At 40.9% G+C, this 144,179-nt stretch overlaps 1 protein-coding gene and 1 long non-coding RNA gene across 3 annotated transcripts; one reads left to right on the plus strand and one right to left on the minus strand.

Moving 5' to 3' along the window:
• Positions 1-36,290: 36,290 nt before the first annotated feature.
• On the minus strand, positions 36,291-99,145 carry SOCS5 (suppressor of cytokine signaling 5). Of its 2 annotated transcripts, XM_045981506.1 has the most exons (3): positions 99,007-99,145; positions 98,678-98,795; positions 36,291-38,820 (listed from the first exon to the last, which is right to left on the minus strand). In XM_045981506.1, exon 3 carries the CDS (start codon positions 38,806-38,808, stop codon positions 37,198-37,200), a length of 1,611 nt encoding a protein of 536 aa, XP_045837462.1. In that variant the 5' UTR covers positions 38,809-38,820; positions 98,678-98,795; positions 99,007-99,145; the 3' UTR covers positions 36,291-37,197. The 2 variants fall into 2 exon arrangements, with proteins under 2 accessions (XP_045837462.1, XP_045837463.1); XM_045981507.1 differs by lacking the exon at positions 98,678-98,795 and having other exon boundaries at positions 99,007-99,096.
• LOC123927031 lies at positions 99,113-112,982 on the plus strand. Its single transcript, XR_006815351.1, has 3 exons — positions 99,113-99,232; positions 111,458-111,512; positions 112,340-112,982. It is a non-coding gene; the product is annotated as an uncharacterized LOC123927031 (long non-coding RNA).
• Positions 112,983-144,179: the final 31,197 nt, after the last annotated feature.

Genomic DNA, 144,179 nt, shown 5'->3' on the forward strand with positions numbered 1-144,179 from the left:
AAAAGGATACTTTATTTGTGTTTGTAATAATCTTCGATGAGTTTGGAAATGAAATTTCTGCTTAATTCATAATTTTCCTAATGTCTAACATTTTATTAGACTCGGTCGTAAATACCTCATTTTTGTTGAGAATGTAAATGATCACTTTTAAAAAAATTTCATTGTCTCATGCTTATTGTCCATGTATTGAAAAAAACTCATTTTAGGTATGTTACTTTTATACCCAGCAATCTCACAAAACTCTCTTACTAGTCAAGTAATATTCGTAGACCCTCGGGTTTTTATTCACATAATGTTATTTGTACAAATTCAAAGTTTTGTTTCTCTTTTTCTCAGTCTTAGCCCTCACTTTTCTTTTCTTCTGTACTGAAATGGGTAGGTGCCAGCACCATGTTCACAGAAGTGGTGACACGTCTTGTCTTGTTTTCCATCTCAAAGGCAGTGGGACAAGATGAACTCTCGAGTGCCTTCCAACTCCTAAACCTTGATTTTCCTCATGATCATGTTCTTTCTGGATAAGGCAGTTACTCAGCCTTCTGGAGTCTTTCTCCCAGTCCAGAATAAGAGTCATGATTTGTATCCATGTCTTCAATAGTTGCATACGCCCAGGCTGAATCTAGAAGATCTTAAGAGTTTGATCTCTTATTCTTCAACATGTCATACTTATGGAATTCCTTTCCTCCCAAAAGTCAGTTCCTCCCCAAAGTCTCAAACCATTTCTGGTTCACATTTTGAAACATGAATTAAAAAAAAAAAAAACCAAAACTGTTATGAATGAGAGGTTGGCTATATGTTCTTTCTTTCTAAAACTCTCCCTGTTCAAGTGGAGATGCAATGTTGGGGGTTTGGGGGATAGGAGAAGAATAAATGAAACAATATGGGATTGGGAGGGAGACAAACCATAAGAGACTCTTAATCTCACAAAACAAACTGGGGGTTGCTGGGGGGAGGTGGGGTTGGGAGAGGGGGAGGGGGTTATGGACATTGGGGAGGGTATGTGCTATCGTGAGTGCTGTGAAGTGTGTAAACCTGGCGATTCACAGACCTGTACCCCTGGGGCTAATAATACATTATATGTTTATAAAATTAAAAAAATTAAAAAAAAACTCTCCCTGTTCTCCTTCAAGGAGGTAGAGGAGGATAGTGACTTTGCCCCCCAGTCTAAACCCCACCTAAAAGACCAATCATGCTGTGCTATGCTATCTTCTCCGGGGTCTCCAAGCTGCACCCAGTGGTAAGGACACCAGGTGCAGCACAACTGGGCTCACCGATTAGCCCTCTTTCGCTACCAATACCTAATAGTCTACCTTTATGAAGATGATAAAACAAACAGCTATTGGATGAAAGTTTACAAAACAAGAATTGAGGCTCATGTTCTCCATGTTGTTCAGTCTTCCTCATAGAGGAAGGAGGCACAGAGTATAACAGACCTTTGAACAATGTGGGGTGAGAGATGCCAACCCTCCACGCAGTCAAAAATTCACAACTTTTTTTTTTTAAAGATTTTATTTATTTATTTGACAGATAGAGATCACAAGTAGGGAGAGAGACAGGCAGAGAGAGAGAGAGAGAGGAGGAAGCAGGCTCCCTGCCAAGCAGAGAGCCCAATGCGGGGATCGATCCCAGGACCCTGGGATCATGACCTGAGCGGAAGGCAGAGGCTTTAACCCACTGAGCCACCCAGGCGCCCCCAAAATTCACAACTTTTGATGACCCAAAACTTAACCACCTATAGCCTACCATTCACCATAAGCCTTACTGATAACGGAAATAGTCAACTAACACATATTGTGTATGTTACATGTAATAAGTAAACAAAATGTTATTAAAATCATGAGAGAAAATACATTTACAGTACCCTATTGTAAAAAGCCCACATAGAAGTGGACCCATGCAGTCCAATCCCCTGTTGTTCTAGGATCAACTGAGCATTTCTTTTGGAATTTAATATCAGCATAGTTGGTTTCTCCTGTTGAACAGTTAGGTTTCTGCAATGGGGTTAACACTTTTAGATGGATTTTCATATCCTGTAAATCTTGTTGTTCGGGGGTTTCCGGTGCCCTGAAGCAATGTTTGGGGCATGAGGTGAGAGTGAGGCATATAAAATATCAGCTCAGCTCATTCAGACGAGATTGTTGTCTGCATTGACAACAAGATTCTTGGATGAAATGCGGTCATGGTTAAGGGAAAGGGTTTTCTAAATTCCTTTAGCTCTCATGTAAGAGTTGGGTCTGCCCGACTAGTTCTGAAAAAACGAAGAGGGAACACCCGCTCCTTCTATTCTGCTAGACCGAGAGCAGGAGACGGGGGTAGAGAGAGAACTGGTGGGTCATGCACCAAGGTTTTTCTCTGCTGCCAGGATTCTTGCCTCCACCACCTTCCCCACACACAATCTGGCACCCTGGGAGTTCCCGAAGCATCCAGAAAAGTATGAAGGTGACAGTCTGGGCCAGGGGTCCCTTACCTGTGCAGATGGAGGAAGAGTGCAAGTCCCAGAGAAGCAGCCACGTAATGGCATGGAGGAGCAGCAGGAAGCGGTAGGTAGGGAAGCACGAGACAGCGTCAGAGCAGGCGCCAAGAGAGCCAGCAGAGCGGCAGGGGACAGGCCTGGCGACAGGACCAAGTGGTCACTTGCGCAACAGGCGGGGACCATGGGTTCCAGGGCTGCATCCCGGCATAGCACCCCACAAAGCCAGATGGGGTCCGTCCCACTGCGGTGGTCACCAGTGCAGGAAGTGGGCTAGTCCGGCCTCTCGTGGAGGAGGGCAGTGAGAATCCACTGTATGTCGCAGGGACTCAAAGACCCTCTCCCGGCCGCCACGAGGAGCTGGTCACAACCATTGGCCACACTGGGTTCAGAAGCAGAGAAAGCAGTCTCCCAAAGGTTGAGATTCACCTGAGTCATACAAGTTATTTAAGACCATCTTAGTGATTGAGTTAGATTGGAAGTTTACCAGTTTAGACACAATTTAGTTTCTACCTCCCTGCCCCCAGCCCTGGGTCAGATCCCTAGTGGAACTGATAAGAAAGCATGGATTAGATCTAAAGAACATAGGAAAACTACATTCCCCCCCTACAATCTCATTGTAAAGTGAGTACATGTGCCTCACTACACATCTTTTTTTATGAAACAGAATTATTTATCTCCTCATGGTCTCTTTTTTGTTTTAGAGTTGAGTTGCATGTTATGGTCAAAGATGGCAAATATTCTCAATTAGGCTTGGAAAGAGCACGGGTTTGGAGTTGGGCGGTCTGGAGGTCGTGGCCCAGGGATGCATTATTTTTGGGAGTCCAGGAACTTTTATATTGTGGCCCCGTCTTCCATTGAAAAAGTAAAAACTAATGTTGGTATAAAGAATACATTAATATTGGGGCGCCTGGGTGGCTCAGTTGTTAAGCGTCTGCCTTCAGCTCAGGTCATGATCCCAGGGTCCTGGGATCGAGACCCATGTCAGGATCACTGCTCAGCTGGGAGCCTGCTTCTGCCTCTTGCCCTCCCCCATTTGTGTTCCCTCTCTCACTGTCTCTGTCAAATAAATAAATAAAATCTTAAAAAAAAGAATACATTAATATTACATACTAAAACATTTTTTTTTCAACTTAAGCTTTCTCCTTTTTCTTCTGATTTTATAAGAAATTTTAAAACATTTTCATGGGCTCCTAAAACTGTCATGGGCTCCTGGTGTCGTGCCTGTCACATCTGCCCTTGCCCTGGGCATGCCTTGTTGTTCTTGTCTTTCTCCTCTGTAAAATGGGTTTGCTGGACTACATGACGGAATGCACATGAGACCTAGGCTCATGGTGATAACACTGGTTTCTTTTCTTCATTTCCATGGACTTGAGTTTCTATTTCAGTGATCTTGCTGCATATGTGGTTTTCATTGTGAGTCACCTTCAAATTCTCTTTGGAAGTTGAGGGGGTATAACTTAGAAATACAAATTCCTTTTTACTTCCTCAGCACTTAGCACAATGCCTTGCTTTATATCCTCAATCCTTGTTTGTTGACTGTGCCGGTAAATGGCTCTCTCCCTTCCCAGCCTCCGCCCACCACCCCGTCCCACGCAGGCCCTAACATAATCCAGAAGCAACCTTCCTCTGTTTCTTTTTCCTCTTCTCTCTCCCTCAAAATTCTTCTTTCCTCAGTGGCCTGGGCTCAGCGGGCCATGAGAGGAGGAAAGCTCCATTGAACCCAGTGATCTCCTCATGGCCCACTGGGGTTGGATTCTAGCCCTGTCCTGTCAATGAGGAACCTGTGGTGCAAAAAGTAAGGAATTCACTCAGCAAATGCTGGGACGACAAGGATTTGAACCCTGACCTCACTGACTATGACATGGGTATGATGGGTTAAGCCTCCATGATTTGCAGTTTTGACAGAGGACTCCTTAGGGAGGTAACCCGAAGAAGGCCTTTCCAGGGGTGAGAGAGATGTCTGTAGACATTTCATGGGGATTTCTTCAATGTGGCTCAAATCAAACACCGAAGTCCCCACAGGCGTGGGCTAATAAGCTTTCCCACTCTCCCCTGCGCCCCGCCATCCACCAAGTTGAAAGTTTCTGCTGAAACCCCCTTCCTGAACGCTAGAGGCCAGTGATGCCAGAGGAAGGGCGAACAACAAGGAGCCACAGAGATCAAGCTGAGGGGTTAAAACGCTGTGTCGGTCAAGAGACCTGAACGCGCTTCCTGCATGAACCAGACATCTGGGTGCTTGTCCTTGGCCCAGCCTGGAGCCCTGCCGATGGTAGCAGCGCAAGAACGAGGGAGCGCCTGTGAGGCCTTAGAGCCAGCAGCACGTGGCAGAAACATTGGCCCAACAGGACCCAACACGCCACCACCCTTCGACACCTACTGTGTGCTACGTGCTGGGGAGAGACGTGCTGATCCAAGAGAAGGCAAGCCAAAATTTGCCCTGTGACGGGATAAAATCTGCAATTAAAAAATCTGCAAATAAAAAAAAAAAACCTGAGGCATGTGAAAGTTTATTTATGTCTTATTACACAAGCTCCTCCATTCTCTGCCTCCGCCCCCACCCCCAATCTGTCAGATTCGGGGATCTGGGGCTCCGAGCATTAGAATGAATTAAACAGATTCGGTGGCATGTCGGGGCTGGGAGGTGGAAAAAAGAGGAAAAAGGCGGAAAAAAGAAGGTGCAAGAATGAGATGTGGAGGGACAAGTTCAAAAAAGAGCAGATATTGGAAGTCAATACAGGATTTTTGGGAGCAGCGACTGCGGGTCAGACAGACACCTGGAATGTTCCAGTTGGAACCATCATGTTCTCAATAATAGTGACAAAGTCTCACATTACATGAATCATCCACTGCCAGGCCCCTTCTAAGCCTTTTACACATACTAGCCACGTTATCTGCCCAAGTACCTTGGGAGGTAGCTTCTATCTCAAACCCCATATTACTGACGAGAAGCCAGAGAGGACCAGGGACTTGAGCCACCATCATGCCACCAAGAGGCACCCCCCGCCCCACTTAGCCGTCGTGCATCTGGGGCCTCTGCACAGGTGGGACTGTGGGTCAGGTGAGGTCTGGGTCGGCTGTGGGCTGGCCCAGAAGGGCTTAGAGCAGAAAGTGGGGAATGGGACCGCATCCTGGCTCACCACTGCTGACCTGGTGGCTTTGGGCAAGTTCTTTGCCCTTTTCGTGTCTCTGGTTCCTTGTACGTTGAGTGAGGGTCGATGAGGACAATGGGGGCAGCACAGCACACATCACAGGGTGGGTGACGCTTTAATACGGTTCTGCACAAAAGGGGTTCAACACAGTGCCTGGCCCAGGTGCTCAGCGAATGGCAGGCGGCCTTGAGGCTACGACTGGCTTCCTAGGAGAGCTCCCACCACCCCATAGGGCTTTGTGGACCACCTGCGCACCCCGGCTCGCTCCGCACCAGTGGCCGGGGCCAGCCTTCCGCACTCACACAGCCCAGCCGGCAACTCGCAGGGGCACCACAGAGAGGCAGAAGACTGAGGATGAGCGGCCCTGCCTGTGGAGCCTGGCCTCGAACCCTTGTCTATGGTGGGAAATGGGGATGACCGCCCTGGACCGGTGGGAACACCTCAGACGCGGGAGGCTTGTGACAGGCCACAGGGATGCTGGAGGGCGCTGGCTGGTTCCTACCTCTGAGGGGTTATGGTCTGGTGATGCACATGGCTCTCCCACATGAACCAATTCGTGGACCAGGCAGGATTTCCCCAGCACCCCACAAGTCCTGGACTAAGAGAGCGGGTGTGAGCAGAGCAGAGAGGAAGAAGGCCAAGGGGCTACAAGAAGTGATGTGTGTGTGTGTGTGTGTGTGTGTGTTTGTGTGTGCTCTGCGACTTGGCTACCCCAAGGGCTTTGGCTGACCTCCACGCTTTTGACCAGGCATGTAGAATTCTCTTTCTCCTTTTGGTAAGGGTCAACACTGTAGCCAGAGGTGAGGCACAGCCAAGCCAGAGGGCCTCCTCCTCGGGCCACTCTGGGCTGGGCTCACGCTGCAGTATTACCAATAAATGGGCCAATAAAAAGAAGCCCTTCAAAGATGCGCTCATGCAGATGATTCTATCCCCCCTGTCAGCGAGGGAGGCCTGGCACCCATCTGTTAGATTCTTTATTCCCACCCCTCCCCTTTCATTTTTAACCACAGATTTTCACAGTTTGCATTACTTATTTAAATCTGTTATTTAAAAAAAAAAAACACATGTATTGCTAAGTAAGCTGATGGCAGCTTCTGCCCATTGAAGCCTCTTCTTCCCATCCTCCATGGCCGCCTGGGACCCGTGGGAGACCCTCATATGCAAGCCTGTGTCCTTTGAGCAGGCTGGATTTAAGATTCAGGATTTAGGACATGATGCTCTGTACTTGAGTTGGAGGAGGGGCACGCAGACCCAGAATTTCAGCCTTGGGGCTTTGTTGCTGACTCTCCTGGTCCCTGACTGTGAAATTTAATGGGACACAACCTTAAGACTAACAATGAGCTCTGGGTTTCTCAATCTCTACCATGGGGGTTGTCGATCCCTGCTTGAACCCGGGGATGACACTGCATGCTTAAATTCAATGCTCTTTAAGTCATGCTGCACAGCCAGACCATGAGTCAGTTATTAAACACCTACTGCATACCAGACCGTGGATGCCAGGCGTCAGCACTACCTCAGAGTGAGAGACGAAGTCCCTATTCTCCTAGAATTGACACTTCAGTGAGGAGAGACAGACCAGAAAAGCCAGTAAGGACAACTGGGGTCAGTGCTGTGAAAGAAACAAACGGGACCATATAAAGAAAGAATAGTGAGAAGGACCTCTGGGCAAGGAGAGCCCCTGGGGAGTGACATGGGAACTGGGACCAGAGGATAAGAGGCAGGAACAATCCTGCTCACAGATGGAAAGCCGGCACAGAATCACTGAGGTACAAAGGGCCTGACATATTTGAAGAGCAGGAGAATAATCTCGCCCTGGGGCTCCTTCCCACGCCCTACCCTCTAAGACACTGCTCCTGCCGGCCATCTCTGTCTTCGGTGCTCCTCAAGACTGGGGAGGACCAGACCCTGTGCTTCTGTCATTCCTGCAGAGCACCCTGAGGGGCCTGGCCTCCTGGCTCACCTGGTGGCTCCAGATATTGACTGCCTACACCTGGCCAGAGGCCCACAGGAGATCTGAAACCTCCTCTCCCCAACACCAGCTTGTCTTGTCTTCCCCCTCAATACCCACCCCCACCCCGCCGGCCCGCAGCAGCCAGCTCCCCGGCCCTGCTGCCTTCTTGAGTCTCCAATCCCTCCCCCCACAGCCTCATCAGCTGGCTTGGCTTTTGCTGTGGCCACAGAGCCCCATTCACTTCTCCTGTCCAAACCTTCAGCCTTCCACACACTGCCAGGAGGGCGCTACTGCCCATGGGCCTTTCTTCCCAGAGACAGCGGATCATTTCTTCAAGGCCTCCTCTGATGCCGCTCCCTTCCACAACCCCAGATGCCTTCCTCCCTCCTCCCCCTGTTCTTGGCACTTCATTGTAACACTTATCTATTGCTAATGTTTGAATCTCTTCTTAGCTTCCCAAGGTCAAGGTCTGAAGCATGTTTATATTTTCCTTCCTAATACCTGATGCAGAGGAGATGATCAGTAAAGATTTGTTTCACTTAATTCTTTTTTTTTTTTTTTTTTAAGATTTGTTGAATGAATCCCTCATGAGCCCCTTAGAATAATGGCCTCCTTCATTTACTCAGCATTTACCAAAGCTCTTTCAAAACTCTGTCCTGTTCTCTGCTCACAACACTCTGTAAGAGCAGATGATGACCCACAGCACAGATAGGGAAGTGGAGAACATTATCTGACTTACTCTAGAGTACACACAAATTAATGGCAGGCAGGGACGCAGGCCTAATGACCTATTCCTTCCTAGTCCAGAGCTCCTCAGCAGCCTCAAAGCATCCAAAGCCTGGAGCCAGAAAAGCCAAAAATTCCTCAGAATAAACATTAACATATTGGTTGAATGTACAAAGCTCACCCAGTTAATGACACTAACTTTATTTATTTTTTTTTAAATTTTTATTTTATTTTATTTTATTTGACAGAGAGAAATCACAACCAGGCAGAGAGGCAGGCAGAGAGAGAGGAGGAAGCAGGCTCCCCGCGGAGCAGAGAGCCCGATGTGGGGCTCGATCCAAGGACCCTGGGATCACGACCTGAGCTGAAGGCAGAGGCTTCAACCCACCGAGCCACCCAGGCGCCCCTGACACAAACTCGGAGAGGCAGGCAGAGACAGAGGGGGAAGCAGGCTCCCCTTCAAGGACAGAGCCCGATGCGGAGCTCGATCCCAGAACCCTGGGATCATGACCTGAGCTGAAGGCAAAAGCTTAACCCACTGAGCCACCCAGGCGCCCCTGACACAAACTTTATTAAAGTGTATCTTAGGATATGAGCTAATACAGCCTCTCAAGCATTCATGCAAGAAGCATTTATTGAGCACCTATTGTGCACTGGGCTCTGCTCTGGGAGATGCCAAGAAATTACAAGTCTCTCCTTCATAGCATTTATAATTATTCAGGGGGAAGAACCTACAGTGACACAACAGATAGAGGATAGAAATCAGTATAAGGTGTTACATAGGTAGGTACAGAAGCTCCAGATGGCACCAGGTTATACCAGAAAGCCTCCTGGGAAGGCACTAGGAGGTCATTCCTATGGGAGGTGGGGAGTGAGAGTGGAGAGGAGGAGTGGAAATAAAGAGCAGGGACAGAAAGGCACAGTCAATGTGGGCAATGAGGGCAATGGGGGCAATGGGGGCAGCCCAGGGACTGGCTGGAGTGAGGAGCTTCATGGGGACACCTGTGGGAGTGTGGCTTCTGGAAACCAGCGGAGAATCTTGAGATGGTCTTCCCGGATGTCCTTTCCGGGAAGGAAAATGAGAATTTTCTTTGAAGCATTTCTCTGCTTCACCAGACAGTCACCAGACAGTCATAAGGCCTTTGATTTTTTGGATTCCTTGCCTGGGAAGTCCTCCTCCATGCTTTGGAGGGCTCAGCCTAGCTCAACTGAGCTCCACTCAGTTCAGCTCAACTCAGGTCAACTCTGTTCAGCTTAGCTCAGCTCAACTCCACTCAACTCAGCTCCACTCAATTCAGCTCAACTCAACTAAACTCAGTCAGCTCAGCTCAGCCTCCACTCAGCTCAGCTTAACCTCTCTCTTCACATGACTTGCCAGTCATAGGTCAGCACTTCCTATCTTCAACTGCTACAGACGAAACTGGTAATGTAGGTCAGACACACAAATAGAGAAAATTTCTCTTTTCTGTCCCAACCTTAATCACGACACTACATGCCCCATTACCTCTCCCTTCTCCCCTCCCAGTCTCTCCTAATAAGAAGCAAGAGCCCAGCTCCTTTAGCAAATATGGGAGCTGGGGGATGGTTGGCAGTCTCCAGCCATTATGGGAAAGCCTCTGGAGGAGACAGGCCAGCAGAGTGTAACTTCTCTTCTCCCCCTTGCAAATGGAGCCCATGGTTAAATGGGCAGGAGGACAGAAGGGGTCATTGTAGGGCAATGGCCCCACCTGACCTGACATTGAGGTTGTGCTGGAACACTAGTGAGGCTCCAGGGTGTCTCCAGGTTGGCTTTAAAGGTTATAAGAAGGTTCCTGAAAGACCAAGTACTTGTGAATTGCATGGAAAAGCAGGTTTGGTGGGGCCCTTCTTTATTCCTTCGGTCAGAGCCAGGCCTCGGGGCTGACTGGGCAGTAGGCAAGGCTCTACATTCTCTCATTCTTTCCTCGAGCAACTGCTCATGCATTTTAGCAACTCTTTAACCTCAAAGACCCTCAAAGTGGGTCACTGTGTAACAGATCACATGCACCTCTGGCTGAGCCCACTGGCCTTATCAAAACACCCTTGAGCTGTTGTTCATGCCCTATAGAGGCCACCAAGTAGAAAGTCATATAGTCCCATATTGCTCCTCATGGGTCCACACAGGAGACAGTCACTGATGAAAACATCTATTGTATTCCAACAGATTTCCTGGGGACATTTTCCTTATCTCTTTTCACAACTTCTCTCAAGGTGTGATATCCCTTATCCAGCTCTAACCTGAAATTAATCTCCTACTACAGTATCAGCCAGTTCTTTTGGTCTGATCCTCAGAGACTGCCCATTGAGGGAGGAATGCCAGGCTCTGCACCATTACTGGGAGTGGATGGCTGGGGAAAAGAAACAAAAGAAGAGGGGAGACTCCTACAGTCATTTTGAAACAAGAAGAATTGTGATAGATGCTGAAATAACTGATTGCTACGGTTTGTTGAGCACTCCCTCAATGGACTCTACAACCATCCCATTTGAGCATCACATGGAGGCCTCACTTAGCTTTCCTACAAATAAGGAAACTGGAGTCTCAGAGATGAAGTTACCCACCTGACGTCATAGTAGCCGAGGGCAAAGCTCAGATCTATATAAAGGCTTATGATCTCAACCTTATAATATTCATGTATTAAAAAAAATTATGGAGTATCTACTACGTGCCAGGCATGGTTGTAGGCATTGAGAACATGGGCAAATACAAATACAGACAAATATCCCGGCCTCACCCATTTCAGAGACATTCACAGAGTCACAACTGCCGTGGGGATGTAAGTATTCAGTACAGATGAGTGAGAGTGGCCTGGAGACACTGAGTGGCATGCTCTTGGTCACTTAGGATGTTCAAAGGAAGAATCAGGTGTCCTGAATCTTGGCCTCCCCTTGCTATTGTTCCCCATCTTTGGAAGTGAACGTTCACCAGACAGTCATAAGGCCTTTGATTTTTTGGATTCCTTACCTGGGAAGTCCTCCTCCATGCTTTGGAGGGCTTTTCCTTCCACAGGACCTCGCCTTAGGTCCTGGGACCCTGGTGTGGAGAGCTCTCTGGGTGCCTGCTGCTTGCAGAGGGCTATGTTCCTTGTCTTAGATCTTCATCTTTTGGAAGTGCATAAATGCATGGCATTAAATTTTTTTTAATGCATGGTATTTATGAGTTTTTTTCCTCCTGGGGCTACACCATGTTCTGAAATGTGAACATGGCAAGCAGGATGGATACATTTTTAGATCAGTAAGTACAACCAGATGTGTGGATGGGGCTGAAGAAACACAGCAAACTTTTGTAAGGTATGCAGGGCCCTTAGACATGGCCTGTTTCTCTCATCTCATCTCTGGGGAAATGAGTTCATGACTGGAAAAAAGAAAAGAAGAAAAAAGCACAGGTCTCAGTGCTCTCCAAGCGAGTACCAGCTTCATGTACCCCTGGCCATGCGGGGGGCCTGGTCCTGCATTCGTGCACCCAGCTCTCAGTGATGGCAGACCATTGCCAGGTGCCTGACCTAGTTCTCTCTCATCTCAGTCCAACACACACAACCATGAAACTGATGAGGAAAATGCAGGTCAGTCTGGCTCAGAAATTTGGGCAGAGTCACACAGGTAGGCAGCAGGCAGGGCTGAGATTCACAGCAGGATGATTGGACTCCAAAGTCCATTTTCCTTAGACCACCACATCGTCTCTCTAGAGCAGTCTCTCACTCCCCAGGAAGGCACTGGTGAGGGGTGGGACACCTGCTGGGCTCCAGCAAGCTGTGGAGGCTCCATCCCAGGTAGCAATGGGAAACACCATCCAGCAGTGTTGGGGCAGGCAGTGATAAGGACACAGGGGGGTAAAAAGTAGAAGTCAGTCCTGAGGAGTTCAAAACCAAAAGTAAGGCAAGACACAGAAGCATCTGTAAGTTGTGAATGGCACATTTCACTACACAACCACGCTTCAACTCTGCTTTTGGGGAAGTGCTTAAAGCAAGGGCTTTAAGAGTTCTGATCTGTGACCTAGAGTAACATGGGAAGCATTCCGGGTGGAGGAATTTAAGCCGCATCTTGAAGGACAGGAAGAATTTGGAGACGGAGAAGGTTATGAAAAGGTAAGAAGCTGAGAGTGTGTAAAAGGGCTGCAGCACAGAAGGGGATTAAAGGGGTGGGACTGGAAGATGAGAAATAATATGTATTAAGCACTAATCATGTGCCATGAACTGTGCTGGAGGGCTTCTATGTATTAGCTTATTTACTTCAGTCAATTATATTTAAAATGCATACATTTTAAGGGTACAACATAGCCTCAGTGATCTGTGCAATAATATCAACCAGTTTGATGTCCATGAAATTGGAGTTCCAGAAAGACAGACAAGAGGAAGAAACAGAAAAAAAAAAAATGTTTGAAGAAATTCTGGCCACATTTTTCCTTCAAATTTGATGAGAACTATAAACATACAAATCCAAATGTGTTACACAATATGATTGAGTTTCTGAAAAACAGTGACAAAGACAACATCTTTATAGCACCCAGAGAAAAAAGACACATTTTGTACAAAGGAACAGAGAAAATTAATCACGGACTTATTATTAGAAACTATACACTCCAGAAGACAGTGGAATGCATCTTAAAGTGTTGAAAGGAAAAAAAAAATGTCAGCCCGGAATTTTAAATCTAGCAAAAATATAATTCAAAAATGAAGGTGAAATGATGACTTTTTCAGACAGATGAAAAGATGAGGGCATTTGTTGCCAGTAGGCCTGAACTTAAAAAATATTACAGTTCTTCAGGCAGTAGGAAAATGGAGCCAGATGGAAAGTTGGATCAACACAAAAGACTGGAGAGACTGGGAAATGGTAAATATGTGGATAAAAATAAAAGACCTTTTTATCTCCCCTCATTTAAAATTTTTGCAAAAAAAAATGATTTAAAGCAAAAGAACGTATTGTGGGGTGTGGGGTTAATAACACATGCAGCAATGAAGCGTCTGACAACAATAGTACAGAGGACAGAGGGAAAATCGAAGTATGGGAGGTTGGAAGGTTCTGATATTATATGTGAAGTAGTATAATATTATTTGAAGGTAGGTTGTGATATATTTATTTCAAGCTCTAGAGAAGCTACTAAAAAAAAAACAAAATGATACAGTTAGCAAGTCAATAATGGGGATAAAATGGAATACAAAAAAAAAAGCACAATTAATGCAAAAGAAGACAAAAAGAATAAAAAGAAAACAAAGAACAGATGGGACAAATAGAAAATAAGTAGCCAGATGGTAGATATAAACCTGACTCTATCAATTACATTAAATGTAAATGATCTAAACTATTTCCCTTAATGAGCAGATAGCTTTCAGAAACAGACTCCCTCCCCCTTGAGGTAGGACACTTGCACTAAACCCTCAAGGATCGATGTGGAAGGGATGATGACCACTGGAACAGGAGCCTTGACTCAACTGGCTCTCATGGGAGCTGGGACGTGAGATGGGCAATCTATCCTGAGCTAAGGCCATACTCCCCATTTTTCCAGGAACTGGGTCCTCTAGCTGTTGGCCCCTGGCTCTTTCAGGACCTCAGCCCACATGTGACCATCATGGTAAGCATGCACTTCTCTCCCCTTTCGGCACCACAACCTTCTGCTTTGGCCCCCATTTCCAAATGTCAGTAACCTCTCAGTTTCTCATACTTATGCCCTGAAATCTTCGAGTGTCCAGGATCATCTATTTTTTTTATCAGGCCACAGCTCAGAAGAGGTAACCTCAGGTCAGAATCCCATGCTGGTAGGTAGTTGTACCTGAAAGGGGAGGAGGGGCAGATTCTCATGGGAGTGGGCCATTGGAGAGTGAACAAGATTGGCCTTATATTAAAGAATTCACAGAAAAAAAGTTTCCATGTGGCAATAGCCAGACTCAGACCTTGAAGGCCTGAACATGAGCTAAAAGAACATTAGTTCACATTGTCCTTCTTGTCCTCTTGTAGAACTGGGCATAAGGTCATAGGATCCATAAATGACTCTCTTATTAAAGATCTTCCTTTATGTCTGATTCCAGCAGAGGAGTTTCATAATTTGCTTGGTTAAACCCTCACTTTCCTGGGAGGGAACAGAAAGTTAGAGTGAAATGCTGGTCAAGCCAAGTTGCAATTCCCTGCAGGTGTTGGACATGATAAACTGGCAGGTGTTTGAGTAGAAAGAGCATTGATCAACCTCCCCACCCCAAATCAGGAGACCCCAGACCCCCTCTGGGACTCTGAGTTCTCCCATCCATAGGGCCAGCCCTGCTCAGTGTGGGGACTGAGCAGCAGGGCGAGGCCTGAAGGGATCTGGAGTCAGCAGAGTTGGGGTAGGGCCCCTGCTTCCAGCTCCATAGACAGCTCTGCCAGGATGGCTTGGAGCTATTCCCTGGCCTGGAACCACCGCTGGGAAGCAACAGGCTACAGGCTCTGAGATAGGGCATCAGAACTGCTGGAAGGGTCACAGAATTCTGCCAGAGCTAAAGCTGACATAGCCCCAGAGCAGCCCACGGAACCTGGGGTCAGGAGAGCAGGTAGCCCAGCCCTGCTCAACAGAGCCTCGAAGTGACCACACTTTCTTATTCCTGCTTTCATCATATTAACACAGGAATAACAGTGTTTTCAGCATCCTAAATCACATATTTGGAAGCTGCATCAGGCTAGAAAAACACAAAACCTACAGAGTTGGCCACTTGGTCCAAGCTTTAAGAGGTTCAGATTGCCTTCAGACTTGTCACACTTGATCCTGTACTCAGCCCCACGTCACCAGGTTGTCCTGCCTCAACAAGGCCAGACACTGTCGTTGTCTTTGCTAAGACACCAGCCAAGTTCCAATGTTCTAGCCAAATGTCACCATCTCCAGAACCACTTGCAAGAACCTGGACTTGGAAATCAGCTTGGTAAAGAGAGCTTGACAGGAGAAATCCAGCCAGCTGCAGGGGGTGGGAGGGCTGGGAGGACGGGGGCTGTGGAATCAAGGTGGGCAGGACTGCCTCGGGCCTCAGATGGCCATCTAGGCACCTGTAGGGGCTTGATCTCTGCCCCCAGGGGGACAGGACTGTCCACTGTTGTCATAGTTCAGACTGGCCCCACCTCAGGGACTAAACCCTCCGGGTCCTACAGACCTCCCTGATTCAAGCATGCTGTAAGATTGAGTGAAGCCACATGCCAGCTTCTGGGGGAGCACTCACCCACTCTGGTAGGGTGCTACCTACTATAACTGGGTCACCACAGCACATTAGCCAGTCTCTCGGATATGGGAATACGACCCCCCTTGCCTTGCTCACTGCACCAGACTATTAGATCAGTGCAAAACAGAAGAGATGTGCAAGTAGTCATGCACTGAAAAAAGGTAACAATAGCACCTGCTGGAAAGACATTTAACCTGGAGGCCATATTTTATTACTCACAGTGTTTGCCTGCAAAAAAGTCAAGCGGGATCTCCTTTCCCCTCTTGCTGTACTAGACACCAGATGAGATACCTTCCCCCTCACTTTGTGGAAACTGCATCCCACCAATGCATTTGGTAAAAGCAATCAGCCCTGGTAGCTACTGTGTGTAGTAAGTCATGATTGTGGTTATGGTTATGGTTAATTGTCTTGGGGTGGGCTAACCGCCTAGAAATTTAGAGCATGTATGTAGCAGGAGAGCACTTGGACAGTCTCCAGGTGGCTGGACGGGTAACATAAACTCGAGAGCTGGAGAGCAGCCGGAGGGGCCAATGTTTTCTACCTGGCCCTCGAACCAACCCTGGGGCACAGAGCCCACGCAGGCTCTGCCAAGGGGTTCCTCCAAACTTGCTCCAACGGCCTCGTCCGCTCCGTCCTTTTCTCCCTAGCAGTGGTTTCTGTTTTCCTTGAGCAGTTTTGGTTAGATTTATTCCTGGGTACCTGATTTGTTTTTATTCTATCCTAAGCGGCACTTAGTTTTAACAGATAGAGGTTGGCCGTTTGGGAAGCTGGCAGTCTCATCTCTGACTTGAGGCCAGTTTAGGCCCCCAGAGGAAGCAAGCTCACAGGCCGCCTAGCTACTCTTTCTGCTTCATTCCTTTCTGGTGATTTGAGTTTCATTCTGATATCATTTCCTTCTGTCTAAAAAAAAAAAAAAAAAAAGAAAAGTGCCTTTAGCATTGCTTTGTGCTGGGGTCAAAATCTCTTAGTTTTCTTTCATCGCGAATGGCCTTATGTTGCTTTCATTCATGAGGGATATTTTTGCCCAATAGGAAGTTTGGGGCTGACAGATTTCCTTTTGCCCTTTGAAACTCTTGTTCTCCTCTCCTGGCCATCACAGTTTCTAATGAGAAGTCAGCTCCTCACTGAAGTGTTGTTCCCTGTACGTAAATGTTGTTCTTTTCTTGCTGCTTCTGCAAGGTTTGTCCTTTATATTTGGCTTCCAATAGTTTGACCATAATATGCTTTAGTATAGCCCCCTTGGTTTCTCTGAATACTCTGAAGGTATATATTTACGTTTTCAACAAATTTAGGAAATTTTCAGTCATCATTCCTACAAGTGGGTTTTTTTTGTTTCTCCCTGCCCTATTTTCTCTCTTGTGTCCTTTTGGAATTTCAATGACACGTATTTTAGGCTGATATTATCTGAGAGATCTCTGAGGCTCCCTTTATGCTGTCAATCTTTCAAAAAACAACATGGGGCACCTGGGTGGCTCAGTGGGTTAAAGCCTCTGCCTTCGGCTCAGGTCATGATCCCAAGGTCCTGGGATCGAGCCCTGCATTGGGCTCTCTGCTCAGCGGGGAGCCTGCTTCCTCCTCTCTCTCTGCCTGCTTCTCTGCCTACTTGTGATCTCTGTCTGTCAAATAAATAAATTCTTAAAAAAAACAACACAACTCTGGGTTTCCTACTGGATAATTTCTAATGATCTATCTTCAGGTTCTCTCACTTTTCCTTCTGTCTCCATTCTGCTGTTAAATTTATCCAGTAGATTTTCTAAGTCCAGTACATCAAGGAGTTACCTATTTTTGTTTTTATCTACATGCTGAAATTTCCTGTCTTGATTCCTTGTGAGCATATTTTCTTTTACTTCATTGAAGATAGCTTCTAATAACTGCTTTAAAGTTCTTTTCTGCTAATTCCACATCCAATTCAGCTCCGGTTTTTTTGTTTTCTGTGTGTGTGTGTTTTGTTGTTGTTGTTGTTGTTTTGTTTGTTTGTTTGTTTTTTTGCTATTAATAACTTTTCTCTTGAGAATGTGTTCCATATTCTTGGTTGTTGGTAGGTTGGGTACCTTTAGATTCCTGGACATTATGAAGGGGAAATTACGGAGACTCTGGTTTATGTTATTTTATCCTGATGAGTCTTATTTCTTTTCTTTTTCTTTCAAAACAAATTCTTCCTTCCATTCTTCTTTTTCTCTTTTAAAGAGGGCAAACTTGTTGGAGTCCAACTGCAACTGACACTTCCTTGGTCAGCACTTCCGAGCTCAGCTGAGCTCTTCTGTCCTCCGCAGGGCTGCGGTGGCTTTGTTCCACGCACCTGTGATGTAGGGGTCAGCAGAGACGGAGGCAGGCAGAGTGTGGGAAGCCTTCCCCAGGTGCGCTTCCCCTGCCCTCAGGCTCTCACGTCCCTGGAAGGACAGCCCGTCATCCCCCAGCACCCCCAACACCCCACAGGCCATGCTGACTGCTTGGCCTTCATCTGGAAGCTGTGGAAATGGACTGTCATTCCACACAACTCCCCTCCCACAGGCGTGGCCTCCTCGCCACCATCTGCCTGCTTCTGTTCACTCACAGTGCCTTCAGATAGTTGTCTTATATTTTAGTTGGGAATCATTTGTATTCTGTTCAGAGTTTCCAGCTCTCACTGGCGGGGGGCAGGGAGGTGGTCAGGTAGGGTCTTTCTCAGGCAATACCAGCAGTGCAAATTCTTCTTGAATGTAAGTTTCAGCTTCACCAGTTTCTACCTCTGTGACTCAGACAGCTGCCTCACTTCCCCAAGCCTTGGCATGCACATCTGTAAACTAGGATACTAAGAGCACTTGATCTAGAGGGTTGTGCTGCAGATAAGGAGAGATAAAATGTATGTCTGGTGCGGAGCGATGAAGGAAGAGCAGCTCTTGCTGGACTCTCCATGTTCCCGAATGGGGGGACGTCAGCTGATTTCATATTCCCAACCAACTAGATGCTCATCTAATGAGCAGCGACTGTGCGCCCAGCACCAGACGGACAGTGAAGACCTTTAGTCAAGGAGGTCACATCCTAGCTGAAACCCAGGGGGCAGAGCACAGTGGCATAGGGCCTCAGGAAACAGATGTCAAGCACTGAGGAGAGGGGGTGGCAGGGACTCACACATGAGGACATGGTCTTCCTCAAGAGTTGCGCAAAGCTCCTTTTTGTGCTTGGGAAGGCAATTTCACCATGAGGTTTTCAGTAACAGGCCCTTGCAGTATGAATGAACAATCTCATTGGCTGGCAACGAATACACTGGTGCCAGATGAGCTTCTCAGACACATTTTCCCGAACCTCTTGTGTTTCCTAGTCCTAGTGGAAGGCCTCCCCTGGGGCCCGCCCTGCAGCCCCCCGCCCCCCACCCCCCAAACAATAGTCAGACATCCGTCATACCTGTGACACCTGCAGGGGAGGGAAACTCTACCCACCTCAGCTCATACCAGCACTCCACCCGCCTTAGTGTCCCACATGGATACTCTCAAACATGCTTTAGCTGGGCGAAGAGCTGAAGTCATCCCTTTACCATCCTCTGGGACTCACACTGAGCCAAGGCCGACGAGCAGGTGGCCCCCTGATTTGGTCCATTCGGGCTGCTCTAACAACATACCACAGACTGGGTGACTTATAAACAGCAGACACTATGCTCACTGTCTGAGCCTGGGAGTCAGATCAGGGTCCTAGCATGGCTGGGTGAGGGTGGTCTTCTGGGTCACGGACTTCCCCACAAGATGGACGGAGGTGCCAGGAGGCTCTCTGGGGCCTCTTTTAGAAGGCACTAACCCTGTGTATGAGGACCCTACCCTCACAACTTGCACTCCTCCTAAAGACCCCATCTCTGAATACCATCACCTGTGACCGTTAGATTCCAACATAGGAACTGGGTCGGGGGGACTGACATTTCGACTGTCCCCTCCCCACATGCTGTGACTTGGGGCATTGAGAGACCCACTTGTCCCTCCCCATGTCTCCTCTCTCCTGAAATTGCTGTGAAAGGTTTAGAAAGGAAAGGCAGAGAGGATTGCTGTTAGTAGGGGCTCTATCCTTAATTCAGGGAAGTCGTACTACTCGCTTACAGATGTTGAATGTCAGAGTTGGCACATGATTCTGGAAATCACTCTTTAGACTTCTTCCATTTGTTGGGGATGTTTTGGCCACAAGAAAAGACATCAAAATAAGTAAACAAAACAGGACAAAAACAAGTTCCTTCGGTAGGGATGAAGTGCATCATGGGGTTGGGGCAGGGAAGCCATTCATTCAACTTCCTCCAGGCTGACGTGTCTGTGTCAGGCACTGCGACGGGGCTGGTGACACACAGGTGACCTAAGTACAGTTCTTGCTCTCCAGGCATTTACCACTGGCTGAAGTGTCCGGAATGAAAAATCAGTGTGGGCTCTCATGCAAAAATCTGTTCTGGTAATGGAGGAAGGACCAGGAGACAAAGGGAAGTTGGAGGGGGTGGGAGGTGTCAGAGAAAACAGGAGTGTGGACAATGGGGCCTGGGGCTGAGCAGTGCTTTGCCAGGCAGGTGGGGCTGAATGGACAGAAGGAAGGGCAGGGTAAGAACAAAGAACAGTAGGCAAGGAGGCAGGGCTGAGGAGTGAGTGGTGTTCAGGGCTGTGAGAATCCCAGAGTGGCTGGGGCGCCGAGCGCGTTGTGGGGGGGGGAGCGGCCAGAGGGGGCGGTGGGAACGTGGTCAGTGGTCAGACCACAAGAGGCCCTGGTGTGTCAGCCCCAGGGATCTGGATTGCATTCATTGCCCTGGGCCACCAGTGGGGGCAGCGGTCTGGGGAAGTGATGCCTGGGCGCTGAGGTGAGAGGGCAGGCCGGCGGGGGAAAGGCAGGCCTGAGTAACCAGGCCAGAGCAAGGACAGGAGAGGTGGGAAGAGCATTGGCCTCTGCCTGCCTCACAGTCAAGCTTGGGGCTGTTCCCCAACCTGAGATTCCATGGAAGATAATGCTTGTTTCTTGGGATGAATTTTAGGGTGTTGCATTTGCTTGTTTTATACAAAAAGCCTTGCCTAAAATAAAACGCAACATCACCATTTTGATCTACTTCTCGGCACCCGAAATAACCCATGTGGCAACACAGCACAGGCTCAGGGACTCTCTGGTCCAACTCCTGATTTGATGTAGGGTCTTTCAGAAAAGGCTTGACCTGGCCCGAGTTCCCTGCAAACAGATCCTGTGCAATCCGACCAGGTTGTCTGCACACAACGTGGAAGGACAGAGTGTGTCTGTTGAGAAAGTGGCTTTCAACCTTCCACACAGAATAGTTTTGAGGTTTCAAATGGAATATTTTCCATTCTTACCAAGCACTACCCATATTTATGATTAGCACGGCAGAGGCCAAAACAGTGGTGCTGGGTGCAGGGATCTGAAGCCGAGTATCTGTCCTGTGGGTCCCATTTTTAGCAAACAGCACCCCACCCCCAGATCAGGCTTGGAGAGCCTGTTGCCGCCGTTCCCAGTTGTGACATATGCAAGTGGCAGCGAATGTCCACAGTGATCGGTAAGTTAGTTGACTGCATCAGTTTATGTCTTGCCTTATTCTTCTGAACAAATGATGTGTATTGAGGATACCTCAAAAATGGGCAAAAATTACATTGGGACAAATGGGAAAAATTAAAAACTTTGCCATTATAAATTTTGTTTTGGCACCAAAGATTTTCATTAGAGGAAAATAATTTATATATTTAGATATATATATAAGATATATATGTATCTAATATATATATTAGATACATATAATAATATATATATTAGAACAGACAAGCCAACAGGTTGAAAACATGATTTGCTGCTAATTGGTGGGTGGTGTACTATTGAATGGAGGAAAGTAATTAATAAATATGACATGTATCCATAAGCGTATACGTGTACACACACACACACACACACACACACACACACACACACATAGGTATCCAGCTCTGAATGAGAGAACGTTAAGGGTTAGATTTCTCAGAATCAAACACTGAGGCAGGACTTGGGGTGCAAGATACTCTTAGGTATCCACACCTGTGAAGGGAAGAGAGAAAGGATGGGACAAAGGAAGATGATGCAGCAGGGAGCTCTGAAGCGAGTGAATGCCATCTCACAGAGCTGTCTAAAATAGCTTTGCCCTTTTTTTGTTTTTGTTTTTTTTTTCTTAAAGTAAACTCTACACCCAATGTGGGGCTTGAACTCGACCCTGAGATCAAAAGTGGCCTGCTTCACAACTGAGCCAGTTTCCCCTACTTTTTTTTTTTTTCTGGTTTACTTAAAGAAATGATTAAAAAAAAAAAATAGCTGCCTGTGCCTTTACATTCCTGCCTCTCAGTTACCGATTGGAAGGGCCTGGCCTCGAGTATGGCGGCTCCTTACAGCTGAGGCCCACACTGAAGGGAAGCTGACTACTGCCCGTGCTGCCCCTCGACGGGCAGCAGCTTCCTTCTGGGACAGGGATCTAGCTGGTGCATCTCGTCTACCACAGGACCAGGGTACCCTTACAGTCTTGGTCATTTCATTTTGACTATCTTTTTTGGCTGACATAACTCACTCCGGAGTTTCCTTCCCACCTCCCCGTGCTGCCTCCCCTGTTTCTCAGTTCTTTTTCTATCCTTGCTTAACTGAAGGCGGTTTGAGGGTAGGAAGGTAAAGAAGAAATTCCGGCCCTTTCCCTTTACCTCTCCCGCGCTGGATGTGGCTGTGTGCAAATATTTATGGTCTCACTGACCTCCAATCCCTCAGGCTTGGCTTCAGCTTCTAGCTTCAGTGCCTTTGTCCAAATCATGAATCCCCTGAAATAGGCCCCCACCCTGCCTCTGTTCTTACTGCTCATAACCTACATTTGAGGCAACATTTAACCATACATTTTCTTAAATCCTTTGTTTCGTACACAAGCCTTTGCCAAAGTTAATAATTGAGGAGTAGGGATCCGTACTTTTTTATTCCCTGAAGTACCCAGATAGTACTAGGCGCTCGGTATGTTCTCCTGTATTTTGTATGGAACCAAAGGAAACTTTTCTTTAAAAGGTGTATCCAAAAGGCAAAGCGGTTAAATTCCAGCCACACACACTTTTGGCTGCCACCATTTCCTATCTGAAGGAAAATCAGTGCTTGTGGAGGGATCTAGAGGAGTGACATGTGGGAACTTAAGTTCATTCATGTACCAACCAGCAAAACAGCGATTTCTAGCAACTGAATGAATGGGCTCCCAGAGTCATACCGCAGGTGGAAGGAGTTACTGGATCCAAATTAGAATCCACCGCTCTTGAACTCTTAACCTCGAGAGCCAGGAGTCATTTCACTCAAAGCATCAGCAGCTGCTGTGATCCAATTTAAGATTCTACAAGGTATATCAAACAAGGCAAAGGCAGCATAGTCCCCACCCCCCTACCCCACTTGGCATATTTAAGATAATATAAACTCGGGACGCCTGGGTGGCTCAGTTGGTTAAGCGTCCTGGGATCCAGTCCCACATCGGGCTCCGTGCTCGGCGGGGAGCCTGCTTCTCTCTCTGTCTCTGCCTGCCACTCTGTCTGCCTGTGCTCACTCTCACGCTCTCTCTCTCTCTCTCTGACAAATAAATAAATAAAATCTTAAAAAAAAAAAAGATAATATAAACTCACTCAAAACTGTTGGCTCCCTAGAGTGTAGTGTGGGGGCTCCTGTGGTTCTAAGTCCTTTTCAAGGGACCTGAGGGGTCAAAACTATTTCATACTAATATTAGGACATTATTTGCTCTTTTCACATTCTTTCTCTCATGAGTATATAGTGGAGTTTTCCAGAGGACATGTGGTATATAATGACATTGCTTTGGCAACTAACGGAATGTGTGTCTTGTGTTTTCTAGAACTTTCTAAGGTGGTAGGTTGAGGGTATAAATATGTGTATTTTCAGATGTTAACCCAGCTTGTTCGAAATACCTGGACTACACTTTTACTATCTTTCCTTATACCTGCTATAATTTCTATAACCTCATCATTGTCTAGTGCATTGTTTTGAAATCCCAAAATTTTCCAGGCATCTCTTTGGAAACTCAGCAAGAAATGAGTATACTTTATTGTTATTTTTTGCAATAATTTTTTTTTCAGAAACTTTTCAAATTTTAAAAATTGTATCTAAAACTTTTCTTTGGGGGGCGCCTGGGTGGCTCAGTGGGTTAAGCCTCTGCCTTTGGCTCAGGTCATGATCTCAGGGTCCTGGGATCGAGCCCCTCATTGGGATCTCTGCTCAGCAGTGAGTCGGCTTCCCTGTCCTCCCATCTCTGTCTGCCTCTCTGCCTACTTGTGATCTTTCTCTATGTCAAATAAAGAAATAAAATCTTTTTAAAAAATAAATAAAACGTTTTTTTAGACGTCCTTATTTTATTCAAAAATAAAATTCAGAAGTTATTTTTATTCTCTTTCACGATGGATCAGTGGTTTGAAAACAAAGAAACAAGAAGACTCACTCTTTCAATCCTGCCCTGTGGCATCTATGTCCAAAGATACTGAAGAATATGAAGTTGAAGAATATCCACCATTATTTGATTTCTCCTCTCCTTTTCCAACTCCATATCTACGTGAGGCCAGATTTCCTTCGTATGTTTTAACCAAAGCAACATATTGCAAAAGATTGAGTGCAGAGGCAGATAAGAGTAGCCGGCTGTCTCTATGAAGCCAGATATTGAAGAGACTTTAAAAAATTATGACAATGTTGCTCTTCTCACTAAATTCCTACAAAACAGATTCACTTTTCCAAAAAATATTTGTGTTGATCTATTATGGGTTTATTATTTTTAAAATAACGACTATATTTTAATTTGTCTTAATTTCAAAATAGTAAGTATTGATGAATCAACAAATAAAAGGTTTCGGGTGGTCGTCAACACCTTATTATAGAGTGTAATGGAGTCTTGAGACCAAAAAGTTTGCACACCACTGCCCTAAACTGACAGGAACCTAGGACTTTCGGCAGAAGGGCTCAAGTGACCTGAGGCATGCATCAGTTAGAGGAGGCACATGGTTGTAATTGATTCCAGAAAGAGAGAAGAGAACACGGCACAGATAAAAGCCCAGAATTGCCTTGCCTGGACATCTGCTGGGGACTACAGTAGAGCTTTTGTAAGGGTTGGGCCATGTCCTTTCTTAAAGAAGTCATTTATTGGACAGAGAGACCTCCTAAGTAGAGAGAGATTCTTTTTTCCAAGGTTTTGGGTTTTTTTAGTCACTTAATATATTTAACCAAAAAACTGAAATTAAGTGTATCTTGGATCACTCAATGTTACCCTTTCATTCAATCATAGAGTAAAATTATCAGGATCAAACACTATAAGGTTTTTTAACCTAAAAGAACTAGAATCACCCAAGAGATGGGGACTATTCTCTCTTCAGAATTTTTCTGGTTTGATTGTATTAAAAACAAAACAAAACAAAAAACCCGTGGTATTCGCTTTCTCGCGCTCAAAGAAGAATCCAATGATTTAAGGTGGATTTGAGCTTCAGTTCTAAGAATTATAGTCCAAGCAGTCTGTTTTGGAATACCCTCCATTCACCTTGAACTTCCTTCCCCTGCTGACAGGCTTGGGAGAAGTTTGTGCCCCTGCTTTGAAGAGCACACATACTGCTTCCCAGGCCATGATGCAAGCGCAAGACAGACACTGGGAGTCAAAATACCACTTTCCTTGGCTGGGTCTGAATTACGGTGTTCCGAGACATTCCCCAAATGTGTAATATAGATTTCAGAACACTCCATTAGAAACTTCTCCAGTCTGGGTCCCAAGGACAAGAGTCTAAGCATCTTGCCTTCAGAGAATGAAAACACCACTCTGGAAGGCCACCGGGGACACCCAGGAACATGCAGGAGTGATAGCTATGCGGTCCTTCGCCTATGTTGCACTGTCACTGGTCCCTTTTTTGGGAAAAACTCTGGTAATGAGGAAAAAGCACTTCGCTCCTTTTAGAGCTGCACTATAGGTACACGAGGCCCCACATCCCAACGAATGGTGGGCATTTCAACTTCAAAGCAGAAGTGGCGTCTTCTAACTGCCAGCATTTGGAGAATCAGAAGATGTGAATGCAGTCTCTTTATGGATTTCTGTTTAAGATTTACTTGTCCATTTGAGAGAGACAGAGACAGAGAGAGCGAGGGGGTGGGGGAGAAGGAAAGAGAGAGTTTCAAGCAGATTCCCATGCTGAATGCGGAGCCCAACACAGGGCTTGATCTCAAGACCCTGAAATCACGACTTGAGCTGAAGCCAAGAGTCAGATGCTTAACCGACTGTGCCATCCGGGCACCCTAGTCTCTTTATGATTTAAAGGGGGCATGAGCAGAACGACGCAATAAGGCCTGAAAAGGTTGAGTCTCAATTTCAAAGTTAACAAAATGAGAGACTTTTTACTATGAGGCAGTCAGCTAATTAAGTCATAAGGTTAGAATAAAGCACAATGACTTTTTATTAATGTTTTTGACATAAGGCAAGGTAAAATGAGAATTTACACAATGCCATCTTGTTCTTCAGTTCTTTCAAATGGAAGATAATAAAATTTTTGGGCAAAAGACCACATTTTATACTTTTAAAATATATGCACAATAGATACTTAAATTATTTTTGAAAATTAATTCATTCTTTCAACAAATATTTACTGTTTGTCATGAGCCAAGTAGTGAGCTGGGCACTAGACATATAACCAGGAACATAATGGTAAGGTCTTTGCTCTCAAGAAGGTCACACTAACAGCCAGCAACGATTCCATGTATAAAATGGGGGAGGTGTCAAACTAATCAGATGAAAGGGGACGCTAGGGAATTTGAGATTTCCAGCAATCTCAATCCTGAGAGGCACCACGTTCGGTTTCAAATCCCCAGGCAGCAACTGATGACAGTGCGGATTTCCCACGGGATGACCCAGTTATGATCATTTTTATTGGCTGTACAAGATGGCTGCAACATGTCTTAGGGCATTATGCAGTCATGCCCCACGCCCGGTGTGTGTGTCCGGGTCCTATGGTCTCAGCCAAGATTATAACATCGAATGGTACATTTGGAGAAAAAGAATTAATGGAACTTTTCTATGTATACTGCCACATTTCTACCAGGATGTAAAAACATGAACTTAATTTATAATAACTACACTTCTATTAAACCCAAGGATAAATTCTTTTGCTTTATGGAAAACTGGAACATCTTATGAGCATTGAAATAAAATCTGAATAGAATTATGGTTGGCTTTATTCTATCTGCTTCCCAGTAATTTTCCGTGCAAGAAGTTTTATAGATTTTCTTCTCCAGGAAGATTTAGAGATCATGTTTCAACATTTAGACTATATCCTTCAATAACACCCCACATTAAACCAGCAGTATATAGGAGAACTACTGGCTGAATCTACATTTTGGCCAAGACTTCAGAAAAAATACCAATTTTGAGACAGCACTCTGGATTTCAGTTCTGTATTTGTACTAATGGAATAATAATGATGGATATAAGGGTAAAGGAAACAATCACATTTACTGAGCACTTACTACATGCCAGGCACTATAATGCACACTTCTCAAGAACGATTCATAGTATCTCCACACCATGATAAGGCAGCGGATAAGGTAGATGAAGCAGCCACGCCTGAGAAGTCGAGACGCTTACCTGTTTAGTAGTATAGAGTTGAGCGGAGGCACACCCCCAAGTAATCTGACAACAGCTACACAGCTATGAAATAAATGGGAATTCTTTAGAAGAAGGATGTATGTAAAGAACTTCTTTTGAGAAGGCCACAGTGTTTCAAGACAAGCAGCAGCAAAGGCCAAGAGAAACTGACTTGACCAAGACGACAGGAGAGGAGGCTCCTGAACCTGAATGTTAGTCTTTCCAGCCCCACCAGATACCAACTCCCTAAAGTCTCATCAGATCTCATACAAGGTTCCAAGGGCACTGTTTTCCTTCTTCTTCTTTATTTAATTTGAGAGAGAGAGGGAGAGCTCACAAGTGGAGGGGAGGGGCAAAGGGAGCAGGCTCCTTGCTGAGCAGGGAGCCCAACACAGCTCCATCCCAGGACCCCAGGATCATGACTTAAGCCAAAGGCATACATACGTTTAACCTACTGAGCCACCCAGGTGCCCCTACCTTTCCCTTTTTTTAAATGACTTTCAGTACATGTAACCAGGGTCTGTGTTTTCACATACAGTTACCTCCAGCTCCGTGACTGCTGCCTTCGCGTTTCCAGCATTCATCTGTCCTGGGGCTTTCCCCATTCGCCACAGCAAGGCCATGAGGTTAGTTATTTTCTTATCTCTTTTTCAAAGCCACCTGGATGATAGCTTTGTGCCCAAACCAAGAGAGAACACAGTCTGGGCATTTCTTCCATTCCAACACGAACTTCTGAGTCCCCTTGAATCTCTTCACTCAGTTCACGAGGACTGAAGGACTAGTGACCCTGCATCAGTCTATTAGGGTTTTGGTTCAGTGAACTGAGACTATAACCACAATCCACGTGAAAACATCACACCACACTTGTAATGTTTCTCCATTTCCAAAACAGCATTCTTTTGTGGCTTGAGTGGAGTTCTAAATAGTTTTAAGGTGTTAGTATAAAACACTTCTTTTTTGTACTTATTTTATGTATATATCTTCATTGCATTAGAACTCACTAGAAGCTACCCCAAAAGCTGGGGGTGGGGGTGGGGAGAAGCATGCTTTAAAAAAACTCTCAACATATGCAGGAGGAAGATGATTTAGACACTATGTATGAAACAAGATTAGAGAAACAAACGAAGGGCGGAAGTAGCGCTGTGTCTATTTGGTTTTATCACTCACAGGGCCCTGTATTCTGAACATTCAGGCAGAAAACAAAATCTACATCTTCTGTATCTCTACTATTTGTATTATACTCGGAAACAACTTTTTCAACTTTCAGATTTGGTGTATTTCCAATTTTCTCCTTTTAATGAAAGATCCTCCTCCGCCTTCCTTTAAAGACCTAGTTGTACTTTTAGCATTACTACTGTGGTGGACTTCATCCTAAAGGGCAAGCTTTTCAAGAGGAACTATTTTTATAGTCACCAGCCTTTGCTACACAGCTATGGAAGACTTAAAAATGATCCAAATGCACTGGAAAAGGTATCCAACCTACCACTAGGGAAGTATTTTGATTTAAACAGAACACACACATCGTTTTAGGTAAGCAGCTGATGAATGAAGAAACTGGCAGTGATGGCATGTTCATGGATGGTGGGGAAGCTCAGTTATCCGATTCCTGTTACACTTTGCCTTTTCTGAAAAAGGCAGAACAAATGCTGGCAAGAAGGCATCCATGGTCCAAATGGATGAAGAGATTCTAGAGAAAAACACAGATGCTATAAATGTGTTCAAATAGCTTGGCCTAGGTTAATTATTTTCCCAGAGAACTAAGAGTCTCCAAAAAAGGTCTCTGAAGTCTGAGTCATCGGAGATGTTGAGGAAAACAGAAGGTGTACTGGAAGACCAGAGCAAAAGAGAAGAAACAGGTGGTCCCACAAACTGCAGACCAATGAAATTGACATAATATTGGGCAACATTCTAGCAGGGATTATTAAATGTAGGGCCTATGAGAAATTAGAAAGGAAGGTGGTAATCTCCGGGAACCAGCATGGGCTCACCAAGAAAAATTCATGTCAGATTAACCTTACCTTTTCTCATGCTACAAAATAACTTAATAGATTATATAAACAGAGCGATCTAGATTTTAGAAGGAAATGCAATAAGGTTGTCATTTTTCTGTCAGTAAACTGGAGAAATAAAGTGGATTTTTACTTCACTCATTTAACAAATGTTGATCTACTCTGCGTTAAGCACTCTGCTAGGCACTAAGGATAAAACATTAAACGAAACAGACATGGTCTCTGTTCTGAGTTTCTCAAGAACCAGAGTTTCTCAAAACCCAAAGACTCAAAATATATGCAAGTTTTTGTAATAAAGACTATGAAGGAAACAAAGGCAGGGCAGAGATAGAGAACAATATGAGGGAACTCTCCTTTAAATAGCATGATCAGGTCTCTCTGAGGAGAAGACATTTAAGTTTAGGTGTAAAGAATAAAAAAAATCTATCTTGCTACGTGGAAGAATGGGGGATGAGAACTTCAGGAGGGAGCAACAGGCACAAAGGCCCTGAGGTAGGAGAGAGACTGGAGCGTTTGAGCCATTAAGGCCAGTGGGACAGGAGAACAGTGAGTAAGGAGCAAAGTAGGGCTAGAAAAAGTTGGCACGAACAGGCAGGGCCACTCCCCAGATAACGAACTGGAGAATAGAATAAGGAGACTCTAGTGGCCTGTTCTTTCAACACTTTTACCAATGGTTTAAAATCTATTTTTATCAGTTGTTGGAAATCTACTATCCTCTTGAGATGTCAATAAAAAATGAGTGTTGGAAGAAACATCAATTTGGCTGACAAAATTAGTGTCCAAAAAGTGTAGCAGCTAAGGACTTAGGTTCTGGCCTCAGACCTTATTTAAATCTAGCCCTGACATTCACTCTCTGTGACCTTGGACCAGTTACTTAACCCCTCTAGGTTAAGAATCAAAGACACGTAGAGGATTAGACACCAGGCAGCTCAGGTAAATCTTATGTACTACACAATAAACCATCGGTTGCACTAGGTTATATGGTTTGCTGGGCCTGGAAGCTCTTCTGGCAGCTTTCCCTCTATTACAAAGTGCATCATCTAGCCTCAGACATAAGTATTTATAGATCAGATGTGGCCCTTACCTTTGTTTTGTTCATGTCACCAATAAACTATACTGCCTCCCAGACTATCTGCCTGTTGGAAGGATGAGAAATTTAGCATAGCCAAATTTTAGAAATTAACTCTGGCCTTCTAATCTTCTTCATCATTCAGGAAGAAACTGCTGTAAGTTAAGACAATGTTTTAAAGATAGGATTTGCAAATTTATATCATCCACAATATTGGAACTATTATACCAAAAGATTTCTCGATTCCTGTAATGTCATTAAAATCCAATATTGTCTCAATTGCACACAAGAGCACCTAAGAAATATTTACAAATTAGATGAGAACGTTTTCAATAATTATTACAGTTCAATTTTAAGAGTATCTTAAGAGGTTTAAAAAAAGCCCTATAAATTTCAAATAATTCATCTTGAAAATAGGAGCAATGAGAGGTAAGCTTAAATGCCTAATTGCTTGTATTTTAAAACAGATCTGATTAAACCATTTAGTGTAATGATAAATTTACCTGCAGTTAAAAAAATTCCCTAAATCTTGGGTTTCCAGTTAGAAAGGGTTGCTTAGTAAACACCTAGAGAAAGAAATGTTGGGTGGTAATATTATACATTCCTAAATGTAATCTTGACTGCTAAACAAACATCCAATGCAGCTTTCACTTACTAAAATTAACCAAAAAACCTACATCAGTCACAATAGCATGCGGCAAGTTAAATGCACTGACTCCCTCTTCAATCTCAGCATTTTTGTCAGATAAGAAAAATTTTTCTGATGTTCCTTTAACTTTTACTTAATTTTCACATTTTCTCTATGAAAGTGTATCTAGGAGTGATGATGAAGTTTCCCTTATTTGATCAAATATTTATTTTTTTGCATTAAAAATGTGCCTTTCAAAAATATACTCCCCATATTTTGCTTTATTTAAAAACAGATAGGATGCAGATTATATTAAATGGGAGATACTAGCTTGGCTTCCTCATGATTTGCTTGAATTTGGAGAAACTATGACAAATTTAACTCAAAATCTCCTAGGCAAGCAAATTGCTTGCCTTTCTTTAACCCAAAATGTTTTTGTTTTTGTTTTTGTTTTTTTTTTTCCCTCTTGCAACTGCTTTCAGATGTACTCCTCGGTTTAATTCCAGTGCTAGCAATCTGATCAAGGAAATTTCACAGGGCTTCCTGACTCTAATCTCTCCCGGTTATAACCCATTTTACAGCTGCTGGCATAATTTCTAATACTATCTTAAGAACCTAGATAAATTCAGGCTCTTCAGTATGGCACATTCAAATGCCACAAACAACAGATTCTTTATCTCCGTCCTGCTCCTCATCAGTTGCTAGTGACCACTACACTTCTATGCCTGGCTTCATCACCCTCTGCGAAGTCCAATTATTAGACATTCTTGTGATCAGACCTGACACCAAATCACCCTGCCTCCACTTGATTCCTTTCTCTGTTTTTCTTATCAAGCATATAAGCAGGTTTTGTCTCATTACTTTTTCCTTGGTCTATTTCCAATATATTCTCATCATTACACATTTCTGTATCTGTCTGTGTCCTAGATTAGAAGTCCCACGAAGCAAGGGATCTCCTACCGAAGTTTATTTCAAAAAACCATCGGCGACTGGGCCTCTACACTATCAGTTACTCTAACCACTGAATGATCTGCCTCAAGAGTTGAAGGCATGTTAAGAAGCCTAGGTCCCTTCTTTTTTTTTTTTTTTTAAAGATTTTATTTATTTATCTGACAGAGAGATCACAAGTAGGCAGAGAGGCCGGCAAGGAGTAGAATCTGGAGCACGTCTGTATACCCTCTCAAAGTAATTCGAGGCCTATAACTCTCTTTTGCTTTATGTTATCATCTATCTGTATCTATATCTTAAAAACTTTCAAATCTTTTGCTGTAAAAACTCATGAAAAAATAGTGGAAGGGAACATAATAAATGTTAACAGCAGTCACCTCTTGGAAGATTACAAAAATGGAAATTAGGAACGGCAGGGTTGGGGTTGGTGATGGGAAATGATAGAGAAAATGATAATATGGACTGTTTCTTAAATTTGGGAGGCACTGATTCTTTATAATCTTCAGTACTTCCTAATATTCCATAATGGACTTATTTCTCACATAAAAATCTACACTAAGATACACAAGTAATTTGACATGGGAAGCATGACAATCAAATCTGGCATGTATAAAATTTTAAAACTGGGTGCAAGGTTTATGATTTCAGTATTTAAAAACTTCCTGAAAGGCAAAATCCTCTACCTTTTTAGATTTTCAAAAGTATCTAATGGTACAGAATCCTGAATTGACAAATCAAGATAAATGTTACCATAACTCTCCCCCCAAAGAAATACTTAACCCCATGCAAAATTTAGTTGTTGCCATCCTGTCCTCTGGTTTGAAATACTATCCATATAGTGACTCCCCTCTTCCTGCCCCCCCATTCTACATTCATATACCCAACTGCCTGCTCAATGCCATATCTCAACCTATCCAAGGCAGAATCCAATCTACACCCTCCAATTTGCTCCTCTACTGGTTTTCTGAAATCTCAACTAATAGCATTACCATCTTTGTTCAAAACCAGGGTCATTTCTTCCCATCTAATCCATCACCATATTGTCAGCTTCGCCACCAAAAAAGGTATCCCGATTCTGACGTCTCCCTACAACTACCAACCCAGTCCAGGCTCTCACCATCTCTCACCCAGATGACTGTAATAGTCTCCCTTATTTTATCCCACTATAGCCTGTTCCCTATCTACTAGACAAATAGCAAACCCTGTCACTCCCTTGCTTAAAACCCTCCAATGGCTTATCATCACATTCAGAATAAAATCTAAATTCCTTTCTATGGACTCACAGTCCAAGCAGTTAGGCCCTAGCCACTCTACCTTATCACCTGCCATTCCCCACCACGCTCAAAGGACACCAGTCTAACTGCATTCCCTCTCATCACAAAAGCTCATTCCTGCTTGGAGACTAGTTTTCTTGTTCCTTCCTTCAAAATGCTCTTTTCTTTGATCTGCGGGATTTTCTTCTCATCATTCAAGGTCATTATTCCCCAATGACCCTATAACTTTGTTTCGTACCCCAATGTATAACCATCACCTGAGATGGTGACTGGCACGTGGGTCGTCAATAAATATTTGTGAATGGGTGGTTGAAAAGAAGCTAAATATTCAATCAAGCTTCCTGGGCATGAAAACAGTTGTTCCGAATGATCCATACTTTTGCAATGGCAACTCCTTCACCTCACCTCCTCAAAAAGACACCGATAACCAAGCACCTCCCCAAAACCTCCAACCCCAAATCTTCTTAGAATCTGCCTCAATTTAGAAGTCTGTGTTCTGTATGAGCTGTTTGCAAAAACGGGAAACAGAGCCTGAGCCTCACATATATAGAATGTTTATGTATACACACACCAAGCAGCACCGTCCCCTTTGGAGATTTTCACCTGGAAGTCAGCCCTGTGTGTGCATGCGCTGGGCTACAGAATAAGCGGAGAACTGGTGTGAGTCCCCCTGTGTTAACACGCTCCGAGACATGGCTCTGCCATCTCTCCTGGGAGAGTGCTGACTCACTCACAGCCTCTGTGCCTCTACTGAAAAGCAGCTTTATAGTTTTCTTTCTTACAAAAATAAAAAATTAGTCTACTAAGACCAATCTCAATAAAACTGGCCAAACTAGAGTTCAGTGCCAGGTAGCAAAGGCAACTTGAGATAAAAATGAATAGCAACCAGATCAAAATGTCAAGTAAAAAGGCTCATAAACTCTGAATTTTGTCAAAGTTAAGCAAAGAATTCAAGTTTCAATTTTTATGGCTCAAGCCATTATAAATCTTATGTAAACCTTCCAATGGACCAGAAGAACAGGAACAGTTTGTGGAGTATGATTACTTGGGTTCAATTATTGTTGAAGAAATATACATTTAACAATGATTCTTAATAACTATATTTATGTCAAGCTGTTTCTTCAAATATTTTTTACTGTGTTTAGCTAGGAAATACTGATGCATGCTTTCTTGTTGTGAGTGTATTATAAATGTGACTGTATCAGCAAAACTAAACTTTAGGTGTGGCTAATCAAATTTGAATAGTACAAGGATAGTGTGTGTGTGTGTGTGTATACATATATATATATGTATACATATATATATACACACACACACATATATAAAATAAGGCCTCTAAATGATTTTAAATGAGATGGCAATAATATTGTTTAAAGTAATATTAACATCGTATGTGTGTGCATGTGTGTATACAGATATACAGATAGAGAGATAATGAATGAATGAATGAATGAATGCAAGAAAGAATGATAATGGATAGGAATCAGACCAACATTTCCTTGCGTTATTAATTACTTTACTATGAAGATGTGTCCAAACTTCTAAAGACTTTCCTGGTTTGTATTAAAACGCACTTCAAAAAGACCATGAAAACAGATATTTAGTTGACAGGCTACAATGGGATTCAGAAAAAGACACAGTGAATATAGACTATAAGGTGCAATATCATGCTGGTGATTTTTCTTTTTTAAAACGTAAGCCACTAATTTTTTGAGAAAAAAATTTTAAACCAAAGGTTGCATATTAATATTACACACAAACTGAAACATGTGACTTTTAGCACAGTGTATACATGCTTACATAAAACTCAAATATTTACACATTTAAAACAATTTCCATTTAACATATGAAAGTTCTGAAACATAAAAGCATTAATATTTTCTATAAAACTACAATTAGAACATCAATTTGCTACAAGCATATAAAACATCAAGTGCTTTCTTGGAGTTTCAAGTTTCCTCTTTAAAACAAGATCTTGCTTGCATATATAATCTTTCTCCAGTCATCAGTAAGGACTTATTTTTCCCAAGAGATTATCTTCCAGATACATTATAAGCTCAAGAAAAGGGACCCAACAATTATGTGATATAATTAGGTCATAACAACTTGATTGCACATATGCTTTAAAGTAGGTTTGGATGACGTTCTCGAACACTTTGGTATATGTTCTTCAGGGACTTCTATTAGAAATAACGGGAATTTTAAGTCCCCTCAACCCCCATTTTGCTTTAAAAATGGACAAGTCTTTGGTTAAAGTTCTGCATTTTGGGCATTTATGATTAATAAAAATGGTCCCCAAACCAATAAATGGCGCTGATGTGATATTATCAGTTCACAAGACTTCATTTAACTTGTTTCTGATGAAGTGGAAGGCTAAAGATATCCATTTATTATAACACATCATTGATAGTTTCAATCTTCCATTTACAAGCAGAGAAATCAATAGGTGAGTCAGTATTTCTCTGTTCGTTTTGTGTTATAACCTCAACGGTACAGTAACTGCAGTAATTAGAGATACTGTTCCACAGTATATGTGATGACGATTGGAAAGATGTGTAGCATTAAATTTAGAGTTAGCTTACCGAGAGTAAGTCAGTATTAGACTGTACAGTAATTCTGCATTAACTATAGAAGGTTGTCAGGTAATGCTTATTTAAAAACCCCATACCATTCCATTTACAAGAGAAATTGTTGCAAATGTATAAAACAGCAGATATACAAGGAGAACACCAAACATACTTTATTAGCACAAAAAAGCAGCCATAACAAGGCACAGCAAGCAGAAACGTACATTAGCAGTCAAAGGGTTAGTGTTGCGTACAAATATAGCTTTTCTTTTTTGTAGCCTTGGCAATAGCCATCAGGATGTAAAAGAACTTTCTGTAGCAGCAGGTAAGGAAACCAAGGAGCACTCACCAGTGGTACAGAGCACACTAACAAAAAGACACAAGAATGGATATGACTAGTGCAAAATGTCTAGGACAGAACTGTAAATTCAGTTCAATACTAAGAAGCAAACACTAGGACTTGGTATTACTTCCAAAATAGCTCACTCAATTAGTATTGCATAATATTCTAAGTGACAAAAAGGTGCTAAGTAAAGTTATTTACAGATACAACGGTTGTACAGTACCTTTTAAATCTGCAATTAGGGTTTCGGATTTTCCATTAGAAATTAACTGCACTGAAATTCTACAAATTGTACTTAAGCGATTCAGCTACGAGCGTTTACAACAAAGAGCTAAACAGTGCCATCCAAATTGTTCACTGCAGTTTAAAAATCATGTCAACATTAGCAACCACTGCTGTTATCATATACGGACTTGTCTGGGCATCTTCTAGTCTCACGCTCTTCATGGTTCACAAACGCATCATGGGCACAGGAAAAGCTCCAACTTTAACTAATCAACAAGTAGACCACACATACTAACTTAAGAACTCACACACAGGACTACATTGCAGCTCTGCCCAATGTGTTTTATGTTAAAGCACTCATTCAAAATAAAACGAATACCTAAGGCCTTGAAATAAATCTACTACCAACTTTATAGGCCTGAAGTTTTAAAAGCAACTATTTAGAAAACCTGGTTGGCTTAACAGTACCTTTTGCAGAAGAGACAGGAGACTGACTATAAACTCTATCAACACTTAAGTGAACTGCACTCTGCCCTTGTGGCCAGAAAATTGCATTTTTCTTTTTTCTTCAAGGAAGGCAGTCTTTATTTTTTGGACTTCCAAAGCTTGGTTTATAGTAACTACAAACAGCGCTACTTTTGGAAGGTTATAGAAAAATTCTTAGAAAAAATAACAATTTCAAACATTAGTCACACTGTTGAAATACTCTTCCAATATTAATAATTTGTTCTTCAGTAAGAAATAGAATTCTTCATAGCAAATGCCCCCGAGTTGCTTCACTCAATGGCAACAGTCATTACAAACCAAACCGTTCGCTCAACCGACAAAATGCCTTCGCAGCCTTACTGAACACCTGTAGCTCTGTCCTCTGTTGTCTCAAATCGGCACCACATTTATCTGAGGAAGTAACAGCAGATCGCATCTGACAGATACTAACACTAAGCCTACATACTGCACTGAAAGACACCTAACACTGACACGTGTGCTTGCTATAGGTGTACTGTCTGGTGCACAGAAAAGCAGATCTAGTTAATGCCCACTGCGGGCAGGAGAGTCTACTTCGCCTTGACTGGTTCTCGTTCTAACCAGCGAACTCTAACTTTTTGCTTGTAATGATACTCTTTCAAAAAATCCTGCAACATTGATGGTAAAGGAAGCCCATCAATTCCATCATACGTAGTGCATCTACAGATTACTGCACGGCAGATATACTGCAGGCTAAAAGGGAAAGTCCTGTTTAGTGATATAGTAAGCAAAGGTTCAAAAAACATGCAAGAACTGGGATCTTTATAATGTTCCAAAAGTCCTGTTACAGTGGAGGAGTGAAATACACAAGGGTCGTGGGCGTCAAAACTAAAGTTGTGATTCCACTGCTCAATTCGGGCATGCAGGGACCTGTTGTAGCGACGGAAGCTCACAGAGAAGAGGTAGTCCTCTTGCGCAGAGTCCCTGAGCAAGAATGTGCCTTCAGGTTTCCCTTCAAGGAGGGCTTCTGCTTCGTAACGGTCCATCACTCCCCAGTAACAGGGATTCCCTGTAATCTGGAGCAAGTCGGGCACGAGGCAGTGTATGTAATCGATCTGCGTATGGACTTTCCAAGCTCCCTGTCTGCTAATGTGGGCATGGCTGTCTCCAGACACCTGACGTTGCTTCTGCCTACGTGACTGCAGACACAGGGTGGTAGTGTCCTCTTCTGAGTCACAATTAGCTTGTGGAATTGCACTACTGTCCCCACTTACTTCAGTCATTCCAGGAGCTAACTTTGGTCCCAGTTTATATAACGGATTAACCTGTGCGGTGGCTTCAAAGGTATGTATTTGTGCGTTGGGCGGAGGGTCAACCCCCTCTTCAATACTGAGCCGTCTTCTCTCTCGAAGCCTATCTTCTTCATCTTCCGTGGAAACCAAGGATGGATCAAACGTATCAAAAAATGTCGAGTGTGGGCTCACAGGGGCTGTATGCTGTTTAATCAAATGCCATTTTTGGGCTAAATCTGAGCCAGCAGGAAAAGGGCATTTCTCAAGCATTAATTCAGAAAGGTGTATTTTTCTTCTATTAGAAAAGAGGGGTTTTGACTGCTTGCTGTAAGTTCTCATGGGAAAACACAAGCCCACAGTGTCCTGCAACCTCTGTCTCAGAGAGCGGCTCCCCACAGTTCTGTTGGACACACTGTCCATGTCATGCACGGAGCTTACACCATACCGCCTCTCTCTCCTTTGAAGTCCGCTTCGAGTTCTACCGAACTTTTTATCAGTATCCAATGAACTCTGTGTCTTTGTAGAACAGGAATGTTTTTTCTTCCCACCCCACGGAGCATGCCGAGAGTAGGAATCCCTTCTTGCAAGTCTCGCTCCTGGGGTGACACAGGAATCATTATCCTTTTCAATACTTATTTCAACAATCTGAGGAATTTCAGTGGCACAGTTTTGGTTTCTCCTTGAAGAATTCTTGGAAGGGCTTAATCCCAGTTGTAAGGCAATGTTTTCTCTTAAGGGACTGCTTTGTTGCTGAGGAGCTGAGTCTCCTGTACTGACGTTTCTCTCTTTCACAGACAAACATCTATTGGAGTTCATGTCCACATTTTCACTACGGCTCCCTCCCTCGTGACCGAAGAGATTCTGACACCTGTATTTGAAGTTATTCCACATCTTCCCCACTTTATCCATTGATTATAAGATCTAAAGACAAAATAGGAAGAGGAGAAACTGGAGTTAATGTGGTGTGTGCAAACACAACTGACAGCAACCCTCCTCGCCCCGCAATTGGAAATTTTGGTGACGCTGGTCAGGAACCGCCCTCTCCCCGCCACCCGACCACTGCCCTGCTGAAACGAGGAGGCAGATACTCCTGGGAGCTGCTGATAGTCCTAAGGTCGCCGGCCCTCTGGCCTCTCGCAGCACTCAGGGCACCATTAGTCAGGCCAGTCCTCACTCCCCATTTCCTTTCAGGTGGAATACCCAGCTCTCATGGGAAAGGAAACAAATCCTCTCAATTAAACTCTGGGTTCTTTTTCCCATGCATCAACCTAATTTCATCATGACACTGATTTCTGTGTCCTTACTACAAATAATTCGGGCACTGCCTCAAGTATTACCAAGGGAAAATATGTTCTGTATTGCTGAAATGGATCTGTATTCCACTGCTTCAAAGCTGAAATCAGGACATTGTGAAACACATCAAAATTAGTTCAAAAATCCTGAGGTAGTATTCTTCCCTATTTCACTTACCAACTGCTATATTGCACTCATCTGGCAATCTAAACCTTACAGATCAATCACTTGTGAAAATTCAGTACCTTCCCTCCCTACTCTGCAATATATTAAAATTTTTCTGTGATTTTAAAGAAGCAGTTTGAGTAGAAAGGCAAATTAGGAGGAAATAAAGAAAATATTTAGATTTAAATGGAAAGGTGTCTTTTAGCTTCCCAATTCTTTATCCCGGAAGAGTGTGGAAATAATAAGGTAACAGAAAAGGCTATGATACTTAAGTAATTAAGAAAATAAAACAAAAAATATGCATTTGGGCATCTTTTATTTTTGCTCCTTAAAAAAAAAAAAAAGACTGAGAGCAGATTATTGCACTTCACAAATAACTTTACGACTTTAACAAAGACTGGCTCATTCAATAAAAGTCAACATTCTAGAAGAAATAGAAAAATGTAAACTTAAAGTTCAGCTGGCTTTTTGTCACAACAGAACAGCAGATTTTTTTTTTTAAAATCTCTCTTTCTATTTTGTCATTTAATAAGTATGGCACTTCCCCTCCGCCCAATTTTTTGTTCATGGTTATTATCTCATCATGTACTACTTTTCAGTTTAGAATTAGTACTGGAAAACTGTGGATTTTTTTTTTTTTTTTTAACAGCGATGAGAGGCATTAGAGCTGATTCTCCCATTGCTGTGACTAATATTCTTTGTGATAAATACTTGGATTTTCAAGACATTGACTAGGGTTAAGACAACAATAAAAAATAAACTTTATGTATTTCGCTTTAGTTTCTTACGGAAAGGGCTCCTGGACATAATGCCAACATAGAGAATTTACGTCTATGAAATCATAAAATACACCTTCAGATTATTCTTCATTACAAGCATATGGCTAGGTATATCGGAGTTTGCATGGTAGGTGGTATATATATTCTACTATAATCTGTTAGATGGATTGGATTTAAATCTTTAAATCTTAATAAACTCTACCAGAACATCAGCCTCCTCCCCTTTGCAAATATCTTTTTTGTATACTTTTTTTGAAGTTTACGCTATTTGAACATGACATGACTTCTTTTTTTTTTTTTTTTTTTTTTTTAAAGATTATTTATTTATTTATTTGACAGAGAGAGATCACAAGCAGGCAGAGAGGCAGGCAGAGAGAGAGTGAGAGGGAAGCAGGCTCCCCGTGGAGCGGAGAGCCCGATGCGGGACTCGATCCCAGGACCCTGAGATCATGACCTGAGCCGAAGGCAGCGGCCCAAACCACTGAGCCACCCAGGCGCCCCATGACATGACTTCTTGTTATCACTTCTTCTTACACATGGGGTTAATCCCTGCCTTATTCTTGATGACTCCAACATCTTCGTAGATGTACTCTTCCAATATCCTCAGTCCCTTCTAATCTACTTTCCTTTTCAGTTCTTTCTTTCTTTAAGATTGTATTTATTTATTTGACAGAGAGAGCAGGGGCAGGGGGAGCGGCAGGCAGATGGAGGAGAAGCAGGCTCCCTGCTGAGCAGGGAGCCCAATGTGGGACTCTATCCCAGGAACCTGGGATCATGATCCAAGCAGAAGGCAGACGCTTAACTGACTAAGCCACCCAGGTGCCCCTCAGTTCTTTATTTTTAAGCTACTTTTTTATCGTTACCTAATTCATACATTTATACAGGCCCATCTTGGAGATAATATTATAGGTCTGGTTCCAGACTATGAAATAAAGTGAGTACTGAAATAAAGCAGGTCAAATGAATTTTCTGGTTTCCCAGTGCACAGAAATGTCTACACTACACCGTGGTCTATTAAGTGTTCAATAGTAGAAGATTAAAAAAAAAAAAAGTATATACCTTATTAAAAAATGCTTTATTGCTGAAAAATGCTAACCAGTTTTCAATAAGTTGCAATCACCATAGATCACCATAACAAATATAATAGCAATAATAATAATGAAAAAGCTTTAAATATTCCAAGAATTACCAAAATGGGGCACAGAGACATTAAATGAGCCAGTGCTGCTGGAAATAACAGCACTGACAGAGATACTGGACAATACATCAGACCTTCACACTAAAACACGCAGTATCTGCGAGGCGCAATAAAGTGGAATGTGATAAAATGAAGTGTCCTGCAGTCTCAAAGTATAAGGTTCTACACAGACAGCAGCAATGCCTGCCACTCCTTTCCATCTTTGATTCTACTCCCAAGGACTGAAGGAAAATAAGTTCAGTATCCCAGCAATTCCTCGTCTCCTGTCCTGGGACCTGGGCCTTCTTTTTATATTCACTGTGTCCTTTCCACTGCCCCCGTCCCTCCCTTCTGAAAGGCCTTTTGTTAGACAGTAGACCTCTTAGATTCATCTTCTGATTGTATAGATTTTCTTCTCAATATGGCATTTTTTCTCTTCTACTGTCTGGAAGATTTCTTTGGTATCACTTCACAACACTTCTGCTGCACTTAGAATGTTTCCTATCACAGCTTTAATTTCTAAGACTGTTTTCTTATTCTCTGAATGTCCTTTTTAATAACATCTATTCTAATTTCTTGGATGAATATCACATTTCTCAGAAGATACAAATTTTTCAAATGTTTTGTTCTTTTTTTAAACATTTATATATTTTTATCTGTTTCTTCCTTTTTTCTCCTTAAATCTTTAGGGTTTTTTGTTTGTTTTTGTTCTTGTTTTTTAAGAGGCTTTCCACAAGGGTCTGATGAGCCCCAGCTGTCTATCACGGCTGATCAGAAGCTCTGTCTGCATGGTTGCACAGGTGGTTGGGTAAGGTAACTGTCAATTGGCTGGCTTTCCCACAAGGTGATGAGAGGCAGTGAGTTGTTTTTTTTAATTAGGAAATCCACAAAAGTCAGGATCTGTAAGTCTTAACTCCTGGCTTTTTTTTTTCCTAAAGATTTTATTTATTTATTCATGAGAGAGAGAGAGAGAGAGAGACTGGCAGAGGCAGAGGGAGAAACAGGCTCCCTGCTGAGCAGGGAGCCCAATGGGGAACTCCATCCCAGGATCCTGGGATCATGACCTGAGCTGAAGGCAGAAGCTTAACTGACTGAGTCACTCGGGTGCCCCTCTCCTGGAGGTTTATCCCAGAGGGAAACATTCCAATTTCTTCTCTGGGCCATACAGTTGACTGCCATGTTCTGAGAAGAGGGCAAGGGGAATGGTAGGGTTTTAACCACAACATTTCAGACTTTTGCTTAGTTTCTATTTTTCAAAAGGTGTTCTTATTTTCAAAAGAAAATAAGCTCTGACTGACCCTCTTAGATACATTTCTCCAAGCTCTACCTCTAGTTTTAATCCAAGGTAAAAGAGCAACAGTCAGGATCCTGAGCATACAGACTGAACAAGCACCCCAGTGTTCCGCTTTATACTTCACCTTCACCTTCTGAATGAACCGGTTCCTCTCATGTCTGAGCCAGCAATATAAACTGCTTTGCTTCCTTTTAACATCCTCATTTGCAAGCATTTATATCGTTTTCTCCATTCTGTTAATTTCTAGCTACCTGCCTCTACCAAAAATTTGTTAGCCCATTAGGCTTACTTCTTGGGGGTTTATGCTTTATTATTTTTTTTATTCCTTTAATTTTAGTGGGGTTCAAGGAATAAGTAGAGTTAAAATGCCAACGTTCAATCGGACATTTAACTGGAAAGTCCCCTTTATACTATTAAAGAGAGTGAATAGTACACCACACAGAAACTACCCTCTGCCCCGATGAGTGATTCTTTCCAAATGGAGAAATAGCAATCTCCCCCCCCCCCACCAGGGTGAGGGATCCACACAATAAACACTGGCTACATAATAAATCACCTGGAAGGCTTCTGAAACTACCTGATACACAAGCCCCTCCCAAGAGACTGTGATTTCACTGGTCTGGAGATGGGTCTGGACACTGCTGTTTGTTTTTGTTTTTGTTTTTTTAAATAAGCTCTTTGGGTGATTCTACAGTAGAGAAGGAAAACCACTGACTAAGGATACTCCAGCCACGGCTCCAATGGTAGCTCTGAAAGAGAGAAGTAAAAAGGACACTGCTCCGGGGCAGTTGGCAGGATGTGAGTAGTTCTAAATAAACTACCTACCACAATCTCATCACTGTTTCTCTTGGTCTTATTTTTGCCATGGACCCAAGAGGCCTGCAGAGTCTTAAGAAAGACTGTCTACAGCAGTGCTTCTACAACCATCCAGAATGAAGAGGCAAGTTCTTTTTTTAATTTCGCAGACCAATTCTTTTGCAAGACAAATATAAATTAGGAAAAATGAAATGTAAAAAAAGACATTTGAAATAAAGTGCCAATTTTCTTATTAGACTGAACAGAAATGAAATAACTATCAAATAGCTATAAAATTTTTCAAATGCTTACTTTTAATCTCTATACTTAATTTGTCAGAGACTGGCAACAAACTGTACACGTTCATGGATGGCCCTTGATCTGAACAGCTCTCATCTGGAGCATGCTGTCCAAGACATGCGGTCACTGAGCCCCTGAAATGTGGCTTGTGCCACATACTGAAATGACTAATAGTTTGTATATAATTGGCTAAATACATTACTGAAATTAATTTCTCTGCTTTTTGCTTTTTAAATATGGCTACTAAAAGATTAAAAATTACATGTATGGTTCAAATTGTAATTCTATTGGCCGGTACTGATCTAGATCGGGGGTCAACAAACCACAGCCCAAGTGGACAAATCTGGCTTATGGCCTGTTTCTGCACGGACCCCAGCCAAGAATGGTTTTTACATTTTTAAAGGGATTAAAAAAAAAACAAAACAAGCAACCCACAAAGAACATTCGACAGAGACCACATGTAGCCTGCAAAGCCTAAAATATTTTCTATCTGGCTTCTTACAGAGGAAAGTTTGCTGACCCTAGTCTAAAGTATGTAAGATTATAAACCATACCGCTGTCGACACAGAAGCCTCTCTTCTTCACATTTATAAGATAAATTCCAGGGCAATTTACAGATATTTGATAAGCAGACCATACCTGAAAGACGACTGTCCATTTTAGTTTTGTAGAAGTTGTATAAACAAGTGGGACCTGCGGAAAACACGTGTATGTGCCAGGTTACAGAAGGCAGTTTCTGACTCTGAACCTGTGGTGCAGTTTCACAGAGCATGAAATTCCGTGTATTCTCCAATCCTCATCTCTGCTGTGAGACTGCATTGTGACAGAATATTCCAATTTAAAGAGGACTATTATGCTTCCACATCCCTTGGGGACAGAAAGCTGCCTTTCCTTAACGTGGGGAATGCCGTGTGGGTGGCTGTGATACTGCAAAGAAGAAAACACTGACACAATTCACAGAAAAGTCCAAGTAAGAAGAATCAGGAAGGCACTTCCACAATCTTAATATTTACAATGTCAGTTTTGAGGTTCTTTGGTTTGGTTTGTTATTAAATTTTTGGAAAGCGTATTCAGCTCAAACCTTTTGAGACCTAACTTACAAGTCTAGTACTTCAGGGTTTTATATGAAGTCACACAAGACTTAAAAAAGTGTTAAATTTCAAAGGTACTAATTCTAGAATATAGATGCAACAGCCATTACAAGCTTTCACATTTCTACACCGGCACAGCTACCCTTAAAACTATTCAAAGCAAATTTTTAAAAAATCACCGCTTCCTCCAAGGACTATCATAATTTAAAACTGGTTTTGTAACTGTTGTAAGTTGAACAGTTTTTGTTGAAAAATGATACCTGACAGGATAAGCTACAAATCAAAATTATGGAAAATTAGGGGCACCTGGGTGGCTCAGTAGGTTAAACCTCTGCCAGGGTCCTGGGATTGAGCCCCGCATCTTGCTCTCTGCTCAGCAGGGAGCCTGCTTCCCTCTCTCTCTCTCTCTGCCTGCCTCTCTGCCTACTTGTGAGCTCTGTCAAATAAATAAATAAAATCTTTTGTAAAAAATTATGGAACAAGATGGGATTGGGAGGGAGACAACCCATAAATGACTCTTAATCTCACAAAACAAACTGGGGGTTGCTGGGGGGAGGTGGGGGTGGGAGAGGGGGAGGGGGTTATGGACATTGGGGAGGGTATGTGCTATTGTGAGTGCCTTGGGTGTGTAAACCTGGCGATTCACAGACCTGTACCCCTGGGGATAAAAATACATCATATGTTTATAAAAAAAAAAAATTGGAAGGGGAGGCAAACCATAAGAGACTATGGACTCTGAAAAACAACCTGAGGGTTTTGAAGGGTCAGGGGTGGGAGGTCGGGGGAACAGGTGGTGGGTAATAGGGAGGGCACGTTTTGCATGGAGCACTGGGTGTTGTGCAAAAACAATGAATACTGTTAAGCTGAAAAAAATAAATAAATTTAATTAAAAAAATTATGGAAAATTAGAGGTCAAATTCCATTACTATAAACATTTACATATATAAAAAAATAAGGACTATAGGCAATGGCCCTCTTCATGCCAAGTAGTATCTTTTACAAAATTTCCACAGAAAAAAATAATTGAAACAGTTCCTGGAGTTCATTTCAACGGGACTTAATCCATACTTTATTAGAAATCAATTAAATTCAACAAGTTTTAAGACTACATGGCCTGCCACAGTGGTAAAGAGGAGGACTGTAACCCAACCTACAGCCCTCTTCTCCTCTGAGTCCATCTTAATTCTTTAGCCATGGTAATTCCTGTCCAGTGAAAAGTCTCAGTCACACAGACACATGGATTGACTGAAGTCTTTCTGCGCCAACTTCAGTCAGGTATGAGAGGCAGTTTAGAAGATACAAGTTTTAAATGATATTTTGGTGGTACTTTCAATAATTTTTAGAAAAAGATAATATAATATTTAATATTAAGAGTGAGCCAGAAATCCAGGGATGCATGGTTGTCATAGCTATAGTCCCTTAAAGAATCTGAGAACCACTTGGGCTTTTTAAAATGTTACTTTATTTATTGATTTATTTATTGACTTATTGGCAAGGGGGAGAGAGGAAAAGGGAAGGGAGGGGAGGAGGCAGCGGAGAGGGAGAGAGAATCTCAAGAAGGCTCCACACACAGCATGGAGCCCAACACGGACCTTGATCTCACAGCTCTGAGAACATGACCTGAGCATGAGGAATTGGACACTTAATTCAATGAGCCACCCAGATGCCTCCAAAATGTTATTTAACTGTTACTTATACACTCTATTGTGACATGGTCTGTATTATCTAACTGGATGCGTATTTACTTTTTATACTGCTATCTAATATTATGCTCAATTGTATACAATTACTCTCTTGTGGGTAATAAATGGTCATATAAGTTACTTCATATAGTTTATACTTTTACAACACACACAATGTATTGATACAGTAGACCATGTACATGTGCACGCAAAAAAGGTGAGGCCCAATGATCTACTACACCCAGATATTCCTGTTCTCATGGGTTGAGTTATACTTTTACTGAGTTAATTATGTTAGCTTCCAAAACAGTTCATGTTATTTATACTTATTATTGTAATTATGTGATTTGTTAATCAACCTAATGAAATGTGGAGGAGTGGGAGACTGTGTTGAATGACTTTGAAATAGTGAATAAAAAGGGAGATACCCATTATATGTTAAAGATAAAAAATAAAATTAAGTAAAATAAGAAAAAAAAGGGCAATACCCCTGTTGAATTAGGCATAAGCAAGAAAACAGTAAAACAAAACAAAACAAAATCCCAATTAGAAAAAATACTGCAAGGAATACTACAAGGAATTCTAAAGTCAGAATGCATCATAAGAGTTTGAATGTTTGTTCTACTTAAAGAACCCAAACTGGAATCTTAGACGATACATTGCGGGTGTGGTTTCTACAAGGAAAGCAATATACAACTGCAACTAGTGAGTCTACTCTCAAAGAAAAGATCTTGGCTCCTTAATAAAAAATCGGACAAATGAACATGCAGTCTTATTCTTGAAGTTAGAGTAAAATATTTAAGGTATATATCTCTTTTTCTATATCCCTTCTTGCTTTATTAGACTTTGCAGACTACTAGTCTTAATTGAATCAGATAAGAGGTCTTCCTCAATAACCATTTATAGTAGTACCAGCAGGGTGTAGTACAAAGTCCTAAAAGTACAGAGACATGACCTAGTTTAAGGGATGGTGAGCAAAGATGACCTCTCTCTGAGGAGGTGATATTTCAAAATTCTGTCCTGAAGGATGAATTAGGACTGTGTTTTACAGGCAGAGGGAACAGCATTGCAAACTAGCCCAGGCAGGAATGGGCATAGCCTGAAAAATGGCTAAATGAACAGAGACTAGCAAGTGAATGGAAGAATGCACAGGTGAGGCTGAAGGGGTAAGCTTTGGCATCCAGGATCAGAGAACAAGAGAATGCTAATGCTGCCCTGAAGACTACTGCAGTGTATACACGTAAGAGCTTGACTGGACAGTGAAAGTGAAGATGGATATGGAATGTTAAGAAGTCAAATCTATAGATTAATGATTGACTGGAAACTGAGGAATGAAGAAGAGACAGGTGTCAAAAACAAAACAAAACAAAAAAACCCTGCCAAGTGTCTGGCTTGGGAAAATGGGTGAATGGACGCGCTATTTCAGAGACAGGAAACACAACAGACAGAGCAATTTGGGAAGTGAGGGGTTGGAGAAAGTAACTATTTTCAAGTTAGGAAATGCTGCAGTTGAGACCGTCATTGCGATATCTAAGTGAAGCCTCATTGGTCCATTAGCGTAGATTCATATAATGGTTTACTACATAGTAGGCATGACCAACTACAGCTGTTTGTATCTACGTGTGAATCTCAAAAGCAAAATGCTTAGAGAAAGAAACAATATAGTCGATATGACATTATGAACAAATTTACTTTAAAAAAAAAAAAGGATTTTATTTGCTTATTTGAGAGAGAGCATGAGCAGGGGGAGCGGCAAAGGGGGAGCGGAGGAAGAGAGAGACAAGCAGACCCCTTCACTGAGCAGGAAGCCCCGTGCCGGCCTTGATACCATGACCCGGAGATCATGCCCTGAGCCGAAGTCAGATGCTTAAATGACTGAGCCACCCAGGTGCCCCTGAGTTAATTTACCTTTTAATCAGGCAAATCCCTGTCTTTAGGCATACATGGATAAATAATAAAATTGTAAAAACCAAGAAAATGGCTTCCTATGGAAGGGAAGGATAGATAAAGAGTTAGGAAGAGGCACTCAAACACTTCTAAAACACTGAGGGAGGCAGTGTACTTGGCTGGGTCAGCAGGTGAAGCATGCAACTCTTGATCTCAGGGTCATGAGTCCAAAACCTTGGGCTGGGCATGGAGCCTACTTAAAAAAATAAAAGAATAAAAAATAAAAGAATAAATAAAAAACAAAACACTGATAATTTTCTATTTCTTAGCCTGGGTAACAGGTACGTGGTTTCGCTTATTAACTATTCTTTAGACTGATTTAAGTTTTATTCATTCTTTTCTGTGCATGACACACTGCATAATAAGAAAAATTTAAATTATGCAGGTCACATTTTGACCACAATGGGAATAACCAAATATTAAACAAAACAACCACTAGGAAAATATAAAGCTCACAACTCAAGTAAAAGAGGGAGCCAAAACTGCAAAGTATAGGCCATTTAGAAAACTGCATATTCATATATTGGGGATTTTTCTTCTACATGTCAATTTGGTGATCTTTATTAAAATGATTACTTTGTATTTGGCAATTACATATTCTACACTAGATGATTACCCCAAAGCAGGCAAAGTTAACAACAACAGAAAAACCCAACAACAGTACAAAATTTTAAGCAGATTTCTCCAATGTGGTACAGGGGTCAGCAATCTTTTTCTGAAAAGGGCCATATAAGAAGTAAGTGTTTTAGGCTTTCCAGGCCATTCGTTCTCTATGGCATCTGCTGAATTCTGCCATTATAGCCTGAACACAGCCACAGAAAATAAGTACATGAGTAAGTATGACTGCATGTCAATAAAACTTTATTTGTGGTTAGGGAAATTCAAATTTCATGTAATTTTCACTTGCTTTTTTTTTTTTTTTAAGATTTTATTATTCATTTGACAGAAATCACAAGTAGGCAGAGAGGCAGGCAGAGAGAGAGGAAGGGAAGCAGGCTCCCTGCTGAGCAGAGAACCCGACCCAGGGCTTGATCCCATGACCCTGAGATCATGACCTGAGCTGAAGGCAAAGGCTTTAACCTACTAAGCCATCCAGGCACCCCTAATTTTCACTTGTTACAAAATTCCTTTTCTTCTGATTTTTTTTCAACCATTTAAAAATATAAAATCATCCTTACCTCACTGGCTGTACAAAAACAAGTGGCAAGCCAGATCTAGCCTCTAGGTCATTGTTTACCAACTTCTTATATGACACATTATAACACTTTTTATATTACATTAACTAAAACTAGTGGTCATTCATTCTATGGAACAATTTAGGGAAACGATAGTCTAAGAAGATCATTTTAAGTATGTAATGATAAAGGTATATGGATGGTTCCTAGAGCATAAGAGTGGAGTAAGTACAAACTATTTCTTATAAAAATGAAACACATACATTATGAAAGAGTTGCAGCACTACATAAACTACTGAAAAGTCTAACCTCACCTGAAATTCCACTGCCCCTGCCCCAAGAGAGGACCACTGTTATCTGTTAGTATGTGTTCTCTCTCTCTCTCTCTTTTTTAAGATTTTATTTATTTGAGAGAAAGTGAGAGAGTGAGCAAGCACATGTGGGGATGATGGGGGAAAAGCAGAGGCAGAGGGAGAAGAGGACTCCCAACTGAGCAGGGAGCCAATGCTCCATCCCAGGACCCTGGGACCATGACCTGAGCCAAAGGCGGATGCTTAACCAACTGAACCACACAGGTACCCTAGTATGTGTTCTCTTTTGTGCAAGAGGCTGTATATAAGATTCTTTTACAATTAAAAAAACTTCTTCGGGGCCACCCAGGTGGCTCAGTGGGTTAAGCCTCTGCCTTCGGCTCAGGTCATGATCTCAGGGTCCTGGGATCAAGCCCATCAGGCTCTCTGCTCAGTGGGGAGCCTGTTTCTCCCCTCTCTCTGCCTGCCTCTCTGCCTACTTGTGACCTCTCTCTCTGTCAAATAAATAAATAAAATATTTTAAAAAAAAAACCTTCGTCTTTATGGCTATATCCCTCCCCATTTCTTGAAAAATGTATTTTTTTTAAATTAGCTATGTCAGAGATAGGATCAGACAAGTAAAAGAGAAAAATGCCTGGCAGCTATGTTTTTTAAACTGACAAATCCAAGAGTCTTTGAAGTAAGCAATAAAACAAACATAAAAAGCTGAAACCAACAACAGGCAAACATCTAGAAAGCTGAAAACAGTAGTAATAATGATGATGACACTGATGGCTGAGGATATGATTTCCATTACTGAACGCTAACCATGTGCCAGGTACTGACATAAAAACTTTACTTCTTCTGACAGCCCTGTGAGTAAAAATGCTCTCAATTTTATAGATGTAGAAATTAATACAACTGAGAGATTAGTAATACCCTGGGGGTGAGTTTCTTCTATTATTATCAGACTGTTCAGGTTTTCTCTCTTCTTGAATACAGCTTAGACCTGTACACTAACACCTCTATGTCCAAGAAGTGCTGTTACAAAGCTCTTTTAAAATCTCAAGGAATACATCATTTCTATATTTTTGTAACTATCATAGAGCAAGAAAAGGATGGAACTGATATTAAAAGCTGACAAAGCTAGCACATACATACTCAAAAGAGAATTACTAGCTGTTCCATTTTGGTTGTAATGAGTGGAACAATACTCTGGCCAAAAGAATGTGGAGCAAAAGGTCTATTCATAGGCTTGCTGTGAATATTCTGCTGTCTATTCTATGCCTATGAATGAATAAAATCTTAAAAAAAAAGTGGGTTTGAAACCACATGCCTAATTTTAAGGGATGAAGCTTAAGAAGTTCTTATACTATTTTCTGCATATTAAGAGAAATACAATAGTCCATTTAAAAAAAAGGGAAGAAAAAGGGGACATCAAATTAAGATTCAAGTCATAGCATTAGACTGCATTAATACCTTTCCCCAGAAGATAATTTAAGGGCTATTTCAAAAAAATAAATAAATAAATAAAATTTGCATCTCCGTTTCTCAAATTTTACTCATACAATTCTAACTTCCAGTGTAGGAGGGCACTCCAGGCCGTCAAAATCCAATTATTAAACCAAATCACTTGCAGAGACACTTGCCTACTTTTTGCTCCCAGGAACAACAGCACAGGCATGAGACAGTCTAAGTGGAAATAGGGGAGGCCAGGAGGTTCAATTCCAGCTTTACCACTTCAGACTGCTGTGAACTTGATGTATTCATACTGGATGAAATCCTGAACCAAATTTCCCTCCTGGTAAAATGAAGATAACAACACCTACCTCTTGGGTTGGGTATGAGGGTTTGAAGCCACATCTATTAAAGCCTTTGACACATGACACACTCAAAAGACAGGAGGCTTCAAAAATGTTACCAGTAGTATCTAGCATAGAACTTTAGCTTTTCTTTCTTTTAAAAAATAATTATCCTATTCAGTTTTGGGTCATGACAAAATATTGGTATTTTCCAATGTACAGTATCTGTCAGATTGCAAATTCTATTAACCATTTAAACTTCTATATGATTTCCTAGGAAACACTACAGGGATTTCAATGTTCCATAGCAGCTGAAGCTATAGTTCATCTACAGCCTAAATGAAGCATAGTTAATCTGTATAGTGTTGGGCAAGGCCCAGGAACATAGTCCTCATTCTTTTTTTTTTTTGCTCCAGAATTCCTTCTTAGTCTATAAAAAGGGTACCACATTTAAATTTACCATACAGATACTGCACACTAGAGAAGCATAAAATCCTAATAAGTTATACTTCATTTTCTATGGAGAAAGTATCTTATGTAATAAACTAACAAATATACCATTCACTGAAACGCATCTTATCTGGCTGGCATTATTGGCAGAGTGTGGTGGAACACAAGGAACATATGCTTCAGCTTCAGAGAAGCCAAAAATCAAATTCAAGCACTCTGCTAGCTGTGTGAAATCTAAGTCTCAGCGTTTCCATCTAAAAATAAGAACAATTACCTTCTCTTACACGGGTTTCTAAGAGGATAACACGATATAAGGAGAGTACAGCTGAATATCATAGGGGCTCAAAAATGGTAACTTCTATTTTACAACCAGTCCAAGGTAGGAGAAGGTACATGTTGGTGATAGCAAAAAGCAAAGCTGTTTTATGTCTGGGGGAGAGATGATTGGTGAGTTAGTCTTGTCTTTATCTCTACCTCCTTTCAAGGGAGGCCCCCTCGGTTAGGCACCTCCGGCTCCTTCTCTAAGCACTGGAACAGTGTGTGCTTCCTAGTGTAAACGTCCCCTACAGATGGGCATCAACACCCCGGCTCCGCATCTCCCTCAATGCCAAAGGCAGCTACAAACAAAAACCAACAAAGCAAAACAACTCTCGGCTGAGAAACTGAGTGGAGCAAGAAGACTACATCCGACTAGCCTTAATACAGAAAAGAATCTCTGATTTGGGGAAGAGATTAACAATGAGCTCAATGAGCTCATTGTGATCCTACTAATAATTTACAAAGAATATTCAGTTACTATTGGTAAGTGAGCAATTGTAATCTGGGCCATTTCCTTCTCTAGGAAGAGCAACCGTTTTACAAACCCTGCAGTTTAGTCTCATCAGAAATACAAAGACTCTAAGGACTAAAATAAGATGATTTTTTGGATAACAATACTTTACTTTTATCCTTTTATTTCCTATCTTAAACCACTCAGAATACATTTATTCTCCATGTATAAACTAAAAGGGCACTATTCTCTTCTATGCCAAATTTTAGGCCTGTAGAAAACTAAGGGTCTTTAAATAATTTGATAGCTTGTAATAAACCCAAGAAAGAAAGAAAGAAAACAAACATAATTAGGACAGCTTTAATGTTCTTTTTTTTTTCTTTTTTTAATTTATTTGACAGAGATTACAAGTAGGTAGAGAGGCAGGCAGAGAGAGAGAGAGGAGGAAGAAGGCTCTCCGCTAAGCAGAGAGCGCGACGCGGGGCTTGATCCCAGGACCCTGGGATCATGATCTGAGCTGAAGGCAGATCCACCACCCAGGTGCCCCAGCTTCAATGTTCTTGATCTAGATTGTCTACCAGCTTAAAAAAAATTTGAACATTTTGAAATTAGTCTCTATTCTTTAGAAAGATATCTGGGAGGGGTCTTGGGAGAAATAGAGGCAAACGAGGATACCTTTTAACCACTTAAGAAAATTAATGTCAAAAGGAACATTTTGACCAAAATTATAGACTAGGAACTCCAAGTAATATACCCCAGTTTTGTGTTATGTATTACCATGTGACATACAATTTTATTTTTTTAAAATAGGGCAATTAGACAACCTTTTAGCTCACTAACAGAACTGAAATAAAACCTCAACTATCAGAAGCTGAGAAATGAGTAAGCTGAAAAATGATTAAAAAAAACACCACCTCATTTTAACATTTACTGATACCACATGTGGAAGACATCATAATAAAGTTCAAGTGCTCAGATGAGAATACTTAAAGCCCTTGCTCTACCCATACTTACTCTAAGCCGACCCACAGTTTAAACAAAGAATATATTCTCTGGACACCAAGTGCATGGCAGCAGAGAAACTGCAAGTTAGAAATGAGGGCAGGAGTTCAAGAGAAGAGAGGTGCTGTGTGCTTGCACACTGACAAGACCAAGAGAAGACCAAAACCATGAGAAAGCACAATAGTCTAGGGCCACGAACTATAGAGATACATATTATAAGATATAAAGGAGGGACAAGTAGAGATATAAAATAAAGATTTAAGGGGGTGCCTGGGTGGCTCAGTGGGTTAAAGCCTATGCCTTCGGCTCAGGTCATGATCCCAGGGTCCTGGGATCGAGCCCCGCATCCGGCTCTCTGCTCCGCAGGGAGCCTGCTTCATCCTCTCTCTCTGCCTGCCTCTCCGCCTAATTGTGATTTCTCTCTGTCAAGTAAATAAAAAAATAAAAATAAAATAAAAATAAAAAAGATTTAAAACATAAAAGGCCATTAAGAACAACTTTAAGCCAATAAATTTAAAAACTTAGAATAGCTAGATATTTTGAAAAGTATAAATTTCCTAAACTGACTCAAGGAGAAATTAAAAAATCAATAGCTCATAACTTTTAAAAACTTGGAATCTGTAGTTAAAAATCTTTGCACAGGAAAGCACTAACCCAAACAAGCATTCCAGGCAGAAGTCAGTCTAGCAACTGTGATTTCTAATCACTGGTGGCCAGAGTGAGAGCTCAGGGTCAAGAGAAGTGACAGCCAGCATAATAAAGCAAGAAGAAGAAATAAATGCATACTAATTGTAGAGGAAGAAGTGAAATTGTCCATTCTCAGAGGACCATGACTGTCCATATAGAAAACGCTAAGGAATCTTTAAAAAGGAAGGAGGGAAGAAAGGAAGGAAGGGAAAGAGGGAGGGAGGGAAGGGTGGAAGGAAAAATGGAACAGCCTAGAACTAACACAAGTAAGTTCTCAGCAGGGTCATAGGATACAAGATCAACACACAAATCAAATCACGTATCTATATACTAACCACAGACACTGGAAACTGAAATTAAAGGTCTTGTGACAAAAATAATGACCTTAAAGGGCAAGAAAACAGACTAATATTTCTGTGAAATAATTCCTTTCGCCAAAGTCCTAACTTCTAAATGCTTCAGAAGGATGAGATTAAAATGGAAAGGGGAAATATGATAGACTCCTAAAGTTGCCACTGCCTTTAGCCATGCCAGGTCCATGCCTTCTATCTCCACTGCCCTCTCTCAGGTTCAGGCTTCGGCATCATTTGCATGTCTGAGTTGTAACAGCTGCCCAGCATAGCCTACCCTTCTCCACTCACTGGCTGGCCCCTGGAACACCTTCCATAATACTGATCCCATGATTTCAAGCAGCTAGGAAAAAAGTCAAGGACTCGATGTCTAGCTACTTCCTCCACACTTTAAGAACTACGCACAAAAGGAGCAACAAAACAATAGTTCTCTGTATCATAACTTAGGAATATAAAGGTAACTTACTACTGAAATTATATCACTTGGAGAAAAAAGGTAACCATGGTTGTTCTTATATGTATAAAGAATCTTTCTCTAAAAAGGAGAATTCCTTAGAAACTCCTAGAAAAAAAATTAATATTGCAAATAGTTAAAAATGTAAATAAACAACCAAAAGAGATTTGTGAGGAGTCTTTCATGGGAGATGTTAAAGAGGATAAGCAACCCTCTGTCTCTCGTCAGTCCAGGTAGTCTTTCCTCTGCAAGCAACTGAACTAACTAATCTCAAGGTACTATGATTTTTTTTTTTTTCAATGTTAGAATTAAAAAAAAAAAAATAAGCATAGCATTCCACAAAGTGACCTTACTTAAGATCTAGCAGTAGTACAGCAGTTACAACTCTGACTCCTGATCACACTACTGTCCCGCTGACCTAAAGTATAACCCTAACATCCAACATACTGAGTTATCTGAAGAGTCTCATACTCTAGGTCACTTGGTAGTGTTTCAATCAGGTGCTGATTTAATACTCAATCTAATACAAGTCAGTGCCAGCTGCAAAAATACCTAATAAAAGTCACGCTGTTCTGTCAATACAACCCCCCACCCCCCACAAGCCTGATCTCCCCTTATAAAAACCTTTCTGCACAGTTTAAGGAATACCTACTTCTCATAAACATAGCTTAGAATGGGGGTTTTTTGTACAAATACAGAAAAGTAAGCTTCAATAGGTTCAAAAATGAACCAAGCAGTTTAAAGTACAGTTAATTCTCATGGTCTTTAATAACGAGGGAAAAACTACTTCAGGAAGATTCACAAATCTTAGGCATTGTCAGATTTGAAATAGATTAAGATTTACTATTTACTTAAATAGTTCACATTATAACTGTTTGAAGTATAGCAGATAAAAATACTCTGTTACTGCTTTCAAGTAATCCTGGAACCCCATTTCTGTGAGAGAATTCTCTACTTTGTCAAATCATAACAGACTCTAATTTTCCCAATAAAATGTCAAACTTGCCAGTTAAATGCTTGGATCTAATGTAGATGAAATACTGCACAATTGCTCTTTCTAACTGCTAATCATAAATATACATAAGTCAAAATCTGATTTTTAGAAATCCTGATTATTATGTTAAAATAGCTAGTTTAAGGAATATCTAACCATCCACAAAGATTTTCTATGCTCTGTACTTGATCAAATTACTTCAAATATGTGGTCTGCTTACTTTGACTCCCTACAGATATACTTTACTGGAATTACAGCTTAATATTATGCCCTTAACTTTTATTAAGAATTTATAAAATGGAGTGAGTCGCTGGCTCAGTTAGAAGAGTGTGTGACTCTAGATCTTGGGCTTGTGAGTTTGAGCTCCATGTTGGGTACAGATATGACGAACAACAATAACAACAAAAATAAACAACAACAAAAAAGAATTTATAAAATAAATGGTCTATATTATTCCATGTTCTAAAAAATAGTACCAAAGATATCATCCCTCATATAAAGACCCACACAAAAAACTCATTTTTGGCTTTACTGCCAAGATTTCTCTCTTTAAAAAAAAAAATCAATATGCTTTCTTTAAGCAGACAATGAAAAACACAAGTCATTGTGTTCCTCCTTTTTTCTGCTATTACCAACATGAAACCCAAATGGAAGACCTTAGTTTATAAATATGTGATAGAGCTGGAGATTCCCCTCCCACTCCCTTATGTGGGTCTAGATCAAGTATCGTTATACTAAATGTCCAAGTATCCATTTATTGCTAATCATCTTTTTAAAGAAGATTTTATTTATTTGACACAGAGAGAGAGCACAAGCAGGGGGAGCAGGAGAGGCAGAGGGAGAGGGAGAAGCGGACTCTCTAGTGAACAGGGAGCCAGATGTGGGGCTTGATTCCAGGACTCCAGGACCATGACCGGAGCTGAAGGCAGATGCTTAACGAGCTGAGCCACCCAGGCACCCTTGCTACTCATCTTTTTTTCTTCTGTTTGGAAGCAGATGGGAATAAAAATAGAGTTAACAGTCAAATTTTCTGAAACTTGAAAACTACTACTTCTGGGTCTAAAATTTAGTAATCTCAAATGTTCCTTAAGAGGAATGGGTAGGAGGGGCGCCTGGGTGGCTCAGTGGGTTAAGCCGCTGCCTTCGGCTCAGGTCATGATCTCAGGATCCTGGGATCGAGCCCCGCATCGGGCTCTCTGCTCGACAGAGAGCCTGCTTCCTCCTCTCTCTTTATCTCTGCCTGCCTCTCTGCCTACTTGTGATCTCTCTCTGCCAAATAAATAAATAAAATTAAAAAAAAAAAGAGGAATGGGTAGGAATTTTGATGGATTATAAAAACAGATAAACCCACCATAAAAAAATGTAGTATGTAAAAGGAACCATATGACCTTTCAAAGAGGAGACGGGAAAGCCTATTTAAACAAAACGATGAAGAAAGAAACCAGAAGGAATTCAAAATACTTAACGACATTAAACTTTAAACTTTGGATGTCAAAAAATATGCCATAAACAACATTAAAGGACAAATGATATACTATACCTTTAGACCAAAGTTTTCACAATTAGAAATTTATTCCAAGAAAACAGTCAGATAAGGACAGAGATTTATATGTGAGATAGTCCTCATAGTATTATCTTAGCAAAAAACTAGCAATAACTGTATTTTTTAGTTAACAGAATTGTGGTACTTTCATATGCTGAGATAACAGGCATTAAAAACGATGTCTTGGGGCGCCTGGGTGGCTCAGTCGTTAAGCATCTGCATTCAGCTCAGGTCATGATCCCAAGGTCCTGGGATCAAGCCCCACATCAGGCTCTCTGCTCAGCAGGAAGCCTGCTTCTCCCTCTTCCACTCTCCCTGCTTGTGTTCCTTCTCTCACTGTGTCTCTCTCTGTCAAATAAATTAAAAAAAAAAAAAAAAACCTTTAATAAATAAATAAAAATGATGTCTCTAGAGTATTTAGTATTCTGGAAATGTACATGATATTAAATCAATATGGATATAAAACAGTCTATCTAAGTTGACCTCAACACACACATATGCATGTAAACATTTAATAAAAAGATTATGGATAGGGGATGCTACTGTGGTTATCTTGGGTGGTTTGGGATTATTTAATTTCATTTTTCCTCCTTTTTTGTATTTTCTAAAACATTACATTCAAATGTATTAATTTCCTAGTTGGAAAAAATGTTATTCAAAAAGGAAATAGATCTTGAAAAAGAGCAATCTGATTTCATATTATAAACCCAAAATTATGTGTAAAATGTAGAAGAAATTAATAATAAAGTAACTGAAACAATTCAATTAATTCAAATGATTGAAAGGTCACTTTTAAAGAAAAGGTGGGCTAACAGTGAGGAAGGAAAAAGACACAGACATAGTGGAGTGAGAGGGGTGGGTGAAGCAAATCAACGAAAAAAGGAGTAACATAGGGGCGCCTGGGTGGCTCAGTGGGTTAAAGCCAATGCCTTCGGCTCAGGTCATGATCTCAGGGTCCTGGGATCAAGCCCTGCATTGGGCTCTCTGCTCCGAGGGGAGCCTGCTTCCTCCTCTCTCTCTGCCTAGTTGTGACTTCTATCAAATAAATAAAATATTAAAAAAAAAAGGAATAACAGAATACAGAGATCTCCACAAAACCAGTCTGATTTTCTCACAGTACTAGGGTTCCGTAGTAAGTAACACTGGATTGGGAAATATAAAATATCCTTTCCGGAGCACCGATAATAAGTAATGTGCATTTTTTTGTATATGGAGATACTATTTATAGGATAACTAACAGAAACAGATTATGTGATGCCATATAACAGTACCACTTTTAGCACAGCTGAGCTTAGAAGACGAGTTTCCAAAATGTAATCAAAAGAAGGGAGTAAGCGGTGGTAGGAAGAGTGCATATTCCATTGCCATAAAAACGTTTTCAGTCGTTAATCAAAAAAGTGGCATTATGATATGAATTCCACTCTTTCCATATGTATCAGTCTCCTCTGGCTGCAGAGTACAGACATTCACTCAGGCTGGCAAATGTAGTTGGGCAAGCTTCTAAGCATGAATTGGAGGAAAAGGGAAATGGAAATAAGACTTCTCACAGAAATCTAAGAACAATCAGTAAACACAGGACAAGTAGGCCTCAAGGAAGGTGCAATGGAGAATGGGATCTAGTTCCAAGGTTGCCCGAGTGGACCGCGCAGTGGGAGTTTGTGGGTCCTCATTCTAGTCCTCCTGCCATTGCTGTAACTCAGCAACTCCCCGGGTACCCGGCTTTTGGTATCTGATTTGCCTCCAGCCACCAGCTGGTCTCTCTGCTCCTATACTCTAATTTTTTCTTTTAACCCCAAAGCTGTCACTTGGTCATACCTCTGGCTAATTCTTGCCGCATCACAGGTCCCTCCTACCTTCTTCTCTTGACTTTTCAAATTTTGCTCCCTTCCACTGCTTAACTGCAAAATCTGACTTTCTGTAAGTTCTCTGATCCACATCATCAGTGTACTCTTACAGTAACCATCACTCCCTGCTACTTGTCTGAGTATATCCAAACAGAAAATTAAAAGCAGCAAGAGCTAGATTTCTTTAACCAGCCAATGAGATCTGTGGGAACCTGACTGGTTCAGCTTGTTCCTATCTGGACAAAACTCTCTGTGCTATTGCACCTGGGTGGCCATTGGCTGACCTATGACTGGTGCCTTTGATATCGGCACCTGCACTGGTCCAAGCACCTACAGCCAAATAAGAGAAGGTCATTTACAATGTAAAGCATGGCTACCTTGGTTTACTCCCTCAGCAAATGTTCCCCTTGGACATGACTGGGGGAACAGCAGGAGCTGCAATTGCTCTGTGACAACACATAATAATCTGGAGAAGTTTAATACTACTCCAGAATCCTACTCCAGAGTTTCATAAATCATATTCCCTGGAGTATTAGTATGCTATAAAATATTAAGAGGTATGCTACAGATAAAGTTTGCAATTTAAATAAGGTAATGCCTAAACCCTCCGAGAGAAGAGACCCTCCTGGGCATTACCACCCAGACTTACTTGACAAGGGCAGCCTTACTAAGATTTCAGAGGGCACTAATACTATGTGGATCAGTTTGGAAAATGCTGTCCTACAGAGCTGCAACTTTGCCCACAATCCAAAACCCACTGCAATGCTAATTTCAAGAAAGTAGGGACTTACTTCAGTTTTGTGTCATGTTTGGTATGTATTAGATACTCAATATATGAATGTTTGTGAAAGTCATTAACATGGAGGCTGAAGGAAAAACAGGAAATAGGAGGCTAAGTGGGAAAAAAATTCAAGAGGATACCATATCTGGTAATGATAGACTAAGATTTTCCTGACCAAGCCTCCTGCTGAAAACAATTAAAAATCCCTAGATACGAAAAAAACAAAAACAAAAACACAAAAAACCAAAAACATCTTAAAATAAAAAGTTGACAACATGGTGGGAAACTACCAGACAAATTCTAGGGTCAACTGGGACCCTTGAGAGGTTAAAAGGAACCCCCCGAAGACTACTGGCCCTGAGGGCACCTGCAGACAGAACACAGCAAATTAGGGTGCTTAGGTGGCTCCGCTGGTTAAGTGTCTGCCTTCGGCTCAGATTGTGATTCTGGGGTCCTGGGATTGAGTCCCGCATCAGGCTCCCTGATCATCGAGGAGTCTGCTTCTCCCTCTGCCCCTCCCCCCACTCATGCTTGCTCTCTCTCAAATAAAATCTAAATAATAATAATAATAATAATAATAATAATAATAATAATAATAATACTACAGCAAATTGGGTCTTTGGTTTCCATAGCCTCACTGAGGGGAACAAATGTCAATAGAAAAATTCCTCAAAAGATGGAGAGTACAAGGGTACTCTTCCCCACATTCAACTGGAACCACAAAGGGCTATAACCTCAGGTAAAGGTCAAGTGTAACAAAACCTGAACCCTAATCCCACCCCTTCCCACAGGGAAGGTTTTAGTCCAGAGAGAAGCAAGAGAAGAAAAGCCCGGTGGGTAGGGTATCCAGGATACAGGTTCCTAAGAAGTTTGTCCACCCCAGACAGGGGTCTGCAGTCTGGGTTTGCATGGCATATTCATGTGGTACAACAGAATGGGTACAACAGATTAGAGAAATAAAAATGTCATATACATCACACATGGACGAATAGCACAAAAATAAGTCAGACAAAAAAAGACTACAGGGGTGCCTCGATGGCTCAGTCGGTTGAGTGTCTGCCTTCGGCTCAGGTTATGATTTCAGGGTCCTGGGATCAGGCCCCACATCAGGCTCCCTGCTCCGCCGAGAGCCTGCTTCTCCTTCTCCCTCTGCCTGCTGCTCTGCTTACTTGTGCTGTCTCTCTGTCGAATAAATAAATAAATAAAATCTTTAAAAAAAAGACTACATATTGACAACATACATATGTCTGCATGTATGTGCAGAAAAAGGGAATAGGTAAAGCACATCCTTTAGGGATATACACCTAGGGGTAAACTTTAAAGAGAAAGAAGAAATGATGAACACCAAAGTAAGAATCTGGTAACTTGTAGGCGATGGGATGGGGTAGAGACAGCTGGGGTTTGATTGTGGTGGGGCGCACAGCAGGCTTCCGGTATACTGGCAGTGTTCTGTTTCCTAACCTGGGTGGTGTGCTTTATAACAACTCATTAAATGTACCCTTATATTTTATTCATTGTTCAATATATGTGTATGTTATATTTCACCATATAAAGGGAAAATAAAGAGCATAAAGGAAGCTTATACAAGAGAGAACAAAGAAAGCAGAAAGCAGAATTTGTTTGAGCAAAGTGCTACTAACCACCACCTCAGGAATCTGTAGTGAAACCTAAATCATAGTCCTCCTCTATACTAATCTTTTCCCTGACTGTATTACCTTTATCAGTACTGTAACATACATCTAATATAATTTCTAATCAAATTATAAGAGAAATACTCCTTTGCCAAGTTTTTTCCGGACTTGACTCCATATGGTCATATAAGTTTTGCTACACACATGAAGAGCCATTCTGAGAGAAAGCCATAAACATTTGGCACAGCAGATCCAACAAAAATGTTCCACTGAAGAAAAACATGAAACATTCAATTATGTATTGGCAGATTACTTCCAAAGTTATGAAATTAAACTACATGTTAAATGTTAATAACATAACTTACAGTATTTAAGAACATACTCTCCATGGTACGACAGCATTTAGCCGTAATATCTATTTGTTTTAAGATGTTCTTTTATGAAAGAATCTAAGTTCTTGCCTCTGTTCTGCATCTCACTAGCCGTGGAAGCAATCTGGATTCCGCTTTCTTATTTAACAGTGGGGGAAAACTCCAGTTTCCTGGATGTAATTTATGAATATTATCTACTCAACTAACTTAACTTAGTCCCTTGAAATGAAGCTAATGGGAAAAAAAAAAACTGTATTTGATTTTAAGAGTTTTTACATCTATGTAGAAGCCATGAGAACATATGTTCTTGCCTTTACAGTGATAGTCAGGTATTTCTAGGACCAATTCTTACCTCCTCCAGCATGGCTGGCTATGTGGGGAGCGTACTTCCAGGCCACACACTCTACTCACTTTTCAATCTAATAGCTTAAAAAGTCTGTCTCAATTTGGCTATTCCCAATCATACCTCAGATTTACTGTATCTAAAATGATCTTAAGATGTCTCCCCAAATTGGGATATCAGTACCCATTTTCTACAGAAAACACCCTTATATTCAGTGGATGTTTATATTTACCCTTAGACTTAATGTTACCTAACAGTTTCTTTTTCCAGAATGGCTCTCAGATTTACCTTTTGTCTTTCACTGCCAGTAACCCTGTCCAGATTTCTACTGCACTTTCCTAGTGCAGTAGAATAACACCTCATAGACTTTCCTCTCTTCCTAGACTCAGAACACCGGCCAGACTCATTTCCTTTCAGGAACAATCATCCGTCACATGCAGCACCTCCTATCCGACTTTCACTCGCTGCCACCTGTCATTAGGCCGCATTTTACCCCCACTGAATTCTCCTTCCTCTTCCTTCTCCCTTCACTACTCTGTCCTTCACAGTTCAATTTTCATGTTAAATGTCTAAACCAAGCTCCAATTTCTCAAAAAGGGTTACTGCTAACATCACAACGTGTTCGTCTCCCCCCCCAACCCCCCCTCCACACACACACAATGTGTTCTTTTCTGCTCAGATGCTTGTAGGAGGGTTAATCTCATCACTGTGACGGTGCTACAAGATTAAAAATCAAGGAAATCTTATGCTTCTTCTTGTAACTCAAAACACTTAGGGGAGGCATGGGAGTTTACAGCCAGATATTTTTGGAAAAGACAGAACCAAGGTGCTCTATTCTATTTTGGTGTTTTGGTCTTGGCTCAAGGAAATGAGTAAAATCAACAGCCGGCCTGTGCGCTGGCTAGTCCAGTCTGACTCACCATTTTGCCAAACTGACCCAACGATCAGCAGCCACAGGAAAGTGTTTGAGATTCTGCTTAAACAGACTATTGGACGATGTGCTCATTGGAAAAGAGGCCAAAACCCAGAATTTCCTAGGCATCATCATATTACTGGCAATCAAATATGCAATCATTACTGTCACTAAACTAGTTTCCACCTAATAACAAAGGGCGTCAGGTGATAGGAATGGAGCTAATTTTCCTTACTCTACCCACTCATAACCCTTTCTTCTTCAATGATGGATTATTTCATAAAAGCAAAACCACCAAGCTACAGCCATAATTTATAATTTCTTTCTCACTGTCCAGTGGCAGTAAAATCTCCATATTTTATTATTTTAATTGGAGAGTGGCAGAGGGAAAGGGAAAGAGACAATGAGACAATCTTAGATAGGCTTTATGCCCAATGCGGAGCCCAATGTGGGGCTTAATCTCACAACCCTGAGATCATGATGAGAGCTGAAATCAGAGGCAGATACTTAGCTGATTCCGCCACCCAGGAGCCCCTCCATATATATGTATATATATATTATTTTAAATAATCTCTACACTCAATGTGGGGCTCAAACTCATGACCTTGAGATGAAGAGTTGCATGTTCCTCTAACCGAGCCAGCCAGGTGCCCCTAAAATTTCCATATTTAAAAATGATAGGGACTCATAAGTTGTACTCTCCTGTGGCTTTATCATATAATAAAATCTAATCTTTTCTTCACAAAAGCCACTTCTATTTCTTCCTAATACCCATTTTCCAGACTTCCCACCAGGTTAATGTTTTTCATACCTTAATTTTGTTTTTTAGTTTATACCTGAGAAACTATAATTGGGAGGGGGAGATTAGTTCCTAATCTTAAATTTCCTTTTAAAAAAGGGATATAAGTATGTGCTTTGTGTTTGAGGGTAGTGGTGGTGAAATTATAATAGAACAAGACTCTATTTCTCTTGAAGATATTTTCAAAACACAAAATCTCACAAAAAGTGTAAGGCAGCAACCCAAACATCCATGACATATGAACAGATAAATAAAAGGTGGTACATATAGAGGAAGTATATTTAGCCTTATAAAGCGAAGAAATTCTGACACGGGCTGCAACATGGATGAACCCTGAAGACATTCTGCTAACTAAAAGAAGCCAGTCATGACAGATGAATATTAAATGATCCCACATATCTGCGGTTTCCAGAGTTCTCAGCTTCACGGAGACAGCAAGCAGAATGGTGGCTGCCAGGGCTGGACAGAGAGGAGAACACGGAGTCAGTGTTTCATGGGGGCAGAGTTTCAGTCGGGGAAGACAGGAAAGTTCAGGTGATGATGATGACGGCTGTGCAATGATGGGGACGTACTTGGTGCTACATGGTTCTATATCTAAAGACGGTTAAAACAGTTAACTTCCAGGTGTATTTCACCACAGTTTGAAAAACCCATAACACAGGGAAGAATATACGCCCTTTTAAGTCTCTTTGTGTTCTGTGTGTTCAGTCAGTTCAGAAGCACTCCTGAAAAGGCGAAGCCATGCCCTCCACTACTGGCAGTGTCCTTCTCTCCACGTAATGGAGAAAACGGAGAAAAAAAAAAAGTCTAAGAAATTAAGGTCTACATAAGCAATTTCCCGGTTCACATGGGTTTTTAAATATCACTGGCTGCTGTATCTCTGGTAATTCTGCTGTAATCTTCCCGAATGTCTATCCATTCATTCAACACTTTACGAGCGTGCACCATGTGCTAAACTTTATGTAAGATGCTGAAGATTTCGAGAGAGAGAGAGAAAGACAAGCATACTCCGTCTGAGACATCCACAATCTGGTGGAGAAGGCAAACAAATTACAACACAACCTAAATGCGAATTCATTCTCATCAGTGCCGCTGGGAAGATAAAGCGCAAAGCAACTACTGCTAGTTGTATGCCACACTTGTTCTCTCCTTCTTCCAGAATAAAAGCCATGAAGAATATAAAGACTCTATTCCTCAGCCTTCCTTTGCACCGGTGAGGTACATGCAGATTAAGCAGTGTGTGAGACCCAGGGAAACTTTTAAGAGAGAGCTCACATACGTCCTTGGTCCCTTTTTAGTTCCTTCCCACAACTGGCTGCTTAAAAGAGATACCTCAATTTTGGACCATGAGGACGGGGTCAAATCTGAGAGATTCTGAAGCTCTGAGTTGGAAATTACTTCCTTAATGACTTTATAGAGAAAAGTATTCATTTCAAGCCTATCCTGCAAATTCTAAACTTACAGGAGAGAAAGAAAATTCTTTCCTGTTCTCAGGCCTGTTATTTTGGAGGTTCTGGTACCTAATCCCAGCTTAGGAAGGGGATCAAGGAAGGCCTGACCGAAGAGGAGACTTTGCGCTAGGTTTTGAGGAATGACGTTACCTACCCAAGTGCAGAAAGTCATTTCAAGTACAGATCATGCAAAGGCACAGACAGACTCAGGAAAGGGTCTAGCTTTCCAGGGGAAGTGAAGTGGCTCAGACGCTAAAGTACAGGGCAGGTGGAATGAAGTAAAAGAACAAGCAATCTGAAAAGCTGGGAAAAATTGACTTTAAAGGGTATTACATGACATGTTTAAAAAAAAAAGTTTTTATTCCTGTACTTGACCACATGAAATGACTATGATTTCATAGATGATTCTCTGCATATTCTAGAAGAGCCAAACAGCTCAGTCAGAAAACAATCACAACTGAATGGATTACAGTACGGTGAAGACAGGAAACACGAAAGAAAATCTTGTTTCTGTAAGAGAAAGGCACACTAGTATTTCTGTAAATGTTGATGACTAGAAGAAATAAATATCCAGCATAAGGAAAAGATTAGGGGGTGCCTGAGTGGCTCAGGTCATGGTCTCAGGGTCAATCTAGGCCCGCATTGGGTTCTCCACTCAGCAGGGAGCCTGCTTCCCCTCTCTCTACCTGCCTCTGTCAACTTGTGATCTCTCTCTGTCAAATGAATTTAAAAAAAAAAAAAAAAAAAAAGGAAAAGATTAGGACTACTGAGAGAATTTAAGGGAGAAGAATATGAATAATATAGAAGAAGGAATATACAAATAATTTGGCAATGGCAATGTGTGGACCATATAAGGATCAGAATACCCACCTCCACCTCAGGGTACTGAGGTCAAAGAATTATACTGTAACTATGGGCATCTGATTATACATTTTATTTTTATAATATGCTTATACCCATGGTTTCCTTTCACAAGTGGCTATCATAAGTTAGTAAGTAATAGCCAAAGAGCACTAGTCTATAGAAGGAATTTGGTTAATTGATGATCAAATACCTTTTCCTATCAAGAGTTATAAATAAGAGGGAGAAAAGAAAATCAGTGCTCTATTAAGAGTCTGAATTTTTGTTCAAATGAGTAGTATTTTTTACATTTCTGCAAAAATCACGTATTACTGTTGTAAATTTTTAGTTTTATAATTTAAAAAACCACTACCAATGCCTCATAAAAATTTTTAATTTAAATACAGCAACTATTACCTCACAGAAGTATCAGGGACAAATTATTGAGAGTATATGGCTTCTGTGACTCCATATCCATTAATTATATTCACCAAAGTTTCAAAGATCAGAAGATTCTACAATAAGGTCTTACAATGTTTCCATTATTTTTGTCTTTAGCTCTCCCTAAATTTATGTACTGCATTTTAGCCTTTTAACAAATATCTACTGTATGCTGATCATACAAAACTGTGTGGGATACCAGAGTTTAAGAAAACTGTAGGACATGTTTTTTATATATATCCTGATATTCTTGTTTTCAATTCATTATAAAGAGTCTTTGCTACCTTTAATCAGATTGAGTTTTATCAATATCTACCCTGATAATAGGCATCAAAATGCTTGCTAAAGAACACTAAGAAAAAGGATTTAATTTTTTAAAGCTGGGGGAGATGGCTTTCTCAATTTAGCTTTTATTTGAAAGAATGCAGTTATAGCACTTATTAACCCCGAAATTTCTCCTGATATTTATTCATCCCTTACAATGGTTATTCTCTATACAATAAAATAACAGGGGCAAAAATAGAAATCCAGTGCACAAAGAGAGATCTTTGACCCAAGTAATTATTTCTCAATGAATGCATATTACAATAAAAAAAACTTCTCCAATGATGAGTCACCCCACACCATTTTTAAACATTGGAAAAATAAGGCTAACAGTGAAACTAGCTATTGTGAAAGCTGGTTATAAAGTCACCTGAGGGGCGCCTGGGTGGCTCAGTGGGTTAAAGCCTCTGCCTTCAGCTCAGGTCATGGTCCCAGGGTCCTGGGATCGAGCCCCGCATCGGGCTCTCTGCTTGGCAGGGAGCCTGCTTCCTCCTCTCTCTCTGCCTGCCTCTCTGCCTAGTTGTGATTTCTCTCTGTCAAAGAAATAAAAATTAAAAAAAAAAAAATAAAGTCACCTGATTCACTACCATAGAGAAGACTCTATGGCCCTACTCTTCAAGCTCAAGAAATGGGAGTACAGTAAGAGTGACTTCTAGGAACACACAAAGGGCACCATTGCTAATAAGCATCTACAGCTTCTGTAATATTCTCCAAGGAGTCAAGGCCATGGAAGATCCACCCTGGCTCCTCCTCACGTCACCTGGGTCCAGCTGGATGTCCTTCAATCTGCCCTCTACACTGTCACCAGGGACTGCCATATAAAGCAGTCTTAGAAAACACAATTCTCTGTCCAAAATGTTTCAGTGCTCTCTATCCCACTGAGGGGTAAAATGCAAATTCTTTCAAGGGAAGTATGCAGCCACTGAGAATCTGGCCCCTACCTTTTAGATACTACGTTTCAGTAAGTGTTTCCTTTTCCTCTCCCTTCCAAGTTCTAATCCTCTTAATACTGAACTATGTGTAAGTTTCCTGAACATATCAGGCTTTCATTTGCACGCTTTTTCATGTTGCTGTTCCCCTTGCCTGAAACACCCTCCCCCTCCTTTAACTACACCTGGTACACCACTACACTCCTTCCTCACATTTCAGTTCAACTGCCATCTTCTCATCAAGTCCTCCAAGACTCCTCCAGGCAACCGGAAGAGCTCCTCCTTCCTGTTGTGTTGGTAAATTAGCTCTCAGAAGGGGAAAAAAGCCCTGATATAGTCACTTCTGCTATAACATTTTTTTGAAAAACTCAAGTTTGTGTCAGTGTGCTTGTTACATTACGGAACAATACAAACACAGCATAAATCCCATTTGCCTGTGTGCCTTGAAATGCTAGACGAATGCAGACCACTGCCCCCAGCCCTGTGCACCCAGCTCTAACACTTTCCACCTACCCTCCGGCCCCCTCCTCCCCTCCCGGTCATCCCTGTCCAGATCTGGTGGTAACTTTTCCTCAGACTTCAGACATCTATTTCTACCACTTCACAGTAACTCACAAGAGGCAACCTTTCCTATGCCCACTTCTAAAGGCAGACTTCAAGTCTTTTTCATGTTAAAGCACAATATTTATTATTATATTTATGTTTTTCTTAACATGTTTTCTTTAACATGTAAAACTCTGCAGTCCTTTTTATTCAGTTCCTACCTTAAAAAAAAAAAAAAGCGTTACTGAGGAAGTTTTTGAGTGGTATGTCCCATTTTACCCTAAGCTTGGGAACTTTCAGGAAAGCACATGTCCCATGACAATAGTAGTCACTGTCTGTATGTAGCTCCACCACAGGTGATTGCAAATACTATCAGTTGGGCTTCTGTGTTCACTTTGGCCCTAACAAAACATACCCACAGTCTGTACAAGCAGACTTTATCATAGCAATTGCTGTTTTGCATTAACTGTTTTTCTATTTAAAGACAGCAAGTCCTCTTCACCTTAATATCAACATCCCCTAAAGACTACCCAGCTGTTAGTAGATGTCCTGCTAATGTAGACACTATAGGGTAAAAGACTTAAGATCCAATATAAATAATGCTAACTATAAAATCTATTTCTACAATGAAAAATTACTATCTGCTCCAAACCCCAGCCACACTATTAGTAAATGGACAGATGGGATTCAAACAGTGTTTCTTTCTTTCTTTTTTATTTTTATTTTTTTATTTTATTTACTTGACAGAGAGAAATCACAACTAGGCAGAGAGGCAGGCAGAGAGAGAGGAGGAAGCAGGCTCCCCGCTGAGCAGAGAGCCCGATGCGGGGCTCGATCCCAGGACCCTGGGATCATGACCTGAGCCGAAGGCAGAGGCTCCAACCCACTGAGCCACCCAGGCGCCCCTCTTTTTCTTTTTTAAAGATTTTATTTATTTATTTGACACAGAGAGAGAGAGATCACAAGTAGGCAGAGAGTCAGGGGAAAGCAGGCTCCCTGCCAAGCAGAGAGCCCGATGCAGGGCTCGATTCCAGGACCCTGAGATCCTGACCCGAGCCGAAGGCAGAGGTTCAACCCTCTGAGCCACCCAGGTGCCCCCAAACAGTGTTTCTAACTCAAAAGTTTATCACAAAGACAATGCTTCATAACCAACCTACTAATCTACATGTAGATTATAGATTAATTAAAAAAAAAGATTCTGGAGATGTAGTCTAATGGATTTTTCTGGATGATTAATAAACTTATATAAGATGTCTTACAAGAGGGGCACCTGGGCGGTTCAGTTGGTTAAGGTTCAGCGCAGGTCATGATCCCAGGGTCCTGCGATTGAGCCCTTTAGGGCTCCCTGCTCAGCGGGGAGCCTGATTCTCCCTCTCCATCTTCCGGCCCTCCCCCTGCTTGTGTGCTCTCTCTCTCTGTCAAATAAATAAAATCTTTTTTTAAAAAAGGTATCTTACAAGAGTATGCATATTTAACTTATATATTTAATCTTTTGTGAGAAAGATAAAATTACACAAAATAGGACCTATCCTCCATATATGGGCCATTTTGTCTAATTCAATCTTAATTTAAGCCTATATCAAAAGTTACCCTGAAATCTAAGATAAACAACATTAATATACTAAAATTTAAAATAAGCATTAGTGGGGCGTCTGGGTGTCTCAGGTCATGATCCCAGAGTCCTGGAACAGAGCCCTGCATTGAGCTCTCTGCTCAGCAGGGAGCTCTCTGCTCCCTCTCTCTCTCTCTCTGTCTGCCTCTCTGCCTACTTGTGATCTCTATCTGATAATAAATAAAATCTTTAAAAATAAAATAAAATAAGCATTAGATAGCACAGTGATTACCAGTGATTTATTGGCCAAAGACCATATAAATATATATATATATATATATATATATATTTACATATATATAAGCACACACCCGTACACATACATGTTTAAAATCTTAAAATTCATAATATTTACTTTTTAACAACTGCTTCCTTGATATAGATAAAAGTATGAATTCAAAACTATGTATTAGTGATTTTAATAAAAAAATTTGTTCTTCCTCAGCATACTACTGCATGTCTCAAACAATGGTGAAAAGTTACATCAGCTTCTTCAAGTTTTGCTAAAACCTAAAACATACTTCATGTTTGTGAATCCAACAACACAGAGAACTGCTGCTCCCATTTAGCATGCATCAGGACAACCCAGGCTTATAAAACAAGTTACTGAGCCCCACTCTTAGAGTTCTGATTCAGTACTTTGCAGGTGGGGCTAGAGATTTTGTCTTTCTAACTAACAACTTCTCAAGTGATTCCGATGCTGTTGGTACTACAACCACACCTTGGGGTCAGAAATACCTGTGTTCAAACCCCAGCCTATCACTTAGTATTTCTGTTCTCTGGACATAGTTTAAAAGTTTTACCCCTCAATTTTCCCATGTCTAAAAGGCAGAGAGTTACCAGAAAATTAAGCAAATAATGCATTTAAAATGCCCACACATGGTGAGGGCTCAAATGGTAACTACGTATGTTGGCTGAATAAATGAATGGCCAGACTTAAAAATACACACAAGTGCTGGCTAAGAGGGAGTAAAAACACTCCACACCCTGTCTCCTTTACTGAACACAATACAAAATCTAACTACAATGACCGGAGCAGCTATTTAAAGGATCTGAAAAGTAAATGGTGGCAGCCAGACTGAGGAAGAAGCGCAGAATTGAAAGTATCATAGAAGCAGTGCGTGCTTACTGCCCCCACCCCTCATCCTGTTGCCTAGACTGGGGGAAACCTAGAAGTGGTATCAACACAGGCAGTGTTCCAGAAGCCCTCTAGATCTGGCTGAGCAGGAAAAGGGATCTCCTGACAGTAACAGCAGGGGGCCCATAGGTACCCTAAAAGTCTGAGGAAAGTCTCCAATCCCAGAAGCTACGGTTTCAAGAGGGTGTTGCAAACTCTCTTCCAAACACCCTCTCCTCCACCACCTGTGCTCCCACCACTTGTCCCTGGATGTGGGTGCAAATGCAAGAAGTCAGCAGAGGAGACAAAGCTTTCTGGCTATAGGACCAAAAAGGGGAGCCCCCGGGAAGTAGGAAGTATAAGGGAAATTGCTGAATGGGTGGAACTCAGAAAAGCAACTCCATAATGTTGATTATGACCTCCTGGGCTCACTCCTGAGCAGAACATGGCATGGATCTCATCCTAAACAACAAACCAGAACCTTTGAGAACTGAACAGAGGCAGAAAGTCACCTATCTCCAACTGGCCAATGGGTAGTACACACAGGACAGATCCAAGCAGCAAAGCACTGTAGGCTTTGAAAACGGAACTGACACTGAAATCACAACCCACAGAAAGCTGGCTGCAACTTGCATGCCAAACCCGAGAGGGGCGACTGCATACTAAACCACAAATATGAACATCCTCCATAGAATTTAAACAAGACCCACAACCTTATGATACTGAAGAATGCAATCCAAAATTGCGTAGGAACGTCTCAACTGGAATGGGACTATAAACACACTGATACTGAGATGATACCAACTGTTGGAATTATCTGACAAGACCTTAAAGCATTATTATAAAAATGCTCCAAGAGGGGTGAACACTCTTGAAAAGAATATGTCTCAGCAAAGAAACAGAATCAAATGGAAATTTTATAACTGAAATAATTCACTGGATGGGCGTAATAAGTAAAATGGAGATGACAAAAGAAAGCCAGTGAACTTTAAGACAGACTGATAAAAAATATCTGTCTGCACAACAAACAAAACAAAATGAACAGAGTACCAAGGACCTTTAGGATACCAAAAGGACTAACATTAGCATCACTGGCATCCTAAAAGGAGTGAGAGTGTAGTATAGAAAAGTATTAGGGAAAATGAAGGCTGAAAACTTCACAAACTTGTTAAAAGACACAATGTAAATACACATTTGAGAAGCTGAGAGAACTTAAAGAGAATAAAACCCTGAGAAATCCATGCTTAGACACATCATAGTCAAACTGATAAAAACTAAAAACAGTGAAAAAATTTTAAAGTAGCCAGAAAAATGAAGTGATGCATTGCTTATAGGGGAACAGTAACTTGAATCAATTGAGTTTCTCACCACAAGCCCCCAAATCCAAAAGAAAATGGCATATTTTTAAAGGGCTGAAACAAAAGAACTCTCAACACAGAATTTCTATATCCACTGAAAAATACCCTTCAGGAATGAAGTCAAAATAAAGGCATTCTCAAGTGTAGGTAAGACTAAGAGAATTCATTGCCAGCATATTTGTTCTTAAAGAATCACTAAATGGCAGAAGGGAAAGGATGCCAAGGGAAAAATAGAACATTAGTAATGAAGAAAGAAAAAAGAAATGATAAGCATCTGGATAAATATAATAAACTATTTTCTCTTCTTGAAATCCTTAAAATACATTTGGCAGTTGAAAGCAAAAACAATAACACTGCCATTTTCTATGTATGTAGATATAACATATAAAACATTACAACAAAAAAAAAAGGAGGATAAAGAGACACATACAGTGTTAAGATTTCTATATCCCACAAGTGGAAAAATATTATAAGTAGACTATAAAAATTTAAATACAGGCATGCCTCAGAGATATTGCAGGTTCAGTTCCAAACCACTGCAATAAAGCAAATATCACAAAAAAGTGATTTAAATGAACTTTTGGTTTCCCAGAGCATATAAAAGTTATGTTTACACTATCCGCAGTCTCTTAAGTGTACAATAGCATTATGTCTGAAAAAACAATGTACATACCTTAACAATTATTGATTGCTAAAAAATGCTATCATCTGAGCTTTCAGTGAGTCAGTCACTGAACACTGATAGCCAAATATAATAAATTTTTTTAAGATCTTATTTATTTATTTGACAGACAGCGATCACAAGTAGGCAGAGAGGCAGGCAGAGAGAGACAGTGGGGAAGCAGGCTCCCCGCTGAGCGAGAGCCCAATGTGGGGCTCGATCCCAGGACCCTGGAATCATGACCTGAGCCGAAGGCAGAGGCTTTAACCCAATGAACCACCCAGGCGCCCCCAAATATAATATTAAATCAAATTGCATGTTGTGAGAATTACTAAAATGTGACACAGAGATAGGATGCAAGCTGTTGGAAAAATGGCACCAAAAGAATTGCATGACACCAAAAGAATTGCATTTAAACTTCAATCAGTTTAAAAAAAGAAAAAAGTGCAGTATCTATGAGTATGATAAAGCAAGGTATGCTTAAATGTGTATTATAATCCCTAGACCAAACACACACACACACACACACACACACACACATACACAGTAGCATGAGATATATTAAAAAAAAAAAAAACCCACAATACTTAAGTTAAACTGGAATACCAAAAACTGTTCAAATAGCACAAAAGAAGACAGGAAAGGGAAAAAGAAGAACAAAACTCAAAAGAATGCAAAGCCAATAATAAAATAGTAGCACTAAATCCGAACACAGAAGTAATTACATTAAATGTAAAACATTTGTAAATATAAAACACTAATTAAAAGACAAAGAAGATCAGAATGGATTTTTTAAAAGGATGATCCAATTATATGGCACCTACAAGAAATTTATTTCAAATATGATGATATGGGTAGGTTAGAAGTAAAAGGATAGAAAAAAGTATATTATGGAAATATTAATCAAAAGACAGATGGAGGAGCTATATTAGTATCAAATATAGCAAACCTCAAAGCAAAGAAAATTAACAGGCATAAAAGGGTCATTGTATAACAATAAAAGGGTCAATTCACCAAGAAGATATAATAATCCTAAGTGTGTATGCACCTAACAAAAGAACTTCAAAATACATGAAGCAAAAACTGACAAAACTGGAAGGAGAAATAGACAAAATAGACAAACCTCCAATTATAGTTATCTCGGCATCTATATAAATAATGGGCAAAAAAAAATCAACAGGGATATAGAACTGAACAATCCCATCAACCACCTGAACCTGATATTTATAGATCAGTCCACCCAAGAGGAGTAGAGTATACTTTCTTTTCAAGTACACAAAGAGTGTTCACAGAGACCGTAACTCAGGTCATAGAACAAATCTGACAAATTTAAAAGACAAAATATGTTCTATGGCCATAATGAATTATGCTAGAAATCATTAACAGCAAGAAAACAGAAAAATCTCTAAAAACTTAGAAATCTGGTGATGCACTTATAAATAATCCACAGGTCAAAGAAGAAGTCTCAAGGGAAATTAGAAAGTATTTTTAACTGAAAGATAAAAATACATCAGGATCTGTATAATGTAGTTAAGCAATGTTCAGATGAAAACAGTTCCAAGAAGAAGTAAAAAAAAAGGAAATACTGAGGTACAAATCTAACAAAACATGTACAAAAGCTGTAAGCTATAAATAACATTAAAAAAAAAAACCAAAAACCTAAATAAACTGGAAAACTTACCACATCCATGGACTAGAGAAGTTCAACATACTCAGGGTGTCAATTCTTCCCATTTGATCTATAGCTTAATACACTTCTAATCAAACCACTGCCCCACAAAATATAGACCGACTTATCTTAAAATAAAAAGCAAAGGAACTAAAATAGCCAAACAATTCTGAAGAAGAATAAAATTAAGCGAATCATACTAACTGGTTTTAAAACTTACTCTAAAGCTACAGTAACTACGACAGTATATGGTACTGCAGAATAAACCAGTTTCAAAAGGTTATATACTGTATAATTTCACTTATGTAACACAGTGGTTGTCAGGAATTAAGGGGTGTGATACAGAGGGACAGCATGCGGAAGTTTTGGGGGTGATGGCACTATGTTGTATCCTGATTGTGGTGGTGGTTACGTGGATATATATGAGTTAAAATTTATAGAACTGTACATCCCCCAACAATTTTACTGTATATTAATTTAAGAATCTTCTAAACTTTAAAAAATATATGCTAGAAATTATCTTAGGACTTCCTAATTTTTCTACAAATTAAGGTTCTAAAGCAGATGTTTTGAGTATGTGTACATCAGTATAAGGGGAACATGCAGAGGCAGGAGAATTCAATTTTTATTTTTTTTTTTATTTTTATTTTTTTTATATTTTTATTTGACAGAGAGAAATCACAACTAGGCAGAGAGGCAGGCAGAGAGAGGAGAAAGCAGGCTCCCCGCGGAGCAGAGAGCCCAATGCGGGGCTCGATCCCAGAACCCTGGGATCATGACCTGAGCCGAAGGCAGAGGTTTTAACCCACTGAGCCACCCAGGTGCCCCGAGAATTCAATTTTTAAAAATTACTTACAAAGATATGGCATAGGTATAAATTCTAGACTCACGTATAAATTCAACTGTAACTCTCAACCAACCACAGAGGCTATTCATACCTAATATCAATGAAACACATATTTAATACTGCCTTGTAAAAAAAGATAATTTGAGACAAAACAAATACAGCATATATCAAATCCAAAGAAAGTTTGACTGAAGATTCCACATTCATACTAGATATTACTTTGGTCCTTGGAATGGAAATGACATTACTGTCCATTATCAGTATGGTATGTTCCTTGTTTTTTCTAATAGCAGCTAAAGATTTACAATGGTTTATCCATATTTTTCTCATCTGATTCCACTTGATAGACACTTTCAAGAATGCTGACCAGATGAAGAAAAAAAAGGGAGGAAGTTGTACCATTTGCAACAACATGATGAACCTAAAGGACATTAAGCTAAGTGACATAAACCAGACACAGAGAGACAAGTTCTGTATGATTTCAATAATATGCAGAATCCATAAAAGTTGAATCCACAGAAGCAGAGTAGAATGATGGTTGCCAGGGACTCGGGGGTAGGGGAAATAGGAGAGATGCTGGTCAAAGGGCATGAACTTTCAGTTATAAGATGAACAATTTCTGGGGATAAAATATACAGCACAATGACTATGGTCAATATTACTGTACTGCACACTTCAAACTGATGAGAGTAAATCCCGAATGTTCTCACCCAAAAAAGGAGGTGTGTGTAACTATTGGAGGCAATATGTAAATTACCTTGATTGTGGTAATCATTTCACAATGTACATGCTTATCAAATCATCACACTATATACCTTAAATATACACAATTTCTATTTCTCAATTATATCTCAGTAAAGCTGGTGTAGGCCGGGTTGGGGGCAAGAATGCTGACTGGAACCAAGTACCAGACTGGTCACAACTGCGCCAATCTGTAACCCATCCTAAGAAGACATGAAATTCTTTTTTTTTTTTCTTCTAAGAAATAAAATCATAGCAAATAAGCCCACCAAAACACACAGAGGATTATAACTCAAGATGGCTATTCATTATAACCATACGTATTTTTGGATGACTGCCATAAATTAGTAGGTTTTCTCAGATTGTGATTTTTTTTTAAAAAACAAAAACACAACTAGAGGACCAAAAAGAATTTATTTAAATATGTGAGCAACCTCACTGTCCCTAACTTTTTCCAGTTCTTAAGGAATTCAATGTAAATTATTTGTGGAAGCACTCGTTTCCTTTCAAATGACAAGAGCACTTTTATAGTTCTTTTAAATCTAAAATCTCCTCAGGATATGAGCTTTAAATAGCAAATCCACTCTTGCAAGAGCTGAAAGGATGTTAAAATGTAGTTTGGTACAATTAGAAAATTGACAACAAATATTTACCTACTGATTGACAAGTTAATTGTGGAATGCTTAAAATATTTCAATTCCTAGGACTAATACAAAAAAGAAATCACAAAGGTATAGGTCCTCAAGGACTTAGCTGAATAGACGGTACAGACCCATGAGATAATTAGACACCACAACTGTAAATAAGAAAGTACTATATAGAACAATTAGAGATAACACCTAAGAAGATGTCAAAACACTCTTTGGTAACTCTCCCATACAAGTCAAGTGGTAATTCAGAAGAGAAAATAAATTTGGCTGCTGTGGGGAGGGCCTGGAATCCAGTGAAGAGGAGTGGGCTGGGGCGAGGCCTGCCTCAGCTCTGCCATGAAAAACTCCTGGCTAAGTCCCAACTGCTCCACGGTGCCTAGTTAGCAAACATGGTACTTGACACACACACGAAAGGACATTTGCTCACTCACTTCTGATTTGGATACAGCTAAGCATGGAAGGAAGGGCAGGCCAGGGGCTTCTACTAGAAGAAACTCACCTCCAAATACCCGCAACTCGGGACTACTGCAAGCTCACTGCCTGAATTCAATTCTGCCTTCTCACAACCATGTGAAACAGGATGCTGACACCAAAAGAACGAGCCGGCTGCTCTTCTGGCCTCCTCCAGAGCAGAAACTCTTATACTAAGGGTCTCACTGTCCTAAGCCCAGCTGCACTGGCATCTCACAGTCTCAGGAACCCCCTATGATGTATCAGCTGTCTGGCTTAATTTCAGTCTGGTTCCCTGGGTCTCAGTAAGCTTAACTCAAAGCGAAGAAATTGGATCAGGTCCTTTACAACATCACAATCTATGAATATAATAAATTAGAAATATGAATCGTAGAATATAAAACTTACTAAGTTGTCAGCTATGAGTAAAAAACAGCTTATTAAATTTGTTATCTAGACTTTGTTTTACAAGAAATATCAAGTCGTTTTAGAAATGCCAAATCAGAAAGCAAACACTATGGAAGTCCTTAAGAGTGATTCTTACCTTAGTCTCAAGATACCAAAATGGTTAGATCTCGCAGTAGAACATAACCTATGTTATGTACAAAGACTGAGGACAGTTTTTCACTAGGTTGAATTAAATTTTACCACTCAGGACAATATTCTCATAAATCAAGTAGTGTTAGTACCTCTACAACACCAAGCACATCAGAGGACCCAGCAATGTCTGCAGAGAACAAGAAAAGATTACCTTTCTTAACTGCCAGGACTCAAATTCAGAAGCAGAAAAAAGCAAGTGTTAACAATTACTGAATGGGGACACCTGGGTGGCTCAGTGGGTTAAAGCCTCTGCCTTCAGCTCAGGTCATGATCCCAGGGTCCTGGGATGGAGCCCCACATCTCCCGCATCCCCACATCGCATCCCCACATCACGCTCTCTGCTCAGCAGGGAACCTGCTTCCCTTCCTCTCTCTCTGTCTGCCTCTCTGCCTACTGGTGATCTCTGTCGGTCAAATAAATAAATAAAGTCTTAAAAAAAAAATTACTAAATGGGAACTAGGAGCTAGGCATTGCACTGGTCACTTTACATGGATGACCTTATTTGGTTCCTGCAATAATCCTATGAGGTAGCTAGTTATTATCATTTTAATGATGAGAAAATTGAGATTCTGGAGGTTAAGAAATTTGCCTAGAGCTACAGAGCCCTTGACAAAGCTTAAGTGAGGTGATCAAGGAAGAATGTACCACTGTCCCAAGTGTGTTCAGGGAAAAGCTCTGTTCAGCAGACCCGACTGTTCACATCCCTTTGGTAGACACAGCCCTACTATGATGATATGGGTGATGTGGGCCATCAAACAATCATGGCTTGATATTATTTCTTAATGTAAATTTAAAAATTAATGTTGTTTTCCAAGTGAGTCTTCAGTAAATTTGCTTAGGATGAATCCCTTCCCCTTACCAAAATGAGTTTCTGGATCTACATCTGCTGAGGAACAGACATCAGACTACTCAAGTTAAGGTCATTCTCTGAGGTCTGGTATGAATGGCACCTCCCTGGAAGATGTGTCTATTTCTTTTTTTCATTAACCACAACATTCCTTTGTCTCTTCTTCTGAATATTAACTTTCTCTGTTGGACTTCTAACATGCTCTATATATAGCAAAAATGTGAAGCTGAGTCACTAGTGAGTTCCTGAAGAGCACCAGACTAGGTCCATATGCTCAAGATGCTAGGGAGAAAAATACAAATACAGTATTTTATTGAGAAAACTAAAGATTATGACTTCTATCTCTACATAAGGACATCTACATCTGCAAGGAGGAAGGAACAGTAGGTAGTTAACAGTAGTAGTAGTAGTATAGGTAGTAAAACTTTAAAAAGCAAAAAGCTCTGGGATACAGAAAAAAGGAAAAAAGCAAGCAATATTCAATCTCTTCAAGTGAACAAAGAAGTGCTTGATAGAAACCCACAATTTTAAACTATAAACCATGGGAGATTGCCTTAGTTTAGAAAAAAAGTTTAGAATATAGAATACACATCTAATGTGAGAATAAATGTCTCTTTCACTAGATTTATACTGATAAAGCTCAAGCTATAGAATCTGCAAAAACGGAGAAGAGGCAGGGTACCTGGATGGCTCAGTGGGTTAAGCCTCTGCCTTTCGCTCAGGTCATGATCTCAGGGTCCTGGGATTGAGCCCCACATTGGGCTCTCTGCTCAGTGGGGAGCCTGCTTCCCCCCCCCTCTCTCTCTCTGCCTGCCTCTCTTCCTACTTGGGATCTCTCTCTGTCAAATAAAGAAATAAAATTTAAAAAAAAAAAAAAAGGAAAAGAGGCATGATCAAGAGGGAAAAAAACTAAAAATTAAATTCTTCCCACATCCTCCTAATCATTAATTTAACACAACTTTAAAAACCAAAGCAAGCTGCTTTTTAGATGATTATTAACATCGTAGTACATGTTTATTATAGAAAATATGAAAAACATTAAATAGCATATAAGCTGATTCAAAAATAACCCATAATCTAACCACTCACAGCATATTTTATATCCTATCTTTTAAATAAAGATTTCCTTTATAAAAACCTCAAAAGTATCACCCTACTTTTTTTGTTTACTGCACTGTGAACATTTTCTTATACCTTATACCCTTTATACATACTAAAACTCATGATTTTTATCACTTGTCAATCATTTTTGTATACTGAACAAAAATTTTAAAGAACATGATCTATAATGGTTTTATAATATTTGGTCATACAGTAGCATAATATAACCACTTCAGAGGCTTCCCATTTTTAAACATTATAACTAGCATTGTAATGAATAAGCAATACACACCCACATATACATTTACATGCATCTCTTATTTCCTTATAATAAATTACTAAAGATGGAATTTTGAGGCAAAGGGTATGAACAATCTTAAGGATTCTGAATATTACCAAATTATCAATGTAATGAACTGAGTGTCTGCATACGCCCAAGTCCCCATGTTGAAATCTAATTAATCTCTGACGTGACAGTATTTGAAAAATGGGGCCTTTGGGAGGTAATTCAATCATGAGGGTGGAACCCTCATGAATGGGATTAGTGCACTTATAAGAGGCCTGAGAGCTAACCAGCCCTCTTTCTACCACTTGAGGAAACAAGAAGTCTGCAGTCTACAACCCTAAAAAAGGGTTCATTAGAGCCCAGCCATGCTGGCATCCTACCTAGGACTTCTAGCCTCCAGAACTGTGAGAAATAAATTCTGCTTATAAGCACCCTGTTATTTCTAATACTGTAAGTTTTTGGTATTTTGTTCTAGCAGCCTGAGCTAAGGTAGCAGTCATTTAGAAAATTGTATTGGGGTGCCTGGGTGGCTCAGTGGGTTAAAGCCTCTGCCTTCAACTCAGGTCATGATCCCAGGGTCCTGGGATCGAGCCCCGCGTCGGGATCTCTGCTGAGCAGAGCGCCTGCTTCCCTTCCTCTCTCTGCCTGCCTCTCTGCCTAATTGTGATCTCTGTCTGTCAAATAAATAAATAAAATCTTTAAAAAAAAAAAAAAGAAAGAAAAAAGAAAATTGTATCAATTTATGCACCTACCAAAAGTAGGAATTTGCCAACACTTGAGTCTTTTAATATGACAGACCTATTAAAGCATGCAACCTATGACATAATGATTCTCACCTCTTAGGCTTTTTCCATAAGTTTACTTCATAAACTTAAGAGGAAAATATTTTGTAGTAAAATTTTTTTACCTGTGGTTAAACAATTTTTCCACTTTGTTTTTCAAACAAATTTACCTCTGTTAATTAAATTAGTTAACTGAAATAGTATGAATTGCATTAAATTCATTTAAAAACTAAGGTTATTCTTCTATGTATATATTTGCAGTAACAGATGCCTGAAATAATGAAGATGATCACAGTAAACTCTGGGTTTTAAGATACTGAGTTTTCTTCCTTCCTATGTTACTTTGAAACTTTTATTTATTTTTAATTTTCAAAAAAATTTTTTTTCAAATATTTTGTTTTTTAAAGACCTTCTTTCTACCTCTGGTATGGCTTAAAAATTAAAAGATGAGCTAACATTCTTTAAAATGAACCCATATGCTAAATAAAAAGTATGATATATCAAAAATTATAAAAGTTTTTCAAAAGAAGAAACATTAAAAACCTACAAATCTATTTACAGGTATGATGGGGTAGCTGGTACTGGGCTAGACCTCCTTTTGTAAATGACCATAAAACTGAGCAACAAACATAAAATATTATTTGCAGATATTGGGCAGTGCAGGTCTGTGATTCCTGAGCAAAGGGAAACAAAGATTCCCGAATGCCCTAACATTCTATTTGTGCCCCAGGGAAGGAAAACCCAAAAAGAGCACAGAGATCTCACTGAATTGAAGAAACAGAACTTAAAGTTTGAAGCTAATGATGTCACTGGAATTTAAGAGGAAGAATACAAAAAAGAAGGGAGCTATGGAGAGAAAAAGTTTCAGAAATCTGTAGAGAGATCTCCTAATTCTTTGCCTGGAGACTAACCTGCATATGCACAAGGCAAGATTCCTTGAGACCAAAGAATAAAATTTGGGGGAAAAACAACTACAGAGTGTGAGATGAACAACTATTTGAGCTTGCAAAGGTTTGGGAGACTTTCAAATTCCGAAGTTAGAATGGAGAGACCTCACTGAACATCACATGCATTTAACAGACACCCCAGAAAGGCCATACCTCTGTATCAGAGTTAAGCTAGTCCTGGAATAAATAAAATGTTTAAAACCAAAGATAAAGAGAAAAACAGAGACCCTTTAAAGCAGCCAGAAGAGCAAAAAAAGACATACTATACCAAAGGACAACAGTAAAAATAATCACTAACTTCTTGTCAGAAAAATTTAAGCTAGAAGATATTTAAATGATGACTTTAAAGTGCTACAAGGGCGGGGGGGGGGGAATGCTATCAACTTAAAATTCTATATTCAGGATAAATATCCTTCAAAAATGAAGGCAAAAGAAAATAAAACAAGGTCCAGAACTGTCCTCCTGCCATAACAAGTAGAAAACCAGTCAAAATATGAAACAACTGTTTCCAGCTAGTAGACAACAGGTCATATGGAAACACGATCCTTGAAAGAAGGGAAACAAATGAGGTGAGCCCAAAAACTGTTCCAGGTTTCCCTGTGGAACCATAGCACATGCAACAGAACCCAAGTAGAGGTAATAGTCTCACTGAGTTGAGATGACAGAGCTTGGAATTGGTGAAGTCTGAGACAGCTAGAATTTGTAGCATAATACCACAAAGGAAGAAACTAAATATAAATGCTCCAAAAACCCGCAAGAAGGGTCCCTGAATTTCCAGCTAAATACCACTCTGCATATGTGTTGTATGAAAATCTATGAGGCTAGACAGAAAACAACTTCCAAAAAAATACCAAATGCTGGGGAGCTCTAACCCAAACAACTCCCAAAGTTCACACAGGGCCAGGATCATTCAGTTTCCGCCAACTCAGGGTGAATAAACCCTGATGAAGACATGAGGCAAACAAGGGAGACACAAGAAGGGGCACGCCTCAGGAGTGGGCCCAAACTAGCCCTACACTGAAAGCTATTCTAGAACTGCCAAAACCCAAACCCAAAAATACCTTAAAACAAAACTCAAAAGATCAAGCTGATCCACAAATAAATTAACGCCTGCCAGAACAAAACTTAATACTCAAGAAAGGAAAAAAAAAATCAAGACACTCAACATTAACTCCATAAAAAATTACCAGACATAGGAAAACATGAGAAATGGTAACTTATCATCAGGATCTAGAAGTGATCCTGAACTTTTAACAAAAAAGCTTTATTTTTTATTTTTTTTAAAGATTTATTTATTTGGCAGGGCGGTGGTGGGGAGAATGTTTGTACGTGAGTAGGGGGAGGGACAGAGAGAGAGAGAGAAAGAATCTCAGGCAGACTCTTTATTGAGCGCAGAGCCCGATGCAGGGCTCAAGCCCATGACCCAGAGACCATAATCTGAGCCAAAAGCAAGAGTCGGACACCTAACCGACTAAGCCACCCAGGCTCCCTGAGAACTTTTAGTATAAGGACTTTAAAACAGTATTTAGAAAAAAATTTAAAGGCTTAAAGAAAAACATGAAGAAGAAAAGATAAAAATTTCAACAGAAAAAGGGAAATTATTTTTAAGAAAAACAGTAGTAATTCTGGAACTATAAAAAAGTATACCTGACACAAAAAAATTAACTGGATGAAAATAAGAGCATATTAGACAAAGGAAACTTAAAAAAAAAAAATCAGTGTACCTGAAGACAGGGCAATAAAAACTTTTCAAACTGAACGGAAAGAAAAAAAGTTTGGAAGAAAAATGGACAGAGCTTCAGCAACCTGACCAAAAAACACATGTAGGACTGAAGTCTGAGGAGAAAAGAAACACTTGGGAATTTAAAATTTTGAAGAGAGATGGCTAAAAATTTCACAAATATGATGAAAACAATATATCCACAGAACTAAGAAGCTCAGTAAGTCCCAGGATAAACAAAAATGAAACCAAACTAAGGAGTATCATAGTAAAGTTGCTGAAATCCAATCAAAGAGAGAAAAATCTTAGGAGCAACCAAAGGGTAAAGGTATATTATATATAGGAAAACAAATGTAAGAATCACCATAGAATTCTTGTCAGTAGCTATACAACTAAAAGAGTTAAAAAAAAAAAAAAAAAGAAAGAAAGAAAGAAAAAAAATCTTTTAAGTGCTAAAAGGAGAGGGGAAAAACGTGAAAACCTAGAATTCTATATCCACTAACAATAGCTTTCAAAATTGAAAGCAAAATAAGGGGGTGGGGGAAGGTACACTATAAGAAATTTGTAAAGGGAAGTTTTCAAACAAAAGGAATAGGATACCCGACACAAACTTGCATCTATACAAAGAAATAAATATCAAAAGAAATGGTTAAAATGAAGGTAAATATTAAAGACATTTTTCTCATTTTTTAAAAGATTTTACTTATTTGAGAGAGAGGACATACACACAGAGGGGGAAGAGGCAGAGGGAGAGACAGAAGCAAGCTCCCTGCGGAAGACCCTGGGATTATGACCTGAGCCCGAGGCAGGAGCTTAACCAAACTGAGCCACCCAGACAGCTCCATTTTTCTCATTTTTTAATTACTCTAAAAGTTAAGTGCCTAACAAAAGCAAAAACCAGTAATGGAATTTAAAGCACACATAAAGGGGCACCTGGGTGGCTCAGTGGTTTAAGCTGCTGCCTTCGGCTCAGGTCATGATCTCAGGGTCCTGGATCGAGTCCCACGTCCGGCTCTCTGCTCTGCAGGGAGCCTGCTTCCCTCTCACTCTCTCTGCCTGCCTCTTTGCCTACTTGTGATCTCTCTCTGTCAAATAAATAAATAAAATCTTTAAAAAAAAAAAAAAAACACACATAAAATCAAAATGTATGACCAAAAAAAAAAAAAATGCCCAAAAGATGAAAGGAATTGAAAGTATGTAAGATATGTAAGATTTTTGCATTATACATCAAGTGGCATTTTATTTGAGGGTAAACTGTTATTAAAAATAACCCATCTAAAAGCAGATAGAAAACCAAGGGGGGGGGCCCACAAACAATAAAACAGTACATTTTAATCCCACCACATCAATAACTATATTAAATGTAAATGGTCTAAATTAGTGGTTGGCAAACTTTTTCTGTAAAGAACCACAGAATATGTTAGGCTTTAAGGACTAAAATGGTCTCTATATGACCAGATAGTCACTAAAGGACTAATGGTCTCTATCCCAACCTTTAACCTTTACATCATAGCACAGAAGCAGCCAGAGATAGTATGCAAATGAATGGGCATGACTGTGTCCCACTAAAACAGTCACATAAACAGGTGGATGCCTAGGTGGCTCAGTCAGTTCGGTGTCTGCCTTTGGCTCAGGCCACAAACCCCAGAGTCCTGGGATCGAGTCCCGTATCTGGCTCCCTGCTCAGTGGGGAGTCTGCTTCTTCCTCTGTCCCTTACCCTGCTTGTGTTCTCTCACTCTCCCACTCTGACCAAGAAATAAAATCTTAAAAAACAAAACAAAGCAAAAAAAAAAAAAAACAAAAAACAGGCGGTAGGCTAAATTTGGTCTGCCAGTCATAATTTTGCCAACACAGTCTAAACATAACCAATTATAAAGATGTCAATTGGATAAAAAAGCAAGACCCAACTACATGCTATGTACCAAAAAGGCACTTGAAATATAAATGACATAAATAGGTTAAAAGTGGATGGAAAAAGATACACCATGCAAATATTAATCAAAAGAAATTTTAGTATCAGACACAGAGACTTCAGAACAAGAGAAATTACCAGTAATAAAAAGGGTATTTCATGATGACAGAGGGGTCAATTCATCAACAATACTCAACCCTAAATGTGCTGTAACACATGCAACAGTGCTTAGAATATGAAACAAATCTAAAGGAACTTAAAGGAGAAACAGACAAATCTAAACTTGCAGGTGAAAATTTCAACTCTCTTCTTGACAGAACAAGTAAATAGCAAATTGGTTAAAATATAAGGAGATATACAAAGGCCAACCTAACTTAACTGATATTTACGGAACACAGCACCCAATAAGAGAAGATACACTTTTCCCAAGTACAAATTAAACATTAACCAAGATACACATGTTGGGACATAAACCAATCAAAAAGTATAAATGGGGGGGGGGGCGCCTGGGTGGCTCAGTGGGTTAAGCCTCTGCCTTCGGCTCAGATCATGATCTCAGGGTCCCAGGATCAAGCCCCGTGTCAGGCTCTCTGCTCAGCAGGGAGCCTGCTTCCCCCCTCCCTCTGCCTACTTGTGATTTCTCTCTCTCTGTCATTTAAATAAATAAAATCTTTTTTTAAAAAAGTATAAATGGATTGAAATTATTAAGAATATGTTCTCTGATCAAAATGGCATTAAGTGAGAACACAGTAACAAAATACCTGGAAAATCCCAAATATCTGGAAATTATTTGACAACACTTCAGAACAATCCATAGGTCAAAGAAAAAATTACAAATGAAAAAAGAAAATATTTTGAATAAAATAATAATGCAAATTTATGGCTTTAAAAGTTGATAATGTTTAAAATAAATTCTTAATTCAATGATCTAAACTTTCACCTTAAAACCTAGAAAAAGTATAACAAGTTAACTCAAAGTAAGGAGGAGGTAAGGAATTAATGAAAGCTCAATTCATGAACTAGAAAACAGATAAACCACAGAGAAAAATCAACAAAACGGAAAGTTGATTTTTGAAAGGACTGATAAAATTAAGCCCTAGCTAGACTAATCATGAGAGGAAAGGTGAAATGGATGAATGCTTCAAGACACAAATTACTGAAACAGGACTAAAAAGAAACAGAACAGTCTTGTATCTTTTTATTTAAAAATTGAATCCTTAAGAACCTTTCCATAAAAAACAAACAAACACATACAACCTTCCAGGCCCAGATAGCTTCATTGCTGAATTCCAACAAACATTTAAGGAAGAACATCAATTGTACCCAAACTCTTCTGTAAAAGAAATTGAGAGGGGACATTGTTAGTGGGAGTATAAAATGGTAAACCTACCTTGGAAACTGTTCTGTCAGTTTCTCATAAAATTAAACCTACACCTATCCTATAACCTAGCAATTCGATGTCTAGGTAGTCACCCAGAAGTAAGGAATATTCATGTCACAAAAGCCTTGTACAAGAATGTTCGTGGGAGCATTACTCCTAGAAGTTGAAGACCAGATAAAAGCTCTTCCTACAGTAATAATAAATTACAGTATATCCGTACAACGGAATGCTACTCAGCAACTAAAAGGAACTAACTACTGCTGCATGTAACATGGATGAATCTGTATTTTAAACAAGGGCTTCATATAAATTTATACCCAGGCAAGTTTGAGAACCACTATTATAGAAGCATACATATAATAACGAAAAGGGAAAACATAAGAGATTTAGGGAGTTTATAAATTAAACAGTACTACATATAAACCGTATGTAACAGTTGTCATTTTCTATAGATGCTTAAGTGCTATTTCAATTATGATCACAACAGTCCTCTGTGTTCAAATTTCTACTTATGTCCTCCATGGACTTCCAGTTCCAAACTTTAGTCTTTGATCCTGTAACTACCCTAATTTCTCATTAATTCCAACTTAAACTATACATTTTAGATAAGGAATCCTGCTGACCAGTTCCTTTGCTTTTTTTTCTTAATGCTCTACTTCATTGGTAGTTTTCTTGACCTCTTAATAGTGGTATTCTTTTTTTTTTTTTTAAAGATTTTATTTATTTATTTGACAGAGATCTCAAGTAGGCAGAGAGGCAGGCAGAGAGAGAGAGAGAGGAGGAAGCAGGCTCCCTGCTGAGCAGAGAGCCCGATGCGGGGCTCGATCCCAGGACCCTGGGATCATGACCTGAGCCGAAGGCAGAGGCTTTAACCCACTGAGCCACCCAGGCGCCCCTTAATAGTGGTATTCTTACTGTTTGCTGCACAGCCTTGACTTTATACCTCAAATTGAACCCAAAACTCATCTTTTCCACTAAGTACTAAACCACCTCAGATTTTTTCCAAATTCCCTCAGCACTTGAAGATCTTTCTCCTAAAAGATGGGCTATTTATTTTACTGAGTTTGGACACCTCCTCTTAATGACTCACCAACTCCATTCCCTGGCTTAGAGAGTAGAACCTTTGGAAGAAAACTGAAAAGATTACAGTTCTGTTTAAGGTTCTTTCTCTTGTGATGTTTTTACTTTTCCCTCTTGGAATGCATTCTATTTGCCAGAACCTTAAGCTCTATAATGCTAAAGGTAGGAGAGAAAGAGAAGTAAAGAGATGGTTGATTAGAGCTCTGGACTAGATTTTTAAAGAAGGTGAAAAAGGCCTTCAGACTTCAGGATCTGTTTATAGACTCCCTCACCAGCCCAAGGAAGCAAACAAGACTCCAAAGAGAGTTTCAGTGAGGAGTAAGAAAGTGCATTTGTTACGAATTCCCAGTGTTGTCCTGGAAGGCCAGTGTATTGTGATACACTGTTCCAAGGACACTAAAATATAAAATATTTTTGGCAAATGTTTCTACACATTGTTTGTAAGGTTAGGTGGTGGTGGCAGGGGTGGGGGGGTTGAGTTGAGGGAGGGCAAAAGGTAAATATTAAAAAATTGTCCACACTCTTGAACTAAGTGCCAGTTTTGGCAGTTACTTTTTGTTCTGCATACATTATTATTTAGGAATTATGGTCATTACTCAATTTCACAAGCTTCAACTCTAAACGTTTGTCTTCCAAATCCTATCTGTAAACCTGGCCACACTTCTGAGCAAGACCCATATTTTTAATCTGATGTTTTGGTCATGTTATTACTCATCTAAAAAGCATAAAAACTTACCTGAACATAAACCCAGTATTCCTCCCTCTCAAACTTGCACGTATTATTCAACTGACAAGTCAGAAACCTTAGACTCATCCTTAGGTTCTATCACCTGCAAACTCTAACCAAGTCTGGAGGGCTTAAACTCCTATATATCTGTGATATCAGTGCTCTTGTTTCTATCCCCACTACAAATCCCTTAATTCAGATCATCATAATCACTTTCCTGAACTTGAGCAGAATCTTAAATGGCATCCCTGCCCGTGATCTACCTATGGGACGCCAGACAGAATGCCTCATTTGCTTACCCTGCCATATGTATGACTTAGTGAATAAATACCTGCAATTTCTCTTCTGCCAGACGATTCTCTTTATTACTACTATAACCAGTTTTCTACAACAGCAAACTGAGTCACTTCCCCTGCTACAAAACAAAATAAAAACTCAAACTCCTTGAATGGCATATAAGACCATTAATAGCTTGTTCATTCTACCTTGATTCTAGTCTGATTTCCTAATTTTCTTCTGTACTCATTTCGACAGATCAAACTTCACCCTCCTCCTTAAACACACTAATACCCTTTCATTTTTAATAATCTAGAATAAATACTCAGTCCAGCTGGCTTTATTTTTAATGATCACCCTTACACTATTTAAAGCCATTAGCTAAAACTATCCAGAAGTAATGAGTGAACAAACCATCAGAAGATACAGCCAACTCTCAATTAGCTTACTGTCATATTCTTATTACCATATTCTTATTACCATGGTCAGCATAGACTAAATGGTAAAGTGAGTAAACTATTTCAAAAGTGAGTGGTTTAATAAGCTTCATCCTTCCCATAAATTAATGCTAAGTCTTCAGTTACGGACTTACTACCCTCCTTTTGATGGACAGGCACAAAGAGAACTATAACTCAAATTTCTTCACATCTATCCTTTTCCTTCATCTTTAACAACTCCCTTTCCCATTTCCGCTGTTACTCCTCTGTACTTTCCTTCCCCTGCTACCTAAGTCTTCCTAATACCCTCTTTGTCCACCCTTTACAAGAACATCAGTATTCCTCTATCACTCTTCTTGGTAGAGCACCTAAAATCTTACGAAGTACTTCCACATATACTTACTCACTTGATCCTGCAACCTTATTTTTGGGATTCCCAAATCAACAAATATCAAGGGTGTGGGGGTGGGGGTGGTAGATGGCAGTTTATACTGTGAAAATTAAAAGGACACAAGGAAACCTCATTTAGAATGGAGTCAGGAGGCCAGCAGGGGGAGCTCTCATGCCCTACCACTTTAGTCCACTGAAAACCCAACAGGAAGAGAGGTACCTTGCAACTCAGTACTCCTTTAACTGCTACTTTACTATCTCAGCAGGAGGAGCAACAGCCCAGCCAATGAGAGACTGTCACAACTCAGCCACTGAAAGCCGCTATACTTCTGCTAGTTTAATCCAATGAACTTTTTGTTTATAACTGCTCTTTTACTTTCTCCCTTTCCCCTGTGAAAGAGAGGTCCTCTCCTTTGTTCTCTAGACTTGCTTGTGGTTTTGCCATAGCTTGCTTGTTTAGGATTGCAATTCTCTGCTATTTCCAGGTAAACCCATTTTTGCTGGTAAAACAGCTTGAAGCTTTATTTCTAAGGTCAACAATATACAGCATATGCTGCTCATCTAGGTAAAATTTAAGGCACTTTATAACTCATTTGAGGAAACTGCAGTTCAAAAAAGTTATTATTCATCCAACATAGTGCTATTCCCTCTGCCTAGAACTCCACAATCCCTCTTCACCAGGTCATCTCTCAAGACACATCTCAAGCCTTCCCCTACTTGGAGAGCAAACATATTACACCTATTTCAATGCTATCCTAATGTTTTCTCACACCATTTCCATCATACCACTGGAAGAATCCAGGTATCTGGACTCTTAACTCTGGTGTCTTTTCTACCAAACAAGATTTTCTTATTAACTAATGTTACCTTATTAATGCCCATTAATAATCCAGTATTTTATAGTGAAGGGGAGAAACATTTTATGGATGGCCTATGCTATTTTCCAATCTCTAGGGTAAAACTGTACACCAAAAGAACTCTTATCTTTCCTTAAAAAATCAGGAATTTAAGGAATGTCTCCAAATCCTCTCAAACTATATAGATATGATCTCTCCTGGTAATGGCATTCAAAGCTGCCATAGCAAAGGAGAAAAACAGCTTTTCATTAACCCTAAATTATAAGTTTTAAAAGATGCCTGTTAATATTCTGGGAAACATTTAGATTAACAATCAAAAGATGAGGGCCTTAGTCCCTACTCCACATACTGGGTGACTTGGGAAAGTCACTTAACCTCCCTGAATCAAATTTTCTTTTTTGAGAAAACTGGACAATTTACTTACCTTTCAGAAATGTTTGGAAAATTCAGTGAAAAAAATGACTGCAAATCACTTAGCCTGGAACACAATAAACAGTCCAAAAAAATTTTTCTTTTATAATTATTTTCATGGACATCATTTTTATCTTCAGAACTATGCCCAACAACTTTACCCTTAACACATTCCAGGTCTTTGTGGCCCAGCAACAACTACAATTAATGCACTCATAGAAGCTATCTCCAAGACTTCTGGATCCCCTTCCTGGGTCACAACTCAGATCCTATAAATATAATTTGGAGTATCTTCTCCTAAATGCATTATCTTGTTCTCTGCCACACAGAAACTCATCAAAGGATGTTCCTGTAGCTTCTCCTTGTTGGCTTGGCTGTCAACTACCTGGAACCAGCACACAGAGTCAGCTGCAAATCTGGCAACTTTCACTGCCAGTCTGTCCTTTAAATCATTTATAAAAAAGAAAAAAAATGTTACATAAAATTAGTCCCAGCACTGATCACCTGAAGGGTAATGAGGCTGGACTACTGTCTCATGTTTATAACTAAAGTCAAAGACTAAATAATTAGATAAATAAGCTCCCCTTTAGCTATGTACATATTTTAACCCCTAAAACACATGGAAACTGGACTTCTCTCAGTAGATTTCATTTAATGTTTAGTAAGTTTATTCTTCAGCTTTGGAATATTTCACCTGTTTTCCTTACACAAAGACGCACTAATCTGCAGAACCCAGGGTCTATGTTAGGGTTAAAATCATACAAAATCCTGATTTTCCTCCATATTTCTCACTTATTTCATATTTCATATTTCAACCATATTTCAACCTCCAATTCTTAACTCCCCTTTCTCTGACTACCCACTATATATGAAGGCTTGAAGTTCAGTTCCCAAGTCATTCCTGTTCCATCACTCTCATTTTCTATCTTAAGTATATATACATTATTTTTTTTTAAAGATTTTATCTATTTATTTGACAGACAGAGATCACAAGTAGGCAGAGAGGCAGGCAGAGAGAGAGGAGGAAGCAGGCTCCCTGCTGAACAGAGAGCCCGATGTGAGGCTTGTACCATGACCCGAGCCGAAGGCAGAGGCTTTAACCCACTGAGCCACTCAGGTGCCCCAGTATATATACATTATTTAAGTAAGCTTCTAACTTTTTTTTTAATTGCTTGAAATATAGTATATTAATACTTGATTACCACCTCTACCTGAAGAATCTTGCCCAGAACAGAAAGACTGGATATTATTCCTGTTATAGGAGTCTTCAAATAAAATAAGGAAGTCATAATTTGAAGACAATCCCAGAGCAATAAGCCTATTTCAAAAAAAAAATTTCTTTTAGATTATATTTATTTCTTTGACAGAGAGAGATCACAGTAGGCAAAGAGGCAGGCAGAGAGAGAGGGGGAGGCAGACTCCCTACTGAGCAACCCTATCTGGGACTGCATCCCAGGACTCAGATCATGACCTGAGCCAAAGGCAGACGCTTAACGCACTGAGGCACGCAGGCGCCCTTTTGAAAATACTTTTTAAAATTATCTTCCTCACTTATTATTAGCTTTGATAAAAGATTATTGTATGACATTTCATCAAATCAAAGGTAAATTTAATTTTGGTGTTAAACATCCATGAGCAAAAAAGGGCTTACAGACTATGAGAGAAACTGTGGAAATATATTCTTGCTCTACTGTACTTGGCAGTGTCATTATGCTTATGATCTCTCTCAAGTTATTCCTTGGGCTTTTTCACCTACATGTACAATAAAGGCAGCTAACTAATTCTCAGTTAAACTACTCAGATGCAAATTTACCAAATATTAACAGGAAGCAACAGTCTAGCCAGTTACCCGTCAAGATAACTTTTGCTGGGGCGCCTGGGTGGCTCAGTGGGTTAAAGCCTCTGCCTTCGGCTCAGGTCATGATCTCAGGGTCCTGGGATCGAGCCCCGCATCGGGCTCTCTGCTCAGCGGGAAGCCTGCTTCCTCCTCTCTCTCTGCCTGCCTCTCTGCCTGCTTGTGATTTCTGTCTGTCAAATCAATAAAATATTAAAAAAAAAAAAAAAGATAACTTTTGCTCTAATCAGATTCAAAAGCCTTCTCTCCATTACCCATGAAAAAGTAAGATTAATTGGCTAACTCAGAAAAAGAATTTATTGAGTAAGGAAAATGATTCATATTTTCCTTTGGTCATTCTCTAACATCTACATTGAAGCTAAGAAAGTAGTCTGCATGGTCCATACTTACTCAGTCCTTGTATCTGTGAATTTTAAGTATGAATAACTGGCAATTCACAATGCCATAATTATTTTTAAACAAAAAAATTGCAACTTAATGAAAAATTGAGCAATAATTGGTTATATTTTATTATCACACAGTATTTTAGTTTTTCTAAGATTTTATTTATTTATTTGATAGAGAGATCACAAGTAGGCAGAGAGAAGGGGAAGCTGGCTCCCCGCTGAGCAGAGACCCCCCCCCCCAATGCGGGGCTCAATCCCAGGACCCTGAGACCATGACCTGAGCCAAAGGCAGAAGCTTAACCCACTGAGCCACCCAGGTGACACAATAACATGGTATTTCTAATGTCTCTTGAAACCATACTTAAATATTTTATTCACATAATTAGATTATGTAATTGATTGAAAGAAAAGATATGCATGTCAGTTCTACAAAATTCCTAAAAGCATTTCATGATTCCAAAAATGACCAATAAACTGTAATAATTTCATAATCTTTATTATAATAGTTAATCAAAAGAAGATTAGGAGTTGGTCACTCTCAAACATTAAAATTCTGTATAAGGGAAAGAAAAATATGATCCTGAAAGCTTTTGATAGCTCCATGTAATGCTTATTTCAGATTAAAGGGATGACCCATGTATTTATCACCTGAAGTATCTACCCACAGAATGCCTAAGATCTAAAAAAATAGCACGAATCTACAACTAACATAATAAAATGCTTCTGAGCTACACTTACTTCTGCTTTTAATCTCTAACCTGTAAAATGGACTCAATTCAATGAAATTCTAAAAATATGGGTAATTTAAAATGTGATACATTTTTTAAATCACTGAAATTATATCTAAAAAGAGACTTTAAAAAGTACACTCATGTATGACAGACAGTAAGTTACATGTTGTGACAGTAGGTTAAGGTGCATGAGAACCAAAGTCAAGGAAATGACAAGCAGAAGAGCTGTTATAAAAGCTATAGAAGAACCTGGTAGGGCAGAACCAAAGAATATGTAGGAAAAGTCCACCACTGTCATTTAACAAACACCTGTTAAACCACATGTTCATAACACTAATTAGACCTGGGTTACAGCAAAGTAAAAAGAACAAAATATTACAAAGTTGGAATTACACAAATTTTATCACTAAAACCCCACATGATAATGAATGAAGTCATCAAAACATTCACTTAATAGAAAACAAGGTTCAAGGATTTTCTCATGGCTTCATTGACAGAAAGGGATTGTAATGAATAACAGATCTTACAAATTCCTGATTTCTTTACCTAATCTTACCAAGTAAGCCTTTGGAACTCACTGCATTTTCACTAGAATACCTGCAAATCAATTACTGGCATTTTGATTGTAGAATAATGTCACTGCAACAAGCGTTTCCAGATGACATTTAGAAACAGACACACTCACTCTAACTCGATATGCATACCTAATTAAAGGTCCAAGACAAGCAGAGGAAGGAGAAAACAAACAAACATGAGGGCATCAGCTGCACTAAAAGCCTTGTAAGACAGACTCTTAAGTGAGTCTGTCTTTATCTAGGAATTTTTGGTAGCCTCAAAGTGACTTCATTAATAGCGAAGAAACAAATGGGCACACAAGTGTCTGTACACACCTTATGTGTACACACATAAGTGTCCAATATCTGTTGCACTCTTACTGTGTGCTAAGGAAAGAAACACTCTGAATGCTTACTCTCCTATGAGGTGGTAACTTTTACTGCTACCCTCACTCTACAGATAAGGAAACCTAAAGTACACAGTGGTTAAATCACCTGCCAGACATCAATGTTATTAAGCGGCTGAAATACAAAGTCAGTTGTTCTCTATTACAACTGTGATAGAAATTATGTTTTCATAATTATCAATTCTACTATTGCTCTTATTTTTAAAGGTACTAAAGCCCATTTTAACATAACAAAACTCCTACGTTTACTGAGAATAGTAATTTTCATATAATTTACTTGGAAAATACAGGAACCTTTTGGATTCTGAAGATCTTGTAAGCTAAAACTTAATAGTTTTAGCATAAAAATCACAGAACACTAGCCTGCTCCAAGCTCATCTAATATTTTAATCTAGATGACATGACAGTTTGTCTCTTTCCAATGAGAGAGAAATATCAGCACTTCCACTAACAATGAACCATATTGTTTAAAACTTTTCAATAAAAGCTTACCGTTTTATACCATTTTATGTATCAACGTAGTCAACTCAAACTTCCCCATCCTTAGAAGAGAACATCACAAATAATCCAAAAACCATTTATAGTTGGCACTGCAACTCTTTAGAAATAAACAATGTGAATGTGATAATGTAGAAAAACCCCGGACTAGAGTCCGGAGACCTGCCTACCCATCCTGGCTCTCTCACTAACTACCAATTTAGTCCCTTTCCACTGCTCTGGGCCTTGGTTTCCTGACCTGCAAAATAATCATCTCCACGGCCTACTCTCCCACCTCTAAAAGAAACGTGACTCTTGTACATACATCTTTTTTTCCAAGCTTCCCATTCTCCATCTATTTGGTTATTATCATTACTTTGCAGGCATTAAACATTATTTTTCCCTGCTTCTACAAAAGGAGAAAACAGTCCATTCTTTAAGTGGATAAGAGAAAGCCCTCAGGACCACTAGTTTACCATAGATGAGTCTCAATGTGAATAATGTAGAAGCTATTATAATGCTAAAAGGTGTTAGGTTTCAATATTTTAGGCTACTGTTTTGTGTGCCAGTACATTCTCCCTAAGGACAAACAGTAAAATTCAAGGACAATAAGGAGAAAAAAAAATGTAATTATCCATCAGTTATTGAAAAACTAAAAAAGGTGCCAAATGAAAATATTAGTACTTTTTTTGGAGAACATTTTTTTCTGATGAATTACATTACAGAGCAACATACCATTCACAAATTTTCTCAGATATGTTTAAGTACTCCCTACCCCCCAAAAAAAAAGGCTTTTCTTTTTTAAATTGTGAGTAATTAGTCAGATAACATACATGTGATTAAGAAAATATTTAAAAGATGAAAAGATCTAGCTGTGCAATTCTTAGCTTCCTTTTCTCAATGACTTGAAGAACCTCAAAGGGGTGCCAGAGGTAGAATCTGTAGACCTCCACGGCCTGACCCTGGTATGCATTTTCTACCTTCCTAACCCATTTTCAAGAGTGTTATGCAAATACAAGATTATTAAAATTAAATTAAGCATCTGACATTAATATTGAACTGTTAGAAAGCTCATCCTGATTTCAGTATTGCTTTCTAGAGCTGCTACCTTACCAGCATCTTCCCAGCACAATACTTAAAGTTGACCTTGTAAAGAAACACTTAAAAGCAAGGGACAGAAAGCATGTGAATTACTTAATAATCTTGTAGACTAAAAGTTTAAGTAGCAAATTCTAACAGCACCGTCAGTCCACTCTAAATGTTAAGTCAGGAAGAAGTAAGCCACAGCTATAGGTTGAGAGACCTGAAGAAAGGATATTCAGCGGATGTAGCGGCGACTGCAAGAATTTCAAGGTACAGTTAAGAGCATTTCCAGCAAAACTAGTAACTGGTAAAACACCATCAAACATGTACATACATTTTAAAATAAAGGGTAACTGACAAGCTCCAGCAGCAAGCCTCCTCCCGGTTGGAATGCCAAAATAAAATGTCAGAAATCACCTCGCGAATCCAATCCCCCAGCCTTCCAAAGTTTGGAACCAAATCGACATGTGTACTTAAACTGCTTCTTAGCATCGTTCTTTAAAAGCAACGCCCTCCCCAGAAAGTCAGTTCGCTTTGGTTACTTGAATGCCCAAATCCCAGCACCAGAGAATCCTAGGAGCCCAAGTAGTTGCAGAAGCGTCTTCCAGCGGCCGCCTGCGCATCCCTTTCCACCTCGGGTTAAAGCCCTAGGGGTGCTCTGGTCACTTCCCCATCCAAGTTCCCCAGTTCTCTCATCTCCCAGTGGACCGCTTCTCGTCGACCTTGAAGACCCCCGGATCGGAGCCCTAGAGTCCAAGTGACCTGGCCAGTTGGCCGCTTCCCCGCAGCACGCGTTAACTGCCCCCGCAAGTCTCCGGTGGCCTCCCTCCGACCCCTATCACGAACGCCTTCCTACTGGCTCCGAACGACTCCCTTCCCCTTAGGCGCCCCACGTCCCTCCAACCAGAAAAATCATTCATCAGAAATGCATCGAGAGCCTACTAAGCGCAAGCCCCCACTACGCGCAGCGCGGTCTGCACAGGGCTCGCGGCCCGAACTCGCCGTCCCCCGCCCGCCGTCTCCTCCCGGCCCGAGGGCCGGCGCTGCCTCAGCCCGGGGTGTGGAGGCGCTGGCCGGAGGCGGACTGCGCCGGGCATGGGCACCCGAGGACCGGCAGGCGGCCGCTAACGGCGGCGCGGGGGACCGGGAACAAGCGCGCGCCGCGGGGACACTTACCGGTCCGGGCGCGCGGGGCGGCCTCATCCAGGGGCACCTGCGGCCAGGCGGACGGGCCCGGACAGCGCAGTCACGGAGAGGGCGAGTCCGCCCGCCGGTCCCGTCCCGTCCCCTCCAACTGCCGGATGGAGCGCAGTCTCGTTTCCTCTGGACGGAGCCCGGGGACCCCAGCTCTGCCGGATGCCCCCGCCAGGCCCCCACCCGCTTCCCCGGCCGCCTCCCCCCTTCACCCTTTCCCCTCCCCCCTCCCCCCAAACCCCCCACCGGAATGGAAAATACCTCCCGGGGCGGGGGGCGGCGGGGGCACGCCTCTCTGAAGGGCAGCCTACCGTGACCAATAGCAGGCGGGGCTCTGGAGGGGCGGGATTCCTAGCGGCCAATTCGGAGGCGTGTAGGTGAAGGCCGAAGAAGGGAGGCAGGGAGAGAGAGGGGGGCGGCCCGGGAGTCAGGGAGGTCTGGCCGCTCTGATGTGCGCTCTGCGCGGCTGCCATTTTGGAGTCGGGCAGCTGAGACGGCGGCCAAGTCCGGCCCGGGGGAAAGGGAGAAGCCAGTCAGGTAGGAAAGAGGCTGTCACGTGGGTTGGAGGGGCGGGGTAAAGCGGGCTGTAGCCGGAGGGGAGGGGTCGGAGGCGGCGAGTCATGGGGGCTGAGGGACGTCACGTGGTCGGAGAAGGGCCAGCGGTGGGCTTGGGGGCGGAAGGTCAACCTGAGGTGGGAGAGGGAAGAAAGCTTTGTTCCTGGCTTCAACTCTGTTAGGGAAAAGGAAAGGAAAAATGATGAATGGAGGGTGTGAGTGCCGGGCCGGAAAATGTGAATGAGTCTCCCTAGCTCCCTCCAGCATGGAGCCACCCAGTCACTGAATTCCAAGATGCACGGGAACCTGAGCATTTCATTTAATTCAGGTAGTCCCATCCCTACTCCCTGCTGTCACAAACATGACTCACAGATCTGATGGAGGGGTGATTGTCCTCCTCTTTTTGCCCGCACTTTGTGGAAGGGCCCCCGCCCTAGAAATGGCTGAAAGGGTAGAAGCATAGTTGAGGCATTGTGACGCCAGGACGACTCCTTACGTCTGGCGTTTTGGAAACCGTGTCGTCATTCACAAATTTCCGGGCCAGTTCTGTCTGGGCCATACCATGATCACGTTCCAACGCCTCCAAACTTAAAAACAAACAAAACAAAAACAACTTGCTTGTGAGCCCCTGCCTAGTGCTCATCTGTATTTCAATTCATGCTTTAAGTACAGCCTAAATTAAACTCCCTACTAGTACACGGAAAGCGCTCCTCTTAAGGTTACCAGTGACGTTCATGCAACCAAGTTCAAAGCCACTTTTAAGTTCTTATTTGATCTCTCCTGCAGGAAACTGGATGGACTATGCATCCCTCTGTAAGCTTTTTCTCCTCCACAGGGCACCCCTCACCCCAGTTTGCCTGACACTATAAACACTCAAGAGATTATTAATCTTACTAAATCTGTTATCTGTCGGCTAGTTAAGAGAGTCCCAAGAGCTGATTCTCAGTCCTCACCTCGGTAGGGACGTAGTCATTCTACCGCACACTAGGTGACCTAACGACTTTGGTGGTTGAGTGTACCTTTAATGACTCCAGAGAAGTGCTTTTGGACATCTCCACTTGAACCTTATTATGACCTATCCAAATCAGAACGCAGATACACTCAGAAGTGCTCTTTTTCCTCTGCTCTTTATCTTTTTGATAATGTCCCCATCCACTCCTCCAAATCCAGAACCAGGAACCTGGGTGTAATCCTCCATGCTTCTCCCTCACTGCTGTAAGTACTTCCCTTACCTTTTCTATCTTTGTCATGTGGGTTATATTTACTAGATGCCCTTTCCTCTCCATTTCTACAAGCAGAGCCTCACTTGGGTCACTTGTTCATTATGCCACTGAGCACTGTACTATGTTCCAGGCATTGTTTGAGAGCTCGGGATATAGTAGTGAACCAAGTGACAAGGTTAGTGAGATAACATTATATGAGTAAACTAATAAATGGACAAGATAATTCAGGGGATAATAAGTGCTATGAAGCCAAAACAAAAACAAAACAGGGAAACCTGTAAAAACCTCCTAAATTGTTGCCTATCTCTTCATCTCAATTCCTCCCCACCCTCACCCCACATCTTCTCATCCTTTTTATTCTCAAAGAAGGAATGGCCCTGAGCCTTTCACCTGGAGACTTAATTTTATTCCCTTTCATCTGCCATGACTTCCTTCTCTATTACAGCTGCCTGAATATGAATCCCTCTACTAGAAGATAAGCTACTGTAGAGGCATTGTACCTTATATATATCTTGGTCCTCCACAGTGCCTTGGCTCAGCATAGGTGCTCACAAATGAGTGTTAAATGGTGAATTCCCTGACACCTGAACCACGTTGCCACAAAAGCATCTCCAGCCCACATCAGAATGGGAAGATCCGCGAACTTAGCTACTAGAGTATGGTGACAGTGGTACCTCACAGGCAGGGGTGGGGATATGAATGAGGTCACCTCCTTTGGTTCCTTACAGGTCCGGGCTTCCATGATGCTGTGCCCCGTGAGTGGCAGTAGTTGCTTCGTAAACACTATTTTACTTGACAGTGCCAAGTGCATGCGGACAATTTAAAAGTACTCTTTGTTTCTGATGATGAGCTTTAAACCCAGAGCATTCTGGGTAAATTGCCAGGATAGGCCCTGCAGGAGAAGGTTGCAGTTGCCACTTCACTTTGTATTTCCAGGCCCTTGGGTATTGCACCCCAACAGGGAGTGAGATGTTGCCAGTTCTGTCATAGTCATTGTAATTAAATCCAAGTTCTGGCAAAGGGCAGTGCATAATTATGAAGTATTATTATGGTTTTTATCATTATTAGGCACCCAGCTGCCCAGCCCAGGAAACCACAGTAGTAAAACACTGAGAAGCCAAGCTCCTCTCCCAGCTGGCATGAATCAAGACCAGGTGTACTGGCACACATTCTTGCAGCTCCACTCGTCAAGACGAGACCTTCTGTCCCCTCTTTTTGGCAAGATAAAAATTTAAATGAATGGAAAGAGGAAATGTGAAGAAGGACCTTTGCCACCGCCTCTGAATCAAGTTCGTTTCTTCCCTTCTCATCAGAATGGTCTCATCTATGATTTATTGTGTAAATCTTCTTCAACTTTATTCTTGACCATCCAGCTTCCCAAACATCATTCCCCAGGGTCTATTGAGGATAGTTAGGGTGGGCTATAGAGAGCAGAAAACTTTTTATTTTCAAGAAATTTATGGTATGGACTAACTAATTCAGAAAGTATAGTCAGGCTTTGACAAGACATCTGCCTTTTATTGAGCACCTACTCACCACCATACTCAGCACCTTCACGTATGCTATCTGACTTAATTCCTACCCCCCAAAAGTAGATTTTATTATCATTTTCTTCAAGGTCTCAAAGACTTGGTAAATAACAGAACTGAGATTCCAACATAAATATACAGGTTTGGTGATTGTATATTCATGGTGGATGTGTCCACAGTGACAGAGGAACATAGGCGTCAGACTTCCCCCCTTTCTACTGAATAGTACAAAGTAGATTTTAAGCTGAGCACTGAAAGGACAATTCAGAAGTGATGCTGAGAGAATGGTGCCAAATGAGGAAGCCAAATTGGCCATAAGCCTAAAATCAATCAATAAGGACAGATTTCTTGTTCAGCAATGTCATATTATATTCTTCAAGTACTTTTATTGTCTCAGCTACTCCAAATGCAGAAGTCACCCCAGGTGGTACAAGGATGGGTTGACAGTGGAGGAGGGTGGCGTAGGGAGGGAATATGCTTTTGAATGGAGAACTCCCAAATGGCCCATAAACTGGCACATCTAGCACTGGCTTCTGGAACAGCCAAAACCATGGCAGCTTTTCCTGCTGCCAATCACTTGTTTTTAACTGATACATGTAGAACAATTTTCCATTCTCTTCATTTTTTCTAAAACAGTTGATTAACAATTTTTTAAAGATTTTATTTGTTTATTTGAGAGACAGCATGAGCAGGGGGCAGAAGCAGAGGAAGAAGGAGAAGCAGACTCCTTGCTGAGCAGGGAGCCCAATACAGGACTCAGTATTAGAACCCTGAGATCATGACCTGAGCCGAAGGCAGACACTTAACCAACTGAGCCACCCAGGGGTCCCTGATTAACCGTTTTTAAAGACAGTTTGTTTAGAACTTACTGTGTGGTACAAAGAAGTTCACTTTCATTTTTAGTACTTTTTAGTATATTTAAGATTCAAAAAAAATGCACTCATACTAAATGTACAGTCTGAAATGTTGTGAGACATGTATGCCCTTGTAACCACTATCATAATTGTGAAATAGAAATTTCCCTCACCCCAAAAAAGTTCCTTTGAACCCTTTTGCATAGGAATTTTAATACAACTTATATTTTAATGACTCCAAAATTTAGATCTCCAGTCAACCTTGCTTTCAAAGTCTAGGCCCAAGCTGCCTGCTTGACATGTCCACCTGGATGTTGCAAACAGGCACCTCAAACCAAGCATGACTGAAAGATGAAGTAGACGGTGCTTTATCTTTGCTACAAGAGAACCCCTACCTCCGATTCCCTTCTGAAATCACGTTTCTGTATTCTTCAGTTTGGTTGACATAATCATCTACCAAGTAATGTAAGCTAGAAATTTGTAAATATAATCTTCTCCCCTTCTTACACCTTCCCAGAAGTGAGTCTTACTCACACAAACATTTTTAAATCAGCCCTTTGCATTTTCAGTATTCTCATGCAGACACGTATCTTGCTTGCACGATCACCAGAAGCAAAGCAAAACAAAACAAAAAACCCTCCTAACTTGCTTCTTCATGCTCCAATTCATACACCAATCTGCCACTTTAATTTTCTTTTGAAAACCGAGATCTGACTGTTTCAATCCTTTGCTTTCAGGGACTGCCCAACTGCCTAAAAATGGCACTGAAAACCTTTCGTGGTATGGCCCAACCTCCCCATCTGGACTCCTCTGCTCCCTGCCACATAGAGCCGGCTATCCATTTTCATCCCTTTGTGCTTTTCATCAAATGTCAATCTGAAATGTGCCTCCTACTCCACCCGAAAAGTCTTGCTTCTCTTTCACAGCCCCATTTATAAGACTTTATTTATGAAGCGTTCCCAGACCTCTCCAGAAACACAGTCTCTCTCTGCTACACTTGACTCCCCCCATATCATGTTGCACATACATTTATCACGCTGAATAGACATAGTGGTTAAATGGAACAGGAGACTGAGTCAGAAGACCTGAGTCTAACTTAGTTATCTCATTCATCGCTTGCTGTATTAGCCAAAGCAAATGACATAACTTCTCTGGGCTTTAGTTATCGAATCTATGAGTTGGTACTAACAATAACCATAATAATCCCCTACCTCATAGGACTCTTGTGGTGATCAAACAAGTCATTGTAGATGTGAACATAGTTTGCAGTATATGGATATTACATGTTATAATTACACATTTGTATCTTCTGATAGAATTTGAACTTCTCGAGCGCCAAAACCAGTATCTGTCCATCCACCAGATGCGGTGCCGAGGCCTACTCCTTGCCTAGATTGGTTTATGGCAGAAGTTGTCATTTTTGGTAGGATCATATTCTCTCAATTAATTCTCTTAATACTATTTTCTATGTTTCTTCAAAAGCCAATAGTGACATCGCTTCTTTTTATAATTGTTTATTACCTTTTCAATTAAATAGCTACATTGAAAGGTCTCTAAGGAAAGGAAATAAATATTCTATCCATGATTAGTTTTAAGCACTTTGATTTGACAAAAACTTTTTCGAGCCATTATGTGCCCAGCCCTGTTCTAAGCCCTGGTCAAACAGTGGCCCACAAGAGACTTCACAAAACGTTATCATGGGGACAATAAGCACGCAGCAGCAGTAAAGATGTTCATCTCTACAGTTAAAGATGCTACAAATCGAGCAATATGGAGGGCGCGGCGGGTGTAGCCGGAGTGGTCAGGGGAAGGCACTCTGCGAAAGCCCGCAGAGCATCAGTGATGACACAAGGAGGCCAGCATACAAAAAGAAGGCAGGATAGCCTTGCAGGTGAAAGGAAGAGCCCAGAGGCCCTGAGCCCAGAGACAGGAGCAGACCAAGTTGATATAAGGAACTGAAAGGCAGACCGTGGGGAGTGGAGGAAGTGAAGGGCCGTGGTAGGAGGCTATGTCAAAGAAGCAAACAGGGACCAGGTCTCGAAGGGCTTGTAAGGTCAGGTAAAGAGTTAAATGTTTATTCTAATTGTAATAGGAAACCACTGAAGGGTTTTAAGCAAGAGTGTGATATAATTTGATTTTTTAAATAAGATTTTATTTGTTTGTCAGAAATAGAGAGAGAGAGAAAGAGCACAAACAGGGGGAATGGCAGGCCAAGGGAGAAGCAGGCTCCCTGCTGAGCAAGCAGCCCACCACCGCTGATGCATGCAGGGCTCACTTTCAGGATCCCGGGATCATGACCTGAGCCAAAGAGAGACTCTTAACCAACTGAGCCACCCAGGCGTCCCTCATTTGGTTTTTAAAAGATCACTTTAACTGCATCTGGAGAATATATTCTGGGGACAGTAGGAGAAGGGATAGAAGGTAGACTGGTTGTTTTCAGTCAACAGAGATGTCGGTCTGAATTAGGGTGGTGCTAAGGATGGTGAAGAGTAGTTTGGGGTATGTTTGGCAATAGGACTGACAGGACTTACTGATAGATTTAATGACAGTGAGGTAAAGACATTAAAGAGGGCTCAGGATTATGGTCTAAGCCATTAGGTGGATAAAAGTTTAGTTTACTGAGTTCACACAGTACCTGTGGGGGCTCTGCCCTGGGCTCTGAGAATACAAAGGTCGGTGAATAAGACGGACTTCTTGGCCTCAAAAGGTCACAGTCTGGGAGGACTGCCTCCTACCTCCTACACTGATGACTTCCGTAGGAGGTTTTGTTTTGGTTTTTGAAGATTTTATTTATTTAGAGAGTGAGGGGATGGTGGTGGGAAGGGAGAGGGAGAGGGAAGACCTCAAGCCTTCACTGTGCTGAGCATGCAGCCCAATGCGGGGCTCCATCTCAGGAACCTGAGATCATGACCTGAGCAGAAATCAAGAGTTGGGCACTTAGCCTGAGCCACTCAGCCACCCAGGAGCCCTGCTGTAGGAGGTTTTAAGCACAATTACAGAGGTACATATAGGTTATGGGAGCATCCAGAAGGATTCCCTAGCCCAGTCTAGCCAACCGAACCAGGAGTCCTGCCTTCTTGGGAAGATAAGTAGAGTTTCTCAATACCTGTGAGATGTGTGCAGTAATCCACACTCTAGTTTCACTTAACTCTTTATAAATATAGTAGCTGTCAGCAGCATCTGCCAGGGTCTCCGATTTGTTACTACTTTTAAGAGGAGAGGAAAGGGGCACCTGGGTGGCTTGCTTGGTTAAGAATCTGCCATCGGCTTAGGTCATGATCCCAGGGTCCTAGAATCGAGCCCCGCATCCCTCTCCTCTGCCTGCTGCTCCCCTTGCTTGTGCTCTTTCTCTCTATGTGTCAAATAAATGAATAAAATCTTTTTTAAAAAGCAAGAGGACAGGAAAGAAAGCTATGGAGAAAGTAAGAGTCAGGATGGACAGAGAGGCAAGGTGCTCAGCTAACAATAGGGTCTGGGCTTCTGCTAAAGCCCTCTGCTCAAAACCTACCAACAATATGCCCTTGGTTGAGGATGTGTTCTGCTTTGTTTCACTTTAATTGCAGCTGCAACTTTTATGAAATTATCATATGGCTCCTGAATGACTTCTCTCAAGCTTTTTTTCTTTTTGGTATTTAATAACTTCTGTTTGACCCACTGACACATTCACATTTCAAATCCAAATAAGAAGGGATATAATGAAAAGTCTTATCTTCTCCTTCTCCTTCACCCTACCCCACCCACCTGGATAGGTAGAGATAACTATACGGATTTTTTTCTATATATCCTTCTAGTGCTTCTCCACACAGATACAAGCAGTTTTTATATTTATTCTCTTCCTGCTTTTTACACAAGAGGTGGCCTACTTTATCCCCTGATCTGGATCTTGTTTTTCCCTCTAACAATGTATCTTGGAGACCTTTCCTATCCATACGAGGAGAGCTTCCTCATCCTTTTAAACAGCTGCATAGCGTTACACTGCAGGAGCTGCCATAGTTCATTTAACTATTCCCCTATTGATGAATCCTTGGGCTGTGTCCGGTCTTTGCTACTTATTACAAACAATCCTATACCATATAACCCAGCACATATGTCTGCAGGTATAGCCTTAGGATAAATCCTCAGCAATCTTGCAAATACTTTAACAATATCTTCTAGAAGAATGGTCTGAGATAGTGTGACTAGGTTTCCAAATTAGAACCTCAGCTTTCCAGGCATTAACTCTTGCCTTCCACCAAGAGAGTCGTTCCTCATTTTTCAGCCTGTCAGTTACGCCTTTATGTTTTTTCCAATAAGGAATTTAAAAAACATTTAATCTGCCTCTCCTGCAACCAACCATAGTTGGCATGTTGTTTTAAAAAAGAAGAAAAAATAGACTAAAATGCAGTTGAAGCATGCTCCAGTTAATGAATTGCAAGCTCTAGAAAATACTTGATTTTTCTTCACTCAACATATAGAAGCATCTCTAGAATGAAGTCTCAGATGGGGATGACAGGTTAGAAGGTGAGAACTATAGGGTGTACCCTGCCCCAGCCAGCTCCCAGTGCTACCCCAGCCTCAGGGCCAAATACTCCTTGGCCATTTTTGTTAGCATTTCTTTTCATTTCTTTTAGTAATTCTTCATTCTCCCATAGTTGCTTTTGGAAAACAGGTTTGTGGTTTTGGTGAAATGGGTAGGTTCAGTCAATGTGCTTTATAACTAGGCCATGTAAAGTAAGTGTGCTGTTTTTATACTACCCCCCTCCAAAGACTTTTTCTTATTTGTTATATTCCAGCTATATAAGACCAGGACGGAAAAATTCTAGGACACTTAATTTACGTGAGATTGTTGGGAGAACGTATATGGATGCAGAAATATACACAGTGATATGGCAATGAGAGCTGCCCTTAAAAAAAAAAAAATATATATATATATATATATACACACACACACACACACACACACCCCTATATATACCTATACATATATATATCTATATTTCTCTCTATATATAAAATTTTAACTATATCTATATATGTATCTATATTTACATCTATATCTATCTATATATTTGAAGAAGCTAGCCCACCTGTATTACTATCATTATTGGAAAATAAAATTATCTTTCCACATAGTACTTCTCTTTAGTTTGGCTCCATGTAGGTGGAGGTGTTTTGTTTTTTTTATAATTATAACATGAGAGAAAGTGTTAAAAATAAACCATGAAGTTGACAAGGTACAGCAAATAGCTATCCAGAAAGCTTTTTTTTAGCTCTAAAGCTTTCTCTCTCAGGAATCACAAAAACTACAAATTGTAGAACTGTCTAGTTTCTGTAGAGTGTCTAGTCCCAGCTGTAAGTGAAGTTATCTTACATTTTTATTTTTTATTTAAAAAAATTTTTAAAAAACATTTTTATTTATTTATTTGACAGAGAGAGAAAGGGCGAGCACAAGCAGGGGGAGCAGCAGGCAGAGGGAGAGGGAGAAGCAGGCAGGGAGCTCAATGCAGTGCTTATCCCAGGAACCAAAGATCATAACCAGAGCCAAAGGCAGAGGCTGAAGGGACTGAGCCATCCCAGTACCCCTATCTTACATTTTTTAAATGTCTCACATAAAGATTTTACAGCCTCCCTTTGGCCATTACTTTTTCCCCCCCTTAGCTGGTAAGACTTGGACTCTGTCTTTAGAATATAACCAGAATTTTTGTTCCCTACCCTTCCTTTCCCTCTCCTCCCCCCTTCTACTCCTTCTTCTTCTTCACACATTTATTCTTCCATAAGAAAGTTAGAACAACTGTCAATTTTTTAAAAACTTCTCTTTGGATTTGGGTTGGCACTGGGCTTTCCAGGTAGACAATTGTATCATATGTAAATAATAGTAAATCTTATTCATATTTTTGTTTTGTATCAGCAGAATTCGTTCTTAAGTGAAAAATAATACATGCTGAAATTATTTGTTCATCCAATCCCTGAACATCCATTCTACTGACCACACTCTCAGTTTGTTCTGGGGACTCTGATCCTCCCTTACTCTCAGTCCCTGGACTTGGGGAAAAGATTGATGTCTACAACTTCCCCCACCCCGATTTCAGGGATGAAACATATAACCTTAGCTTAGGTTGTCTAGTATACCCTATTTCTCTTGCCACAGTAATCCATTCTGGACCTAGAACATTGGTTCTGAATTTGAACCTAGAGACAAGTACTCCAGGGAGTGGCTTGCATCCATATTGGGTACATGAAGACGTTGCCTAAGAATGAAGCCAATACTGAAGATCCTGAATTTAGAAGTGAAGAGAGAGAGATCAAGTCCTAGGTCACCCTGTTTGAGCCCTAGATCAAACTTCACCTGAACCAGATCCTCTGAATTAAGTTACATGAACCAGTAAATTTACCGTTTTAATTAAGTTAGTTTGGATTACATTTTTCACCTTTGGCATGCAAAGGACTTTTAGTTGATGCGGTATCTTCTAACAAAATTGGGAAAATTAAACTCATGTTGTTCCCATGGTTTGACAAATTACATGATCTCCCCAGCTAATTCCCAGACTCCTCTCTTCTTGCACTTGGAGTAACTCTACCGTTGCAGCATACCTGTCTAAATCCCAAGCCAGAGTCCTCCACCTCTTCCCCCAAGGACTTCTCCAGTTCTGTGCTTAAACCCAGCCCACTGCTGAAGTTAAAGAAGGAAGGGAACAGATGGCAACCTGATTCATAGTGCTCTTACAGGGAATTAAGCCAATTTATTTTGGGGGTCAGTTCCAGTTCAGTTTCAGCAGTGAATGAAAGTTGTTTGAATCCATTTCTGGTTCAGATCTGTAATCATCTGCAGTAATCCAAAGTTCTCCACAAGAGAAAAATATTTGGGGGAGTTAATATTTGTCCCAGTTTGAGAAAACTATATAATGTGGAATCAAGCACCTGTCTTATTAGGCCTTCTGTGCTAAAAGAAGTAACATATGGGCAGGACAGGGAGGTGATTAATAGTGTACTTAATACTAAAATAATCAGCCTAGACGGCCTCCATTATAAGCAGTGTTATAAAATCTACTCCTTGGATTTGCTTTTAATATTCTCAGTCCACATCAGAGCACACTTTGAAATATCATATCACATAGTATTGACCAAATTATTAAAATATTGGTTGAAACATTTTTTGAAATTTTTGCCTCTGTTAAAGGAATACATACTTTATAGGTGAAACATTTATGGTCTCTGAAAATTATTTCTGATTTGTGTGACATTATGTCAGTATCTTATGATGCTCAGACTTAGCAGTATTCATGAAAAATGTACTGAAAATCTAGGCTCAGCATAGGGAATGTTGTCAATGGTATTGTAATAGCATTGTATGGTGACAGATGATAGCTACACTTGTAGGAGCATAGCATAAAGTATAGACTTGTTAAATCACTGTGTTGCACCTCTGAAACTAATGCAACATTGTGTGCCAACTACACTTCAATTTTTTAAAAAAATATAGGCTCAGAATATTCATAGGACCATTTTTAAATTGCTTCAGGTCGTCTAATGGATATGTTCTGATAGGAAGTATTTTTTGTCTCATTGCTTCCATTATAAATACATATATATTTATAGGTAATAAATATAAATTAAATAAGTAAGTAAAATTTGAAGACACAAAATGCTCAGCTTGTTCCAAAATGTTTTTTGTTGGTGGATTGTGTGCAAACAAAAGAATGACAGATGCCATCCTTATACTTTATGAAAACACCTCTTGCTTATGCGTGTGTAAGGAGGACGTTGGATTTGACAAGGTGCAAAGAGATGTCTTACAGATGGTACACATGAGGCCCATCAGGACAGGTCTTCCCAAACTAACGGAGCTGTAAAAGCAGTTATCATGTGCATGTCTGCCACACCTGTTCAACAGAGAAATTCCCATTTGTAAATATGGTCTCTAGAATCAGAGCACAGGGCTGGCTGAGCTTAGTTTAGTTTTCTGTTAGTCTGAGAGAGACTATGACCACCAAAATGGATTTCCTACCTTTTTGTGAGTCTTCTGGGATTTTTACATTTTCCCTGGCATTGTGTCAGTTTAAAATTTTAAACTTAAAATTAAAGTTTAAGATTAAAATTCTTTTACTTGGTCCTTGAAGAAATAACCATAATTTATCTTATAACATTAAATTCATTGGCAATGTGCTTTGGTGGGAATAAATTTGTGTTCTGCAAAAGGGCTTGGATATACAGAATTTCAGTGCCTCAAATGATGTCATTTTCTATAATATTTAGCCTGCCATTTTTAGTTTGGTGTTTGTATAATAGGAGATTTCGAAGAAAAAGCTAAAGAGAGGCTAATTTGCTTGGTAGTGCTTCTGTTCTTTTGTTCTTTTAGAATCTAAAATTAACCAACATCTGCAGTGTCAACAAGGACTCCATATGGCATTCAAGTTTGTACTTTTCCTAAATAATGCATTTGAGACAATATAGTCTGAGAAGAATTCTGAGGTGATAATGAGTAGAATGCCTCATGAGTAGAATACCTCATGTTGCATAGCACTTTATAGTTTCAAAATGATTTAACAACTAGGACCTTGTTGTGATCCTCACAACAGTGTTAAGAGGTCAGGGGTTCAGGTGTTTCTTATTCTTGTTGAACAGATGAGAAGATGGAGGTCCAAAGTATTGAAGAGAAATGGCCATTGTCACGAACCTGGTGAGTAGCAGCATGAGAAGGAAACCCAAGCCATCTGGTATCTAATCACCCTTTCTACCGTATTACTAGGATCAAGTTGTTGACAACCCATTGTTAAAATAGCACGTTTTCAAAATAATAGATCCCACAACAACTCTGTAGGAAATTTTTTAAAAATTACTAGAAACTAACAAACTTGTATTTGGTTTTCTAGAGTTTAATAGATTTCATTTGTTCAATTAAATTAACAGATGATTTCCACAGAAGTTTATCTATTTAACTCTTGTGATTTCCTATTTTACCTACCAAAAAAAAAAAAGAGTTCCCACCAAAATGCTTTTTCTCCTTGTGAAATCATACCTCATAAATCTTTATTTGTCATATCTAGAAAAATCTAAAAACTGTTCTGTAAGAGATGTTACAACTGAGAGTGTTTTCTTCATAGTAATACATAATCATTTAAGTCAAACTGAGTTTTGAAACACTTCATTTTATTCAAGCTTCTGTGAATTTCTGCAGCAGAGCAATTATTCAGAATTTCTGGGATAAGAAAAAAAGTAGGTTGAAGTTGAAGAATGTATTAGAAGCATAGCTTGTGACTGAGACATAGGCATAAATTTAGAAGGAACCCATTTTTGAAAGCATAAATAATGTTATTGCCAATCCATACTTTATAGAAATTTCTAGCTATGTAATATTACCGTTTCTACTTTAAAATTCAGAGAAATTCAATTGCTTTCATTTCTCGAGAGTTTGAGGCTTAAAAATTATGAATGCTGGCATTCTTGAAGAGGAACGCTGTGAGTTTGTAATATCGAAAAGGCACTGGCATTCTCTTACATTAACAGGCAGATATATTTCCAACAAGTGGAAACAAAGGACTCTACCAGCATGAGGAGCAGCCAGCAAGAATTTTAATCAGGATTTGGCTCAGTCTGCACTGGTTCTGACTTCACAAAAGTTCATCTTCAGGAAGTACCTTTCTACCAAGTGGAAAGCTGGCAAGACACAGCTTTAGAGGTTGCTGACACCAAGACAACCAGAGCTCACTCAAAACTTGAGATTTTGCCTCCCCATTTGTTGCTTGGATATGTCTCAAAGAATTACACACAGAAAAGCAAGATGTAAACTTGATATTATCCAAAACATTCTTGTGACTCTACTCTCCTACCTACTCTATGTCCAGGATTAGTGGAAATACACCAAACATTTTTGAAAAGGTCATCTAACCTAAGTAGAAGAATGTTATCTTTCCATGCATGAAAATACTTGGACATGAGAGCCATGAAAAAGATATGGGGAGAAAAGGACAAGAAGAACATTATGGAATGTACAAGTAAGAGGGAGGAATTAGGGAGAGTTGGGGAATTTGGTTAGGAAAGCTTTAGAGAGGGGTGCCTGGGTGGCTCAGTGGGTTAAAGCCTCTGCCTTTGGCTCAGGTCATGATCCCAGGTTCCTGGGATCGAGCCCCGCATCGGGCTCTCTGCTCTGCAGGGAGCCTGCTTCCCTCTCTCTATGCCTGTCTCTCTGCCTACTTGCGATCTCTGTCAAATAAATAAAATCTTAAAAAAAAAAAAAAAAGGAAAGCATTAGTGAGGGTAGGGTTAAGTCATTATAGTTGGTAGTAACTCCCATCTGGCTAAATTGTAGGAATCTGGAGGGAGGGGCCCAAGGGTGCTAGGAGACAGTTCTCATGATGGTAGCATTCAGAGTTAACCTGACAGTGGAGAGACAGCAGTACCAAGGCTGGGAGAAGGCCACATTTCGAGGAAGGCAAATGCCCAAGGGACCATGAGAACCCCAGCTGCACTTCTTTTTGCTTATTCAGTCGGATCCAGTTTTTTCCCCCTTCCCATCTCCACACCTCTGCCCACCCCTTGCCTGCTCCACCCCCACCACAAGAAAAATCTGTGTTGACTGGCCCCAGTTTGTTTAACTGAGTCCTCCTTCACCCAGTGAATGATTTGTGGAGCCTGGGGCTGGTAATCATTATTTAGCAGTGACTTCAGCATTAATCAATCAGAACTGGAATGATACAACTTTGTTCCCACTCCGCCCACTCACAACCACAACCTTTTTGTGCTACAGCGAAGTAACGTGGTCCCTTGGCTACGTTGCTGCTGATTAATGGACTGTTGGAAGGGCCAGTACAACTCCCATGATAGTCTAGTGCTTTTCTGCCAGATTGGCTTAAAAAAAAAAAAAAGGCAGGCAATCATGTCAAACCATGTTAGCCAATACCTGTATTGTTTCTCTGAATTATAAAGCACAACAGTACATCTCGTTCTCTGCAATTCATTATTAGAAGAAAGGATATGAGGAAGTATTAGACCATGCTTGTGCCATACGAGATAGCTAGACAATCCTGCACACTCCTGCACTGCCCATGGAACGTGTCATTTGCACCCTGAGGCAGTCATGATAACTCTCAAAATGAGATGAAATACCACCCTCTCTTCCGCTCCTTGCCTGGATGCTGCAGAACAGTGACCTTCAGAGGAGGTGGGTGGACATGGCCTTGCCAGGAGATGCTAAGCACCCACGACTTAACTACCTAAAATAACTCATTAACCTGCCCCTCCCAAATCACCCACTCCACATACATCACCACCACAGGAGGAATTAGGTTCCCCAAGGTCACCCTAAGGGTGGCTGTGAACTTTGACTTCCTCCCTCCACAGGCACCCTTAGGTTGGCCTTTTGAGGCCTCTGGGCTCCCGGGAAGCTGATTTCTCCTTGTAAAAACATCAAGAGCCAGGAAGAATGGAACACCACATGATTTATCCCTGAATCCCTCATCCTGTTGGATATGCCCCAGGGTGGAGTTATTCTTGCTGTCACTAATAATTCAGCCCTGAGCGGATCAACATGTTTAAAAGAAGTTTCCAAATATGTCTAAAACTCTAGGTGCGGAAACACAAGTACCAATTAACAAGGGCAATTTCAAATAGAACGGAGGTTGGAAATTAGAAAAACAAAGAGGCATGGGATATAGCAGAGGGAGCCAGCTCTATTGGTAACGGGTTGTATTCCCTCAGTCATTATGCCTGTGTCTCGGTTTCCTCGACTCCAAAACAGACACTAAGATGAAAGGAATTTGGTGAGAGACACTTTTGAGAAATGGCGATTTATGTTCTCTCTCTGTATTTTTCCCTTTCCCTCTCCCATTCTGTCTGGCTTACGTGTTTTTACCTCAGGAGAGACGTGGGGGTTGGACTTCCAAGCTTTAGTTCCAAATAAACCCATGAGGAGAGGAGAGTTTGTGGTAACTTGTATTTTCCAGACTAAAGAGATCTGTTCTCCCAGAAACAGCAAGGATGTCATCCTGCTTCTTGGCAGTACCCTTGCAACGTATGCCTCAGGAAGGCTGCATCTTTGCTGAAGAGCCCCTCTTTTCTAGAAATGCACTTTGGGACTTACTCATGTGGAGTAATGATGGCAAGGGCCGCCAGAGGTCCTGGCGCTTCTTAAGATGCCTGGTCCCTGCCTTAGCCCTCAGTAAGTGAGTAAAAGATACTTCCCACTTGCCCGAGGTGAATTTCCTGCCCTACAGCACAGGGGCTCCAAGTTTAAATTGAATTACATACTCTAAAAACTCTAAGGAATCATCAGTGGTAAGATGGCCACTAGTTTAATTTGTGTCTCTTTATCATTTATTAAAACTAAGCCTAAACAAGTCTTAACCCACTTTCTAGGGGCTGGATTCACCGAGGGTTTACTTTGGCCAACCCTCCTTATCATTGCCTTTTCTGTACCTGCCCTTGCTGGTCTCCATGTTTTCTCATTTAGGATGTTTGAGAAAGGCTGGTGGCACCTTGAAAAACATCATGTGCCTTCTCCCAAATCCCTGCATGTTTTCTTTAAAGTCGGAAAGTGGTATCTCTCATCCTTAAGTGTTTGTATTTAAGTTGCCTGTGTTGCCTTGAGGAGCAACTTCAAGTAAAAACCCATAGCCAGGGGACCAAGTCTGTGGTCACCTTCTCTGGGAGCCATGTGCCTTGTTGAAGTTGTTAATAAAACAAATAAAACAAAACAAATAAAAATTTAAAGATCTTTTATGCAATTGTCTTTGTTGTTACTGCTGCTGTCAGGTGAAGAGGATGACTGTTGCTTCAGGGCTGTGCCATATTTAGAAAGGGGCAAAATGGATCATATAAATCTTTCCCCTTAGAAAGGGGCAAAATATCAGTGCAAGTGAAAACCTTCCAGGAAAGGCTGCTTGCTTTTGGGATCTCTGAAAGCACTTATTGGACATAATAGCATGTGTGTTTTTCTTGGTAGCAGATGTAAATTACCATGTTCTTCTAAGGCCATTTTCCTGCTACGGCTGGCTTTTCTCTTTAAATATTTTAGGAGGAAAAGTAATGTATTTTCTGTTTTGTGGTGGTGGTGGTGGTGATGATGATGGTGATGATGATTTATAATTTAGAGAGTCTATATTCTTGATTCAGTCAAAATAATCCTTGAGTCACTTCATACTTCACTCCAACTAGTCTTTCTCAGAACTTGGAATACAAAGTAAAATGGTACCCCAAACATTTCCTTCCCTCTTATCTTTATGAATCCTCCCATAGAGCCAAGGAATTTCCATTCTAGGGTCTGAGGGGAGGAAGCCCCCCTCTAATTTAAAGCCTCCTGAACCGGATTACCTATGCTATTCAAAGAACTAAGTATTTTGAAAATTCTAGAAACAGCAATGCAAACCTTCTTCTCCCAATAGAAACTACTAAAAGTAGTTATATGGTCTATCTCTTAAAGTGGAATTTTTTCCTTCCATCTTAATTAAATGAGAAATAAAAGGAAGTCATGCACAAGCTTTCAGAACAATGACTACAATATAAGTGATGTAGTTCCAGCCAAAAAAGAAAAGAAACGGATGTTGAAATATGGGAGCAAAATGAGGTCTTACTCAAGTAGTTTCTTATGCTTCAACCAAAAGCTGGAAGAATTAACAAAAGCTCCAAAGAAAGGTAGAAGAAAGACAGTAGAGAAAAGCAGAGGACTGTGGAAAATAATAAGTGTGTAAAGGAATAAATCGGAGTCTGGGATGATTCTTTACTAAACTATTTGCAAATTGCAGTTTTCAAATAAAATATGAGATTGAAAAAACTCATTTTCAGAAAAGGTGACAAAATCAATGTGTAAAAAAAGCCCATTGTGAACTGAGAGCCTTCAGAGAAGACAAGGTCAGCTCAAGGTCAACTCCCTGGAGAGAAGTTGAAACAAAAAGCAAAGCTGCACAGAGGTGTGCGCTCGTTAAAAACCATCAGGACTTGACTTTGTCCACCCTGTGTGACAGACAGCACTCTCAAAGGCAAATGTCTTGGCCTTATGTGGTCTACTTCCAAAGGGAGATGGGGTTTAGTCCACTGTATTAGTTATTTATTGCTGTGTAACAAATATCTCAAAACTTAAAGCTCAGACAGACAACACTATTATCTCACAATTTATTTCTGTCAGGAATCCAAGTGCAGCATAGCTGGGTCCTCCTGCTAAGGGCCTTACAAGACTGTCTGTCTCTTATAAGACTGCAGTCAAGGCCTTTATCACAGGGGCTGAGAATCCTTCTCCCAGCTCATTCGGTGCCCTTTGATCGAGGACCTCAGTTCTCACTGTGTGTTGGCCAGAGACTCTCCGTTTGGTGCCATGTGTCACGTGAGCCTCTCCACGGCTCCCAACGCATTGCAGCTGGCTTCCCTCAGAGCCAGTGCATGAGAGAACGCCAAGAGAATGTACAAGGAGGATGGCAGTCAGTCTTTTGTAATCTAGTCTCGGAACTGGCTTTTGCAGTATTTTATTTACCAGAATCAAGTCAGCAAGACCAGCTCACACTCAAGGGAGGAGAATACCAGGGAAGCAGTATCATTGGGAACCATCTTAAGAGCTGTCAACCCCTTCAACTTATTTTATTCTTCCTTTAATTTTAAAGCATAGAAATAAGAGGCTGTCATCTTCAAAACCAAAAATACATTCTTTGGGAAAAAGTGCTCCAGAAATCTATATGCCCATGGTCTCTTTTATTCATCAGTAAATGGCTTTATTTGTTTACATTATCTATATGGCAATGAGTAGCCCAGACTATCTTAGCCAATAGGCAAACAGTTTGAATAAATGAAGGAAATACTCATTTACATGTTTCATTGGGATGTGAGCTCCATGAGAGCAGAGATTTTATCTTTCTTGTTCTCTTTTGTATCCCCAGTGTATATCATAGGGCTTAATATATAGTTTTCAACAAGTAGTTGTTGAATGAATGGCTTCCACTGTATTTACTGTGGATCTGTTATGACATGTCAGGCACTTGACTTCACTCCTTTAGAAACTGAGCATCAGAAATACTTGATTTTGTACCCAAGAGTGGAAAGAATAGATTTTTATCACTTGGGATTTCCAAAAGCAGTCATAGTCAGTGACCATTTTTGTTCACAATTCAGAGAGTCTACTGAGAGAAAGGCCCACTCCATTTTCTCATAAAGGAAGAATGTGGCTTTTCTCTGTTAACAGGTCTTACCTGTGGTCTATCACTCATTTTTTGAGAGGACTATAAAGGACCAATATTAAAAAAAAACTTAAACTAGGTTTAAAAAAATCATGAAAGTAAAATATGCACATACTTGAAAAACATATAAAATCATATAAATTGACAAATTCTCACCCTATGATTCCATCCCTAGTCCCACCTCAACTTCAAAGGTAGGGAGTTTAACTATTTCTTAGATATTATTACAAGTATTTTCAACACAAATACAATGTGTGTGTGCATGTGCATATAAACATGGGATCTTCGTGATATTGTTTACACTTTGCCTTTTTTCATTTAGTGATATGTCTGGGACCAATAGAGACCTATCTTAGTTTTTTCTTGGCTGCATAATATTCCACTGTAGAGATGTGCCATAATTTATTCAGTGAGTTCCTACCTAACAGATACTCATTTCCACCACCACCCCAAACTTTTTACTTACTAAAAACAGTGCTGCAGTAGGCATACCTATACATATATCTGCATATTTTCATGAGTTTATCTTTAAGACAAACTCCTAACAGTGGAATTGCTAGGCCAAAGGATATATATGTTTAAAATCTTTAAAGCCTCTTTTTATTATAAAATAAAACACAAATACAGAAAACCAAACCAGTTACAGAGCTTAATGGATTGCTATAAGCACCCTTTTAACCATCACCCAGATCAAGAAACAGACTGACATCCATGTCAAGAGCCCTCCAAGTGAAGTGTGATCGCAACTACCTCCCTCTGAAACTAATCGTGGTACTGACTTCTATAGACATCACTTTCTCCTATTTTTTTATGGCTTTACCACCCAAGTGGCATCCATAATGTGATACTTTAGTTTTGTCTACTAAAAAAAAAAAACCCTTATAAGTCTTTTATACCTCTTTAGGCATACAGTTTTCCCCTCCACACTTTTCTTTTCCATACAACTTCTCTATTGAACAACTCAGCATTTGACCAGTGGAATTTCTTACAGTCTGAATGTTGGCAACTATGTATTCTGGATATGGTTCAGCATGTTGCCCTGTCCTCCAGTTTCCTGCAAACTGATGGCTGAATTTGGAGGCTTGATGAGACTCAGATTTGATTCCTTTGGCAAGATGATGAGTGGTACATCAGGAACTACATAAAGGCTGGTTGTCTCTCTTTGTGACTTTAGCCATTACTGATGTTCAGTGCTTAGATCCATTCATTTATTGTGGGCTGCAGAATATTCTAATTATGTTATTTCATTTTCACTTATTAGTTGGAATATTTATGGAAGATACTTCCTCTCTTCTATCATTTGCTTAAACCTAGTGGTATAATTCAGATAGCAAAAGAAAAATAAATGCTAATATTTTCCCTTTACTTACCAGTTTCCAAGATAATGAATGTTCTCTATCATTATCTTCAAATGTGGCTTTTTATTTTGGTTATTATGAATTCATGTATTCAATTTATTTTATGAGTTTCAAGTCATTACAATCATTATCTTTACTACAGCTCAATTTGTTCCATCTTTGGCCAGTGAGAGCCTCTTACATTGGTACTTGAGTCCTTTTGACATGGCCCTAGTGGTCTTTGATAGCTTCCTTGCTGTTTGATATGACAAGACACTCTAGCTTCATTCTGTATGTCTATTGCCCCAGACTTGGAATCTACCATTTCTCCAACAAGCTCTGTTTTTTTGTTTTGTTTTGTTTTGTTTGTTTTAGGTTTTTAAAGCAGGAAATGGTATTTCAAGCCACAGTCTAGGCATAAGCTGTGTTCATCATTACTGTGTTCTTCCCAGTTTCTAAGATTTTTCAGTGGACAGAGCTAGGAAATAGCTGTATAGGGTTTTTTTGTTTTGTCTAAGATATATTTATTTATTTCAGAGAGGGGTGAGGGACAGAGAGAGAGAGAATCTCAAGCAGGCTCCCTGCTGAGTGCAGAGTCCAACATGGGGCTCAATCCCACAACCCTGAGATCATAACCCAAACCGAAATTAAGAGTCAGACACTCAACCTACTGAACCACCTACATGCCCAAACCATATGTTTTTAAAGATAAAATACTTCATGAGCTCATTTAGATATTTCCAATTTGAATTTAGTACCATAGGTTTTTTACAAGTATAAGAGGCTCAGAACAATAGTACTAGTGCTACCATCACCAATATGATCGCCAACAGTTACATTTAAATATATATATATATGTTGGGGCAACTGGGTGGCTCAGTCGTTAAGCTTCTGCCTTTGGCTCAGGTCATGATCCCAGGGTCCTGGGATCAAGCCCCACACTGGGCTCCTTGCTTAGCGGGAAGCCTGCTTCTCCCTCTCCCACTCCCACTGCTTGTATTCCCTCTCTCACTATGCCCTTCTCTGTAAAATAAATAAATAAATAAAATCTTTAAAAAAAAAAAGTCAGTCTTATTTATTTATTTATTTTAAGTAAGCTCTATTCCCAATGTGGGGCTTGAACTCGGGACCCTGAGATCAAGAGCTCCATGCCCCACAGACTGAGCCAGCCAGGAGCCCCCAAAGTTACATTTTTTTCATTCGCTCTTTTCTTTTACCTCTACTGTATATCTATGCTGTCAGAATATATAACCATTGCGTACACTACTCACTCCCATTTAGCCCTCACTTAATCTTGATTCTTAAAGTAGCTATGTATTTAACACTGACCACTACTCTTGGTTTTGATGTGTCTCTAGTCAGTCTGGGACTTGTTTACTAGTAGCTACCCAGGAAGTGTTCACAGGAACAATGTCTCCTGAGTTCTTACATGGCCATAATACTTTGAGTCCTTTGTACCTGAAGGTTGGTTTTTCTAGATATAAAATCATCAGCTCACATTTAGTTATGAATCTTAAATATATTATTCTATTTTCCTTGGACATAAGTATTGTTGAAACATCTGATGTTAACCTAATTTTCTTTCCCTTTTAAATCACTGTCTTTGAAAAATTTTATGCCCAAAGAGCCTTTTCTTTTTAAAAATTCAGTAACTTTAGGCTCGCCTGGGTGGCTCAGTGGCTTAAAGCCTCTGTCTTCAGCTCAGGTCATGATCCCAGGGTCCTGGGATCGAGTCCCACATGGGGCTCTCTGCTCCACGGGGAACCTGCTTTCTCCTCTCTCTCTGCCTACTTGTGATCTCTGTCAAATAAATAAATAAAATCTTTAAAAAAAATTCAGTAACTTTATTAGACTATATGTTGGTACATCATTCTGAATCAATATGCTCAGGTACATGATATACTTTTTCTATATGTAGTTCTATTTTTTTTTCTTTTTTAATTTCAGGGAAGTTTCTTGAATATTTTCAAAAGAGAAGTATTTGTTCTTTGGGTCTCTTCTTCAGGGACTCCCATTACTGTATGTTGGGTCTTCTTTGCCTACTGTCAATATTGGTCACTTTCTCCTGAGCCTTTTTCTTTCTTTCTTCATTTCATATAGATTTTAGAGATATTCCTCTTATTTTTACCTTATTTGTTTTAAGTTTATTTGTTTTAATTATTTGCTATTGTGTTCTTTGTAATTTCATTTTTACTTTTTTTAATTTCAAGTTTTTATTTAAATTTAAATTATAGTTAGTTAACATATAGTGTAATATTAGTTTCCAGAGTATAATTTAGTGATTCATCACTTACATATAACACCCAGTGTTCATCATAAGTGCCCTCCTTAATGCCCATGCCCCATCTATCCCATCCCCCACCCACCTCATGCAGTATTTGTCTTTTTCTGACTGACTTATTTCGCTAATCATTATATATTCTAGCTCCACCTATGTCATTGCAAAAGGTAAGATTTAGTTCTTTTTGATGGCTGAGTAATATTCCTGAGTGTGTGTGTGTGTGTGTGTGTGTGTGTGTGTGTATGTGTATTAGTTTGTTATTCATTCATCAGTCAGTGGACATTTGGATTCTTTCCCTAATTTGGCTATTGTTGATAATGTTGGTAGTATCCAAAGAGCTTCACCCAAAAAACAAATAATCCAGTCAAGAAATGGGCAGAAGACATGAATAGACATTTTTCCAAAGTAGCATATGTCAAAAGCTATATTTTTAAGTTCCATGCACAGAAGACACTGTTAATTGTGAAAATTTATTTGGCTTGTGAGACCTATTTTCTCCTCACTGCACTGGCTACACATTAGCCAGAGACTGAGAAGTCTTTCTTTTTGTTGTGTGTTTAACATGTACCATCCTGTCTTGATGACTATGGCTTTGTTATAATACTTGAAGTCCAGAATTGTGATGTTTCCAGCTTTGCTTTTCTTTTTCAAGATTGCTTTGGCTATCCAGGATCTCTTGTGGTTCCACACAAATTTTAGGATTGTTTGTTCTAGTTCTGTGAAAAATGCTGGTGCGATTTTGATAAGGGTTGAATTAAATGTGTGGATTGCTTTGGGTAGTATGGACATTTTAACAATATTTTTTCTTCCAATCCATAAGCATGGCATGTTTTTCCATTTGTGTCCTCTTCAATTTCTTTCATAAGTGTTTAATAATTTTCAGAATATAGATCTTTTACCGCTTTGGTTAAGTTTATTCCTAGGTATTTTGTGACTTTTGGTGCATTTATAAATGGGAATGAGGAATTGATCTTATTTTTACTTTTGAAATAAATTTTTCTTTTATTTCTAATTCTCTTCTGAGTTCTGTCTCCTCATTTCTGATTTTTTCCTAATTTGGATTTATGTTATCCCTTCATGTGTAAGTTTCCTAATGTCTTTCACTTCATTTTAAAATGGTGAGTTACTGTTCTGATCCTGTTTAAGGACTCGCCTTTCTGAAGTGATTTCACTGTCTGTAGGAATATCATTCTGCCCCTTCATTTCTCTTTTTCCTAATGTTTCTATGAAATTTGAACTTCATTTTTTTCTGTTGTTCATTTCTATGTAAAATTAGATTTCCCGAACTTTTAGAAAGAACCATGGTTTGGTTAAAAGCATGACTAAGAAGTTAGGAAAACTGACTTCATGGAGGTCCCTCTTGTTTTTGTGAAGTGCTCAAAAACAAGGTGGCTGGCTGTGTTCTCCCCATTTTTATCTGAAATTTCTCTTCTTTTGTCTTTCTTGTCCTAGTCCAGCTCAGTTTTGGTTTTACTCCCACAAGTTCCTCCTCAATGTGGGCCCTCTTGGAAAGATGCCCTGGCTGGTCAGTCTAAAGAGTTCATAGGGTTGACACAACTTCAACCCATTCAGTCCTTCTTACTGCGGGCTCCATGCAGTCACCCACTATGAAGTACAAATTTCTACACTTAGCTGTTTTTATCACGTTGACCCACCGTGCTTTCCAGTGACTATCTGCTGGCTGTTCTTAAGCTTCCCTGCTCTCAGAGCTTCTGGATACACAGTTTCTTCCCTTTGCTTCTTCTTCCATAGGTGCTGATAATTTGCAAGTCTTGTGGCTATCCCTGTCTGTTTATGTTTGAAATTCGTGGGGATACTTTGTCACCTAGCTTTCCTATAAATGTTCAAGGGGTTTTGGTTTTGCTGTCTAGTTATTCTGTTTTTGTGAAGGGACCTGGGGAGATTTAAAGCTGTGCTGCTACCTGTTTCATCTTCCCTATATTCTCTCCTCACTTTAAAATTTGGTAGGTATTACCAAATTACTTGAAGGATGATGCACATTCTGTGGACCTTTGCTTTAAATTAATAAGCTTCTCGGGCTCTTGGGTGGCTCAGTTGGTTAAGCATCTGCCTTTGTCATGAACCCAGGGTTCTGGGTTTGAGTCTCACGTCGGGCTCCGTGCTCAGTGGAGAGCCTGCTTCTCCCTCTCCCTCTGTCCTTCCCCCTGCTTGTACTCTCTAATTCTCTCTCTCAAATAAATGATTAAATAAATAAAATCTTTTAAAAAATTAATAAGCTTCCTATTTTTAAACAGCAAAAGGAAAACAGTGAACATTCTGGGAGATTATACATCCTAAGCATTTTCATCCTGAAGTATCAAAGAGCTTTGTAAATAGGAGCTGGTGGGATATTAAATTCTGTAGAAGATTTATAGAACCTATATGGTCTGCTCTGAGATGATCAGTGCCCCTGGAGGACATACTGCCTTTCAGAGGCCCAGTCAGGAGGAAGGTACATTTGCTATAGCATCCTTGGAGCAGAAAATGAAGATCTTTGCAGGGTCAAGTTTGAATATAAATATGTTGGAGGAATTCATTTGGGCTTCTCTCAAACCACAGGTCACATGTCTGTGTTTTTTCAGGTCTCCTCAAAAATTAAGTCAGCTGGGAAGAACAGTTGGTTTTTATTACATTCTTCTATTCCAACAGTCTTCTCATTAACAAGAGACAGCTTCTGACAGGGACTTTTAGTTATGTGCTAAAAAAAAAACTCGCCTTTTTGGACCTCATATTTAGTTTATGTCTATACTGTAAAAATGAGTCCAAGGCCTCTAAAATTAGCAACTGACATGGTACTGTCTAGTCAGTTAGTGCAGATATTTAAGGTAGAAAAAGAAAACATTCTGTATTTGACCTATCTTTCCAGACTGATGTGTGGATGAGTTCCTAGCCATTGACTAATTCCATATTTTAGAATATTAAACTTGGCAATCTTCATCCTTGTGCTTGAGTCAACATTTGTCCCTCTAAATTCTGTGTTCATTCCCAATTCAGTGAAATATGAGACCACCTGCTTAGTGGCCTGATCATGTAAGGGCAAAGATCCCACCTACATCTCCATGCAGCCCAGCTGGCACTGAACCTGTCACTAGAAAACTCAAGATGAAAACGCAGTAGAGAGGCACCTGGGTGGCTCAGTTGGTTAAGCATTTGCCTTTGGTGCAGGTCATGGCCCTGGGATTGAGCACCACCTCAGGTTCCCTGCATGAAGAGAGCCTCCTATCCCTCTCCCTCTGCTGCTCCCCCAGCTTGTGCGTACTCTCTCTCTCTCTCTCTCTGTCAAATAAATAAATAAATACAAAATCTGAAAAAGAAAAAGAAAACCCAGTAGAGGCTTTCTCTGGGGAGTTTCAAGGCCAGTCACGGCTCTCTAAACTAGACAAAAAGTATTTAGAATTGACAGCAGTTCAGTGAAAGATTGAAGAAACCCTGAAGCACCTGTACTACTGATTTTCATCTGCTTTTTTATTAAAGCTTTTCCTGAGTTTATGGGTACAGTTCTGCCTTTTTTGAAGACCTGCTAAAGAAACACTTAAAAGCATCAGTTTCTAGAAATAATTAATTTTTCTAACTGTATGTTGCTGTCATATTCGTATTCATTCTACAGAATACTAGACCAGCCCTCAGGTTCCATGGTGTAGTGGTTAGCACATCTGCCTTACAGAATACTAGACCACAGGCTATCTAGATGGTCCCAAAGGGAATATTACCTCCTGAGAATTTGAAACCCACACACTCTATCCATTTTTCATCAGTCCACCACACGATTTCCATTCATCCATCAAAAACATTCACAGAGTTAACTAAACTTCCACCAGACATCTGCATTAAGCACTATAATCTGCAAGATAGTGCAGTATTTCTCATGTACTTATTAGAGTAGAGCCTCATCAATTATTTATCATACATTTCCTACACACAAGGTGCCAAGCTAAATCATATCTAACATTGTAGAGAGTCTAGTTCAAAAGCAGTTAATTACCTAAATGCAACTTTCATAATTGACATTTGTGAAGCATGAAATGTCAAAAGCTGTATTTTTAAGTTCCATGTACAGAAGACACTGTTAATTGTTAAAATTTATTTGGCTTGTGAGACCTATTTTCTCCTCACTGCACTGGCTACACATTAGCCAGAGACTGAGAAGTCTTTCTTTTTGTTGTGTTTTTAACATGTACACTGTGAAAAAAAAAAAGATGAAAAAGAACCATTATAGCACAAAAGAGAAAATGGAGTTTAGTGAGGGAGTAGAAATACGTTAAAGAGAATATGGAAATGCTTGGGGAATAAGGAGAGGGTTTGTTGTTTAGTATTTTGCAGGATGACAGGAGGGATATGTTGGTTTTTATTTTGTTTTGCTTGTTTGTTTTCTTTGAGCACATCGATGAGTGCTTAAGTGTAGATAGAGAGCCAAAATCAGAGTAGAGAATGCAGCAGCAGACAAGGAGTTTTAAAGGAATGTTCTAGACAGGTGTTTGCTGCAGTAGGGCTGTATTGTTTATTTGTTTTTGCAGTAAGGAAGTGCAGACAGCGAGGCAATGTCTGGATAGGAAACATGGATTGATGACAAATGGTTGTGTGAGATACTGGCGTGTTTATTATTAAAGAATTATGTAGGCATCAACTTGGATATATATAGAAGCCCACACCTCACCTGCTTATTGCCTGCTCTTGGAAACCATACACATCAATACAAACATGAAGAACTAGGAGAGTTCCAGAAAGGCCTCAGAAATGACTTGAGGACAAGAAACCTACTGCCTGGGGTAAAGCACTTTGGAAAGAAGACTGAACAGGAACGTGATTAAATTTTATGAAAATAGGAAGTTCATATACTGTGTAATCAGAAATGACTCACCAGATTATCCAACACTAAAACTAAAGGGGGAGAAGGAGCCCTTGAACTTTGAAAAATGTAATTTTAGAACATGTAAGAGGAAATTGTACTTTACTCTTTGAGTTACAAATTGGTCATACCAATAAGTGACACAGACATGAACGAAATAAATGCAATAGGAATTTAGGGAACTGCATGGAGACAGAACTCATCGTGAGTTCTTTAAAGGGAACTAGAGCTATTTAGGATATGTCTAAGTTTTGTAAAGATGTTGTCCTGAATATCAGTTTTATCTTTCCACAAAAACATCTCTTGGCTTGTCTATCAGAGTAGTCTTCTGAATGAACAATATTTGGGCTTACCAACAGGGACATCTAGTACCTAGCACAGTGTCTGGTAGGAAGTAGGGATTCCTTGAATCTCTTATGTACTTCAAAGATGTATGGCCTTCTGAAAACTGATGTTGCTTATCTAATATTTAATTTGTATGTGGAAGTCATTTGAGCAATGCAGATAATTGTCACTAATAAATAAACAAATGGTATGAATTGCTATTAGCAATGGGATGGTAATACATAGGATGAAAGACCGGGTTCCACTGTGGTTTCTGCTACTGCCCAAGGAGTGGTCCATTCCCCCGGATAAGTAAAATGATACAGATAAACAAGACTAGACTGAGGCAGATAGCTGCCTTAATGGTCCAGTCTGGTATTGCTTCAAACCCAGATTCTTTAAATATCGCTTCATATTTACTTAAAGAGAGCCTGACAACCACAAGTGAAAGAGGATAGGATCAGTCTCTTTCTATTGGCTTGAATAATTTAGTTCTGACCCAAACTTGTACCCTGTGCTCCACAGAAGAAGAGCTCCACTGTTAACTCCGCCCAATCCTCTTTGATGGCAGGTGAGTAAACTTCTGTTGTTCTTTGAGCAGCCCCCTTGGGAGCCTCATCAGTACCTTGGAAATCTCCCACCCCAAACAGCTTCCTGAGATGTTCTGAATAAGCATAATTGTCTCTGTTTTATTACAGTTTGGCATTCAGATTGAGTTTACATGTCATTTACAGAATGATGCCTGGAGTTCTACTCTAAATTTAATTCTTCAGATAAAACAAAAGGAAGAGTGAGAAACATTGTCTAGCAAATTTAAGATTTTTACTTAAATTGTTTACAGTAGCCATAGATGGTTACTAGATTGGCATCCCATAAGGGTAGAGATTTTGTGTTATTTCTGTACCCACACCACCCAGCGCAGCGTGGGCAGACAGAGTGTGCTTAGTCAGTGCTGCTGGAGAATGGCATGCAGATGACGGAAAGATGACAATGCTGGGTCACCCTCTCATCCTTTGCTTCATGTGGTCCATGGAGACACCTTAATGGCCGCCATACTTTATTCTCACATTGACTCAAGCTTTTCTGCAGGTTAAAAATGGTTGAAAGCCAGCTATCCATACATCTTTGGGAGAGAGCTACTCATTTCATGCTAGAAATAGCGTAGGAAGTCCAGGTTTCCAAGCCCAACCACTTAAACTATTCTGTTCTTTCTGAGCAGCTCACTATGCTTTGGGTTAGTTAGATTGAGTTGTATGGATAGCTGGTTTTCAACCATTTTTGACTTGTGGAAAAGTGCCTCACAGTAGAAGCCATGTTCCTTTTAGCATGCCATGGTAGAAAGAACATGAGGACCAGATTTGGGAGTTCTGAATTCAAGTCCCAATACTGTGGAACCTTGGAAAAGCCGTTTAAAGTCCCCATTTGGGCACCTGGGTGGCTCAGTGGGTTAAGCCTCTGCCTTTGGCTCAGGTCATGATCTCAGGGTCCTGGGATTGAGCCCCACATTAGGCTCTCTATTCTGCAGAGAGCATGCTTCTCTCTCTCTCTCTCTCTGCCTGCCTCTCTGCCTACTTGATATCTCTCTCTCTGTCAAATAAATAAATAAAATCTTAAAAAAAAAAGAATGATTTAAAAAAAAATAAAAAGTCCCCATGTCTCACTTATTCAATAACTGAGCTTCTAATATATGCAAGACACTGTGGGGAGCACGGTTTCTGCCTTGTCTGGGCCCACAGTTTACTTGGGGGGGATAAAATTCACTTGTAAAAAATTGTGATCCAAAGCAATATATGATAGCCTCAAAGTTGCATTTTTTTTTTTTTTTAAGTAATGGCACCTCCAGTAAGAGCAATTATTTCCTGCTGCAATAATCAGAAGAATAGCACAGAACAGAGGACAGTTGAGCTCGGACTGAAAGGATGATTAAGTTTCACTGAACACAGAATTGGGGGAGGGCCGTTCAAGCAAGTGACATGGCAGGAGCAAAGGTGCCGAGGCAGAAAGCACGATGCTGTTTTGGTGTGGCTGGACAGGTGGTTTGTGTGGGCGGACAGTGGGAGAGAAGACTAGAAACCTGTTTCTTCCATGGCATGTGCTAGGAACATTTTCATTTTAGTTGCTACACGGAATAAACGAAAGGTGGGTAGAAAGAACCCCACAATGAAAAGCGGGAGACCAGACGTCAGTGTTGTCACCAATTCTCTGGAGTCCTTCAAAGGAATCGCTGTGGGGCTGTGTTATTCTTAGTGTTGAATGGAGGTAATTGGGCTAGAGCCTACCTGGTCCTAAGGGTTACCAGGGTGAAATGAACGATCTGAAAGAAGATTCTTAGAAAAGTAAAACTACTTTCCCCCCTATCAGGAATTGTTATGGATTAAAGTAAATTTAGATATTCCTGGTAGCAACAAATGTGTGTTTTCTTCCTAGAGTAGTTTTCAGGATAGTCTCACTTCTTATTTACAAGTGAAAGAAACTGTGTGAGTGGAGGAGGGGAAGCTGAGACTGTGATGATCCTTTGGGCCAGCTAGCAATACAACAAGGTCTCCTGGATGGAGGCAGGGACAGAGGCAGTGTAGAGTTAGTTGCTCAGTGTCAAACGGGAGGCCCATCAAGGCACCTGGAGACAAGCCAGGGGAGCAAACCTCCTGGAAGTAGGAGACTGGATGGAAGAATTCATTGAGCCCAGGAATATCATCAGATTGCAAAAGCCTCCTGGTGTCCTTCCAATTCTACACCATGACCTTGCTCCAGCAGCTCATGACCCGTGCACAGGTTGCTGATGCAGAACAGGAAGGAGTGCTCTTTGCCAGTGACTCACCTAGAGCCAATCTACTTTGGCAGCCAGCCACAAGTACAGGATGGGTGTGCCTCCATCACAGCTTCTTGGATGAGTCTTGCTGTTTTCAGCCAGCTTTCCTCAGCTCTGAGGTTCCAGGATGGACTCTCTACCCGGTCGGAGTTTTAAGAACAGCCACCCATTTCTCAAGTGGGATTTGGTTTACAAGATTCTTTACTGACTCAAATCAGGTCAAGGCACCCATGGAGACATCCCCTATGCAGATCCCAGGGAGTGTGGCTTCTTTTGATATTTACACTCTGTGGATATGAGAAGGTTACTGGTGGACAGACCCATCCATATAGCACTGCCACCAAAGCCGCAAAGGAGTGGCTGTCTTCTGGAGAGTTTTCCTTGGCGCCCTTGACCAGAGTCATTGCCATCTGTCAGGTCAGTGACCAGATGAGCTCATTTCCCCCAGTGTGGTGAGTTATCCTAGAAAATCTAGACCAAACCCCTATGAAGCAGAGTCTCAAGTCTCCAGTTTTCATCATGGAGTATTTCCACAGGCATCTTCTTCCTAAGCAAACACTGGAGCCGCCATCTCAAGTAGCACTCATGGGCAGTTCCAGGAAAGGAAGTAAGGACTGGGTGACCGTGAGTTTGGGGCTACACTGAGATGCACTGCACCTGTACTGTTCCCTAGGAAACCTGATTTAGGGCCAGTGTCAGGTGTCTCTGACTGGGAGAATCCTGGCTCCCTCATTCAACTTGGGCCAGGCCACAGAAAAGCATGGGTCCCAGAGGAGAAGTGCAAACACAGGAGGAAAGAACCTGAGCACAGAAGAGCTATGTCGCCAATCACCAGGTATGGACAAGACGAGAACAGCTAATATCGCTACCTATAGAGAATTAGAGCAACACTTGTCTGGATCCTTTTTTCTTTTTCTTTTTCTTTTTTTTTTTTTTTTAGATTTTATTTACTTTTTTTGAGAGAGAGACAGAGCCAGGGGAGGGACAGAAGGAGCAGCAGATCCCCCAATGACCAGGGGCTTGATCTTGGGACTCTAGGATCACGACCTGAGCCAAAGGCAGATGCTCAACTGACTGAGCCACCCAGGTGCCCCTTGTCTGCATCCTTTGAGAAAGTTTCTCTTCAAGTGAGCAAGAAACATTCATTCTGGGGACGTTCTCCACGACATAAGTCTCCTGGTCTAGGACGTGATACCAAAACACCTCCATTTAAATCTAGAGGTAAAAATGCCTGTCATTTCATTGTGTGCTTGCCACTTAAATCAATGTGATTTCAGAAGGATTGGCTAGTACATGTCACATGTCTCCATTACCACGAGGTGGGTGAGTGTCAGGAAAGTATTGTTAATGGCATTTGAGAATCTGTCAGTGTCCTAGTACTGTAAGTGAAGACAATGGTTAGTAGACCTGAGGTACAACTCCAAGAAGACAAGCACAGAGCCCAGTGGCGAGCCATGAACAGGACTGGCATTTTGCAGCAGAACTGCCATGAGCGAGATCAACCTTAACTAATTACACCTTGGCATACAGCAGGGAGTTACTTGGCAGCCCAGAAAAGCCCTGTCAAGACAGGCAAGTGTCTGAGCCTCAAGATTTTTGATTTGCATGCTGAGCCATCCAGGAGGACCAGGGTTAAATAAGGTCTCTGAATCATGGGGTAAACCATACTCTCGCCTGAGTCCTGACGACCTGGCAAGAGTGAGCCACTAGGAACATGTAGATATGCCGTATGGGGCTGTGTCGCTGGGAGTCTGCAGCATGTAGATTTATGTTTCCGATTATTCATGGCTTATTTTTGTATAACGGCATATATTTACAATAGACATTTATGTACTGAATGTCTTTATTTTCTCCCAACTTGGACTAGGTTAAAAATTTTAGGAAACCTATCTTTACCATCATGGGTAGTTCAGAGTTGGGACATAGAATAGTAAGTTTCCACTCCTCAAAAATGGTGACTTTGGAAAATTCACTGGATGTGTAAGATTTTCATTCTCTGATACCAACCTTCTGGAAGTGCGTCCAGAATAGTTTCACTGAAATGCAGTTCCAAAAGCAGCAGAACAGACATTGGAATGGCTGGGGATCTGTACCTGAGCTTCCTCTTTGTGTGATTATTGCACTGGAAAGGGTTTGCTTTCTTTTCTCTTTAAAAATTTTTTTCTTTTTTTTTTTTTTTTTTTTTTTTTTTGGTATAGTTGAAGGGTATTCTCTTTGATCAACTCTTTTCAAGAAGTAGAGTAACCCCTACCAGTTGTATTCCCTCCTTCACTGTGTCCCCTCAATATTGTGGACTCCTTTCCCTTGGAATTGTTCACTGCATGCTCTCTGTGATAAGTCTTGTCCAGTAAGCCAGAAGCTCCCCAGCCCTGCTACCTCATTAGCCAGAAATTCCCCAGAGCAGGCCTGGTTCTCTCCCATCCAGCCTTGTATACTCATGGGGCAGTAGCACGTGCCTCTCCTCCTATTTCCTCCCCAGGGCCTTTGCATTGGCCCTTGACCTCAGGTTGCTGTCCAACCATGTGGCTGCAATAGGACCATGAGCAAATAGGCTTCCTCTTCATAGTAAAACATGCAGTCATGGCCACCTCTGATTCAGAGACCATGGAGTCTGGGAATTTCTGGGAATTCTCAGGTGGCTGGCAGAGGTCTGCTCCTTCTTTCCATTCTCATGCACTCTCCCTTTCCCTTTCCTTCCCTTCTCTTTGTCTCATGCTAATTTTCTATACCCTAGTCTGAAAGCCTTGTACATGCAAGAAAATCTTCAACATCTCCCTGTACATTTTTCACAAGCTAAAATAAAAAACAAACCCAAAAGGTAAAATATATTGCAAAGCCCTGGCATCGCCCCTGAGTCTTTGCAGTTGGTGGTGTCATTGTTCGTGAGCCGGTGAAGCTGGGAAGTGGAGTTGGGTGGTGGTTAGGTGCCTATTAGAGAGTTTTGGAACCCCTTCTCTGAGCTTCACCATATCATATAGCCCCAAATTATTTGTATCCATTTGAGGGCAACTGCTTGGCCTGGAATTGTCCTCCAATTCGCTCTTTTCCTTTCTTTTCTTTCTTTTCTCTCGCTCTCTCCTTTTCTCTCTCTCTGTCCCCTTTATTTCTATTTCATGAATTGGCTGCATTTAGCAGAGTAGAGTTAGTGTTTTTAATGGCCTGAAAAATGATATCCAGATGCTCCGTACAAAGGAGGGGCCCTTCCCTCTAATTGTGAGCCTGCCATAGTGATCCTGAGCCTGGTCCCTCCCAGCTGGACAGTTGCCCTGAGCTCCCAGGGGGTCTACCTTGGGAGACCGCCCGGGAGCTCCAACTGGCCCCAAACTCAAGGAAGGAAGGCAAACCATCTGGAATGCATTGTCCAGATTGGCTCCACTCTGCCCAGGCACCCTGACAGCTTTTTGGGACTGCTTGAGTCTTGGATTTAATCCATCAGGCTCTCCAGTCTGAGGCCTCCAGACCTCTCTGTCTCCTTCCAGAATCTGGATCCCACAGAGGCACAATTAGGCCTGCTAGCCACTTCCAAGTTTGGCTTACTTAGGAAAAGAACCAAGGTGTGCTCTGAGAGACACTTTTCAGCAGCTCTTGGACTAGGAACAAATAAGGGAAAGGGACTGGTTTCAGCAAAAGCCTTTCCCTTTCCACCCCATTCTATTCCCACTGCCATATCCTGACCATCCACAGCAGCCCTGATGATTGACACTTATTTGGAGAGGAGAAAGAAAATTTGTCCATTCCAGGATGCTTTGGGGAGCCTTTAAAAAGGACAACCTGGCTTTCCCTAGCCTTGTTTCACCATGCAAAGTTTGCTTGAGAGAAATAAAGGGATAATCTCTATAGGCAGGGGAGTGGTTAGAAAGGAGTTTGGAACTATCCTCAAACCAAATTGTAGGAAAAGGATTGAGGATTTAAAATTTTTTTCCTCTGAAACCATAAACCCCTACAAGCTATCAGTGCATTTATTGCTAATTCTTTTTCTTAGGGCGATAAATATTTTGTTAGAATGCAAGAATAAATTGTTCCTTTACAAAGGCTAAACATCCTTCTTACCATCTTTTCTGTACTTCTGATTTGTTTCTTCATAGACAAGAAAAAGATAATTCCCCCCAAATCCCTGACCATGGGAGCACAGATTCCAAGTTAACTGGATCCAAATTTAACAAAATTTAGTATGTCTCAAATCAGGCTAGTTCTCCCAAATGGTTAGAGTGTAGTGGCAGTGAATCCCAGAATAACCCAGCGCACTACCCCCACCCCCCCAAACCCTGCCAAGAGTTGCCTTTGAAGCCTCCAGTATGTTTGGCAACGGGGTAGTTTCCATGTTCCTGCCTGAGTCGTCCACCTGGCAGTTATTTCTTTGTCTAGGACTCATCTCTGCTTCTTCCAGCCCCACTTTAAGTCTCTGCTCACCCCTCTGGTGTTGGCCACCCAGAACCCGCAGATGACAGTCGGGGATCATGATGGAATGCTGCTAGCAACACAGAAGTCTCAGCAGAAGTGAGTGAAGCAGGCCCTGCTTCTGGATATTGTCCTACTCTCTCCCTGGGTCACCCCCACAAAGGCTGCATAGGCGTATCAACATTTGGAGCAAAGAGGAGGTCTTATTGACCCACAGAAGACAAGTTAGAGTTGAATAGCAGAAGTTCTCTGGCCACTCCATCTAGGGAACCTTTACTGGCTACTTTCCCCTAGGTTCCAGCTTCCTGTTATGTCACTCAATCTACGCCAGGCTTCTCCGCATCTTCTCTTGTATTTGAATGCTCCTCCTCCTCCACTATCTATCAATCCTTTATGCAGAATAATTTAGCCAACCCTTGTCTCCTTCCAGACAATGCCTCTGGAGCATCACTTCTGAATGAAAAGAGGCCTCAAGGTACCATGGTGGATGAGTCACTCTATCCCTTCCCCATGCCGAGAGAAAACCGAATGAAGCACTTGCCCCCTTTAGGATATCTTTGTGCTGGGTCTCACAGGGCAGATGAAGAGTGCCTTAGGTGAGATGGGGCTGGGGAAATAATTCAGTGCCAAAGCTCACCCTGGGAATGCCAGTGATAGGTAGACAAGCATCCCAAGGCCATGAAAATCTCAGCTTTGATTTCATACCAACTCCAGCCTGGGACCTCCAGTATGGCCTACAGGCACAGCCTTAGGGAACTGAAAAGGTAGTCAGTGCTCAGAAGACCTCTGGAGGGGCAGATACCATGTAGGAGACTTGAAGAATCCAGTGACCAGGTTTGGGTATAGGCCAACCCTCCAGCCCAGGAAGGGGATCAATGGAAGCATAGTCCCTCTCCCTTGCTAGTCAGTGGAGTCCAGCCTCAGAAGGTCAGAGTGGAGCTCCTGGTCAGAGTGGAGCTCCAGCCTCAGAAGGGGACTTAGTTGCTAAGCAGGATAAAGGGGGTTACATATTGGACACCATAGTCAAAGCTCTATGAACTTGGAGGATATAGGCAGAGCTGTGACTCAGAGCCAATCTGTGTGACCAGTGGTTGCCACAGAGGCCTCAGATCTGGGGCATATTGACAAAGATACAGGGGAGCAAAATAGGCACTAGGGTTTTAGGAGTGGGCACCTGGCTGTGGGAACAGGACCTAATCCTAAATCCCACTGGGTGGTAGGGTGAGTGGGTTGGGCTGGGCTATTTATATACTGAGCCAGCAGGGCCAGTGAGGTTGGGCCGGGGAAGGCAAAGGAAGAGGGAAGCAATAAGGAGACTGGTCATCTTCAGCCATAACGGAGAACGTGTTTATTATTAGAACAGCCCTTCCCTGATACTCTGGCCATGTACCAGCTTGAAGAGTGGGGAAAGCACCAGATTAGGAGTCTGGAGTCTGTTCTAGTCTGGTTCTAGTCAGTAACCAGCTGTGGGCCCTCTGACATTTATTTTCATTAACTGTTGGGCTTCAGCTTCCTCATCTGTGACATCAGGAGATGGGGTTAAATCAGCGATTCTCACATGCGTCCTCATATGCCGTTGGATCTGTTAGGATAGATGAAATCAATGTCTCTGTCTCTGTCTCTGTCTCTCTCCCCGCCCCTCTCGCTCTCTCTCACACACTACAAGCCACATATAACTTGGCTAGTAAAATACCAGTCTTCTGATGTGGTAGTTAAAAGCTCTATGACCAGGTCTGCACTCCGTGTTCCAGAAACCCAGCCCACATCCTCTTTCTCATTAGCCTGTCGCTGAAATTGGAGCCTGGCTCTACAATGGATACATTATAGTTCTAGTCAGCAGGTGGCAAATTGTATAATAAATTCTTGTCTCCTCTACCTCCTGCCCAATTAGCTGGAGATAAGATAGGAAGATTTACTCTTTTCCACAAGCAAGGTCGCAACCTGAAGTCGAAATAGAAACCAGTTTCCATCCTGGCTCTCCCGAGGCTGCTGCAGTGGATTGGCTAGGAGGCAGGTGAATCTGCCTAGTAGCAGGGATTTAATAGGCAAAACGGTGCAGGGAGGAGAACCAGAAGGGAAGAATAGCTGCGCTAAGCCTGTTGCCTTCTAGTTATAAAAAAAAAATTTTTATAGATCTATTTATAACCCATCTTGTTCCACAAAGGATTTGAGGCACTGCCTTCTTGTTGGAAAACCCTTGATGCCAATACTTGGCATCTGATACCATGGACTCTTCTGAGCTGACGCAAGGGGCTAAGTCTTATGCGCACAGCCTCTGTGGAGGGTGCAATGGCTCCTCTAAGCAGTGTGTTCTAGAATATCCTCTTCCTGCTCATCCCCTTCCTTCCATCTGCCTCCACAGAGAAAATGTGGTCACCATGGTCCTATTCCTTTTTGCTTTTAAACTACATAACCTGACTCCTGGCTTTACATTTTCCCAGTTAGGTCCAGAAAACAAGATCCACTAGGAAACATTCAAAAGATCAGTTTGAGGGCACCTGGATGGCTCAGTGGGTTAAAGCCTCTGCCTTCAGCTCGGGTCATGATCCCAGGGTCCTGGGATCAAGCCCCGCATGGGGCTCTCTGCTCAGCGGGGAGCCTGCTTCCCCTTCTCTCTCTGCCTGCCTCTTTGTCTACTTGTGATCTCTGTCTGTCAAATAAGTAAATAAAATCTTAAAAAAAAAAAAAGGATCAGTTTGAGGAGAGGTTGTCAAAGGTCTGTACACACAGGAAACTCTTCAGCTTCCCTCAGGGGTCTGTTCCTTGTTGGAATGTGACAACTGATCATTCATCCGTAAGCTACTTACTCTGAGTTGATCTGGGTCAGGGGAGGGGGCAGGATTCAACTAATACCTGGCAAATGCCTAAAAGAGAGCCAGGCCCATGGTAAATACTCGATAAGTGTTACTTAAAAAAACAACCAAGGACGCCTGGGTGGCTCAGTGGGTTAAGCCTCTGCCTTCAGCTCAGGTCATGATCTCAGGGTCCTGGGATCAAGCCCCACATCGGGCTCTCTGCTTGGTGGGGAGCCTGCCTCCTCCCCTCTCTCTGCCTGCCTCTCTGCCTACTTGTGATCTCTGTCTGTCAAATAAAATCTCTTAAAAAAAAAAAAGCAAAAAACAACAACCAACCAACCCACCCAATAATAGATGCAGATTTGTAATGGAACCATCTAGATCCTCTTTGGGAGAAAACAGGCCATGGCCATGGTTTAAACTAGGTTTATTTCTTTGCGGCACTAATTGATCCCTGTGACTCTGAGTCCCAAGTTCTGGCCTCTTTTCCTCCTTCCCTTATCTCCTTAGCCTAGGACAGTACTCAACACCTGAGTCACTCCTAGTTTTTCCTTTCTCATAATAAATAATTCCAGTTCCTTAATAAACCCCCTCAAAGGAAATTTACAAGAGAGATTTAGGTACATATACGATGTTCCTGGGCCACTAGACTGATAAAAACAAGTAGGGAAAGGGGCGCCTGGGTGGACTCAGTCTGTTAAGTATCTGCATTCAGCTCAGGTCATGATCTCAGGGTCCTGGGATCAAGCCCCATGTTGGTCTACCAGCTCATCCGGGGGCCTGCTTTTCCCTCTCCCTCTGCCCCTCTCCCCTGCTCATGCTCTCTCAAATAAATAAATAAAATATTTAAAAAAAATAAAACTAAGTAGGGATAGCCTTGTATCATTTTTGACGTTGGCGAGCTTCCCCATACCAGGTGGTCTTGCTTGAGGCCTGGAGGCCCTGGCCCCTGGATTTCAGATATGATCTGGTCACTGGTACCACTTTGCATGTTTAGACCCTGCTCTACCCCATGTGGCTCTCAGTGCTCTGCCTGTAGATGTTCCCCTCCCCGCTTCTTCCATTTATCCACGACATTGCCTCCTAGGGTTCTCTCTGGAACTTGACAAACCATTTAAAAAATTTTATAGGGAAGAGACAAGAGCAAAGAATAGATAAAACATGTCTTTATTTTTAAGGATTTTATTTATTTATTTGACACAGACAGAAAGTGAGCTCAAGCAGGCAGAGTGGTAGACAGAGGGAGAGGGAGAAGAAGGTTCTCCACTGAGCATAGAGCCCAATGTGGGGTTCAATCCCAGAACCCTGGGATCATGACCTGAGCTGAAGGCAGATGCCCAACTGACTAAGCCACCCAGGTGCCCCAGATAAAACATTTCTAAAAAAGAAAAGATACCCTACCAGATAGCAAGGCTTATTATTAGCTGATAGAAATTAGAACTGTGTTATTGGTGCAAGGATATAAACATATACCAGTAGAACAGAAGAAAGAATCTAGAAACAGACCCACATGCATATCTAAATATGATAGAGAAGACTCGACTGGCAAGTGTGATTGTGACCCGTTCCATAAATGGTAAAATTGGTGTAAAATGTAAAATGTAAAATTGGTGTCCATTGATATGAAAAAAAAAAAAAGATGGACCCTTACTACAAACAAAGATGAATTTTGTAAGATTATTTATTTATTTATTTGAGGGAGAAAGAGAGGGAGGGCAGAAGGAGAGGAAGAAGCAAACTCCCCCCTGAGCAGGGAGCCTGATGCAGGCCGTTCTCAGGACCCTGAGACCACGAATGTAGCCACAGGGGGACACTTAACCAACTAAGCCACCCAGGCGCCCCGAAGATGATTTTCTGATAGAATAAAATTTAAATATAAAAGACACAACTTCAAAGATCTTTTAAAAGAAACTACGGAGTAAGTTTATTAACTCAGAATAAGTAAGAGTATCTCAAATAAGCCACAGCAGGCAGAAACCATGAAGGAAAATTTAATGCAAATTTATACATTACAATTTTAACCTTCTGTTCATGAGAATTCACCTTAATAAGAGTGAAAAGGCAAGCCACACTCTAGGAAAAAACATTTGCCACATATGTCAACTGCAGAGGATTAGTGTCTAGAATATATGAAGGACACATGGATCAGGAAGAAAGAGAAACACCCCAATAGTGTAAGAGACAAAAGACATAAGCAAGCATTCAGAAATGGGCAATGAACAAGTGAAAAGATGCAAATACAAAATGCAAACCAAATCTACCTAATTCGTATTCACCAGATAGCCAAAAGTTTAAAAGTCCGACAATAACAAATGCTGGAAAGAATGTGGGACAACCAGAACTCATATCTTATTAGTGTGAGTAAAAATTGGTCCTAGTATAGGAAAACAATTTGGCATTTCCTGGTAAGGGGCAAGGTAAGCACACCTGAAAATCCAGCAATTCTACACCCAGGTCAGTAAGTCTCAGTCTATCTCTCTCTCCTTTCTCTCCCCATATCGGTATCATATCCACATTTATGTCTCTGTAGCTGGAGACATTATGCAAGAATGTTTCATGCCGCATATTCAGACTAAGCCACCCAAATATCCACCAACACTAAGTGAACACGTAAGTTTCGTTGTGTTCATTCAGCCTACGACTAGACAGCAGTGAAAATGAACAACAGCTACACACGAGTGTGGATGGATCTCACGGGCACTAGCCCCTCCAGGACGTCCTCCCTTTGGCCCCAGTACAGTGAGTGTCTCCCTGGTTCCTGACCCACAGAAGCTTTCATCAGAATTCAGCTGGGACTACTATTGATCAATTACTTGAGAAAATGGGTTAGAGCTGATAAGACAATGAAGTACTCCAGGTTTAAACATCTTATTTTAACTGAAACAGACATATATTGGTTCATTTGCCAGGCTTTTGATGAAAAGCCTAGGCTTTTCATTTGGGCCTGAGTTCCTAATCATCTTTTTTTGCATCGTTCCAGTTTCTCCAAGGTGGAGCAAGAAAACAGTCACTTGAGAAGCCCAAGGTCACAGGGCTTGCAACAGACCTGGTACCAGAATGACTCTGTGTTTCTCAGCACAGTGCTGAGTGGAGGAGTGTCCTATAAATTCAGTTGAACTGCACAGAGCTACTTGGAAGGGTGCCCGCTGAGGGTTGGGATGGGAACAAAAAGGATAAGCTGTAAGATACAGGCGGGTGCCAAGGAAAACTTGACTTAAATTATCACACTGCCTCTCGTGGTCATCCCCAGATCAAGTACTGGGCGCAACTATGAGCACACACACAAAGCTTCACACGGTGTCTCTCTCTTTTCCCTGATGGCTCACTCTGGGACTTAATGCTTTTTTGGTATGTGTGTTGGGCGGTGGACTGGGAAGACTGGGGAGGAGAGGAGGACACAGATGGTGAGGAGCAGGCTTTGGCTTCCCTCCTAAGCTCAGCTTTCCCGGCATCTCTGGGCCCTTCTCTGTCCAGCCTGTGCTCCGAGGTCAGAATCTAGTTTATAGCTATTTAAAAGTCTGCACTTGACCCGGGAATACTGGCAAGCTCCAGAGGATTTAAAGATCATAAGTACACTTTCCTAGTGCTGTTGATGCTTCGTGTGAGAGCTTAGCAAGTGCCAAGGAGACAGTCGATATACATGTGTATGTGTCTGTGTGTGTACATGTGCATATATATGTGTGTGTGTGTGTGCCCTCGCACGTGATCTTTCCCCAACCTAGGCCAGGCGAGCACAGATTGCACGGGGGTTCAGGAAGTGCCCTTCCAGTTCAGGGTTCCTAGAATTTCAAGGTGCACATGCTGCTGTAGATTTTATTGTTTCTCATAAATATTATCTTGTTTCCCGCACATGCGCAGTGCTCTCCCAGGCTTTGCAAGGGAGACCATGCAAGTCCAGCCTGTTTGTTTTGGCCCAGCGTGCTAAGGGATAAAGCAGGGCCGGTACTGGCCCTTCCCTGGCCCTTCCCGGGATGCTGGCAGCCAGCTGTGTGGGAACAGGCAGCTGCATGGGGAGAGATGACCGAATCCCAGCACAGTGGCTATAGCAGCTGGAGTAGGAAGTGTGGGGAGTGGCAAGGTAGAAACCCTTTAGCACTGTGTTTTCTCATCCTCCTGCCCACTCAGAGATCCTGGTGTAGGAGAGCTGGAGCATGGCAGTACAACTGGCAGGAAAAAGGATGGAATTTCCTGAAGTAATCCTGATTAGTACTCCATGAGTATTATTTATTTCCTGTTAGTATGATTTAGATTTTTGAGAGATTTGGGCTGGGCAGGAGGAAGACCTTTTTTTGCGAACAAGGGTAATTAAAGCCTGGGTCAGAAACTCAGATCCCTCTAGAACAGCTTCCTGTTTTTACAGATGTTCAAACTATAGCCCAGAGAGGTTTGCTAATTTGCTCCAGGTCACACAGCTCATTTGGTGGTACATATTAAGAAGGCTTTATTTTTAAGCTTTCATTTTAATTCCAGTTAATTAGCTTAGAGTGTTATATTAGTTTCAGGTGTACGATATAGTGATTCAACATTTCTGTAAGATACCCTGTGCTCATGATGACAAGTGTCGTCCTTAATCCCTATCACCTATTTAATCCCTCCCGGCCATCCCCTCTGAGAACCATCAGTTTGTTCTCTATGCTCAAGAGTCTGTTTCTTGCTTTCTCTCTCTTTCTCTTATTTTTCCCCCTTTGTTTTGTTTCTTAAATTCCACATATAAGTGCAAGCATGTAGTATTTATCTTTCTGTAACTGACATTTCACTAAGCATTTTACTCTCTAGCTCCATCCATGTTGTTTCAAATGGCAGAATTTCATTCTTTTTATGGCTGAATTATATTCCATTCTATATATCTTACCTCTTTATCCATTCATTAATCGAAGGGCACTTGGGCTGCTTCCAAGTATTGGATATTGTAGATGAAGCTGCAGTAAACAAAGGGGTGAGCGGATTCCTTGAATTAGTGTTTTTGTGTTCTTTGGGTAAATACCCAGTAGTGGGATTGCTGGGTCATAGGGTAGTCCAATTTTTAACTTTTTGAGGAGCCTCCATACTGTTTTCCACAGTGGCTGTATCAGTTTGCATTCCCACAGTTTGCACAGGAGGTTTCCTTTTTCTCCACATCCTTGCCAGCACTCGTTGTTTCTTGTGTTGTTCATTTTAGTCATTCTGACTGGTGTGAGGTGGTGTCTTACTGTGGTTTTGATTTGTGTTTTCCTGATGATGAGTGATGTGGAGCATCTTTTCATGTGTCTGTGGGCCATGTGGATGTCTTCTTTGGGGAAATGTCTATTCATGTCTTGAGCTTGATAAATTCTTTATATGTTTTGGATACTAACCTGTATCAGATGTATCATTTGCAAATATTTTCTCCCATTCTGTAGATTGCCTTTTTGTTTTGTTGATTGTTTCCTTGCCTGTGCTTTTTATCTTGATGGAAGTCCCCATAGTTCATTTTTGCTTTTATTTCCCTTGCCTCCAGAGACATATCTAGAAAGAAGTTGCTACAATTGATGTCAAAGAAGCTACTGCCTGTGCTCTTTTCTAGGGTTTATGGTTTCCTGTCTCACATTTAGGTCTTTAATCCATTTTGAATTTGTGTTTGTGTATGGTGTAAGAAAGTGGTCCGGTTTCATTCTTTTGCATGTAGCTGTCCAGTTTTCCCAACATCATTTGATGAAGAGACTATCTTTTTCCCCTTGGATATTCTTTCCTGCCTTGTTGAAGATTAATTGACCATGTAATTGTGGGTTTATTTCTGGAGTTTATATTCTGTCCTATTGATCCATGTGTTTATTTTTATACCAGTACCATACTGTCTTAACAACAACAACTTTGTAATATAACTTGAAGCCCAGATTTTTGATGCCTCCAGCTTTGCTTTTCTTTTTCAAGATTGCTTTGGCTATTTGGGGTCTTTTTTGGTTCCATACAAGTTTTAAGATTGTTCATTCGAATTCTGTGGAAAATGCTGGTGGTATTTTGACAGGGGTTGTGCTAAATGTGTGGATTGCTTTGGGTGGTATAGACATTTTAACGAGATTTGCTTTTGCAATCCATGAGCATAGAATGCCTTTCCATTTCTTTGTGTTGTCTTCAGTTTATTCAATCAGTGTTGTATAGTTTTCAGAATGCAGGCTTTCACCTCTTTGGTTAGGTTTTTTTCCCTAGGTATCTTTTTATTTTTGTTGCAATTGTAAATGGGATTACTTTCTTAATTTCTCTTTTTGCTGCTTCATTACTGATGTATGAAAATGCAACAGATTTCTGTACATTGATTTTGGTGTCCTGTGACTTTTTTTTTTGAAGATATGTTTATTTGTGGGGGGCCTGGGGTGGCTCAGTCAGTTAAGCATCTGCCTTTGGCTCAAGTCATGGTCCCAGAGTCCTGGGATTGAGCCCTCCGCTGGGTTCCCTCCTCAGTGGGGAGTTTTCTTCTCCCTCTGTCCCTTCCCCAACTTGTATTCACTCTTGCTCTCTCTCAAATACATAAATAAAATCTTTTTTTAAAAAAAAATATTTATTTGAGAGAGGGAGAGAGATGAGAGGGAGAAAGGGGTGCGGGGCAGGAGAGAGGCAGAAGGAGAGAATCTCAAGCAGACTCCCTACTGAGTGAGGAGCTGGTCTCAGGGCCTCATCTCAAGAGCATGAGATCATGACCTGTGCCAAAACCAAGAGTTGGCCACTTAACCAACTGAGCCACCCAGGTGCCCCTGTATCCTGTGATTAATGAACTCGTTTACAGTTTTATGTTGGTCTTTTGGTTTTTCTACGTAGAGTAGTATTTCGTCTGCAAAGAGCAAAAGTTTTACTTCTTCCTTACTGATATGGATTCCTTTTATTTCTTTTTATTGTCTGATTGCTGGGGCTAGGACTTCCAGCTCTGTGTTAAATAAAAGTGATGAGAGTGGGCATCCTTGTCTTGTTCCTAGCCTTATGGGAAAATCTCTCAGTTTTCCCCCATTAAGGATGATGTTAGCTGTAAGTTTTTCGTTAAGTGGACTTTATATGTTGAGGTGTGTTCCCCCTAAACCTACTTTGTTGAAGGTTTTCTTTAAAAATCATGAATCCATGTTATACTTTGTCAGAGGCCTTTTCTGCATCTATTGAAATGACCATTTGGTTCTCATCCTCTCTCTTATTGACATGATATATCACATTGATTGATTTGCAAGTATTTGGAAACCAGGAATAAATCCCATTTGATCATGGGGAATGGAAATGCTTTTTTTTTTAATATATTGTTGAATTTTGTTTTCTATTATTTTGTTGTGAATTTTTACATCTATATTCATCAGGGATATTGGCCTGTACTTCTCTTTTTTAGTGGAGTCTTTATCTGGCTTTGGTATCAGGGTAATACTGGCCTCATAGAATGAATTTGAAAGCTTTCCTTCCTTTTCTC

Source organism: Meles meles, chromosome 16 (genome assembly GCF_922984935.1).
Source record: "Meles meles chromosome 16, mMelMel3.1 paternal haplotype, whole genome shotgun sequence".
Taxonomy (NCBI): Eukaryota; Metazoa; Chordata; class Mammalia; order Carnivora; family Mustelidae; genus Meles; species Meles meles.

Bases quoted from the DNA above. Each gene is read 5' to 3' on its own strand.
- SOCS5 (XM_045981506.1), bottom strand. From the start codon at position 38,808: ATGGATAAAGTGGGGAAGATGTGGAATAACTTCAAATACAGGTGTCAG.